The sequence below is a fragment of the Oryza brachyantha genome, chromosome 2 (assembly GCF_000231095.2).
Source record: "Oryza brachyantha chromosome 2, ObraRS2, whole genome shotgun sequence".
Classification (NCBI taxonomy): domain Eukaryota; kingdom Viridiplantae; phylum Streptophyta; class Magnoliopsida; order Poales; family Poaceae; genus Oryza; species Oryza brachyantha.
In genome coordinates this window covers 14,677,369-14,796,909 of record NC_023164.2, presented here as the reverse complement: position 1 = coordinate 14,796,909, position 119,541 = coordinate 14,677,369, and the positions used below count along the sequence as shown (strand labels likewise).

The window sequence follows — 119,541 nt, the reverse complement described above, 5'->3', positions numbered from 1 at the left end:
AATATTTTTTTATTACGTGTAGGTCCTTTTTCTAGAACTTTTTTGGTAAATAGGACCTTGACGCCAATGGCAATCACGTTACCCTTCTCCATGCCAATGACTTAGCCGTCCTGGGGATCGAGATCGTCGGCATCATCATCTTTGATGCCGAGACATTGGACCTCTGCGCCAAGTAAAAAATCTATTTTTTGTTGAAGTTTTTAAAAAGATCTATTTATAATTAAAGTTTTTTAAAAGAGCTTCAATGTAAAAACCGGTGGTCCTGGGGCAGCATCTCTGGCCCCGCCCCCGCAGCACGTACCTTCGCCGTCGCCTCGCCTAATTAGTCCAGTGCATTGTGCCAGCAGCTGTAGCTGGCTGGGCCACTTGGACGTAAACATGTTTGCCTCCCCACGTATATTGACATGTTGAAAACAACTCTAATTAACTTGTTCCCCGTATATTGACACGTTGAAAACAACTCTAGCTTGCTTTTTTGTTTGGCTCATTTTGGCACGCAGACGTGTAGCTAGCGGCACGTACGTACGTACCGCTTCGTTACGTAGCACCACGTGCATGCTGCTAATCCTACACAAGCAGTAGTAGCATCAGCGAGCCAACCCAGTCAATTCGATCCGTCCTCCGGTGCTTTTGGGGCTGTTTAGACCTAAAAAATTTTCACCCAAAAACATCACATCGAAACTTTAAACACCTAAATAGAGTATTACATATAGATAAAATGAAAAACTAATTGTACAGTTATGTGAGAAATCATACGACGAATCTTTTGAGCCTAATTAATACGTGATTAGTCATAAGTGCTATGGTAACCACATGTGCTAATAACGGACTAATTAGGCTCAAAAGATTCATCTCGCGGTTTCCACGCTAGCCGTGAAATTCGTTTTTTTATTCGTGTCCGAAAACACTTCTGACATCCGGTCAAACGTATGATGTAGCATGCAAAAATTTTTATTTCACCAGCTAAACACCCCCTTTACTTACTTGTCACGTTGCGTGTTAGACCCCATCGATCGGTCTACACCTCCGTGACATTTCCCGTGGAGTCAGATGGAATGCATCACGCACGTGGCCGTATTACCGCATCCTGATGCAGAAAAGGTGCGAACGACCGGTGACCGAGCTTGGACTCACTCCACGCTGTGGCCGGCCGATCGAGAAGAGAAAACCGGGCACGGCGAACCGCCCCGCCCCGGCTGCTAATCAAACGACAATTACCCAACCTGAGAGCGACGGGCAAAGACCAAAGAGAGATTAATTATCAGCGAAGGAGTAAAGTAACAAAACGCGTTCCCACGGACGCTGCAGAAGCTTAATTTCCTGATCACTGGCAGCTACAACGGACACTTTCGCAGACGCTTGCATGCACTGATCGATTTATATAAAATTTGCTTTAAAGAAATTATATTAAGCTATTTTTTATATTTATAAAATTAAAAGTTAGTTAGTTAATCATATCCTGATGGTTTTCTTCGTTGAGCCAACCTCCAGTGGCGTTCTCGAACGAGGCCGACGCGAGGCAGAGGCGAAACTCCGGTGAAAAACTGATCGATGGCAATGGCTTAGCAGCAGCGATGCGGCCCAGTCGTGAATGCATTATGAGAGAGTGTCGGTGTTGGACCGGCTGGTGCTGCTGCGATGCGAGCGGCCGGGTGGGTCATGGGTGAATGGTGATCTACCGAGGGCTAGTTTAGTTCTATTTTTTTTTTCGAAAAAGGTCGTATCGAATCTCTAAACACCTAAATAAAATAATAAATATAGATAAAAAATTAATTGCACAGTTAGAATAGAAATCGTGAGACCAATCTTTGGAGCTTAATTAGTTCATGATTAGACATAAGTGCTACAGTAACTCATGTGCTAATAACAGATTAATTAAGCTCAAAAGATTCGTCTTGCGGTTTTTAGGCGAGCTATGAACTTATAACATTTAGTCAAATATTTGATGTGACATCAAAAATTTTCTTTTCACAAACTAAACACATCCGTATATGGGTGGCAGGGCGAGCGGCTGACACCGATCCGACTCATCGTCATCGAATCGACCCCTCATCTGCCTAAGAGCAAGGCTAATAATATAACCAACATGCTGGCTATAAGACTTCTTGTAGTCTTCTTTTAGCCTACTTATATATTAGTTAGCTTTATCATTAATGCATGACTCACACGTCTCTCTCACATAATTTTTTGGTTCTTGTGTTCACACTGACTATAAGATTACAACCCACTACTCCTCTTTCCTCTTCTCTCTCCTCCACATAAGCATTTAACTAGCTTTAGCTTATAGCCTGCTTGCTCTAACCCACAGCTGCCTCTACTCCACATGACCCTCCACCTCCACGCCATGGGATTGCCCCCAGATCCCAAACCCCGCACGGGTTTGGCCTCTCGTTGAAATGGCGTGTGGGCCTGTGGCTTAGTCGCGTGCTTTCGCGGTTGTGATATCTAGCCCATACCAATACCCAAGCCACCTCTCATCGATGGACCTTTTGAGTGCGGACCATCAAGATCCAGAACAGTCTCTTTTCCATGGGCTCCATAGTGGTATAGACCCATAAGTGACCACCACAAGTTTGGAATAATTTGGACTCTGTGTGACAGCAATTGAAACTGTTGAGTTAAAATGGCCCATGAAATAAAGGACATGAGCAGATTATAACAAGAGTGTGTGAGTAATTAATCGCAATTATGCAACTGTTCCTTCGCAGAACTTCAGTTACAGGGAGCACTCCAACAGGATTGTCCATGATGATTAATTGAATACCCTTGCCACAAACCTCTCCGTACTAAAATATACTGGCAACTTATATTATTCAAAATTTGCCTTGAAATATATATTGTGTACCTATTTTTTTTCACCTCGGCCAATCCACACTTGTCCTCTGTTTAATTTCACCGGTCCTTTAATACCCGTGAAAACAAATATAGTGCTTGTTGACCACTTATAGATTTAATTTTATTCATAAATCATGATATTGAATATATATAAACTAACAAAGACATCTCATATGGATCTAGATATGCATATAAAATTACTGCACATGAGCAGATCAGTAGTATACATGATTGAATGTGTTGACGCTTCTGAACATGAGTGTTTGCATCAATGGGTACCGAGTATCGTGCAAACATTGTACAACAGTGAATATTAACGATGACGTGCCACAACCAAGGGCGGAAACCACGCCGTGGGAAATTTAACTTTTTATCACTCTCTCTTATGAGTAGTCAAAATAGATTTGTCACTCACTGTTTATGACACGTGGACTCTTATCATAAGTGGATCCAGTAGAAAATCTTGTACGAACATTCGTAAGAGTGAAAAAAAGTTAAATACCCTGTCATCTTAAGGGTGTTTAGAAAAAAACAAGACGACATATTTGCAAATAGAAAATAATTTGTAATAAAACTTTTATATATATGTTCATAATGATATAAAAACCAAAACTGGAAATAAACTTTGGCGCAAAAACCTCAAAATCAACTTCAAATTTAAAGTTAAAAATTTTAAATTTTGGGTTATAACCCAAACCCAAAGCCAAAACATGACGCTGAATATTATCATTAGGGATGCCCTAATATATAATGCGTCACTTACACTCCTATGTATAAATTTTGAGCAATTTAAAATCCTTGATAAGGTACCTAAAAATCACTATATTATTTTATGTAAAATTTATTATCTCTAGTGAACATAAATTTAGATACTAGAGATAGAGATACTATCTAAAGGATGGTAAAATTGCCACTAAACTTTACCATGCCATATACGGAACAGTATGCTAGAAAATTAACTACACACGTTTGCTAGCTAGCTTGTTTATTGTGGATGGATAGATATTGTGCCAAGCTAGCTAGTTTATCATGCAAAATGATTCTTCATAACCTGATGATGTTTCTCAATTTGTTTTCTGCAAGTGGTGTCCTAGCTAGCTACGCTCAATTCCAAGGACATTTGCACAGGTGGCCACACTGTAGATATTCTGCCGTAGCTTGCATAGCAAACTAGTTTACCATAGCTAGACCTAGAGACGTACGACGTGCAAAATAGGATGTTGACGAGGAACGGTGCAGTAGTATGGTGCTACTGCATGGGACTACAGTACAATGCATTTGGTACACCCTTGAACCGTTGGATTAAAACGGATGATCAAGATTTATCGTTACAGTTATTGCTATAGTAGTACTGTTCATGGCATTGATTTACTAATCTCCTCATATCAACAGTGCTCGTAGGATCCGGACCCTATTGATGATGATGCATTGTCCCATAATTAGACGAAACCGAGCAATATTGACCGAACGTGAGTAGGGGTGAAAACGGGACAGATATTACCCGCCCGCCCGAATTAATTCGGGACAAATTCGGGTCACCAAATTGGGTATCCGAAATATAATACGGATTTCGGGTCGGGTTCGGGTATTTTTTCTCGGATACAAATACGGGTTCGGGAACGTGGTATCCGACGAATACGGGTTACCCGGCAAAAAAACGGGTACTACCCGGTTAAATATCCGGATATGACCCGGATAGTTATAGCCCATCAAAAGCTCATGTTGCATTCACATACAATTAAAGCCCAGTAACAAGAAAACATTATTCTAAGTATTCCATATACATGTATATTAACTTTATTTATACTTCTTGTTCATATATACTAACATACTAATTAAATCAATTATATTTCCTTACAAGCTTTGCTAATGCTAGTTGTTACTTCCATGATATAGTTGTATTTAAGATTTATGGAATAGTTGAATATCTATTATATATGTGAAATATATAGTTGTTGTTTGATTTGATATCCGAATAAGTATTCGTAACCGAGATCATTCGTATCCATCTTAGCACGTATCCGTTCCGTATTTGTACCCGATATTATCCATCTTCGTATTCGTATTCGATAATATCCGTATTCGATCTGATCCCGAAAAGAAAATATGGGTTAGGATATGGGAAGATCCGACCGTACCCGACCCGGTTTCACCCCTAAACGTGAGGAGTCACGTAGATTACTTCTGAGTTCTGAAAAAGCTTACTCGTGTTAGATCTTAATTAGAAGTGCAAGGTTCCAGATCGATTACAGTGGTGCACATTGGCATGATAAAGATGCAGTAGTCTACATACAGCCAACGCGATAACACAAAATTGCAAAAGGGAAGTTTATTCGCGCTCTCCCGTTGGGCCCGATTTTGGTGGTCTTAACGAGTGAAACACACCCATGCTCCTAATGGAGCATAGCATGGCAAGCGGGTGCATGTCGTAATTAAACTATTTCTATTTTAGGGGCGATTGTTTGTCGCTTTCGGAGAAAAAAAGTCAAACGGTATATTTATAAATAAAAAAATTAGAAATAAATAAATAAATATATATATATATATTCTTAACAATCTAAAAACTCCATAGGAAACAAACAAACATGTGTATGGCCTAATCTGCTTCAAAATAAACCGCGATAAAAAAACTCCAAACATCTACTTATTCAAATGAACTTTCATCAATACAATAAATTTACTTTGAATTTCGGAATTTCCATATGTAGTCATATTCAAATGAACATAATAAATTAATGTGTTACTTTATTTAGGGCATGTTCAAAGATATAGTATTGACTTTTCCCACATCCACGTCAGTAATATTAACTTATTTTATAAGGGTGCGTGAGTCAGATATAGTTTCTTTATTAATACTACAAAATATATTTTTATTACTCTTCTTTCCTTTTAATCTAGTTTTTGATCTACTGCTACATCCGTTAATTATACGTTCTCATAATTACACAGGCTAATTAACTACTCCATTTGATTTATTCTAACACATACTCCATAGGTGTACATCATATATAAAGCGAAGGAGGTAGGAAAGAATCTGTTCCACGAATGGAAAGGCGACTAATGAAAGAAGGGAAGGAGGCCACGTCGGTCAGATGTTGATGCAGAATCATTTGCTCGTTGCTCATAGTAACCGATCGATCAAATCTAAATCTGCGATCCTATCCTATAGCACAATTGTACAGATACCTCTGTGCCAACTGTTACCAGATCTATGTGATGAGAATTCTGAATTAATTAAGCTACTGCATATTACATGCGATACTCGGATTTTGATCTTTAGTTAAGCACAAAATAGGTGTTGTTTAGAGCAAGGAATTCATTGAGAACTTCTGAAAAAAGAAATTGTCAGTGTAGTTTGGAAGTTCTAGACAGAGCTATATATCCGATGTGGAGATCACAAAGCTTGCTTGCTCATGAATATTTTCTGGTAATTAATTGATCGTCGACTGAGTGGCTAGCTTATTCCCCACAGAAGGAGAAAGAAACTGATGATGAAATAATCAACAGCTAGCTGTTATAGCGAACGGAGTGTGTTGATTCGAACAAGAATGAAACTTGCCTCAAATTGAGATCATTTAACTAAGTAATTACATCCACCAGTAGTCAAAAGTAGTAGTATACAGATTAATTAAGTAGAGAGTACTTGACGTCGATCGATCAAATCATCCATAACTAATACCCCGATCGATCGAATAGGTTTCGCATGCATAGGAAGAAGAAAGCAAATAATCACTGGATCGATCAAGAAGCAGGCCGGCCGGGGGATGGATCGATTCGATCGGAGAGGCAAAAACTTAGCGAAGTGCACTCGATCGATCGATCGACGAGGCCGGCGATCAGGAGCAGCCGTTCTGCACACGGAGCGGGCGGGCGGTGGAGCGGCGCGGGGGGGCGCACTCGGCGACGAGCGCGTCGCGGGCGGTGAGCAGCCCGCGCGTGGCGGCGAGCGGGCGGTCGAAGACGGCGCAGTCGACCCAGTCCTTGAGCAGCCTCTCCTGCCCCCACATCTCCGGGATCCGCACCCGCCCGGCCATCTCCGTCCGGTGCCGCTTCAGCCGCTCCCGCGCGCTCTCCTCCCCAGCCCCCGCCGCCGACGCCGGCCGCCGCGCCACCGGCGACGGCGCCTGGTGCTGATGCTGATCCCCAGCACCCTCCACCTCGTCCGGCGCCCCCCTGCTCTTCTTCTTCTCCGCCATCTCCGGCGCCGCAACAATATGCTGCTGGTGGTGATCCGACGACACCGTCGCCACCGCCGCCGCCGTACCGCAGCTGCAGACCGCGGGCCTCTCGTCCGCCGGCCGCGCCGCGCACGACTCCGACGGCGCCATGCAGCTCCTCTTGCACATGGACACGCACTAGTACGGCCGCTAGCTCCGTCTCCCTCTCCCTCCCTCTGTGTAGCGGTGAACCCGGCCGCCGCGTGGTATAGATACCGCAAGCCCAACAAGCAAGCGCGCGAGAGCTAGCTATCAAGTCTTGCCAAAAGATCCCGCGGCAGAGGGAGTGGAGAGGAGAGGAGAGGAGACGCGCGCGCGGGGGGAGGAGTGCAAGGAGAGGGTGGAGGAGGGCGCGCGTTAAGTGGCGGGAGGGTGGTGGAGGGGGCGCACGCCTATGGTGCGCGGGGGAAGAGCGTGGCCGGGGCGAGGGGTTGTGTGGCTGCGTTTCGCCGGGGCTACGTGGCGCGGCCCGTGTGGGTGTCTCGCGTGGCGTGGCGGGGGCCGCGCGCGTCGATCGTGAGGCGAGGCGAGGGTGGGAGTGCGCGGCGCGCCTGGGTGGCCGCGCGAGGGCCAGTGGGTTGATGCGGTCGCGTCGCGGCGGGGTCTGGGATTTTTTGGAGGGGCCACTTGGACTCTCCTCCCCCCGCGATTGCGCTCAGCCTTTCGCTCCCAGAATCTCGCCGCGGCGCGACGCGACGCGACCTTTTGAGAGGTGGGGGGACTTCGCGCTTGGTTTCTCCGGGTTGGGCGCAATTGGCTCTTGTCCCGTCAAGCACTCCCATAATGTTTATACTTATTCCCAGAAAAACATAAGTAAGACAGAAGAAAAAAACAGACTACAACTTTATTATATCTAGTTGCAAAACGTGTTTAAGAAACTATATAGGTATGAGATGTGGTCAATTATTGTATAATTCTTTTGAAACTAACAATTAACTCTTCTTCGCACCTGATGGTGCCACCACGTCTAATAAACGCATGTAAACGAAAGAAGTCATTAGCACGTAAATAATTGAGTATTAGCTTTTACAACCATAAAAAAATAGATTAATCTGATTTTTTAATACCATATATATATATATTTTTTAAAAACATACCATTCAATAGAAGCGTATGAAAAAAAAAAGGAAAAAGTTTTCCTCGGTGGTCCCTTGGGAACGCGCCCTCTATCGTCGTTGCTCTTAGTTGATCAATTAGCTGATTGATGAAGTAGAGAAAATTAGTGTTGGCTCTTTCTGCTCTTGTGATAGAAAATAAATAGAAAGAATTGTAAATTGATTATAGGTAAGTCGTTTATTAGTGTTTTAAAATTTAAGACAAAAAAAATCTACCATGAGAATAATTCAAAATGAACTTTTATGTTTTAAAATTCTAGTTTTGCTTGCGGATAATAAGCCAGGAAATAGACGAAGAGAGGTGCATCAAATCAAAGTACTGAGCCAAACATGGTCTTAGGCTTTTGCACACAAATACTTTTGTTTAACATTTCGAAGTTTCATGTCGATACGAAATTCTTAACTTTCAACAAATAGTCATACGACAATGACGATGCTGGAGCCACTGGGAGCAATTGCAAGAACTAAAGAAATCAAGCGTAATATTATGTTATGCTATACTCATTTCGTTTCAAAATGCAAACATTTCCAAGATTTAAATCTTCGTGCTGACATATGCTGCTTCCTCCACTAGGATTGCTACAACTATCTTGGTGTATTTTTCAACGACGAAGATGGGCTGGTAGAGTACAAATACAAGGCGTTGGCATGGTGGGATCAAGAAAAAAATAATAAATTTTACCGAACACAACAAAAACAATTTGCCAACGAATATGGTCATATATGTCTCTTTGTTTGGACATGTATATTTCTAAGTTCAATTATACATTGGAATTCATTTCTATGATATGTGTATGAATATGTTCATACATATTAGACAAAACATTAAAATAAAGTAAGTAATTATTTTTTGTCAAAGAAGATTATCACAAGCGATCAATGTCTTAGGGACACCTGCGAAGAGTTATTATCATAGGCAGGTGTCTTATGAGGGTTGCACGTGAAGAGTCAATATCAAAGGTAGCCGTCTGTGTGAAATTACTCTTCACAGGCAATTTATTATCCCAGACGAAAAACGTTAGGTAGTTCGACCGGCCAACCGTTTACATTGGCCCGTTTTAGCCATCTGTATAGGCTAATGTGTTGTAGTGTACCAAAATATAAGAATTTCTAGTACTATTTAGGCAACTATTTGTCTCATCAATTATTTTTATTCAAAATTATTCATATTTTATTCGCACATACCCTTCCACTCCTATTCATTTTTTATTTATTAAGAGGTACAATAATATTTCCTTATTAACATTAATCCTTGTTAAACCCCAAAAAATGCTTTCTTTTTGAGATGGAGGCAATACAATTCTACCATTTGATATGCTGTGCTACTGTTCCTGCCCAATATTTGCCAAATCCGATTCTTATGGATAAATTCCAATCATAATCTATCAAAGTTGGAGTAGCTTAGCTGGTAGCAAAGACTTCTAAATTACAGTGGTAGAACAATAAACACTATTTGTTGGAGGGGCACTAGTGCCATTTATTTTCAAAATTTGCTAAGTCTACAACAAATATCAATGAAAATTTTCTAATCATTGGGGAGGCCAAGCCCTATATGCTTTAATGTGTCTTCACCCGTGCTTTTGATTCGTCCATGATGTCTCGCTTCCCAAACAGAATACATGAAAAAAATCCAGAAAATAATCTACAATATTTTACATAGTATGAATATATCACCTTACAAAATTTATGGTCCAAACTCAACTCAGGGATCAAGAAAATAACAAATGTATATAGGTCGAGTCTAAACATGAATTTGGGTGAATTGAGGCATGTCACTGTACTCTACAATGTATTGTTTTTTGTTTTTTCTAAAAAATATTTATGTTGAATTTAAATGAAAAAAATAGGAAAAATCCATCGGAGAAATCTGATTAATCCTATTATGGTAACGGGCTTCCTCCAATCATGTACTGCACGTACAATTGGAACCGAGGCCATTATATGCCCTAAATCTATCTAGGCTGGGTTGGGTAGGAGGAGGTGGGTCAGTTATCCGACGTGAAAAACCTAGTAATAGATTAGTACATGATTAAATAATTATTAATTATTAAAAAATATAAAATATATTAATATATTTTTTAAAACAACTTTTCTATATAAAATTTTTTTTAAAAAATACACTGTTTAGCAGTTAGGGAAGCGTACGCGCGGACAACGAGGAGGATAAGATAACTTATGGGGACTTGCTGAACGCAGCCCTAGGAATATAACTTATAGTCTATGGATATATAAAACCCAAATGACAAAGATCTTCTCACCATTTTTAAATTGTGCTTTCCCATGATCCTCAGCAAATCCATCCTCACCTGATTAAATTGTCCATGGACCATGGGAGTGGACCGAGTGGTTGCTAACTCAGGTCATTTAGAGCAACTGCCTCGCGTCCAGTTGCAACGTAACTAGAGAGGCATTCCCCTAAGAATCAGAAGGAACTATTCCTGATGCGCATGTTTATCTTTTCTTCCGATAGTGACCCCACTAATTTGATGGGTGTCCGTCCATTTTTACGATGACTAACGGCCGCTCCCTCCGTTTCACGAGTATTTTTAACATTGTCTAGATTTATATAAGTGCTAATAAATCTAGACATATATATAAATTATATACATTCATCTATTAATAAATTTAGACAAGGCTAGAAACTTACGACATGAAACAGAGGTACTAAATTACCATCACCGTAAAAATTAAGTTTGGTGCTTCTCGGCGTGCTACTTTTTTCTCTCTCGATTTATGTGGTGATTGGGGTACCTCGTACATTGGGATATGACTTATCTTTTAGTTTTTCTTATATTTATAAACCAAAATTTAAATTTTTAACATAAATTTTATCCATGATTTTAGGGTTTTTCATCGTAGCTTATTTTTTAGTTTTTACTTTTACATAACTAAGAACACGTGTATAAAAGTTTTATTTATACATTACTTTTCGTTTGACTTTTTCCAAGAATACCAAACCATGAGGTGGATATATGTTTCTCACTTCTCAGAGTCAGAATGCCTGAACAGTCCAATACAAGTACATTTTGTACACGCGGACGATCAACTCATATACAGAATTAGAACATTTTCAACAGCTCATCTAAATTTAGTCATCCATATTTTTGTTTGGATGATCATCTAAAATACTTTCATCCTTCATATCCCTTTGTACTCCTGCAGATCATCTATATATGACATCCTATATATCTATTTGGAGTATTAGAGAGAACATCTAAATATAGAGTTTCTCTCTTCTAATATAGATAACATCTAAAAATAGATGATGAGATAGAGATGTTCTACTGGAGCTTAACTTTTACTCTTCATCCTCTATCTATTTATAGGATGAAGAATAGAATGGATGAGCTATTAGGGATACTCTTACAGACATGATATCTGCTTTAAGAGCTCACAAACAAAGAAAAGCATGTGAAATCGCAGATGCCTATCTTGCAAAAGCTTGCAAAGCTTTCCAGCATATAAAAGCAGGAATCTTTCATTTCCAGTGCAAGGATGAGGACCTGTAACAACCTGTGGCTCCATAAGACAACCAGTATTTCTTTTAATTCCAGTATGTATTTGGAGAAAACTTGTAATTATAAACCACATGATGCATGTCAACTGCACCTTTCGATGATTACTCCCTCCGTCCCATATTATATAGGATTTTTACTTTCTGTTGGTTCTGTTTGTAATGTTTGAGCACTCGTCTTACTCAAAAATTTAGAAATATTATTTTTTTGTTTATTATTAAAACTAGTTTAAGTATTACTTATAAATTTTTATACTTGCACTAAATTTTTGAATAAGACGAATGGTTAAAAATTACACGTGAATAGTGAGAATCTCATATAATATGGGACTGAGTACAATATAGCTTACCCTATACTCCTGTCATTTCCTTTTCCACTATAGCAGCATGCCATATGAAAAAATATATAGTAAATTCAAATAAATAGTACTGTTTTTTCAGGAGAAAGCTAGGAAGCTTCTCACATGTCACATATAGACTAGCTATCCAGCTCAAACTAATCAATTCTGTATTATGATCTTGGAAATGGACGAGGCATTTTTGTCGTGTTTGCTTGCATTCTCTCCACTAGAGAACAGCAGAAACTTGAAAGTTACATCCACGTTCAAACAAAGCAAAATCGTATATGTACCCGTGAAAGATTTTGAAGACAAGCCGGAGAACTTGCCACACTAAGCCAAAAATAAATAAAAAGCAGTTTTGTCGTCTGAATCCACTGCTGCGGCATTCAAGTAGGGCATTCCTAGAGGAAAAATCAAACGAGTGAAAAATAATTTATGAATAAGAATTTTATATATGTATCGTTAGCAATCTAAAAGTCAAGAGTAAAAAATAAAGTTCGGTAAAATACCCAAAAATCAGCTCTAAATTTAAGATTAAAAATTTAAAATTTGACTTATAAGCATAGACAAAGCGAAAGGACGAGGACGATAAAAATCGCTGTCACAATTTCACACTTTAATTACTATAAAAATGGTCATGTTCACCTTTTCTGTACAGAGTGAACGTTCACTAGACAGCCAGAGAAAATCAATAGCTAGACTATTTCAGCATATAGGGTTAGATGAGGAAACGGTGTAACAAATGCTTATCACATCTGAATATCTGAAACAATATAGCCACATTTTTTTCAGACATGAAGTCAAGATGAAGTATGTTACGGAGTAATATATAAAATGGAAACATCATATAACAACGCAAGAACTACGTCCCAACAAGAAATTAAATAAAGGACGATATGTACTGGATCATCACAGATTGTTGGGTTACTCGGGGCAAACTTGTAATTTGTGGGCCAAGAAATCTGCAGTTCGAGTTCAGTTTTCTGTTCATTAAAGATCTTGGAAATGGACGGCACGCTCTCAGCGATTTGTTCGCTTTGGGCCCTCCAACGAATCAACAGGAACATGAAAGTTACATCCACGTTCAAACAAAAGTATTAAATTTAAATAGAAATAAAGTATGGTGTCTCAAGAGATTTCGAAAGTAATGCAACTAGCAACATGCGTCGACCAGAAAAAAAAACCAATTATTTGCATCAGACAATCTGCCATTTATAAACTAGTCACTCTCAACCTTCTGTTCTTTGATAGGAATGGATAGACAGTGGCAGTATACTGATTACTGATGTAAGCTGCAATAGAACCATGTTAGAAAAAAAACTCAATAGTATGAAAGTCCAATGGACCCACCTGTCAGTGACAAAGGCATGCCGTCTTCAACTGCAGAATCCTGATCCCTCGTGGCACGTTATCATGGGCCATGAGGTCAAGAAATGTAGGCCCAAACCGTTGTCGGAGAAATCGATCATGTGACATAAAAGTTCGGTCGAATTCTTACGAAAATAAAGTCAAAGTGTAGAATAACTCTAGCTCTCACAATTCTTTATATTATTACTACCCATGCATTGTAACGAGAATTTTAGAATGGACTTTTATACTTGAGACAGTGATGTTTGGGATCTGGAGGTTCATTTTCTCCTATAAAAAGGTCTAGTTGCTCCATCGAATTATTCACGAAACACTTAACCTCCTAAAGTAATCTTTAGCTCATTAACACCCCCAAATTATTAAAAACAATCCACTTTAATCTTTACTAGTATTTCTCCTTTTCAATCTCCCTATATAAGTCATATATTTTGCACTAAAATTTGACAGGATACTGATATATATACAACTCACTTCTCAATATTTCTTAATATTTTCTTCATCACCGTTGACATTTTATGGAAACACCTAATTGGATTTAAGCCTAGAGATTTCAAAATTCAAGCTAACTAATGTCAAAATTTGAAAATAGTTTTGAACTTGTGTCATGCGTCTATGGCTCTACAAAATTGCAACCTAAAATACAACCTATATAAAGCAAAAAGGAGATTCTCTCTGGTTTCAAATAGTTATCACTAGTTAGTATTCATTTTATAACTTTGACCACTCATCAAAGAAATAATATGTACTTAGAAGTTAGCCATATTAGTAATGTGAACTGGACATTCATATAAATATATTAAATATATAGCTTCCATTAATGGTAAACTTACATTTAGAAGTTATTGATGGTCAACACTAAAACAACCGTGGTCAAAGTGACAAGTGGTTGAAGCCAGATGTAGTATATTATTACGGAGTAAGTTAAATAGTTTAGGCCGCGTTTGGCCACCTGGTTAGATATCTAGACTTTCTTGTTTTTCGTGCATATGCTTTCCAAACCGTTAAATAGTATACTTTTTTGAAAATTTTCTATAGAAAAGTTGTTTAAAAAAGTTCTATTTTATATTTTTTTTAATAATTAATAATTAATTAATCATGAACTAATTTATTACTACGTTTCGCACCGGATAACTAACCCATGTTCAACCTTTAGCCGAGCGCGGCCTTAGTGGGTGAAATGAGCCAAATAAATGGTTTAGGTGGTTAAATGATCAACTGAAATAGTTTGAGAGAGTTTTTTTCTTTTTATTTTGGCATCGTGATTATTTTTCTTGGTGGAACAGTTTTTTCATATATGCACACCAGTTTAAGGGGAAACGTTTTTAGTACATGTGAATAGGTACATCCGTATGTTTGCATTTTGACTAAATAATCATAAAAAAATATAAAAAAAATTGATAAGATAGATTAATACGAGTTATATCACTCCACAAACATACAAGTTTAAATTCAACTTCTACAAATTCTAGCAAAAAACAAATAAAACTGAAACTAATTATACACATATTCATAATTGTTTTTGTTATTTTCCTACAACTTCTAAAAGATGAATTTAAGCTTGCATGTTGGTGGAGTGATATAACTCATATTAAATTATCTTGTCAAATTTTTTCATATTTTTTGATGACTATTTAGATGACATGTAAGCAATGGGTGTATATACACCCGTGTGCTAAAAAACTGCTTTCCAGTTTAAGTTGAGCAAAGTTGTAGCGGGATTGGAAAAAACATGTTGACAGAATGAGACTTGTGGCACGACTTTCGGTGTTGACTCCACGGTTTTGGCACTTGCTCCTAAGGGGGTGTCACATCAGACGTTTGATCGAATGTTGAAAGGGGTTTTCGGACACGAATGAAAAAACGAATTTCACAGCTCACCTGAAAACTACGAGACAAATCTTTTGAGCCTAATTATGCCATCATTACCACATATTTGTTACTGTAGCACTTATTACTAATCATGGACTAATTAGTCTCAAAAAATTCGTCTCATAATTTCTTCCATAACTGTGCAATTAATTTTTTGGTTCATCTATGTTTAATGCTTCATTTAAATGTCCAAAGATTCGATATAATGTTTTTAGAAAAATTTTTTGGGAACTAAACAAGGCCTAAGGATAAAAACGGTCGAAAAAACTATATCTTCTATTTTATTTCCATATTTTTTTTCAGAAACGGAAACGTGACGGTAAAGGCATAAAAGGAAATGATATTGACATTGTCGGAATTATGAAAACGGAACCAATGGAAAGAAAATATATCGATATCAGTCGATAGGCAGAAATGCATATAGAAAAAAATCATATATCACATTACATATTCAGTGTAAGAATAAGTGCACGATAATATCACTTTATACTCATATTATATCAATAATAACATGTTAAGTATAGAGAATAGGGGAGAAAGGGTTATTTAGGGATAGTGAGTTAGATAGGATGATGGGTTGTGTGCCTATGCCTTAGCGACTTGGGCATGTTGGGTTTTTTTTTGGTTTTCGGTGATCCAACATAGAGCTATGACAAAATAGTCGGAAAAAATACATTATCATTTTTGAAAAATTTAACTGTTTTTATTTTTTTAATTACCGGCTAAATCGGTCAAAAGAGCGAAAACGGCAGAAGGTGCTATCAGTATTTTCAATCCTACTTGCCCCTACTCCTGGAGGAAAGAAAAAATGGCGATGATGCCAGCCAAATTAAGATGGGCTCGTTTTGGACCAATCGAGCCATCTGGGAGAAGGTCCACCTCCTTCAAGCTTGGTCCAACTTGAAGTTCCAGGCTAACGCCGCGACATGGGAGGTGATAAGTTAATTTACGCCGAGTAAAAAATATAGTAATAGATTAGTACATAATTAACTAATTATTAATTATAAAAAATATAATATAGACTAATATGATTTTTTTAAAATAATTTTTCTATAGAAAATTTTCGCAAAAAGATATTATGTTTAGAAGTTTGGAAAACATGCACGCGGAAAACGAGAAAAACTAGATATGTTAGCTTACTGCCAAACGGGGCCTAAGTACCCGTGTATAATTTGTATTTTTTAAAAAAAACCAACAAATCACGCAGGCACCCATTTCTGTACATACTGTTCGACCCATGGCAGACTTTTTTTTTTGAAAGGAATCAGCACGAGGTTGTGCTATTTCATTAATAAAGGTGGAGAAGAGTACAAGCCCTAGGGGCGAAAGTAAACAAAAGAGAAAGGGGAGGGGGGACAGATAAACAGGCACGTTGGGCTCTACATGTTAGGAGCAGTTAAGTCTCTAAGCCTCTTGGCGTCCGCCATGGACCAAATTCTGGCCTCATCTTTAATTTTTGCCATGAGGCTAGTTGCCGAGGTCTCCTCCCTGTCGAAGACACGCCGGTTCCTCTCTTTCCAGATTTCTCAGGCGATTAGAAGGATAAGGGTTTGCAATCCTTTCTTTGGTACTCCCCTGGCATTGGATAACATCTCCCACTATTCCTGAATACTCTCGGTGGGGTTCCACCGTCCTGGGTCCAGTTGTTGGTATGCCACCCACGTAGCTGTCATCGTCCAGATTCTTTTGGTGTATCTGCAGTGGGCAAGGAGGTGTTTCGCTGACTCGTCCGTCGTGCGACAAAGGGGGCAGGCGGCATACTCCGTTGTTTGGCCAACCTCTAGCCGCGAGCCGATCCGAGGTCTACACTCTATTTTGAGTCACCAACCAAGCATAGAATTTACACTTTGGAGGGGCCAGGCTTTCCAAATGAGGTTGTTGAGTTTGGAATATGTAGATCCCAAGCATTGAGCTTTATAGGCCGACGAGGCGGAGTATTCGCCATGGTCCGAAAGCTTCCAAGTGATCTGGTCCGGTACCCCTTGCTGAAGTGGGATCTCTTGGGTCGCACCCCACAGATCGACCGGCTGGTTAATCAGCTCTACCGTGAGGTTGGTACTGTTATTTAGCTTGAGGTCAGCGATCCAAGCGTTGTTTGTAATGCATTCTCGTAGAGTTTTCTTCCTTTTACTTGATGCCGCATAGACCAATGGCATCACGTCCTTTGGTCTACGTCTCATTAGCCAGGCGGAGTCCCAGAAGCAGATGGTATTGCCGTCCCCTATCGTTATTTTCGACGCCGCCGCGAACAACGCTATGTAGACTTTAGCCATGTTCGATTAGTTGATTAGGCGTACGTAAGACGAGGAACGTGATTTGAACGTATGAGTCACTACTTCAAAAGTAATTTTTCTGTACAAGGTCCCATCATTTTTCCATACGAATCATAACTAATGGCGTCTGCAAAAATCAAGGATCATTTTCTCATACGGCCGCTTAGGTGGTCCGTATGAAAAAATCGATTTTCCCATACGGGCCTCTTAAGAGGGCCGCATGGAAAAATGAGTTCATTTTTCCATGCGGCTCACTTAAGCGTCCATATGGAAAAATCGATTTTTCCATACGGGCCACTTAAAAAGCTGTATGCAAAAATAAAATTTGAAAAATTTGAAACTAGTTTATCTCACTCATATGAACTCTAAATTAGATGATTTTTTCCTAAATTTTTCTAAAATTATGCTTTATCATGCTATTGTGTTCTTGCTGGTATAATATTGACTATTTTTTCTTATGACTTTGTTTTATCATTTAAAAATTTGAATTTCAAAACTTCAAATAATATTTTGAAGTAGTAAATGATTTAATCTAAAAAAGTCATCAATAACAAATAGCAAAGTTGTATAACTCATCACGATCTATAACTTCTATTTGATCATTTCTTCATTCGATAAAGTAATTTACAAGATCGTCACAAAATGTACATCTCTTATATAGTTTTTATATAACTATATAAGAGAGATACATTTTGTAAACAATCTTGCAAATCACTTTATCTGATGAAGCAATGACTAAATTAAAGTTATAGATATTGTTGAGTTATACAACTTTGTTATTGATGAATTTTTTAGTTAAAATCATTTAGTATTTGAAAATGTCTTTTGAAGTTGTCATAATTTGAAATTGATATTCAAACTATTCAAACAATGTCATATAGAAAAATGACCCATATAAAAGTTGTAGATCTTGACAAGTTATATAACTTTGCTTTTGAAATTTTTTCATTTCAAATCATTTACTACTTGAAAATTTATTTGAATTTCTTATATTTTAAAATTCAAATTTTATATATTCCAATCAAACTCAGATGGTGAAATGACCAAAAGAAAAATGGTAGATCTCAATGAGTTCTACAACTTTGCTTTTGATAACTTTTCACGTGAGTTCATTTAGCATCTTAAAATTTGACACGAAGTTCATTTAATATCAAATTAATATTTTTAATAATTATTTTCGCATGCGGTCCTCTTAAATAGCCACATGCAAAAATCTATTTTCGCATAAGGACGGTTAGATGGTCCGCATGTAAAAATACCCGTAGTTTTTTTTAGTCCTCGTCTCTCTTTCCCTCCTCACCGTTTCAAAAAGTTTTAACCACCTATTTATTTCTTTCTTTTATCTCCTCTCTCCCTCCCTCTCTCCTCTCGTGTCCTCTCCTTCCCTCCCCTCTCTTGTCGCCGACAGCGAGCAAGGCCACGGCGACGGATGGCGGCGGTGGATCCGGCGACCGGTAGAACCGTCCACAGGTGCCCCACATTCCCCTCCTCTCGCCTTCTGCAGCTCCGGATCAAGCTCGTGCTTGTACCACACCATCCAAAAGCTACAGCTCGAAGTGGTTCTTAGGAGGCTTTTGTTGCAAGAACTCGATTTATTTGATTGAACCATGCAGGATTGATTCCGCAAGAATCCAATCAAAGGCACGGCCTTTTTGCTCGGAAATGGAGGCCAGCAAGGTCGCCGGTGCCGGGCTCGGTGAGTTCCTGGAACTATGCGCGGCCGAGGTGCTGCTGCACCTGGACACGCCAGACATATGATATGCGGCCGAGGTGGAGCTCGATGCGTGGCGGCAGATCTGGGGGCAGTGGTGGCAGCGGCGGTTTCGGGCGGTGGCAACGGTTTTCTCGGGCAGCCGGCGACAGTGACGGCGACGGCGACGGCTACGCAGGGAGCGGAAGCGGTGGCTGCTGCGACGAGCTCGGGCGGGCGGCGGCGCTATTTTTTTCGTTTTTTATTTTTGGAATTTTATTTTTTTCGCGATTTTTCTCTTTGCATGCGGTTGGCTTAAAGCGCCCGCATGTAAAAATCGAATTTTCACATGCGGGTGCTCTGGCTGCATGCAAAGATTTGTATTTTCGCAGATAATTTGGCCCATGCAGTTGGTGCAACCGCATATGAAAATCAATCAGGCCTGTTTGTAAAAACGGTTTGTGTCTTTTATGATGTGGTCCATAAGGAGTATAGCAAGTTAAAAGATCCGTTTTAATTAGTACTCTCCTTGTCCCAAAATAATAGTGTATAAATTTAAAGCAATAATATTTTATAATATTTTGGAATGGAGGACGTATATGATAAATTAAGAGTTAATTATTAAAACCTTATGATATGATTTATCTAAAAGCAACTTCTATGTAAGAAAGTTTTGTTTAAGGAAAATGTACCACAGCAGTTTGAAAAATATACTAACAAAAACAAGTAGTTTTAGATTGTTTGGAGGGAGAGGGGGCGGGCGGAACAAGAATTTCGTCGTGCCAGTCGGCGAACGCCAGACAGTTTGCTCGAACATCCCAGGGAGCAAATCGATCGAGCTACTCCGCTGTTTGTGCGCACTGATACTCCTCCCCGTCCCCGGCGCATGATCTTTCCCCGTGCTGGCCAAGGATGCAATGATGCAGGAGTGCGATTGGGTCGCGTCAGTGGCAAGGGATCGGATATCTCCTCTACCCGGCGGCGGCGCGCGCTCCGGCCGGTTGGAACAGCCTGCTACGCCACGAAAGCATCATTATGGAGTATCTGTATCTTCCCAGATGATTCATACTCATATTTTGCAGATTTCATATTTTTTCGTATATGCTGCTGTCCGGCAACCGCCGCAGTCCTCACTGCCAGTGGCACCTGTGTTTATCTGGAAGCCTTATCTACAATGAGCACGCTTGATGAAGACCTGAATGGCTCTTCCGATCAATAATGCAGTTGCCATGTGGTCCTCCTCTTCACTGGCCACTTGGGCAGCACCTGCTTAAAATTCCACAGAAGCTGCTGTTCTTCACTTCAGAGCCCTCTCCTCTGCTTTCTCTGTACATCCATTCAATTATACTCCTCTGAAAAGAAAAACAAAAAAGCTTCTCTAACCATCTCTGCACTTCCGGGAAAGCGGCCGACACTTTACAACTGCTCGTGCATTACAGAAAAACACTACAATAACCTACTGATGATTAGAGGAAATGATCAGCTCACCTACAAGACATGAGCTGGTGTCTGTTTTAGTGCTCGAACTACATATGTACGTGCACTGCAGAACAGCTGCTGTCCACCGACGAACGAGTCACATATAGTTTTGATCAGTCGTGACAAGGTGAGGAAGGCTCACCGGAGAACGAACGGCCGGGTTAGCAAGGAGAGGCGCCAAGAAACGATGGCGCATCGCCGTTGTCTTCTCCTGTTGTTGCTCGCCGCGCTGCTGCCGGCGCCGGCGGCCAGGGGCGATCCCGACGCGGTGCAGGACTTCTGCGTGCCGGACGCCGGGCGTGGCCGGCCGGTGGAGCTCGGCCTGCTCCCGTCCTACCCGTGCAGGAACCCCACCAACCTGACGGCCGGCGACTTCGCCTTCTCGGGCGTGCGCGCCGCGGGGAACTTCTCGCCGGAGACGGGCTTCGCCGGCGTGTCCGTCACCCCGGCGCAGTTCCCGGGCCTGCACACCCTGGGGATGTCCTTCGCCCGCGCCGACCTCTCCGCGGCCGGCGGCGTCAACCCGCCGCACTACCACCCGCGCGCCACCGAGACGGCGCTCGTCCTCGCCGGCCGCGTGTACGCCGGGTTCGTCGACTCCGGCGGCCGCCTGTTCGCCAAGGTGCTCGAGCAAGGGGAGGTGATGGTGTTCCCGCGCGCCATGGTTCACTTCCAGCTCAACGTCGGCGACGCGCCGGCCACGGTGTACGGCACCTTCAACAGCGAGAACCCCGGCATCGTGCGCATCCCGGCGACGGTGTTCGGGTCCGGCATCAGGGAGGCCGTCCTCGAGAGGGCGTTCGGGCTCACTCCGGCGGAGCTCCGGCGGCTGGAGAAGAGGTTCGGGCCGCCCAAGAAGGCGGAGCTGGAGGATTAGCTAGCTGCTGCATGATTAGATTACTCCTCGTTACTGATAATCAATGGGGTATTTCTTTTGATTTGGTTAATACAGTGTTGTATCATTTGTTGGTGGTGGTTGGGAACGGTGATTATGCCGGTAATGATTTGAGGTGTAAGGTTGGTATACATGTGTACGGAAGTACAGATAAATGGAGCAATCGAGGATCACTCAAACTTCAAAATATGAGCATCATTACCGTGATTAAGTAGGTAACACTGTTTTCAATACGAGTTTTTTTACTATCCTTAAAAAATTACCTTAAAATATCGTACCTTTTATTTTAATGTAAAACGTGTGATACCTTAAGATATATTATATCTTTGATGTATCAAAAATTTATACTAAAATTCTTGGTACTTATTTTTCAAGGATGATAAAAAAATATTTTCTATGTAGAGTTTTTTACCGTCCTTGAAAAAGTACCTCAAGATTCCACCCTTTTTAGTGATATATTGTATCTTGAGGCACCAAAAATTTAGAGTTTTGCTTGTCCGACAAAAAGTAACAAAAGGTATTTCAAGATACCGGTGTCTCGTGGTGCCAAATCGTTTCTAATCGTTGGATCTAACAGTGCATATCCTACTCAGCTAGACTCAGCTAGATTCAATGGTGGAAAATCATTTGGTACCTCGAGATGCCAGTAATTCAAGGTATTTTTTATTGGACCGGAGCAAATCTCAAAAATTTAAACTAAAATTCTTGGTACCTCGAGGTACTTTTTAAGGATGGTAAAAAGTCCTCTATGTAAAATTTGGTACCTTCTAGTATCTAAGATACCAAGAGATACCAAATTTTACATAAAAAACAGTGATATCTCGTGTACCGTGAGAAAAATGCTCTCAAAATATACTAAGTTTATCCGTTCACCCTGTTTGGAACAATCGAGGGTCACTCAAACTTCAAAAGTGATTGGCAAACAACATATATATTTTAAAAAAAATTTGTGAATATAGCTTTTACATACATGTTCTTAGCGATCTAAAAGTAAAGTCGGAAAAATAAATTATAATAAAAAAACTCCAAAATCAATTTTAAATTTAAGATTAAAATTTTAAATTTTATCTTATAAGCAAAAGCATAATCGAAAAGACCATGTTGATAGTGGGTTTTTTTGAAGGAACTTTTCTTAGATTTTCAATCCTTTGGATTTTTTTTCTGAGTTTGTTTGGAACTAAGGAACGAGGTTGTTTGGTTTCTTTGAAAGGTATGAATTCCTCCATTTTCAAACGAAATAAAACATCACTTTAGTTCAAAGGAAAATGTCCTTTGCTTATCATTGCATATGTGTCTATCTGTCTCAAAAAAAAATTCTGTGATCTAAACAACCCAAAATTTATCTTTCATGTATTCTGGATACTTAGTTTTTTTCTTTACATCATACCGTATATATGTATTTTTTTATTCCTTTTTTCCAAATAACACCTCAATGCTTTTTCCCCCTAAGATGGTGTTTTGTGCAAAATGTTTATACCAAATCACTTTAGAGTGTCAATCATAAAGGTTCTAACACGCACATGTTAAAATGGGCCTAGACACGATGGACTACAAAAGGATAAAGGGCCATGTGCAGCCCGCTGCAAGCATCGTATCAGCCTCGGGCATAGCTCAGCGCAGGGTGAATCTCCACTTCCTTCTCTTTTGTTCTCTTCTTGTCTTCTTCATTCATTGGCTTGTCATCATCCTATTTGATTGGGACTTTGGTGTTGGTTCCATCATCCTTTTACGAGTTTGTGCCCCCTTCTCTTCACCCCCACCACCTTCCATACCTTCATTGATCAACGCCACCAAAACCGGAAAAACATTTTGGTGGAGCCCGGGTGCAGGCTAGCCCCTCTGCACCCCCATCCGGATGGATGGCACGTGTCTGCCCCCTACGATCTGATTAATTGTAGCTAATTTCTGCTGATTGTACTTGATCAAACTCATTTTCATTCTTATGTTCCATTAAAATTTTCAACAGAATTTGATTCTTGTGTTCTAGTAAAATTGTGTCCCCTCTATATCAAACTCATTTGACCCTTCATAATTAGACAGATCAATGTACCCAATTGTTGCCTCTCTGATATTCTGTGCTGCTATTTGTGGCCTGCAAGGTTGCAATTCAGAAATTTTAGTAACATTCTAGTGCTGTACAATAAATATATAGATAAAATTAACATTTTGCTTGTCCCAGCAGTAGCAGCGGCTACTTGTCCCGGCGGCAACCTTACTCGCTGCTCGGCAACTCGGTGCCTCAGAGGTTCGACAGAAAAAATGGTGTCGGCGTTGTCCAATTGATCTCATGCACACACAGTGGTGCTTGGTAGTTGGACAGGCTCGGAGCGGTGAGGGGCTCTATAGGGAGGTGCGGAGGGACATTGCGGCACGCGCGCTGGAGCTTGGCAGTCAGGCGGGCTCGGGTGGCGAGGGGCTCTGGACGGAGGTGCGGAGGGATGTCGGGGACAGTGGACCAACGGCGGGGAGAGAGGCGACTACGGTGACCGCGATGAGGGAGTAGATCTGGAGCTGAGCCGACGCAGCGCCGAAGCCGAGCTGAAGTCGAGCCAACAATAATTAGCAACAATTAGCTACAATTAATCAGATCGTAGGGGGCAGATATGTGGCATCCATCCGGGTAGGGGTGCAGAGGGGCTGGCCTCCACCCGGGCTCCACCAAATTTTTTCCCCCATAACTACCCTAATCTAACTGGTCATGATGCCATCCCCTGCACTACTTCGTGCTGTGGATCCCGCCCATCATCCTCTACTGTTTTGTGGCTCCAGTTGCAGTTAAGCCATCTCATCACCTATCTATATCCACAGCTCACAATCGGTTTGCCCGCCTTTTCGGCCATTTCAGAATCCCTGGCCTGCCCCGCAACCCCTAACCCTAGGAGCTAACCCTAACCTTGATTCGAATCAGATTTGGACATCCACACAACATTTATGAATTAGGGTTTTCCAATCAAACATGTTTGATGATGTGCACTGTTCAGGAAGCTGTTAGTCAAATGATGAGCTCTGTTTGATCAATCGGTTATAGCCATCAATGACATGGATATCAATGCACTTGCATAGCTTGCTATACATGTTCAGCACTCTCTACTCGGCCCTAGTTTTATGATCAATGTTATGATGCCCTCGCACCGACTAAACTAGTCGAAGTTCAGGATGGTAATATACCAAATTTTTTGCTTATAAAATTTAACTGTTGGGTTTAAAAATAATTGAAGGTAACATTTTAATGAGTTTTTAGCTAAAAACTTTTAGCAAAAATAGGGTTGTGAAAGAACCCAAATGCCTTGGCCGTTGTCACTCGTAACTATAACTAGCCGGTCAGCCCACATCCTTACGGCCCAACATATGGGATGCACGCTCTCCATAATCACTGTTCTGGCACAAAGAAATCCGTAAACAGAACGAATAGGCAAAATCTTATTTATCATTTCTCTACATATAAGATAGGACTATAAATGCAACTGCGTGCAGCCGTACGTGACAGTACCCAAAACCCAAAAACAGATAGATGCATCTTGGTCGGTCTCACTCGTCGCCGAGCAGCATCGACCTGACGATGACGTCCGGCATCCCGTCGGCGATGGGGAAGAGGTGGCCGGCCGTGGGCAGCTCGTGGTACCGCACCCACGGCAGCCTCTGCGCGATGTACCGCGACAGCTGGACGGGCACGATGAGGTCCTCGGCCCCGTGCCACAGGTGCACCGCCGCCTCGCCGCCGGGGAACGGGTTCTCCATCTCCAGCGGGCTCCACCCCCACCTGCCGAACCCCACCATCATGTCCCTGTGCAGGCTCTCGTGCTGCCCCTGCTGCCTCACCTGCGGCTGCAAACCCATCCCACACGCACACGCAGCAGCAACGCAATTCAACACATCGCACATGGACAAAATCATAAAACCATCGTCGTATACACATGTGATTAGTCTTGGTTGCTTACGGCGTAGGTGCGGTAGCCGAACTTGGGGACGGCGGCCATGTCTTCCCGGGAGAGGACGGCCGGGTTGAAGGAGATGACGCTGGAGGCCGGGAACATCTTCTGGGTGTTCCACCAGTAGGCGAGCCAGGGGGCGTGGTGCGCGACGCGGACCGCCCACTGGTCCTGCGGGAGCTGCACGTACCACGCCGCCGTCGACACGTTCGACGGGAACCCCGACCACCAGAAGTTGCCCACCGGCCCGAGGATGGACACCCCGGCGAGCCTGCAGCCACACCAGCGAGACTCGCTCAGTTTTTTTCTGTACCTTACAATGTTCAGAGATGATCGATTAAACGTGTACAGTAAGTACCTGTGAGGGATGTTTTTCAGGCAGCTCCACATGATCTCCCCGCCCATGGAGTAGCCGATGAGGTAGAACTTGGGGCCGAGCTGCAGGCTGTCGGCGAGCTCCTCAATGTCGAACGCGATGGTGTCCTCCGTCCTGCTCGGGTGCGGGTCGCTCTCTCCGTACCCGGGCCGATCGAACGAGAGCATGTAGATGCCCAGCTCTTCTACCAGCTCCTGCATGTCGTCCAGCAGCTTCCGATCAGTCTCGGCGCGACATTTTCAGATCACATTCGTGTGTGCAGTGTAAATAATCGATCGAGACTTACGGGGGACACTTGGACAACGTCGTATCTGCAGGAGTCGAAGCCATGGACGAAGATGATCTTGTGCCTGGCCTGGTCCCTGGGGACGCCGTACTCGTGGTACGCCAGGTGCCTCCCGTCCTTCAGCTGGACCCTTGGCCCGGTGACCGGAGGGCCTCCCGGAGTTCCACACGTCGTCGGAGCCGGAGGCTGGAGCTGATAGTACAGCACCGCCAGCAGCAGCACGAACGGGATTGGGAACACCGTGGACATCAGACCTGTCAGCAAGGAACACACTCTCTGAGTCGAATTGATCATTAATTCCAAACTCTTTTCAAATGCTTAGTCATTCCAAATTTGTATTTTTAAAAAAGAAATTTATATTTGGGTTTAAACTATTTCGGTCGATTTATCGTGGCATCAGGTACCGGTGTCAGAACCATTACCAGTCGTAAGTCGTTAATTGGGCGGTTACCACTGGTTCTTATGAACCTTGCTGCGAAGTACTGTTATACTATATTTGTCCTAATATATAATTATTTTAATTTGTTTAGAAAGAATTAAGGTTAAAAAATAATATGGGAATGAGGGTAGACGTAAAATTGAAATTTCTTTTTTTAATAATGAGTGATTGATGGAACAAGTACTTACTGTTGGGAATAATGATATAAATACTTATAAGATTTAAATAAAAAATGATTATATTTTAAAACAAAGCGAGTATCATCCAATTGGGTGTACGTGTAATACTAAAAGCGCTATATAACATTAATGTGTTGACTTTGCGAGGTTCAACTGTCGCATGTCGGCATTAGATATATATGCTTATCAATGGTCAACTCTATGTCTCTTATCTATCTAGATATTACAACATGACACGAGATGCATTGAAAAATCATGAATCGAACTAGAAAGCACTCCAATTATCGTAGGAATTAATTAAGAATAGTTTCACTGCTTGATGAAATTCAGTCTAGCTTAGTTGGTTGGAGGTGTGAGTGCTGTGAAAAACCGACTAGCTGTCCTTGTCGGATGTGTCCAACAATTAAATTTTAATAATATTATGCTTTTTTTGGAGTTTAAATACATGCAACTATAAAATTAAATATATCCCTCCTATTTTTCATTTGAACCATTATAGCTTGCAGTTAACTCAAAACATAGAAAATGATAGGTTTCTGACACAATTAATTGTACACCAAGTAGTAACATGTCTAATTTATATTGCACAAATAAACATAAAGAGGGTGATGGTTTGCCTTTTTTCAAAAAGCCAAAGGACATATTTACACACAAAAAAAATAATTTATGAATAAAATATTTATACATGTATTCTTGGTGATCTAAAAGCTAAGATTGGAAAATAGATTTTGGTGAAAAAACCCTAAAAATCAACTTCAATTTAAGGTTAAAAGTTTAAATTTTAGCTTATAAGCATAAGCACAAACGAAAAAAATGGGGATGAAAAATTGTGTAACAATGGCACTAAACATGCTACTAAAGGATAAATTAGTTAATTTGAATTATCAAGTGCAACATTCCAACGATTATCTAACAATCGCTAGACTAGAACATAGTTTCAGTGTTCACGAGCGACAATTGCAGCATATATCACGTTAACGCGACAATTTTGTTGCCATTTCCCTATGTAGGTCCGACTGCTTTTACCACAAGAATTACACGACCTAAGTGTGGTTTCTGTTGGTCTCAAGTTGAGCATATCTTGTTTTAAAGCGATAGGTTTGAGGTGTCCTGCACCACCACGTTTGAGGTAGTTCAATAATGTCCACAAAACAATTCCTTCAAAAAAAAAAAACAAATTAACCACAACACTAGCACATATCTTAAATTTTCAATGCTTATGCCTTGTTTAGTTCTAAAAAATTTCCGCGTTCACCCGTTACATTGAATTTTCGGACACATGTATAGAGCATTAAATATAGTTTTAAAAAAGCAAATTACACAATTTGGAAGGAATTTGCAAGACAAATATTTTGAGCCTAATTAGTCCATTATTAGTTATAACTGCTACAGTAACTCACATGTATAAATGGCGAATTAATTAGGGTTAAAAAATCCGTCCCATGGTTTCCTGATACTTTATATAATTAGTTTTTTAATTAATTATTATAATAGACTTCTAATATTCAATCAAACATTCAATATAATATATATGACATATAACCACTCTTTCTTCTCCGGGAATCGAGGAACTGGAGAAGTGGATAGAGAGAGACGGAGAGAAGAAAGATAAAGCGGGAATTTATTGTTCGGTCTCACAGTTGGATACGCTGTGAATGCCATAGGGCCTGTTGATCATCACTGTTCGAAAACTGTTGTTGATATTTTTGTAAGCAAAGTGGCAATTTTTATGAGCCGCCCGGCCCACAGGGTCCGGTCTTTTTCTTTCTCTGCAGTACCTTTTTGTTGGAATGGCTTTTCTATTTTAACCTTGTTCACGAAACCACCCACAAAATCACATTAGCTACACGCAACTCCAACTATTGGATGGCACGGAAGAAACGTGAATGGATACATACGGGGTGAGTGGGTGGGTTTTTCACCGCATCTTTGTAAATAAAAAATAATTTAAAAATAAAATATTAAAGGTCATGTAGTGATTAAATATTTAAAAATTTTAGTTTCATCAATTAAATCAGATCAATGTTATTGGACGATAATCTTTTTGATCGTGTACGCAAGTCAAAAAAACACATACACGTGCTCCGCCAGCCCCAGCCTCTATCATTGTTTGACAGAAGAATAAATAAAATCAAATGTTTGATTAATAGCAAAAGTGAAATTTTAATGATCTAGTAATTAAGGCTAGAAAATAAACTTAGGTGAAAAAACCCTAAAGTTAATTTTAAATTTAAGGTTAAATATTTAAATATTGGTTTATAAATATAAATAGAAGATGAAGCGGTAGTAAACCATCCGGATGAACGAGAAGGACAGATGGTTAACGCCGAAAGCACTGGTGGCTCACAGCATTCAGTACCCCGCTCGGCATGCATGCCGACAAACGCGGACCTCGCGGGCGGCCCCGTTGCCCGTAGCAGCCTGTCGACGACCATGGACAAAATACGGCGCAGTCACATCTTGTGGCAGATGTGTGGCATCGCATCAATTTTGAGATCGAAATGGCATGGCAAAGGAGACAAAAAGAAGTGTAAAACAGAGCACGCGAAACGCACCGCGAGCAGTAGCAGAGCACGGACAGGTTGCGAATCACGAGAACGCTGTGTTCCTGGAAGGATGGAAGGAGGGAGGCGATGCGATCGAAGAGAGAGAGAGAGAGAGAGAGAGAGAGAGAGAGTAGAAACCGAACCAGATGTGGCGGAGGACCGCGGCTTCGTCGGCGACGCCTTCCTGTCGGCGCCGTTGGCCGAGCCTGGCCGCTTCTTGTCGGAGTCGGCGGCCATTGATGGATACCACTGCTACGGCGGTCGCGGGCGGGGCGGGGCTCTGTGTTTGGGAGGACGGGATGTGAGGTCGAGGTTGCGGACGACGAGGGGGTCGAGGCCCCGTGACCATCTATATAGGCCCTGTTTTTGGGGGTGGTAATGGTATACGGACGCACCCGGTTCCACCCCCCGAGCAGCCGGGCGCTCGCTCGCTCGCCACGCCACCTGCCGCGCATGCACCCTCCCGTCGCCTTCGCGAGTACGCACTCCTCCCTTTCACTGCAACGGATGGAGACGGGAACAAGCCAGGGTACGGAGACGGCGTCCACACAGCATGCAGGTCACACGACGGACGAAACCAAGCAAAGCGTCCAAGCCGGGGCGGGGGACGTTTGGCTCGTCGCCGTGTGGAAGCGCAGGAGGCACGGCGCGAGCTTCCGGGTGGGGAGGGGAGGGGAGGGGAGACCGCGTGCGTGCAGCGGACGGGAGGGATCGACCGCGAGACGATGGGTCAAAACTCAAAAAAGGACGTGAAAGGAACCGACGCACGCGTTCATCGAGCTCGTGGGCGCGCCCGCAGCTCGCACCAACCGCCCGCCAGGTCGGTTGGACCGGTCGCCGGTGCGTGGCCTTTATGTAGGCAGAGAGAGTACTGGTGTGCCAATGTTTTCCGGTTAAGACCCTTTTTGTTCTTAAAAAGTTTTTTCAAAAACATCATATTAAGCTTTTGATATAAATGGAGCATTAAATATACAAGAACATTAAAACTAATTATACAATTATAGAGAAATTATGAGACGAATCTTTTGAGTCTAATTAGTACGTGATTAGCCATATGTAGTACAGTAATCTATATGTGGTAATGACATATTAAGTAAGCTCAAAAGATTTCTCTCACAGTGTCTTGACGGAATTTATAATTTATTTTATAATTAGACTACGTTTAATACTCAAATATGTATCTGTATATCCGATGTGATGTTTTGAAGAAAAAATTTGTAAAGTGAACAGGGCCTAAATACACCAATTCGGCAATTCCGCACGGCACAACGGGATCCAAGAGGATATGTATTCGGTGGCATGGTTTGTTTGTTTTCTTTTTTTTTTTCTCTCCCTCGACACATGTGATTAGCGTTCTTTAGATGTGTCCAACTCCAGAGGGCATCACTCGAGTACGATGGTTGGGGTAAGATCGTCGGGGGTGATGGCACCGATGTGATGGAAAAGGTAGCAAGGCTCCGTGGAGTGATTGTTTTAGATGTTTCATGAAAAAAATCTAATATAAATTTATAAATAGAAAAAGAAATAAGCTCTGAGAAAAACCTCAAAATAAACTTTAAATTTAAAACTAAAAATTTAAATTTTTATTCATAAGCATAACTTAAAGGACGGATGTTACAACCTTCGGATGAAATAGATTGTAATTTCTTTTCTTAGCCACCACTTTCCCAGTCTCATATTGATTTCGGATTTGGTAAAAAGGTGTCGCCACACTTTCGATCAGATTTTAATGCCCTGCTATGGACATATTGTGCAACTCCCCCACCCCCCCCCCCCCCCGCCTCCTGTTTCCCTTTGCTTTCTTTTTATTTTATCTGTTAATTTGCATAGGTAGTATCAACTACATAGTTAAACATTTTAAGTGTCATATCTCATATATACAACAAAGTACTAATGTATAGTGTAATCACAATATAAATATAGTGTTATTTTATACAAGTATAATGTAATTACAATATCACCATGTGTAATATGTGAGCTCTTTTTCAGTACTCCTGACTAATTATAGGCCATTCATCTCTGAAGATCCAGTGGTTGAAAAGTATCTTACCTCCTAAGAGGTAATATGGAATTAATTACCACCGAAGGGTAATAATGACTTTTGGCAGCAATAAATACTAAAAGAATTAATATAAAAACTTTGTAATTAAGAGCATGTTTTTGAAGACCAATCAATTACCATTTATTAATATTCCCTTATCCCTTACATAAATAATAAGCAAGTATGTCTACCTAGTTTGTAGTAAGATATAAAAAAACAAATGTTTCAAAAGAAATAATTGTAGTAAGATATAAAATTAATTACATTCATACATATAAATAATTTTGGTGCATTACAAAATTGAAGTACCAAATAAAATTCTTATTTAATCTAGCAAATTAAAACTTGATAAAATAAATTTGAATTTCAACAACAAAACTCAGATCCTAGTAATCAAATTCAACGTCTGAAAGCAAATAATTGTTAGTTTTTACGTAAAATTTGAACTTAAATATCATGATTTTAGTATTGAATGTGTTTCGTTGTGTTGAATGCATGCATGCATCCTTGCAATCAATCAAACCATCAATCATGGTTCAATGCCAGGCTAATTATTCATTAGGCCATCTCAATATAAGTTTTATGGACACGATTACTTAGTGTGGCTAGAGTGGCATGTCATCTAAAAAGTTTAAAACTAGGATAAAACACCCCTCTCTCAATACATAGTTTTATCTATTGTTGTTTTCTAGGTTACATGTGAGACATAAGCTATCTAGGTAACAGTGCATAGAAAGTTTTATCTCCATGAAACTCATTTTATCTTTCTCTTCATTAATACTTTGTCACATCATCAAAAATATCTACATTGCACCCTATTTATTGCCTATAAAACTCTGAGATTGGCCTTATGTTGCTTGTTTTACTCAAATCATGCATGGTCACTAGTTTGTTTTATCGGATTGCCCCTAGGCAATAGAAGGCTAGGATCAATCCAAGATATTACCTCTTGAGAGGTAAGTGGAGTATCTTAGAAAAAATCGTAATATGTAACGTAAAAAATGACTTTTTTTGTGAAAAATATGGCGACATCAAAACATCTTGTCCTTATTGATTTTTTAGGATGAGGGGGATGAGCCTCTACTCCTCGCACTATAGATGCATAGTGTCTGCCATCAATTCTTCTCAAATACCAGTTCCTACTGTAGAAATTAAGCATGTAGTCAACTTGAGAGCCTGCCTCTGTCCGCTCTGGCCAACGCCTCTAGCGTGAAATTTTGACATTTTAGCCTTTTTGAAAAACTTATCTTATAAATAGATCCGTGAAAAAACTTATCGTACAAATAGACCTTTTTGATCGCGCCAATGACGTTGGTGCGGTCAAAAAGGTCTATTTGTACAATAATTTTTTTCACAGGTCTTTATAAAATAAGTTTTTCAAAAGAACCAGAATGTGAAAATTGCAGCCTCTAGCGAGCTCTTCTCGTGCAAGCGATATGCTGGTGTTGACAAACCGTGGACAGTGTGTCTATGTTCGTTGTCTTTGGAGAGTTCTGAGAATGGAGGCTGCTCAGTTCTCACTCATCTAATCCTACATGTACATGTATATGTCCAACCTCGCCGCTGTGATATAAAAATTTCACACGTCGATACAGTTGCAGTATTCCGAATCCATGTAACGCAAAAAAAAAATCAAGAAATGCTTGAAAAGGGGAAAAAAAAATCAAGCACGTAGCTTATCTGAATTCTGAAATTCTGAGAGGTGACAGCAGAGCAAAAGCGCCCCCATGGAATACGTCATTACGTTGAAGTTATGAATGAGACAGTGCTGTTTTCCTCAAGAGTACACAACTGCACATGAAAATCAATTAACTGCAGTATCGGAAGTAAGGAAGGGAACCGAAGTTTCTTCGTATGTGACCACTTTTTTAAGATCTTTTTTTCAGCCATTCGCTATTATTGGTGATCTTCTGTCATCGGTCCAAGCAACTGAGTAACGAGAAATACTTGTACTTATGATTAGCTAAAAATAAAATTTTTAACTTTAAATTTAAAGTTGATTTTGTGTTTTTATCGTCATTTATTTTTCAGCCTTAACATTTAGATCGCTAAAAACATATATAAAATATTTATTTATATATTAGTTTTTATTTAAAATATACTCGTAGAAAACCAAAACAATCATCCACGAGATATTTTTCTAACAATGACTCTCAATATATAAGGTCAGTTCCAACTTCGAGTACCAGTGTGTATGATGAAGATTTTGTTCTCTGAATGGAGAAAGGACAACAAAATCAAAGTCAGCTTATAGGAAATAAATCAAGTTCCAACTTGGATTGATCATTGATGCTCACCGATCTGATCGGCTATTTACTTGCACATAAATAAGTGAGTCAGCGAGGATGTGAGATCATACTAAGCTCTAAACAAATTAGAAGTGCCGACCTTGATACATGGTTGAGAACGGAAGGCCAAACAAGCGCAAGTTAACACAAGTAGGACAGAGACAGTGCGATATATATGACTTCGTGTTACTAGTCTCGCTGTACCATGCATGTCAGTTACATGAAAAAGATACCAATTTGCTGGGATTGGCTTCTCTGATGATTTATTTTTGTTGCTTCTAGATCCCACATAAGTTATCTCCTAATCTACCGGTGCTGTATGTGGTGTGTATGCCAAGTGAAAATTATAGCCTGCAATTTTGTTTACCTGATGGAAATGGCACAGTGTTTAGATGTACATGACACAATCAGAATGTGCGCATTTCTGTCGTGCCTTGAATGGACAAAACAAATGCACTAGAGTACTGGTCTGGGCCATGAATTTTCTATCTCAATATCTTAAAGCACACATCTCTTTAAGTCGTAGATTATTTGCTTGATGGAATCTCCATTATCCAGTAGAGAGCATCCCTTCAAGTCCAAGATTGCTGATGGTGTCTGTCTGTTTGATGTGGTTTCTCTTCTTAAAACAAATGACTTGATTTTTTCCCCCTATTGTACTATTTGTAAATAAAAATATTTGGACATTAATTCTGTCATTTTCACAAACCAGATTAATGAATTGTCATGTAATGTTCACAAACCAGATTAATGCATTGAACTGCTCCCTTCTTTTCTTCATACCAGGCTACTAGTCGACAACAACTCAGACCTGTTCATCAAGAGGTCTGAACTCTGGACCATGTTGCACGGTTCTTGGAGTTCAGGGAGAAACCAACAACTAAAAGTGTGGAAAAGTTTACTTTGCTCGGAATGTCATGAAACCGATGAAAAACTCAGACCTCATATCTGCATACTAGTCAAGAGTAGCAATCCCTGACCATATTTGTATCACTTTCTGCTAATGCTAGATCATTTGCATTCACATTAGTATAGATGAATACTGACTGTTGTTTTTAGCACTTTTGCTTTACCATTGTTCTTTCTGTCTCTATCTTCCTCATTAATTAATGACCTTTCTCTTACGAAATTGACATGCTTGACCCTTGCCAAGTTTTAACCTTGGAAGTGCGTTCATCACATCAACTTTGAAGAGACTGATGTTGGTGACTGTCTGAACCTGCACCTTGCTTCTAGATTCTGAAGAACGATCGGTGCCCGTCTACACGCTGCCTCCTGAAGTCATAGAGTAGTAGTTGTAGTAGCTAGCGGAGAAATTAGTATTACTTCGAATTCGGGCTATAGAATTCTAACTTCAAAATTGAACAACCATGAGGTGGATTGTCCAGTGTCCCGCAGACTGAAAAAGCCAACTTAAAACATTAAATGAGTCTCTAATCTCTTTGGCTAGTTATTACGGTATAGAAAGACTTTCTCTGTGTTGGGTCAACATCTCTTGGTTTTGGGCCAATAATTATAATTGATATCAAAACTACTCATGTGGTGTAGGCTCAAAGCCCAATAAACCGTGGCACGAGGCACTACACACAAAGCCTAGTGGTGCTTGTGTGTCAAACCAGCCAACTTAAAAACTAGTTTTTGGGTGTACAAAAGTTTTCTTCCAGTTAGGGGTTGTTTAGTTTGCGAAAAAATTTTGAAAATCACATCAAAACTTTAAACACACATTTAAAGTACTAAACTTAGTCTAATTACAAAACAAATTTCAGATTCCACCTAGAAACTGCGAGACGAATTTTTTGAGTCTAATTAATCCGTCATTAGCACATGTTGGTTACTGTAGCACTTATGGCTAATCACGTCCTAATTAGACTCAAAAGATTTGCCTCACTATTTCCTCCATATCTATACAAATTTATATATATATATATTTAATGCTTCATTTAAATGTCCAAATATTCGATGTGATGTTTTTGGAAAAAATTTTGGGAACTAAACAGCCCCTTAGAGCAACAAACAATACCTCTCTTTTTTTTCTATGAAATAACGGCAAAACTTTCACCATCATATCCTGCAGATTCATTGATTGAATGACCAAAGATTGGGTGGGTATTACAAAAGCCCAAGTAAAGTCCACTCTAAGGTGGTGTTTGGATTGAGAAATTTTTTAGCAGAAGTGTCACGTGAAATGTTTGACCAAATGTCGGAAGGGGTTTCCGAACACGAACGAAAAAACGAATTTCACGGCTAGCCTGGAAACCGCGAGACGAATCTTTTGAGCCTAATTAATCCGTCATTAGCACATGTTGTTTACTGTAGCACTTATGCCTAATCATGGGCTAATTAGGCTCAAAAGATTCGTCTCAAGATTTCTTTCATAAATGTGCAAATTAGTTTTTTAATTCATCTACGTTTAATGCTTTATTTAGGTGTCTACAAATTCGATGTGATGTTTTTAAAGAAAAAATTTAGGAACTAAACAAGGCCTAATATATGAGGCCCAACATGGGAGGTAGGACTTTTAAGAAAATTAAAGGGACATGCAGCAGCAGTAAAGGTGCTCTACATATTTATAATAAGAAAATATTGACCTGATCATGAGCAAATCACGGAATACAGGTAAGGGATATTGAGATTTTGAGCATAGGATTAACCGTTTGTTCGAAATATATATTACCAAACAAATAGACCAGAAAGAACATCTTTTAGCACTAAATGATGTGCTGGTTTCAAATATACTTAACTGGACAAACAAACAAGAAAAACTACAAACACAAAACTTGCGGAGAATCGCACAGTGCGGTTGGCAACGGGGAGGTGGCAAACGGCGACGATTGAGGAGGTAGGCGTGTGGCGGTGGTCGCAGGAGGCTAGGGGCCGGGACGGAGTTTTTGTGGCATAAAGTCGGAGGGTCGAACGATGTCGTTGACATGTGAGCCCTATCATTAATGTGCACATATATTAGCCACGAAGTCTCTCTAACTTTTAACTTTTACGTCAGAGCATCTCATTTCATGCTAGGGGTGAGGGTCTGGTTGACATGGTGTGCTGGTGACAATAAGAAGCGCGAGCGCAAGACCTAGTAACATGGACCAACAAGTTTATTGATCGCTTTATAATATAACATTCGATAGTAAATATTTTTAAATATATTAAAATACTCTTATGTACTTATATATATGGTTAATGGTTGGTTTAAATCGTTAGAAGATAAAAAAAAGTAATAAAACTTTGTGTATGCCCTCTTTACCTATCATGGGAGTTTGCGTATTACTTTCAAGATTTTTTTAACATATAATTTATCTGTTATATGCAATATAGTATATACTTATTTAAATATATATATATACATAAACCTCCATGTCGTACAATGAGGCTATGCAAAAAGTTTTCATAATTGTTTGAAACTGATAAGGATATAAATAAATAGTTTTGAGTATATATAAGGGCATTTTGAGTATTTCTTTAAAAATCATTCCTAATATGGCATTTTGTACAACCATTGACAAACGTATTAGTACATTAAAGAAATTGATAATGTTAATGATAGATCATTGAACTATGACAAACTCAATAATATGGACTAAGTTTCTCTCTTTAATAAAATAGTTTCCAAAGGTATACAGAGATCGGGGTGTTATACCTAGCCATTTGACAAATGGTGTCTGACACAATTAAAAATACACAAGCGTGCTCGCTTGCATAGTCTGGCATGGGCACGTGTATGGGACTTGCGGATGAATTGTCCGACAAATAGACTTCTCATGCTTACACAGATGTAAATTTATTTTATAGTTTTGTTTTGCTACAAATCTCATCGGACTTATGCAGAGTTTGTTTTTTGAACCTTTTTCCTACAGATCTCACTATATTTATCGAGAGTTTTCTTTTAGAATTCACCAGCTTATTTAGTCTGCATGGTTTTAGAATTACGTGTTACTTATCTGGTATGGTTATGGGTCATACATATCGTGCATAGTGACATCTCTATAAATATGAGTGTTTACCTCCACCCAAAAACAACTTAGGTTTTTATCACATCATCTGTACTGTGTTGTTGGATGTTGTTTACTTCATCCGCTCACCGGCGTGCACCGGTAGATTGGGAAAGTAAAGTAAGCCTCCAAACCATCGCTTTCTGCGTCCTACACCAAAAAATGGTAAATGCGTCCTACACCAAAAAATGGTAAATAAGACTTTTGGAAAGCATTATATATGACTGATTTTTGTTTGCACACCGACACATCTTACTTCCTTAGGCTACGGTGCAGTGGCGTTGGTGTTTACTTCGCAACATCCGTTGTTACCAACTCTTTGGTTCAGAGCCGATTTAGAATTCAGTACATTTTGATCATATTTCGTACTTTCAGTCTATTAATCTTCAGTGCTAACGTATATATATTTAGATCACGTGCATATACTTGCTGAATATCCATGCTTTGCTATGGATAAAAGAAAATATATTAATATTACCTAACGTAAGATCAAGGAGTGATCTACATGTTTTTGTGATGAACAAATTGGTGGTTTGCGAGATAAATGTTTTGTGATATTTGACCGGACGGTTAGACCGCAGGTGTATTGGCGGTCAGACCTTTCAGGTTACTGCGGTCAGACCGCAGGTATCTGGGCGGTCAGACCGGCAGGTCAGCCCCGAAAGTTTCAGCTTTCGGTTTTCTTTTCGGTTTTGGATTTGTTCTTCGTGAATTCGACTTCTAGTTGGTTTTTATACGTATGGGTACTGTTGTTTTGCTAATCATGAGTCAAGTTGGAGATAGCTTGGTTGAATATGGTTTCTTTGTTTGATTCATGTGCAGGTGACTTGATGTCTCGGGAGAGTGTTGCCAGTGATGGATCGGAAGTCAACCGGGAGATAAGTTGACGTCCGGTGGTCGAGATATCATGCGGGATACTTAGGCTAGAATTCAATGCACGTGGTGGTGAAGATTCCATGTGGTATACGATGGAGATATTATGTGCGTATGGGATATGGAAGTTGAGTTCGGATAGAGTCCGGATTTGAGAAGGTTTGTTGTATTAAAGATAGAGATATGGTTAGTTACAGATAAGGATTGTTTTCCCACGAGATTAGAAGTCCTGATTCGTGCTAGATACGTGGGCCTTGCATACCCACGTCGAAGTTATAAATAGGTACTACGGGGAATGCCCCCGGTGAGCTTTTTTGTGCCGTTTGAGAGGAAAAGTTAAGGTTTTGACTCTATTTCGATTTTAGATCGAAAGTTTTGGTTAGGAGTGCTTTCTATGTACTTTGTAAACATTAGTTGATCAATAAAAGTCGAGAGATTCAATCTACATCTTGAAGCTTTGTTAATCGGCGTTTTTCCAGGATCCCGACGGTCTAACCGCAGGTAGACTGGCGGTCTGACCGGCCACTCAACGTCGGTCTGACCGAGGTTATGCGAGCGGTCTGACCGGCCACATAACGGCGGTCTGACCGGTAGTACATTCGCCGTGCAACCGGAGGCTTCGTAAGACTTTTGTGAAGGTAATCTTTTGTTTCCATGAAAAGATTTGGTTTTTTGATCTAGCTACCATTCACCCCCTCTGTTAGTTCTTTTACTCTATATTTTCCATTAAATGCGTTATACATCTTTTTTAAAGGTGATATTCACATTATATCTAGTTATCTATTTAGATTTGATTGTTTCTTAATATTAATAAGTTTAATGGAAAATTTGTAAACTTTATAATGGGGTAGGTGGGGTGACAGATTTCACCACTATTTTTTTTAAAGAAGTATAGATATAAGATGAATTTGTAGATTACAAATTCAACATTATGGTTTATTTATGAAATAAAATAAATCTACGTATGCTTTCATTTTCAACACAAATAACAATTATTTCCAGCGATGCTTTTCCCTTAGGCTGTTAAGCTCGTTAGCCGAGATGGAAAATAGACAATACGGCCTCTGCTTTGGGGAAAGCATTAAGCATAATTTCTTCCTCGTTGGAAAATCAGCTTACGCTTTTCCATTTGACTTTTTTTTTTTTTCTGAAACCGAACTTTTCCATTTGCTTTTGCATTTGAGAACAAGAGAACATTCGACAAAGATGTCATGTGCCCAAAAATGATAAAGCATTTGGCATTTATTTTGTACCTTCACCTTAATTGGTGTATCTTTCAGAGTTGTATGACTGTCTATAGAGCTGTGTTTAGTAATAATTGGTAGTAATTCATTAAGCAAAGGCCAAAATGTTATTCCATTATCTTAAAAAATAAAGCTGCGTTTAGTGCGGATCCAGTCCTCCTTACAAGAAACAAGCATTTTCCACTTTTTTTTTTCACCAAGTGATGGTACTGAACTACAGATTGAACTGAAGTAGCTTTAATTACACCTAGGGAACGATTCGTCTTTTTCTTGCGGGTGTCAACTCTTCTGTAAAATTCTTTTGCATTAGCAAACTCTAAAGTCCAAATTGACATGAACGCAAGCATTCAGTGACCTATGGCCAATTGGCTATGAACAATCATAGCTTAGCTTTAAATTGCACATATTACACTAGCCCATGTATTATTTAGGACACAATTCACCGTATGCCACTATAATTTTACCCGATGACTTCGATCTACGTCCCTACGGTTTGTTTCGTCACTTGTATACCTCTGATTTTTATTTGGATCGCTTAAACACACGTTCTGCTAATTAACCATTAGTTTGACTATTGGTTATGGTAGAAATGACTTTATTGTTCTTGGTAGGTTGCTCAAAGCTAGAAATGCTTGGTATACAAATTATTTGGGTTGTGTAAAAATAATATGGGATAAATTACTAAATATTTTTTATGGTTTTCTAAAAAATGGAACATAATTTCATTAAAAATTCAAAAATATTCATTGTAATAAAATCAAGCTTCGGATCAAATTCGAAAGTTACGTTTCAATGAATATGTAGTGAAAAAATATTTATTGTAAAATGGGGATGAAATTGTTTTACAAAAGTTATAAATTAATTTTTAAAATTTTCAATAACTTTCAAATTAAATTTGATGAATTTTGTACATCCTACCAAAAATTTAAACCCAAGTAACATATAGATTTAATTAGTTCTTAATTTTCTGGTGAAAGTAATGTATGGATTTTATCATAATTTTTTTTAAAAAACAGAGTTTTAGATTTGTTTTTCAAGTTTGGCATTAAATGATTATATCCTATTTATTTTTGTATAAGTTAATTTTTTTAACATGAAAATTATAGAGTAGGTAGCTCATAAGTACGAGAGATGGATAATATAGTTATTTTAGAAATATTTAATAGTCAGCTAATGATCAACTAACAAAAATGGTATGGATGGATTAAGATGAAAACTTAGAGGCATGCAAGATAAAATTGAGTACATAAGAGATTAAAAAAAACTTTCAAGGGTGCGCATGAAATTTTCTCATTATTTAGTGTCGGAAGATAAGAACTCCATATATGTTATTGGAAAAATAACAAATATACAGTTTATCGCTAGCTACGTGTGGAAGTTGTCATCTTTATCTTTTAGGTTGGTATTACAAATAATTTTCTGGTTTGTAATCGAACCGTGGTTTTGTAATTTGTAGTTGTTTGACATATAACACTTGCAATAACTGTACGTAGCTTCTCCGAAGCAAAGGTTGAAAAAAAATTCATTATCTAATGTGATTGTAGATTGACTAACTATAACTATATAAAGAGATTCCTCTAGGAACTTCTATGTGATAAAAAAATGGAAAATTCTCACATTAATCTATATATCAATATATGCTGCTATATATTCAAATTCTTGCGCCACGGATGCAATAACTTAATCAGCTCTGTCACGACTAGGGACACATAACAGAAAGACATGTAAAAGGTGCATTTTCCTTTTGTTCTCTTGAGAAAAAATCGCCTGCATATAAAATAGATGGTAGGTAAGTATACGTTTTGTTTTGAGATGTCATGTAAGTGCACTTTAACTACATTTCTAGAATACTGTATCCAAAACTTGTAGTCTCGACAGTTTAACTTATTTTTTATGTTGGAATTAAGTACTAAAATTTTCAACTGGGGGTGTGTTGTACCAACAATTTTTATGGTGAATGAATCTTTCATTTGTTTACTCATCAGGCAGATCATATGGATTTATACTTCCATCTCAACTATTAATAGTAGATTTATTTTTCTATGGGTAGATGAACTTATAATTTAATGCTTTAGATCATTTATACCAGTGATAATACAAGATAACAGTCATAGAAACCATAGTAAAAGTACCGCAAGCGTCCCTTGAAGTTATGTTTGTATAGACAAATAGTACCTAACCCATATACGATATCCCTAGCAATTTAAAATAGCACGTCTAAGTCACATCATTCCAGACATGCCCTCTACCAAGTGGATTTGTGGCTGCAGTGCCCCATTAATTCTTCAGTCCATCGTAAAGAAAAAGAAAAGGAAAAGTTATGTCCTGCTAACCCGGCCAAGAGGAATGACCACCTCCTATTTGTTATTTAGTCTTGTCTAAATTTATTAATTAATAAATATATATAATTTATATATATATATATGTCTAGATTCATTAGCATCTATATAAATCTAGATAAGGTTAAAATATCTTATTGTGAAATAGAGGGAGTAGATCATAGTAAAAAAGATAGTTAAGATACTCTAAGTAATACATTCATGTATAAAGAATATTTAAGTAACATAATAATCTATGCTGCTTTAAAAGAAACAATAAAAGAAGCAAGTGATATGGTTAGTGAATCTACCACCACCGTCGTCAACTCATTATTTCTAAGATAAGAAAAAAAAACAAGAACAGTATGGAACCAAAGGACCGCACGTCAGTTGAAAATATAGTTCTCCGATAGACACTTGAAAAGATTGCGGAAGATCCTCCTGACTATGTACTTGCTTTCGCAAGATTGTAGGGTGTTAAGCTATAATATGATCAAATTTATAGGTATCTCTTGTAAAACATGAGCAACACCAAAACCTTTAAAAGCCGTAAATTTAGAGATGGGGTACGTAGAAAACGAAGACAAAAATGAATTGATTGTAATATATTTTTTGAAAAAAAAACGTTGTAATGATGCATGGACTCATCTTTAATTTAATTTGGCAGTTCCCAGTGCCAAGACAATTTGTGTTTTGCTTCTGAATGTTAGGCAGCCGCATGTATCGTAAACTGTGTGCTTCAGTTAGCTCTAGCACACAACATGCAAGCACGAGTGGCCAGCAGCAGCAAGATGACTCCGAGCATCTCTAATTGATCATCTAAATTTGATTATTCATATTTTTATTTAAATGATAATCTAAAATATTTTCATTCTTTTATACTTCAGCAGATCATCTATATATGACATCCTTCAGAGTCTCTCTCCAAATATAAATGACATCTAAAAATAGAGAATGAGATGGATGTTCTACTGGAGCACAATCTTTACCTTTTATCCTCCATTTTTAGAATAGAGAATGTTATAGATAAATTGTTGGGATGCTTTTATATTAAATTCTGATGTGCAATTACATGGATGTACTTGGAGAGATGGCTCCACCATTTACGGAAACAAGGGGCACTAACCTTTGCCTAATGAAGAGCTCATAATTGAGGATCTCCTTTTCTCTGGAAAGAAGTGTTTGTTGCAAGCAGGGGAGAGATCAGAACACTTTGGCACAGGGCCACTTTAATTTTGTGGAGTAGTGGAGGAAGGCCCTCCTCAGCCACTTGAGCTTAGTTTATGGCCGCCTCCTGCCCTCCTGCACCAGCTGCATGCTGCAGACAGACAGGAATAATCACCCTGGAGTGGAAAACTCCATGCTAGTGCAATGCCTCCCCAGGGCATGGCCTTTTGCAATTCATAGCTCAAGAGCAGCATGGTGACCGATTCAGAATGGCGCTGCCTTTTTTTACCTCAAGAGAAAAAATAGATGCTTGTGGGTGGAGCTGTGCTGTGAAGTGCTGTGCAGCTTTGAGAATGTCCAAGCTTGATCCCTCCAGCAGCTGCAAAGAATGAGATACAGATATGTGTATTTATATAATTTTTAGTACAAAGCAATGTACAAGTAAGTATAAAAAGGGTGGTGGGCATGGAGAATTTACATGCTCCTTTTTGAAAGGAGGGGCCAAAAAGAACCAACACATAATCAGCATAATCAAGCTGACGTCTCTGACATTTGCATGGGTTTGTACAATCAACTCAACAGATTAACCCTTGAAGGCTTTTCCAAAACAAAACTTAGTGCACTTTCTCGATAGGAAGATTCCATAGTAGAGTGCTGAAAATTGAGCTCTTTTCAATAATCGAACCAATTTAATACCACCTCCGTTCCAAAAGGTACTTGTTTGTAGGTAGTTTAGCAGATATTAAGGTTAAAAAGAAAATAATACAGTGTCTCTTAATAAATGAGAAATGAATAGAGGTGGACGAGTAGGCATGGATAAAATATAAAGAATTCTAGCCCTCAAACATGGGATAATTAGTTGTACACCAGCCAACATTTAAACTCAAGACCTCTGAAAATGGTACAATCAACTAATGAAAATGGTATGGATGGATTAAGATGAAAACTTAGAGGCATGCAAGATAAAATTTAGTACATAAGAGATTAAAAAAAACTTAAATGGTATGGATGGATTAAGATGAAAACTTAGAGGCATGCAAGATAAAATTGAGTACATAAGAGATTAAAAAAAACTTTCAAGGGTGCGCATGAAATTTTCTCATTATTTAGTGTCGGAAGATAAGAATTCCATATATGTTATTGGAAAAATAACAAATATACAGTTTATCGCTAGCTATGTGTGGAAGTTGTCATCTTTATCTTTTAGGTTGGTATTACAAATAATTTTCTTGTTTGTAATCGAACCGTGGTTTTGTAATTTGTAGTTGTTTGACATATAACACTTGCAATAACGGTACGTAGCTTCTCCGAAGCAAAGGTTGAAAATTGAGGATTTGTGGATTTGTGGATTTGTGGATTTGCAATAACATTTAAATGAGAAATGAATAGAGGTGGACGAGTAGGCATGGATAAAATATAAAGAATTCTAGCCCTCAAACATGGGATAATTAGTTGTACACCAGCCAACATTTAAACTCAAGACCTCTGACTCTAACATCATATTAGTTTCATGCGCTAATTAATTCAACCCAAAAATTTAAGTTGATATAGAAAAAGGGTGGATAATTCACTTGCACTCCAATACTCTAAGAGATCATGCTTGAACAAACGCTACCCTTTTCTTACATGGATGGATGTACCTGAAGCAAAATAATGAGCGAACCAATCCAATTGAAAACGAAAAGAAGGTAAGCCGATCAGAAGAAATGCAATTCGATTATACTAGCTCCCAACGCTCTAAAGGATAATGCTTGGAGAATGCTACGCTTTTCTTTCATGGATGGATTATGACATGTACATGAAGCAAAAACAAAACTACAGAAATTTTACAGAGGGTGCTCGTTGTCAACTTGGAAACTGTTGGCGTATGGATGGCAAGGGCCTTTTCTTCTTTTGACAAATGTGAGAATCTATGCACAAATTATTGTAACTCCCATGCCCCTATATCTTCTTCAGAGAATAAATATCTTTAAGATACATCCAGTTATTAGGAACTTTTACGCCGCAAATGCACCAATACTATAATCAAAAGCTCAAAACTCCTGAAAGAAAATGACAACAGGATTAACAATTTGACATGCTAGTGTGTCTCTGCAGTGATAGACATGCCCCTGCAGCTAGCCTGAGCTTTTCTCTGATGCTGATGAGCTGATCCTGTATGAAAATATGTGTAATCTATGATCCATCGCACTCAGCTTGATCAGAATATAGCCAGCCAGCCCCAGCCAGCCCGCCCAGAACAGATAGGCTTCGCCTCTTGGCATCTATAAATATCGCCCTGCGCCTTGCTCTTCCTCACCATCCTGAATTGCCTGCACTTAGACACACATACACTTAGCTCAGACATCACTGACACCATCGAATTCATCAGGTAAGAGAGGTAACAGTAGCTAGAGCTAAGCTAGCTAGCTAACCATGTCGAGGGTGCTGGAGCCTCTCATTGTGGGGAAGGTGATCGGCGAGGTGCTGGACAACTTCAACCCCACGGTGAAGATGATGGCCACCTACGGCGCCAACAAGCAGGTGTTCAACGGCCACGAGTTCTTCCCCTCCGCCGTCGCCGGCAAGCCGCGCGTCGAGGTCCAGGGCGGCGACCTCCGGTCCTTCTTCACGTTGGTGCGTACTGCCTGTCTCATCTGCTAGTTAGTCGATCTAAGCTAGCTGCCACAGCATATGCTCAAGATTCTCGACCCCAAATCATCAAGGTTTAATTCTTCATCGCGTGCTAATTGATTCGTATGCTTGTGATTAATTCAGGTGATGACTGACCCTGATGTGCCAGGTCCTAGTGATCCATACCTGAGGGAGCATCTTCACTGGTAATTTATACAAGTTAATTATGTGCTCAGTCTTATTAAAGTTGGGTTAGACATTAGCTAGGTACAAGTGTTGCCTACATAGCCAGACAAATTTCAGTAGCTGGTCACTGGTCAGGCCATGATTGCTTACAAAGATTCGGTCATGGCATGCTCTTAATCAATTTCCAGATTAATTTTTTTCAATGCATTCTATAGCCTATATGTGTAGCTAATTAATGAGATGACCTTTCGGCTGGACCACCTTGGTGCAGGATTGTTACTGATATTCCTGGGACTACTGATGCCTCTTTTGGTAAGTCTTTCCCCTGTACATCCTGCTTTAGTCTTTGCCAGTTTTGAACTTTGATGAGAGGGGGAGAGGAGTACAGTGTGATGATCAGAGAGATGCAGAGTGAAAACAATTAGCCAGACAGAAGGTTAATTAAGTTGTGGTAATTAAACTGGTGATGAACTGATTAATTTACTGAGACCATCATGGACTAATTAATCTGAAGAAAATAACTATGCTGTCTTCTAGCAGCTGGTAGCTAGGCCAGCTTTCCTTTCTCTGATCTCTCTTTATTAATTTTGCATGCAGGGAGGGAGGTGGTGAGCTACGAGAGCCCACGGCCAAACATCGGCATCCACAGGTTCATCTTCGTGCTGTTCCGGCAGAAGCGCCGGCAAGCGGTGAGCCCGCCACCGTCGAGGGACCGCTTCAGCACCCGCCAGTTCGCCGAGGACAACGACCTCGGCCTCCCCGTCGCCGCCGTCTACTTCAACGCGCAGCGCGAGACCGCCGCTCGCCGCCGCTAGTATCTACCGACCGACGACGACGACAACGACGACGACGTACCCTGACCAATCCTCGCATGGACAGACGAGCTTAATTATTAATTACTTGCTACCTATGATCAACGAGCTGGCTAGAGCTAGCATTTCTTGTTCTGTTCCCCTACACCTACATTAATTTCACTGTAAAATAAGAACACTGGTTGACTAGGTGCAGCTTGCTCGTAGCTAGCTACAGCCAACTAGTAATTGACGTGCTCGTCCATTGCATGCACATTATCCTAGTTAATTTATGGATTAATCAAGGTGATCATCGTCAGTCAGTAGCATTTGGAGTGATCGAGCAGTCGCAAGAGCTAGCTAGAGCTAGCAATCAAGAAATGGCCATCCATGGCAGGAGAGTCTAGCTCGCTAGCAAGCATTCCACCTGCATATATGACTACTATTTATTATTGAACTGATGTTCTTCAATTCGCTGGTGCTTGCAGTGTACTTTGTTTGATCCTGTGATCACTACTTCTTGCCGGTTTTATTGTAATCCGATCGGTTTTACTTTTTCTGCGTCGCTTTATCTCACTTTTCGGCGACATGACATGCATATATAGCTGTTTATGTACATGCAATGAGTGTATTTTGGGCGGTTGGGCCTGCGCTGTTCTCGCCGGTCGTATCGCTTATAGGTTTGAAACATGGTCAGGTGGTGCGTGAAACGTATGGAGCTGAAAACATTCGAAGGCAGCATAGATTCTTGCATTGACCTACTTTCGCCTATCATTTCGACCGTTTTAATATCGATGGATATTGGAATGTCACGTACCACCTCTCTATCCGATAATAAGCTTACTAATATTTCTGAAATTCAATTTTATCTTACAAATGGTATATTTGTAAAATATCGATTGTCTCATCAATTGTCTCACATTCAATTTTTTCTCTATTCTACGCTCACCTACCTCTCACTCTATACCTCTTCTTATTTAATGAGAGGCATACGATTTTTTTTTCTTCTTCTAACTAATTTGCCAATATAGCGTTGGAAATGCACTTATAGTAGGACGGAGGGAGTATCAGTGTATATATAAGAGTGGAATAATAGTCACCTATTGAACTAATGTGAGATATAATAAGGGTAATTTGATCATCCTTAAAAAGTACCGCTTTATACTAAAATTTTAATACCGTACTTGAACAATAGAAAATACAATATTTGCCCGTTACTGTCTAAAGATCTTAAAAGTGCCTTTATAATGACGGTGGAATGGAAGAGTCTTGAAGAAAAATCCTATGTGCAGCAGTGCTCCGGAGAACTAGCTAGGGATCCAAAATTAACAAAAATCAGCTGGCTATCGGCAGGAAAGCAAAATTAGAGCATATATATATTTCAGAGGGCTCTATTTAGCTATTATATTTACCTTTTTTTTAAGAATATAGCCTAAACAATCTGTCCAAATATGTAGGAGAAAATGAAGTAGGGTGGGTTAGAGTGATTTGGAAAAATCAATTAGAGGGATAAAGACAGCTTCGTGTAGCTCTACAGCTTCATCATGACGTCAGAATTAATTTAAGAGTTATAAACCTTTCAAAATAGACCCTAAAAGACACCATACCTCCGGTACATTTTTCTTTCCAGTCGCCAGTTCAGAAACTAATGCGCTATGCTCAGCGGAACATATATGTAGGGGGCAGGATGGTTGGCTGGGACATCCACGGTGGCCGGCGATCGTCGATCGAGGCGGTCTGCCGTTAGCCCCCACATGTTGTCAAATACAGAGGGGGTGATTGTTTGTATTTTCATGAAAAAAAAGTCAAACGGTATATTTATAAACGAAAAAAATAATTATGAATAAATATATATATATACGTATTCTTAGTGATTTAAAAGTCTAAGGCTGAAAAATAAACTTCAGTGAAAAACCTAAAAGTTAATTCTAATTTTAAGGTTAAAAATTTAAATTTTAATTTATAAGCATAAGCAGTAGCGAAAAGATGAGTCGGAAGAATTTGCATGCAACAGCCAGGAACTTTTGTTTTTAGATAAATTTACCAACATTTGAAGGCGACATACACACAAATAGGTAATTCTCAGAGTGCATGAAACCATTGAGGTGCACATGTTAGGACTCGGTTTCCAGTTTTGAAACTGAAATTCAGTCAAAAAGAACAACTTTTGAACATAATACTCACGCACATATATAATTTACATAATTGTGCTTTCGAGTCATCATATACTCAAATTAGGCTCAGAGTTAATAGAACCTATCAGTGGGCAAAACAAAGCGAATAAACCGTGTAAGAAATTGGGCACAACAACAACTCCCTGCCCACCAAGCCCAACCGAAGCATGAAGAACTGGAACGAGGGTGGGAGAAAAATAGGTATAAAATTGTTTCTCATCATGGACGTGAAGAGAAGGTACACCTGGTAGTGTATATATATATATATATATATATATATTCCCATCAAGGTTTCACTTACCGCATAAACCGTCAAAACCGCTATACCGCGCTCTCGCGGATCCCGCACGGAAACCGTAAAAACCGTGATAAATTTGAATCCAAAAAATTTGGATTTAAACTCGTGCGGTTTTCATACCTTACCGCGCGGTTTTGCACGATTACCACGCGGTTTCGCACGGTAACCGTGGTAAGTAATTACTGAAACAGCGCATGAAAGTCGCGGTAACCGTGGTTTTTCGCGCGGTTTTTACGGCCAAAACCGCGGTTACCATGAGGAGACCGTGGGTGTAATACCAAATGCAAAAAAACTTTAAAAAATCTAAAGAAAATACATGAAAAATAGGAAAAATATTTTGTGACTATATTTATGACATAGGAAAAATATGATATGTTATAGGGAAAACAAGAAAATTTTCGCGGGACCTTTTCTAAATTCTTAATATTGCAACATATAAACATACACCGTCATATTACCCTTCACCAAATAATTCACAACAATAACAAGTAACAGCAACTTTATTTTGATTGCTGCGTCACAACTATACCTACTACCCATTATTACGAATAAAACTATTATGTATGTACTAACATGCACGTATAATTTTTCTCCATACATATTTTTCATATATCCATCGATATATATTTGTATTTTAATATTATGTACCCTAGTGTCTAGTGTAAATTAATAGTGAGTCAACATAAAATATTCTTAACTATCTTCCTATGAAATATTATTTGCAATAGGCTATTTTTTAATTTTGTTTTTCGAAATTCTCGTTTATGATTTTTAATTACACCAAAAATATATTTTTTTTCATAAATTTCTTTGACAAAACTAGACTATATATCAACCTATACAATATATATTTTTTCATTAAATTTCCTCAAAATTTTTAAATTCTTCTCAAATTTAAACTCGGTTACCGCCGCGGTAACCGCGAGATCGTGAACCCTGATTCCCACTCTACTCGTATCAGAGCAGATTGAATGGTGTGGTAACTTCTAAGGCTCTCTTTATGTGCGGGGATCAAAGGGAACCCTGCAAAAGTATCATTTCTTGGGAGACTAATGGGATTGATGGCAGTTTAATGAATTGTTCACTCAAAATCCACCCTGTCCTATCCGTTCAAAGCAGTTCTTGTGTATGACTGAAACGTGGAAGGCTCTAGTTCTTGTTTGTGATTGACCATCAGCTGGGGTTCTGTTTTTTTTCCACTATGGACCCAACAACGCCCTAAATCCTCTCCACCATCCCCCTGCATGGTCATATGCCCACCCCACCCTAACTCCCTTTATGCTCCACACCTCCATCTCAATCCTATCTTCCCTACATGGTTGCACCGTCACCGGCTCCTGCTACCCTGTCGTCCTTAGTTGCCGAGTACAACCACCCCAACCTTCTCTTCTCCGCACGCCTCACCCTCCTATAGTCTCAATGAACCTACAACACTGAGGCCGCGTTCGGTATGGGAGTGTAAGTTAACTTACCCGACACGGAAAACGTAGTAATAGATTAGTACATGATTAATTAATTATTAAAAAAATATAATATATATTAATATGATTTTTAAAACAATTTTTCTATAGATTTTTTTAAAAAAATATACTGTTTAGTAGTTTGAAAAGCGTACGCGTGGAAAACGAGCGGTTAAGTTAACTTACCGGGGGCGAACGCTAAGGGTCCTTCTTAGTGCAATATATGGTGGCACGTGCCACGGCTAGGGCCGTGTTCGTAAAAAGGGTGGCAAGTTAACTTATCTCTGCACGGAAAACATAGTAATAGATTAGTACATGATTAATTAGTTATTAATTATTTTTAAAAATATAAAATAGATGAATATGATTTTTTTAAAACAACTTTTCTATAGAAATTTTTTATAAAATATACACCATTTAGTAATTTGAAAAACGTGCGCGCGAAAACGAGAATGGTAAGTTGCAGCGATGGCAATGGAGAGTCGAGCAATGCGAAGGATAACCCTACTGGCTAGCAGTATGTCCTCTCAGATTTGGGCATGAAGAGGGTGCTAGAGACGGAGGAGGAGTGTGCTAGCGGGAAACGGCATCAATGTTGCATCCCATGGCAATGGTCGGTGCCGTGGATGTAAGGGATCAGTTGTAGCCTAATTAAGGAGTATTTCATGATTTTTTTTCCTCCTTTTTTACTTTGGTTTGGGTGATTTTGTGATTTTCTATATGTGGTCTCTAATAGCTTTGTTAGTTTGGTTGTATCCGAGACTGAAATTCTCGATCTTGATATTTTCTAGGAATAGGTCGGTTCCTGTTCTCAGATACAATCAGTTTGGTCCGATCAAAATGCTAATCCCGAATAGATCATATTCTATTATAAACATCATGGTTTTAATACTGTTACTTACCTTGCGTTATGGATGGATGTCTTACGACATGTTGTATTGGCTAGGACTCATAATTCGACACCTATTATAGCAATTTCACCATGTTACTAATGATCTCGACATAGTTGACCTATATAGTAGCTGCTCGTGTATACCTGTACAACTGATTATTACATATTGACGCCGTTGACTTTTTTTTACACATTTCACTATTCGTTTTATTCAAAAAATTTACATAATTATTAATTATTTTTATATCATTTTATTTATTATTAAATATACTTTTATGCACATATATAGTTTTACATATTTTAAAAAAATTAAATAAAACAAATGGTTAAACATTTGTCAAAAAATCAACGGCGTCAAACATTTAGGGACGGAGGGAGTACTTCCCTCGTCTAAAAACATAAGGATATTTAGATTTTAAAATTTAGCTATAAGAATACTATCTTTCATCTCAATCAATCATAGCAGTTCCTCATATAATTTTTTTCACCTATCTTCTCGCCTCAACCAATCCTAACTATTACTTACCTTAGCCATAATTGTTTCAAACAACAATAAGCACAGTAGTTTTGCACGCAGCACCTGGCTCAAAGACCAGCCAGAAACAAGCGCAATACTGCCTGAAACGTGTTTGGTTGACATACTCAATTTGTCTAAGATTGTCACAATATTTTAGCTAAGCTGACTAAGGTTTGGCTAACAAAAATAAAGCCACACTTTAGCTAACATGTGACAAGTTTGCCACACTTTATTGTGTCATGTGGATCCTATATATTAAAAAGGAAATCTTGTCACAAGTGTGGCTTAAACCAAACACACATCTAACATGGTCAAATTTAGCTAACTTGAGATGTGACAAGCTTAGACAAGTTATGGTAACCAACAAACAGCCCCTAAATCCAACCAGATTAACTACCCAGAAACAAGGGGCTCCGAAGAGCCAACCAATAGCAGTCGACGACAGTATAGTAGCTCTTGCAGGGTTGAGCCAAGGTGGTCTTGGCTACTGTAGTGCCATGCCAAGCTAGCGTAGACAGCTCGACCAGTGATCGCCTTGTTCCAGTACGTACTCCAGCTGGCTGCAGCACATGTACCGCACATGGCGATAGGCGCGTGGGCGTACCGAACCCGGCCGGCCGGCGCGGCCCCCAGGTTAGAAAAGACGTTGCAGCGCCGGCCGGTCGGCGACCGGCCGTAGCAAAACATATCGCCGAGACAGACGGACGGACACAAAAGCCGGGGTGATCAAGGCGGTCCTCTTTTTGGCAGAGAGCGTCTCCATGTCGGAGGCTAGCGCACGCGCCGCGGCCTGCCCGCCCCGCGGACGTGTCGATCCCCCGCGGCCATCACCTCCTCGCCCTCGCCCCTCCTCCATGTGTGCGTGGGTGCGCCGGCGCCGTGCGCCTGGATCAGGCTTGTCATCTGTGCGTGCTAGTACATGCGTTCGCGTCGTCCGCCTGGCCTCGGTCTCGCTGCCCCTGTTCACGAACAGAATTCCATGGCGCGGAAAAACGGGTTCAGAGAAGCTGACCAGCCCTCACTCACTCGGTATTATTAGAAATATGCATCTTTTCGCTTCACTGGGCGCTTATACTTATGAACTAAAATTTAAATTTTTAATCTAAAATTTAAAGTTTATTTTAGGGTTTATTTATTATAGTTTATTTCAAACAGATCGGCAAGAACATGTATATAAAACTTTTATTTCTAGATTATTTTTGTTTATAAATATGATGCTTGGCTTTCTCTATTAAAAATGAAAAGATGACCCCAAAGTATCCAACTCCTCGTAACATTATCAGATTCCATAAAATAAATTGGCAGTCATATTATCTAGCTTTTTAAAAAGTGATTTTCACACTCTAAAAGGTTACATTTTTTTTGGTAAGTCTAAAAAGGTTATATTGTAGTCACCCGACAGTGGATTCTAAACTTTTGAGAGGTATCCCTTATCTATTGGATATTATTTAAATAGTTATAAAAATTTTTAAAATAAATTATAAAATATATTAATATGATATATGTCACTCCATAAATATACACGTTTAAATATGACATCGATAATTTATAAGAAAAATAACAAAATTAAACCATGAGCAATATATTTATATTCATAGATGGACGTTTAAATATGACCTCGATGATTTATAGATGCCCTATTTTAACTTGCATATTTATGGAATAATATATAATATATTTAGAACTAATCTATTTCTATAATTTTTTTTAAAAAAAATTAATAACCAATTAAATAATATCACTGAACAGTTTTTCGGAGTCACCGGCCGTTGTGAACAGGACTTAGAATAGCTTGGTCTCTGCGTGGATCGGCGCGTCGGTAGGAAGGCACGCAGGCAGCCAGGCACAGCTGGATGTGACGAGGATGGATGGCCGCAACATACGTACTGTACGCACGCCCCTGCCGGGTACAAGCTGGAGGTGACGGGGATGATCGATCAGATCAGATCATGTGTGTGTGTGTGCAAGCAAGCCCATGTGTGTGTCGATACCCGATCATATCGTTGTTGTGTACCAGGTGTCCAGGTGCACCTGCAGCGGGACTGCGGGAGTACCAGATGGGCAGGCAGCGGCGCCCGAGCCCCTTTTTTTCCCTCACCCAACAGGGCACAGAAACAGGAGTGCGTCCATGTCGCGGCGGCGGCACCGGCCCACGCCCACGTACGGGGCCACGGACCCGTCAGTCCGTCGCCTGTCCAGTCCATGCACCCAGCCAATCGGGCAGTGCTACGTACAGTACAGAGTCACGCATGCAAACAGCTCATCTGCTGCACAGGGGGCCCGTGCCCAGCAAAGGTGTACCACCAATCAGCCCCGGCGGAAAAGGGTGTACCAATCAAAACGCTGTGCAAGAAGGCCGCCAAGAGCCCCCATGGTGAGGCTGGAGCGAGAACTCGTGTATCGTTGTACGGGGGGCGGTACATGGTGGTATACGGACACGCGGTCTCGATTGTTGTGTCTCGTGTGGTTGTGGACGGCCTGTTCAGTAAGAAAAATATGAATTACCCTCGAACTATTGCGATAGCAAATTACGTTTGAACTTGAAAAACATGTATTTTACCGAAAACTGGATGAATAACTCTCCCAGCATTGTTTTGGGTGGTATTAGTCCTGCATAGTGTACACATGACGATTGTTTTAACACGCGCTAGTCCAACATTGTTTTGGGTGGTATTGGTCCACATGTCATCCTCTCGGCCACCTCCCACTCGCTCTTGCCCTACGCAACCACCAGCTACTTGCATTGCCGGCAAGCCATCGCCTCGCTCTGCTTCCTCTACAGGCAACCTCGTAGAGAGGCAAAGGTTGTCGCTGATGGTGGTGCGAGTGTAGATCGACGATGAGATCGGGTTGCTATTCGAGAAGGTGGGTGGAGCTCACTGGGAGAAGAGGCTTAAGAATCAAGGTCAATCCTGTCTAGATCAATAGATGCCACGATCCTCCCACCAATTGGAGCTGGCAAAGGCGGTGTGTCTTCCCACAGTTAAGATCATGACCAATGGTTGCCTATCTATTTCTAAATTCTCCTTTAGATCTTTAGAAAGACTTTTATATATCGACTTGACTAGTTAGTTGGCAATAGATGAAAGGATGGGAGGATAACGATGGAAAAAAATACTTGATTGTGTTACAAACATGTCAGCCATGTCGATTGTAGCAGGTGAAGTGGTTGCTAGGTGAGTAGAGGAAATGAGAATTAGATTGATAGAGACTCATCCTAATGGAGAGAAAATATTACGAGAGGAGAAGAGTGGTGTGTCATTGTGCACATTAGTATTTTAGTGAGGACGCAGTTACTCTTATGTAAAGTCAGATGGGTATGGTCCCTGACATGTGTACCCCACCATTTATGGGCCCATATGTCAGCCACAGAGTCCCTCTGACTTCTACGTCAGAGGATCTCGTTCCTGGTGATGTTTGTCTAGAATCCTTCAAATATAGCTCAATTCCTTGCATCAATATTTGTTCCTCGTGATTAGTAGTTCTGTGCTAAAAAAAACATTGTCAAGTAAATTTCAACATAACCTACAGAAGTATATCAAGATGTTACATAACACATATGAAAACATGTGTGAAGGGATGATCTTGAGCTTTTACTTCGCTTATGTTTTATCTCTGTCTTCAGACTGAAACGGAATGTGCATGTACACGGAGTACACTGCAGCAAGCTTTCCTGCAGTGAGGCGCCCATGCGGCGGACCACGGCGCGTGCTTGGAACCTTGCTTGCCTATCCGGCGAGGGCAGTGGACTGGTGGTAGATCAGGACGAGTAAAGCCGGGCGTGGTGTGGCGGCAGCGACAGTCCGCGCTTGAGCTCGGTTGCTCACTGTGTCAACTCACGGGAGAAACGATTTATGATGACCACCTGATGGGCTCTTGAGAATTAATAGAATCGTTGAAATATACGCTATTGATGGACTAAGAAGAAGTTGGGCCATGGGGGTCTTCCCGTACGAAGTGTCCTTGTGTGCCACGATACCAAAGCGAAGCAGAAAGACGAAGGCTCCGTTCGGCAATTGCGTTGTTAACCGACGCAAAAAATACGATACGTAATTAATTAATTATTAACTATAAAAAATTGAAAAAATAAATTAATCTATATTTTTAAAACAACTTTTTTATAGAAAATTTTAAAAAAATAAACCGTTTAGCAGTTCGAAAAAACGAGAGAATCTATTGTTGGTAAGAAGGGGATAACGAGCAGGGCCGAAGATGGGCGATGAACAAAAATTAGGTGAACAGAACCAGTCCGCATTTTTTTTAAATAATAGGGAAAGATATGATAAGAAACTATACCCTAAAATGTAGAAAAGGATAATGGGCTGAAAAGCTTGATGAGAAAATACGTTATGTTCATGTTTGCAACAAAAAATATCGATTGATGAGAGCCGTTCAGCCAATTACATTTTAACGCTCTAAAAAGCATTGATTAAAGAAGAGTAGAATTTACATAATAAAAACACTGAAGAATAAAAAATGGAATATGTTTGATCCATAACAAAAAGTGCTTCATTGAAGCAATTCAGAAAACTTTCCTGCACAAAATAATACTGTTTCCTAACAAACCATCAAATATGTTGTAAACTCAGGGGCGTGGTTGCCATCTTTTGTGCTATGAAGGTTACTCCTTTTGGTTTACCCATCAATGTTGAATTTATTTTGCATTAGAAAATTGTTGATCTCTTTGGCGCCACCAATTTACTATGATAGAGTCGATAATAATCTGCAAAAAGGATTTATCCATTAAAAAGCATTTCCTCGATAGAAAGCGGGAGACAGCAAAACTACGTCAGAAACAAGTGTACCTGGTTAATGTGCGCAGCAACACATGGGATGACCAGTAGCGCAGATTCTCCGAGAGCACCTCCAAGCTGGTCAACAACGGCAACCAACACTGGCAATGTTTTCTATAGGAGCATCAAGAAAGAAGTCAATAACTCAAGACCTAAACGATACATAATTCAATGTCATGAAGACAAACTTGTGAGGAGACTGCATGTAGATGGTTGAACATGAAAATTGATAGTTGCATCAGTATTCTTGATTTGGTGATGCACATCATGTCAAAATCTTACCATTACACTGATTATGCATCCACCATCGCAAATAAGCAGACAATGTGCATGCATTGAGAAAAAAATAAAAAGATAGCATGTAGCCTTCCCTTATCTTCAGGGTTGACAGGATAGAGAGAGAACATAGGGAGAGGGAGAATGAGTGCAAAGTGAAGGCAGAGTTTATTTTGAAGAATAAAGTTCATAACGGGCTAACATTCCATCCCCAATCAGCACCATTTGTGCGTTCCTTTAAGATGGTACGATTTGACCATGAATGTGCTGAAACAAAATGAGTGACTAAAATAACCAGTTATCATATCTATCACCAAGATGCACCTACCTTGTAAATTGTCTTTCCCCCTCATACTGCTTCTCAGATTCAAACAGAGTATGGAATTGTATATTCACTCAATGCAAAATATGAAACTTAGGACAATCACTCGTCGTGCACTCATAGGTCAGGCAAGCCAACCATTAAAAAGAATGAAATCACATCTCTGGGATGCCCACTATTGTAGCCAGCATTGGTAGTTTTCTAAATCCTAAATTCCTAATCCCCAGCAAGAGGCAAATCATACCAAAAGGATGATTTTCTGCCAATCAGAATAAAGACTAACCTGACTGGCCACTAAAATGACAGCTCGAGCATACTCATTCCTTGCAAAGACTGACTCTCCTCTTTGTTCAAGAGATGACAAGATTTGCAATGCTGCAGCATTAAAAGCAAACAGAGCAATGTGCAAAAGCCTGTTACAGCAAATATGCTTCTGTTAAATAATAATATACAGCAGAAGTATATTCTACAAAGAAAAAGGATACCACCAATATAAAAAATTAGTCTACTTAAGTGTGTCTGGATCATAACTCGTAACCAAGCCTAATTCTTACAAATGATTCGCATTAGTAGCCATTTGGCACAACAAAAATAATCTCATGCTAAATCCAAAATGGTACTGTTAGAAACAAAACAGATGTAGTAGTGTCACTATTTTTATCTGGCACTCACAACACCAGCATATGACTAAAATCATCATATATGTTAAAATGCTACAAAACAACTTTCCTATGCTTGGATCTAAGGGTGGATACATGGAAAATAGATGCAATTATAACTAAAATCTAAGTATCTGTGTATCAAACTGAATGCCAAAATTAGAAGGTAGTAAGAATTGCTGATACCCGAGAAAAAGTAGTACTCCCTCCCTTCGGTTCCATAATACTTGTTATTTGAACAAGATTAAGGTCGAACTTTTAGAACTTAGACTTGCAATGTACTTCAATAAAATTATATATTTGTTGGTATTTCTAATACATTATAATAGAAATAGTGGTAAAAGTTATATTTTTGAGACCGTGTCATTGTCCAAAACGATAAGTAGTATCGAACTGGAGGGAGTAGCAATCTATCGTTACCTACATTAATTGAGCACTTTGAGCAAGCCCTCACATCAACCAGAAAGATTTGACCATTGATTAGATGGATCAGATAATCATGAGTGTTATTCCTATTTATAATTTGTGTTAAATAAATCACGCAATTGTAAATATCATGGACTCTTCATTTTTTGCTTACAGGTATAAATAAATCAAGAATTGATATCAATTATAAACTACCAATTATTAATTCCGAATTTTAGAAATATTGAAACAAAAAACATCTAATGGTATATCCTCCAAAGTTCAAATTACGTAGAAATCTATGTTGTTTAATTTTAAATTTCAGAATTATTAAATTATATATCAGGATGGATTAAGATGTTTGTATTTCATTTAATTCTAAAATTCAAAATCAACAATTAACCAGTAGTAATTAGCATTCACTAAATATAATGTATCATCATAATTGACATAACATTAAAATTTTAATATTTATATATTACTAATTCCAATAGCCCGTGCAAGTAATGGGTTGGTAACTAGTAATACTAATATGTTATTAAGAAAAAATAATGTCAAGCATAAAATTCACTTAGTAAATGACATAATATAAGAAAAACACGAGGTTTTCTATAGAGGTGAAACAAGATCACTTTAAGCTAAAAATTCTTGTTTTTAAATTATTTATATAGAGGCTTACTTTCCATATAAAGACTTAATATGACAAGATCAGATAACAAACTTACACTCCAACAGTGATGACAACAGCAAAGGCTTTTGGTTGAACAGATAAGAGCAGTGATCTTGATCTGCTTACTTGTATCCATGGAACCTGTGAAACGAAGACTTTTCAAAATGTGTCCTCCAAACATTGTGTATAAATAAAATTGTATTACCTCCGTTTGACATTATAAGATGTTCTGGTTCATCCTAGATTTATATAGATGTTAATGAACTGAACACATACATAACACATATTCATTGATCCATTGATGAATCTAGGTAGAACCAAAACATCTTATAATATGAAACAGAGAGAGTAATAGATTCAACACTAACCAAAAAGGTAATGTAAGCTTAGGAGGACCACTGAAAAAATGCCTAGAATCCGTCATTTATGTTTAGTTGAAATGTTGTCTATTAAAGTCATTTTGCTATTTGAAAACTATTACATATCAAGTTTGAAATAAGATACAGTCTTTTCCAAATCAAACTAACGAACATATACCCCTTTTTTAAGCTGTAGAACATATTTGAGATTTAGTTCATCAATTGGCATGTCCCGATTTAGTGGATTGTTTTTCTTTTAGCTTGTATTTTCATCATTATTTCTCACTACCTTGAAGGCTTGAACTAACTATATGTCCCCTCTATTCGCATTGCTACGAATACAAAGAAATTTCCTTTGTCCATGCACCTCATTTCATATTTGAAATCATTTATACATAATCTGGCTGAGCATAATTTGTTCCTAGATAACCCATTAAATAAAGAATTCTACTGTTTATGGCATGCATAGTCGGATCCATGGGGTAGGCTTCATCAGGATTCAGGCTCTAGCCTACCTTCAATTTTTTGCAAAAAAAAAAAAAAAATCAAGTATATATGATATTTCCCATAGCAGCAGCTGGGTAAGAGAGGAAGAAGAACAGAACTGAAGAAAGGAGTCTGTGTCGCAGGAAGGAGAACAGGAGGCGAGCTAGTTGCTGGCATCTGAATCAGTATGCATTAAACGGCCCATTTGACCAATTTGGCCACAACCCACTTTTCCCATTATCTTTATTTTGTCAAATGCCTTAGGGTTTTGACTGTGTGGCCTGTGCAGAGTGTTTGGCGTTCTTGTTGGCTGGGTGTGGCGCAGCGGCAGTGTGTGATTGCAGCAGGGCATTGACTGGAGCGAGCAGCCGCACCCTGCGCAGGCACAACTGGGCAGGGCGGCATCGTGGCAGCGCTGCAGCCTGCAAGCACCGGCGGCCAGTGTGCAGCGTTGACTGTGTTGTGAGGCGCTAGAGGTCTGCATAGCTCCACTGCATCTTCTACTGTTCTTCATCCTGCTGCTGCTATTTACAGCTAAATGAGCTACTAATCTACTACTACCTCCATTTCACAATGTAAGACTTTCTAGCATCACTCAGATTCATATGAATGCCAATGAATCTAGACATATATATAAACAATATACATTGATTAATAGATGAATTTAAACATAGTTAAAACATCTTACACTACGAAACGAAGGAGTATTATTTATAGCCTCTAAAGACTATAACCTATTTACCCATTATGAGGATTCATCATTTATGTTTGGTAGTACTCGATTTACTGATAGATTTGTAATGGAGAAGAAAGGAACATTGCTTAATTACTATACAAGCCATTCAAATGACATGCCCCCAACTGATGAGAGCTCAAATAGACCAAAGAGGCATCGAACAGAGTTTGACCCCAATGAAATCTTTGCCGATCCAGCAAAACGAATACCTATAGATAATGATGATTCTCAAATTAGAGATGAAGTGATGAGGGCATATTAGTTGAATGGTCCAAATAGAGCACCTGGACATGTTTTTCCAAGGACATTAGATCATAAAATTTGGAGATCCTTTCAACAGAATTGGTTCAATAAATTTGATTGGTTGGAATATAGTGTGGAAAAGGATGCTGTATTTTGTTTCTATTGTTTTCTTTTCAAGAAATCAACACAAGCAAACCCATTTGGAAATGATGTATGTTCCAAACAAGGATTCACTCGTTGGAAAACAGCTATGGATAGTTTTAATAAACATGTTGGTGGTCCAAATAGTTTCCACAGCATTGCAAGGGGTGAATATGATTACTTCAAGAACCAACGAGTGAGTGTTAGGAAATTTCAGGTTTACTCTAAAGAGTCTGAAGTTTTATACAAAATGTGCTTGACTGCATCTTTAGATTGTGCAAGATATCTCATATCGCAAGGAGAAGCCTTTCATGGACATGATGAATCATCTAAGATCTACTTCCATAAATAAGGGCAATTTTAGAGAAATGTCGGAATGGTACAAAGCTAAGAAGGATTGAGTTAGAATTGATTCTCCCTGTTCCAACATCATCTGTTGAGCGTATATTTTCAGCAATGAACATTATCAAGACAGATTTGTGCTATAAGATATCATATGATTCACTTAATGATTTGACGGTATGCTACACTGAGTGAGACATATTCAACTATCAGCGATGGAGCGATTCCAAGACATGAAAAACCGCGAAGTATCCTTGCCTCGTGAACGAATTACAGCAACTTAATGGTATGTTGTTTCTCTTGGTTGGTATTTGTTTACTCATACCATTTATTCGACACTAATTATGATATTATATATGTGCAGATGACTGCTCAATTCATTCTTTGCTAAGACCTAAGAAAATTCACATTTTTCTGGCAACCCAAAGTACTTTTTGTTGTTTGCGTTTTTCTCATGCATTACATTTGACTTGCATAATGGTATGCAACTTATTCTAACTTTAACGACTTCGACTTAGACTTTTAATCCAGCCTACCCTCTAATTTTATCCTGGATGGGCCACTGGTGACATGCATCCCATTACATTTCTTTCAAGGGATGACATCAAAGGTTTCACTTGAAATTATTAGTTGGGGCATGGGTGCCAAAGCAGCCTCAATACCAGTTCCTTAACCTTGTCCCCAATCTTTCAATTATTAGTGGTGTGTTCACAATACATACTTGAAACAAGAAACCTTATTGAACCTTTTTGGTTTGATTTGAAGTAAGAAACACATGAAGCACCTTTTGTTACAACTCAACTTTTTTAAGAAAGGTCTATATACCATTCATAGCACCCTGAACTTTGAATATGTGTTTTACTAGCACCCTGATCTTAAAGATGGACATCTAGCCACCTGAACTTTGCAATACTATTCATATCACCCTGTAAAGTGGTTTTGAATGTTGGTTTTGAGTATATAGATTTTTAAATGAGCGGTTTTGGCAAAACTAAGACAACATATTGTATATTGCTTTTAAACAATCCTTGATCCTCAATTTATGCTCCATAGTGATGTCATATTAGTATCATATTGGCCCCTCAGTTGCCAGAGAGAGAAAAAGAGGATAGATAGAGAGAACAATGTGGACATCTTGGCAATGTCCAATATGTATACATGTACCAAAATCATCCAACATATAGTGAAATTAAATGAAACCACTGTGCAAAGCCACTTAGGGGGTTACATGGACAATATTATAAAGTTCAGGGAGTTGAATGTTTAGTTTCAGTGTTCTGGACTTTAGGGTGCTAGATGGACTTCTGTTCAAAGTTTAGGGGGTATATGGACATTTTCCAGATTTTTAAATACAATAAGTTCATGGAAAAACAATGTATTAAACATGTGTTTTTAGAGACATACTAGGCTGAGAAGAATAGCACTTGTAACTGAAAAGCCCTTCTTATTCCTATCAACAAATCCAGCAATACCTACATGGGGAAAGACATTAATAAAAATTATAAATTAACAAACCAGTAACTGAGTGTCAAATTTCTTCGAAAGGAAGTAGACTGCATACCTTTTGATGTTTCTCGAGCAACCTGACAATAAAAAAAACCATCATAAGTGTCTTCATTAAGCTTCCATCATTTCAGGCTTGCGCAGTGCAAAAAATGGATAGCTCTGAAGGATAATAATGAGAATGAAGTAGTTAACAAAGTTTGAACTGCAACTCTCTATAGATAAACATCTATAGGGAGTTACACTCGAAATTCAAAGTTGAATGGGAAATAATGATTACGCATTCAAATGGAGAGCAGTCTAGAACTATAGTTAAAATACTGGGAACTTACCTGTTATTCTCTTTCATGAAATATATGATAAAAGTAAATCTATTGTGTTTTTTTAGGAACCTCTACTGTAAATTCTACTATAATGGGTCATGGCAAATAGACCTTACTGAAACTAAACACGTAGATGTTCACTGAATAACCTTCTGTTTATAATGCATGGTAGTTGCATAAATACGGCACAGAATAAGACCTGCTTGTTTTATCAGGGAATTATAGTTAATAGAATCAAGGAAGCAAACAGGTCATAACTACGAAACCATATCAACTATGGTATGCAAGATATGAAAAGCAAGATACCTTCCCTAAAATAATGGGTATAAGAAGCGTTGTAACCAGACTTTTGAATAGCTGCTCTGTGGGCAAAGACACTCCAGCTCCAGCACCAATGTACTTTGCAAGAGAAAGAGGGACCTGGTTCCATGGTCATAAATAAATATGAACATACTTTACTAAGAAATGTTTTGAGCTTTTAAACAATGAAAAGAAGTCACCCTTGATTGTTGTCTAAAAAACAATTTGGATGCTTGTTATCTAGAAATAATTATGAATTGATTGCTACCAAATTGGAAGGTTCATTGCAACTTAGAAGCCTCAAAAATGATATATTTCATAGTCAATGCAGAATTTCGGGCTACAGTCCAGTTTGTGTTATAGATAATTGCAAAGTTATAGATAATCAAACAGAAAGATGATTTCTATTTTCATCTAAAATGAATGCTTGTATGTTTTTCCCTCCTGTAATCAGTTTGGTGCATGAGAAAAGTAATATATCTATACTTTTGATTTCAACTAAACAGCAATATATTACTTTCAAGTTTCACTGACTTGTCGAACAAAGTTTTGTTGTATTACAAAGAACTCAATAAAATTAAGCCCATAACTTAATCTTGTGTTTGTAAGTTTAGCTATACTAAATACTAGTATGTGGTTGAGACTTGAGAAACAAACTTGCAACAAAGTTTGCTTACAATCATGATGCCCAATAAGTTAGATATAGCCGTCATTGCAAGAGCAAGTGCAGTGTTACCACCAACAAGCTGCACAGTGGAGATAGAACATGATTAAACTCCAATACTAGCATAGCTATATGAGAAATATGCACATCATAAGATATTAATGAATAGAAATATAGGAGTAATTAGTACCTGAGTTAAGGTTACTCCACTTGATAATGTTGTTGGCATGCAACAAAACATAGCCAACCCTGTGAGATGCGTTGTAAATATCAAAGCAAACAAGCTATAAATATCATAAAGGCATAAATTACTACATTGCTATTAAAAAAAAAGAACATGAACAGGGCAATGGGCAACACAATGAGTCAACATACCAGTGATAAATTCATGAGGGAAGAACTTGATTTGCGTAATAAACTGAGCCAAAAAGGGTGTAAAGAGCAAAATTGAGGCCTGCAATGAGAATTGTACCATTAAATATCTAAGCAAATACATCAATGGTTAACAAAAACCTGAGAACTGGTGCTCTAACGAAAATCAGAGAAGGCAGCATGCAACCTCAGTTAAACAATTAAATGCTAGAAGTTAGATTGAATACTTTGTAGCATGAATATTGATATGCAATAATATCCTCGATGGATAGATCAAAATGAAGCAAAGTTCAACATAGTTATATTTACTTATCAGAATTGTACTAGATTATAAGCAATTAAACATTGGATCATACAAGTCCAAAAAGCCCTGCAGGCCAAGCTTCTACTGCTGCACCAAGCTCCTTGGTTCGCAGAGTCAGTCCTATAAAAGAGGACGTCATCATTAGTGTAGGAGGTCATAGCACCACAGACATATGAATCAGTTAAAAACCTAACCTGAGATAAGGAATATCCCAAAGGTGCTGTACTTTGACAGCGAATATTTGTGAGCAAGGCATCCGAGAGTAGGATCCACGAGGCCCAGAGCAACCCCAGTTATTAGAGCTTAACATAAGAAAGGCCAATCGTTAAGGGGGGTAGAAAAACTTTACTGCAAGTTCTGAATCAGAGGCATGCACACACTGTTACACTATCATCTCCACTGCAAATTGCAATGTAGAGCTTGAGACGTGTAGAGAAAACTTGCATCTAACTGGGTTCACACCAATCTGGAAGAAACAAAGATAGGCTTCACATCTAAACTTGTTGATTTTGGTAGTATTACTGTTGTTTAATGAAATGACAGGATCAAAAGTTTAAAGCACACACTGGATTTAATACTCCTAATACATTTCAATTTATGATGAGTATTTCAAGTTCAATTGTTTCAATGTTGGATTGTGGGATTTCGCAAATCACCTCAGCATGTAGGACAGCACTGAGCCCGCCGCACGCACAAATCCACACTACAAGCTCACCCAACAGCAGAAACAGTGCACGAGCTGACATCGCGTAGAAGCAGGAGCTCACCTAGCGGGAGGAAGTTGCTACGCGCGAAGCCGACCACCGCGGCTCCCAGCGACGAAGACGTCGCCGCCTCGGGGCGTTTGCCCCCATCAAATCCACCCTGCACAGCGAGGAAGCCACTCGCCCACTCTGTCAACAGCGAGGAAGGAAGCACGGGGCGGGGGGCAGTTCAGATTCGGGGGTTACCGCCTTACCGGCGAGGATCCTCCGGCGGCGGCGCGCAGTGGCCGCAGGCGGAGGTGCGTTGGCCCATGAAAGGAGGCGACGACGGTGGGCGGGCGCGGGTGGGGAACCCGTGTGCGGAGGCCGAAGGGAGCGGAGAGGACGGTCGGCCGGAGGAGGCAGAGGTGGTGCGTTACCATCGCCGGAGACAGCATTATATTTAGGTAGGCTTCTTCGGAGTCAATTTTCTTGCACATTAATGCTTGGGGGCAGACTGAGAGCTTGATATTTCTTTTGTTGGTGTCAGCTTCCTCTTAGTTGTCTCTGAAGCCAACGGTTGAGAGCATGATTCCCCTTGCTCCACCAACATAACGAGCCTCTTGAAAAATAAATAGAACAACATATTAGTTAAACTTTGTTATTAACTTCCTAGGCTCGTAAGTATTTATTGTCTCACCTCTGAATCATAGGACCAGAGCTTTGTTCAATGATCTTTTTAATACTACTTGGCCTACTTGAGGTAGATGGCTCTAGTTAGAGAGTAGGAGCCGACCTATGTTTGGTAGTATTCCACCATGTCTTCCTTTTTCTATAAGTCTTAAAACATGTATGTTATAATGGAAATATGTGCTAAATAATAAAAATATAATGCTGGACAGATTAGTAAAAGAAGTCATGCCTTCTCTTTTTGGTTCCGTTCAGCTTGCACTTGTAACTAGTTTCATTGTGTCCTAACTCACCACATCCTTTGCACTTCCCTCTCCTTCTAGTCGCTAGCCTCTCAGTCTCATCATTTGTGGTAGCGAGAGTCTTCTTTTTGCCACCACCATTTAAACAACCCTTAATCCTTAATTTTCTCTATCTTCCTGGGTCTCCCTTTGGAAGTGGTGCTGTAACTACTATGGGTACATCGACCTTAGGCCAATGTGAATTATCAGGGAATGGCTCAATAATTGAGTTATACGCATTCCAGAACACGCGTAAAGAGTAGTACTCATGTATATAGTCCTCCAAATGCACATCTTTAGCCTGCTGAGATGTAATAAGGGCTGGAGCGTGTTTGCAGGACTTGCTAGTGTGCTGCTACTCCTCACAGATGCAGTACAACTCTCCACTTTTCACCACATGCCTACAATTGCTGCTATTGTTGTCCCAACTCTTAGCAATGTCACTTGTAGCATCAACAACTGACAAGTGGTCTAACTCCCTAGTCCTTGCCTTTAACTGATGCAACACGACCGGTAGAATCCGCCCCGAGAACTTCTGTGCAATCCTCCGCCTTCTGTTCCACAATATCATAACTAGCTCTCTATATTTATCAGCAAGATCACAAATAGGCAAATCTTTGAAGTCTCTAATCCAGTTGTTGAAACATTCTGCCAAATTATTAGTGACATAGTCACATTTGATATCAGGGTTGAATGAACTTCTATACCACTTTGATCCATGATAAGTGTTGAGCCAAATACCCACTTCATGACATTTGAATCTAATAGTTTCCATGTGATGATCATGCACATCTTTCTTATATGATCTAGCATTGGGATACATTTGTAAAAAAACACTACCCCCATACTTCTTTATCAAATTCTACATTAAATGGTTGAAGCATTTCCTATGTTTAGTCCAAGGAAAAATGTATGCACAACATTTTCCAATCACTTACATGCATCAATACAAATTGCAAGGGGAGATACATTTCCTATGGCCTTATGCAGCTGACTCATAAACCATGTCCATTTATCTGTTGTCTCAGTATCTATGAAACCAAAAGCAAGAGGGTACATCTAGTTATGACCATCTATATTTGTCACAGACGCTAACTGAACATTCCATCTACCATTAAGTGCAGTTGAATAAATATTGATATAGTTTCTACAACCAGTAAAAAACCTAGCAATGCAAGGACTAAGGGTATAGAAAAATCTATTGAAGTGAACGTTGCCATCTACCCTCTTAGTATCAATCTCAATCACACTACTAGGAGACCTATTCAAAACTATAGGCCTCCACCTAAACAACCAAAAACTATCCTCCCATTTGTCGTGTAACTCAATCTGAGCTAGTTTTCCACCTCTTTGGACAGTGTCATAATTAATAGTGCATTTTTGTTTCTCATATAACTTAAGTTATAGTTCTTTAGGTCCCATACATGAATCCGTCCTAATCATATTCTTCCTTCATCCACTCGAAGTGCAAGTATGATCATCATTAAACTCTGACACCTGCACATAATTAGTGAAAAAACATACATCAACTACGAACATATCATACAAAATACAAGCAATTTAAAATTCAGTACCACAACTGTCGTTTGATCACTCTAGGTAGGCGCATATACATGACAGGGACAATCCTTTGCCCCTTTGCATCCTCCTATATATCATTTCTTACATGTAGCCTTCAGATCTAGTTCAGATTCTGCAATGATAGCAAATGCCTCATTGCCAACCTTTTTTTTTTTGAGGAACCTCACCGCCAACCTAAAATCTATCATGTTTGGATACACCGTGCCAAACCTCAAAGATGGTTTATTAGCATCATTAACCATGGTCATTTCTCTCAAAACATCATCAGTTACATCAATGGCTGCCTGATCCATATCACCATCCACATTTATGTCATGCCCAACATCTTCTTCGTTTGAAGCATCTTCAGTTCTAGCCTGCGCCGTCATGCTGGCTTGCTCGACAGCTTCATCCTCAACCCACAAACCCAATGCCTTATACAACTAATCCTCATCAATTATCTCTAACCTCTCTTCATCATCATGCCTTTCATTGATCTAAAGACTATCCCAGTCTATACTCAATGTCGCTTCTCTCTCGGGAAGAGAATAGCCCATACCAATTTTATTGACATATTCAATGCATGGTAAACTAAAATCAGGCTCCTCCCCGAGCCTGTAAAATTTCAAAACGTTCAAAGCACAAAGTCAAAACTTGTTGTTCCGAACTCGATGCACATTTTTAAACATCTATCGATTGCGCAAGGAAAAATCCATACTGTGAACAAATGGGCAGAAATTTTAAGGTGACACGGAGAGAAGATATATTACTACAGACAAGATATGATAGAGTTTGGGAGAGAACTGCAATTCTGTCCATGTATTTGGTTCCATTTCCTTTACTCTTAAATATTCCCTTTATTTTATATTATAAGATATTTTGACTCTACTTGGATTTATCTCTAGATCTATGAATATGTTATTTATATATGTCTTGGTTTGTACGGAGTTATTTATAAGAGACGATAGGAGAGAGAATGAGTTGTTTTGTATGGAGTCAGCAATACATCGACTCTTGACGCATAAAACAAGGAGACAACTAGGAACTCTGCTTCGTACATATGTTGTTGTAATCAGAGGCGCTGGCTAGATGGAATGCGATGAGGAATTAATTAGTCTATAATTATGAAGAGTCAGCTTGAGAAACTATCATTTATATGCGAAGTTTTTTCTACTGATGTGGCTTAAGATAGAGCCCATAATAGGCTCTACCATTGAACATGCTCTAAGAGACGAAGTTACTCTAACTTAACTTTCTCTTACTTAATGATTGACATATGTGTCCGATGGTTATAAAGTCCATGTGTCGACCTCTACGTAGCGGAGAAAGTAAGAGCAACTCCAACAGAGTTGTTGCATGGTTCTCCAAACCAAATTTTAGCAATTTTAATAAAAATTCAACCTCCGACGAACTTGCCAATTGGATGGCTTGGCCATTCGGTGGGCCAAACTGCTCCTCCAAATTTGCCTTACCAATCGTAGGCCCCAAGTATAGGCTCCACACATATTGTCTTTGTAAATGGAGATATTGTTGAGTGTATAGTTAATATGGAGATAAATCTTTTTGGCTACTGGACCAAATAGATAGATAGATATGAGATGATGTTGGAGAACCGGGTCGCCGACACCCTCTAGGACAGTTGGTGTATTAATAGTAGTTTCTATCCTCATTAAATAACTTATCACATAAGCAAAACGATAAAATGATAACATAATTAAAGAAGAAAGAGAGGAAAAAAAGTTAGAAATAGTTTTCTCACGAAGAAATCAAGTCTTCTCTTCACTCAATGCACCAACAAACCATGAATTTGTCAGCAGAGAGAAATCATCAATTTTTATAGGGCATGTGTCATGCTCAGTATGATAGAAGAATATAGAGTTAGGAGAAATAGAGAAAATAATTATTTCTTAAAAGACATCTACACTATCAAAATGATTTCTATAAATGATTTTCTTAGGCCATCTCCAATGGGTATCTATAAGCTATCTAAAGGATATACTATACAATTTTTTAATAGAAAAGAAATAAAAGTTATCTCATGATCAACAGATAGTCTCTTGCATATATTTTAATGTCAAGTGAGAATGAATTGTAAGGTTATTTATACTATGAGCTACTCCCTCCATATTTTTATGTATGATACTGTTGATTTTTAGGATTATGGTTGACCATTCCTCTTATTCAAAATTTATATCCAAATATACAAAATTATAATACATACTTAAAGTTCCTATAATAATAAATCATATTATAACAAAATAATTAATAATTTTTTTAATAAAACGGATGGTCAAACGTGGCCTTAAAAGTCAACGATATTATATAAAAAATATGAAGTGAGTATTTGCTAAGAGTTAGACCATTGATTTTCCATAAAAAAATTGTGCTTAAAGATGATATGTTATAGAAGGTGTGTAACAGTATCGGTTTCTTTTCTTGGACCGTGCATCCGACCGCTCCACCGCCCCCAACGTCTCTGATTTCCCACCGCCTCCCCCCACTTCTTCTCGCGTCCAACACCCCTAGATTCGCGGAGCCCGAGAGCGGCGCGCGTGCCAGCGTCTGCGGGTGCATGGGGGCGGGTGGCAGGCGACGTGTCGCCGCCAAGCGGAGGCAGCCAGCCCGGGATGGAACACCTGGAGCCCGACCCCGGCGACACCCAGGCAGGGCAACGGTAGCACCGAGCGACCCGGCCCGCCTATATATTTACCCCGGGGCCGGAGGACGCATCGAGATCCTCCTGACGCTCGTCGGCTCGTCGTCATGGTCTGCTCTTGTGCCCTCCTCTTCTGCTCCTTTTGCCTTGTTTCTCCGTCAAGTGTATTGTTCCTAGCAGCTTTGATCCAACGCTTGCTGTTGTTTGTGTGTTTGGATTGTTTCCTGGCCGTTCCCTTTGCGAGAAATTAGTTGGTAGTTTAGGCGTTTAGCTCTGTGACATTATTGAGCTAGTCGTTAGCTAGCTTTGCTAGTAGGATGGTTCGCTTTGCAGCTTGCTCATTGCTCATCAGGTTTGCCCATTGATGGTAAAAGGATTTTCTTGAGATTTAGTAGTATTTTTGTTGGGCAACTACTTGGCTGTTTCTAGTTCTACGATCCTGAAATGAATTTAATATGTCTTGCAATCAACTTCAGTTTGAACTATTAGGGATTATGGTATCTGTTTCCCCAACCATGATATAAGGGAAGAAATTATGACTATCTATGTGCTTCTTTCTCTATACTGTAAACAAGAGGTACTTGCTTCCTCGGTTCGTCCTCATCTTTTCAAGTTTTGCTATTCATTTTGAGATAGGAGTAGGATGTACTGTAGTAGAATTTAGAACCACGTGTTTGATGTAGATTAAAGATTTAAAAAGACAATTAGTTTATTATGTAATGTATGTATGCAGTACAGATTTGCAAGTCTGATTATCTGAATACTGCTGCATGTATGATCATCTCCAATATGTGACACTAATGGCTCTCTGGTTATTTTCGTAAGAACAATTTTTGCATTTGTTCGTGGCGTGGCATTTGGATGAATCTCACTTTGAACTGTTATCTTTTGAGGTACACGAGACAAGATCACGCACGCTTGCAGCTTCCCAAGAAGATGGGAAGGCTGACCCGAAAAAGCAGAAGACAGAAAGCAAAGAGCAGGAAGAAGGCGAGGATGTGCCCTCCAAGAACAAGAAGTCAGCCGATAACGAAGTGCACGATGGGGAGGAGGAGGCGCCATCAAAGAGCAAGAAGCACAAAGCGGAAGAATCTGACCTGAATGGGAAGGCAACCGCCGTGAAGGAGTTCGCTGAATTCTGTAAAGCCACGAGGGAACACCTCACGGTCGAGGACATGCGCAAGATCCTTCAAGCCAATGAACAGGATGCATCTGGATCAGAAGATGCAGTTGTTCCAAGATGGTATTGTCTATTCGACATATGAAATTCTTCCTGTATCGAATTATCAACTACATTAGTCATATGGTGGATTTAGTATTACAATTTGCTCCATGACTGCAGTGAGGATGTGATGTTTTATGGGCCCCTTGACAAGTGCCCGGTATGCGGTGGTCAGCTCGAGTGCAAGGGATCGAAATACAAATGCACCGGGACTTACAGTGAGTGGGCAAGTTGCAGCTACAGTACCATTGATCCTTTGAGGAGAAGAGGCCCTATAAAGGTCCCTGATGATGTCAAAAATGACTTCGTGCGCAAGGTAATGAAGCTGCTTCTTTAGTGTGTATTTGCTATTTTCTGCATGTCTTGAGTTAATTGTATGTAACGGCATATTGTTTATTTTTCTGCAGTGGCTGAAGCAGCATGAAGGGAAGAAGTATCCTAAACGTGATATGGATATAGATGCCCATATCTTCTCGGGCATGATGATTGCATTATCTGGACGGATGTCACACTCACATGTAATACCTTTGAACATTGCTCCCTTTTCAGGCTATGTTAATGCGCTGCACAATCTAATTCTGTTGGTACAAAAAATGTATAGGCTTATTTCAAGGAGCAGATTTTGAAGCATGGGGGAAAGGTTAACAATTCTGTCGTTGGTGTGTATCATGTCCATTTCATCTTATTTGGTCTGGTTGTATTTCATAATGCAAGATAAGACATTTGTAACCCATTACTTTGTGCTTGCAGGTGTCACCTGTGTAGTGGCTTCCCCAGCCGAGAGAGATCAAGGTGGCTCAGGAGGATTTGCCGAAGCACTGTAAGCCCTTCACTTTTGTCCTTTGATATGTTACTTCCTGTGAACTGCGATATAATGGATAAATATAGTTGAATAGAAATAGTTGGAACACCGGATGGGGCAACATATTACGGAACACTGATTTTCTATTTTACAACTGGGACCATGCATGCGCAGGGAGCGTGGAACTCCTGTTGTGAGTGAGAATTGGATAATTGATAGCATCCAGAAGAAGGAAAGGCAACCTTTGGCTGCTTATGATATTGCATCTGATGTTGTTCCAGAAGGCCGGGGGCTGCCTCTGGGCAAGCTTGATCCAACTGAGGAGGCTGTTGAGACCTTAGCTGCAGAGGTTTTGCCTGGTCAAATGCATTTCATAAATTGCACCCTTAGTTTTAGTATCTCAAAGTTTTTTTTTCAGGTTAAACTTACAGGCAAAAGAGCAGTGTACAAAGATTCTAAATTGGAAAAAGATGGCGGCCATATCTATGAGAAGGATGGCATCATCTACAACTGTGCCTTTTCCATGTGCGATCTAGGATGTGATATTAACCAGTATGTATATGTTTGTCATTACATAACAACGGCATGGTGGAAGTAGTGTATTTTGCAACTTAAAACGATTTCTGTTTCTATGCAGGTTTTGCATTATGCAGTTGATCATCATACCCGAGAACCGTTTACACCTATACTACAAGAAGGGCCCTATTGGACATGACCAGATGGCAGAGGAACGGGTTGAAGATTTTGGTAGTCGTGTCAATGATGCTATCAAGGAATTTGTCCGCCTTTTTGAGGAGATCACTGGAAATGAATTCGAACCATGGGAGAGAGAGAAGAAATTTGAGAAGAAGAGTACGAAAATGTTTCCCTTGGACATGGTACTTCACTGTTCAGTTTATTTTCTTCTTGATTCATACTACTAAGTATCAACCTTGAATGTTTAATAGTATGTTGTTCCTTGGTAGGATGATGGTGTTGATGTGCGCCATGGTGGTGTGGCTCTTCGTCAGTTGGGGCTTACTGCAGCACACTGCAAGCTTGACCCTTCTGTTACTTTTATCATGAAACAGCTATGCAGCCAAGAAATCTATAGGTGTCGTATAAATCACTACTTCTGCATCACTAGTCGAGACAATGTGAATATGCTGTTTTTATCTTTGTATAGTATCCTGTCCTGGATTTCTTGTGGAGTTTCTTCTTTTTTTTTTGTGGAAATCATTGCAGGAAAGCTTAATATCTCACTAAGTGTTATAGGAACTTACGTTGATTCCTGGGATGTAACCACGCTTGCGCTTAATTGTTTTTTCCCCCAGGTATGCTTTGACGGAGATGGGCCATGATTTGCCTGACCTTCCTATCGGAATGCTTACAGATCTCCATTTGAAACGAGGTTAGGTTTTCACATTTGCTGTATTTAGCAGTCCGTTCATCATCATCACGTGTGCAGAGTTCATCATCAATTGTTCGGTTTGGCAGGGGAGGAGATTCTACTTCAGTCGAAACAAGATGCTGAGTCGGTTCCAGAGTCTGGGCCTGTTGCTGATGCATTTTGGATAGAGATGAGCAACAAGTGGTTCACCCTATTCCCCACAACTCGTCCGTATACGATCAGGGGATATGAACAGATTGCTGACAACGTACGCTGCACGATGTATATTTTTATATGCTTTGGTTAATCTGCTTTGTTGATCTTTTTCCTAATTCGTATGTCTTGCAGGTGGCTTCTGGTTTGGAGACTGTTCGTGATATAAATGTTGCTTCACGTCTCATAGGGGATACGTTTAGCTCAACCTTGGATGATCCACTGTCTCAATGCTACAAGAAACTCGGCTGTTCCATCAGTCGTGTTGCTGACGATTCAGACGACTACAAGATGATCCTGAAATATCTGGAGAAGACCTATGAACCTGTCAAGGTTGACGATGTGGTAAGATGTCGGATTGTGCTATATTGGACTTCCATTCATTTTGGTTTAGAAAAGATGATACATCATTCAAATTCATATTTTCCTCCCTGCCTATTATCAGGTTTATGGTGCTACCGTTGAGCGTATATATGCGGTTGAATCCAGTGCGCTTCCTTCTTATGGTGAAATAAAGAAACATCCTAACAAAGTTCTCCTCTGGTGTGGTATGTGTTTCAACCCCCCTCAGATTTTGGGTACTGTCTCTATGGTTTACCAATTACCACACACGAACTTCTTTTCTCTTCCACAGGAACGAGAAGCTCAAACTTGCTCAGGCATCTGCACCAAGGTTTCTTGCCTGCCGTGTGCCATCTTCCTGTGCCGGGATACATGGTAACTCGTCAACCATGTAGATCTTCTCTCATGTGAGCATTATTTGTGCTGAAAGTTTCCAACTACTCCATTGACGCAGTTTGGCAAAGCCATAGTCTGCTCAGACGCAGCGGCCGAGGCCGCGCGCTACGGCTTCACGGCGGTGGATCGTCCGGAGGGTTACTTGGTCCTGGCGGTGGCCTCTCTGGGGAAAGAGATCCAGGAGATAACAGGCACACCGGGCACAGAGGTAGTCAAGCTATGATCCTTTGATCCGTTGCAACTTCGCCGTCATGGCTGGATTCCGAATCCTTTGATCCTGATGCTGCCGTGGCGATGTTGCTAGGACGTGAAACGCATGGAGGAGAAGAAGATGGGCGTGAAGGGGGTCGGGAGGAAGACGACCGACGCGTCGGAGCACTTCACCTGGAGGGACGGCGTGACGGTGCCGTGCGGCAAGCTGGTGCCGTCGGGGAATAAGGGCGGACCGCTCGAGTACAACGAGTACGCCGTGTACGACCCCAAGCAGGTACGACCGACCCGACCTTCCATCGGATGGGCGATCAATCTCAGCGACAAGTGTGCCCTTTTGGCTGACAGACAAATCTCGCTCGCACGGCGCTGTGTCAATTGTGTGCAGGTGAGCATCGCGTTCCTCGTCGGGGTGAAGTACGAGGAGCAGAACATGGAGGTGGTGGCGGACGAGTGAGCGCCGCCGGCGCCCGTTCGTCGGCCGGTGGGTGAAACCGACCGGGTGAGCGCAAGGTTCTCTGCGTTCAAGCTAGACTAGTAGTACTTAGCAGTGTCAGTGATGCATTTTGCGTAGTGGTGGATGCGTGAGTAGTTGGGACGCATTTTGCGGCGCGGGAGCATGTGCTGGAGCCGGCAGCGACGACGTGCCCGGCGCCGGTCGATGGTGGCGGCCCTAGTTTTCTTCTCTTCGTTACGTCGTTGCCGGTGTGTGTAGGCGCGCTCCGTAGGCTGGAAAGAACACCATGTACCCGTGTCACAGTGTCGACTTGTACATATTTGTCGTGTGATCGTAATGGGACGTCAGGTTTAGCACTTGATTTCGGTTCCGTCCGTCGTCCTCGCAAATCCATGTGCAGTGTGCTTTTCAGTGGAGTACACACGTTTGATGGCACACCGGGTGCATCACATGGCATGCACGACACTGAACGGTCACGTATGGTCTCTGGCATGATAGTTCTCCCTGCCTTCTTTTCTATGCCCTTGTGCTGTTGTGCAGTTCACTGGAGAGGATGTCAGAGTAGCCTCTTCTCTGCTCTGCCCGTTCGGCGTGCGTCTGTGCTCGTGTGGTGTCGCCAAATGATCATCATGTTTCAGCGTAGTAGCACTCAGTGTGATTTGGCACTTGGCATAATGACTCATGATCAGGTGCTTATAACTGCTGGATGCATGTGTATGCAAGTACTCGGTACCATTTGGCGCTTGGCATTATGACTCATTATCAGGTGCTTCACATGATGCATGTATACAAAATTCTTGCTTGTCTGGTTATTCCGCGCTGGTCCCGAAGCCTTGCCCGAAAACTCATTCATCCAGTCATTCTCATTACAACATGGTGGCTCGGCGTTTTGCTTGGGGGTGTAATGACTAGTATGTCAGATACTAACAGCGAGATGTTGGATACTTCTTCCTAGTTCCTATCGCTAGATTAACTGGTGTGGCGGGGTGACTGGCGCATGTGAGATCATATCGGCGAGATGATGGATAGATAGATATCCCTTGTTATGGTTTGATTAACCGGATAAAAGCCTTTCCTGATAAACAACTGATGAGCTTTCATGTATTCCAACAGGACAGTGATGATATTATTATACAAGGGTTGGGCAGAAAAAAAAAGACTGATATGTGAAATGGCGTCTAATGGTTACAGTGACCTGAGACCTGAGTAGTACTTCATAGAATCTCCTATGAAGCGGAGTGTCACTAGGTCGAATAAAAGCAAGGGCCCTTTGAACCACACGAACGAGAAAAACTACACGAACGAGAAAATGGAAAAATAGAAAAAACAGTAAAACCGATGATTGCAAAACACAGGAAAATGTAACGTAGAAATGGCCGTTTGATGGGTTCACAGAAAAACACAGGAATTTGAGGAGAGATAAAGACTCATTGGATGTTTTCCATAATGTTTTACCTCGTGTTAAATTTTCTCCAAAACTTGTATGAGAAGAGGCATTCCATAGGAATTACATATGATTTCATATGGTTCATTCGTCTGATTCAAAGGGATTCGTCTGATTCAAAGGGCTTTGTAGGAAAAATTCATATAGGAATCAAATACTCTAAAATTCCTATAAATTTTCTATGAATCAAACAGGGCCTAAACCTTAATTTTCAAGTTGCATTAGTGATCTTTTGTGACTTTTGTGCTATGAAATTGTATAAAACTTCTATGATTTTCTTATTTATGAAGCTATTATTGATCTTCGGTCATGACCAAGATTGGAAAAACCAAGGCCGAATTGCTTGATTTTTTTTTCTTAGGACCAACCGGTCTTGAGAGTTTCTAATGCCAAAATTTAGTTGAAGACTAAAGAGCGAGGCTGAATTCTTTGGATTGAGAGAATGGCCACTAGTTATTACACACAAGTGCATAGTTGGTGTTAGTATAAAAAAATATTAAAAATTACTTTCTCTGTTTCATATTATAAGACTTTTTGGCTATACCTAGATCCATCTATATATCAATGCATATTATATATATATATATATATAATATATATATATATATATGTTGATGTTGAAAATAAGAAAATAATTGAATTCGAACTCCTCCTGATAAAATTTCGCACCTTTCCTTATCCGAACCCAATAAGGAAAATTACCAAATTTTAGAGTTAACAATATGTGTAGATTCATTAGCATCCATATGAATCTGACAATACTAGAAAACAATACTAGAAAGTCTTACATTATGAAACGAAGGTAGTACATATTAAAAACTTGAATTATTTCCTTTTCATGCCTATCCATATATAATGAAGATTTAATCCTGACATTAAATTAATAATTATAAAGTTTGACATAAGTTAATTAACACTATTTGATAGGCCCAACATTCATGATTATTTAGTACAGATATGTACTTGGCTCCTAAACTACATATAGAATGCATCATGATGTCTTCTACCACCTCCGTTTCATAACAATAAGATGTTTGACTTTTTAGTTGCAACGTTTGACCATTCGTCTTATTCAAAAATTTAGTATAAATATAAAAAATGACAAGTTGCGCTTAAAATTATTTTGATAATAAAGTAATTCACAAGCAAAATAAATGATATTTCCATAATTTTTTAAAATAAGACTAATGATTAAACATTACAAGCAAAAAAGTCAAACATCTTACATTATGAAACGGAGAGAGTAGTTTATTTCTATTTTCTTGACATATATATTTCCATACAAAGTTATACTCATTTCTAGTTATTGGGGTTCAAATTGTATGTAGGGAACAAAAAAAAGACTAAATTGTCCTCATTAATTGAAAAGTAGTAACAGTGGGTGAATAGGTATTGAAGCAATAAATTCTTTTTATTTGTGAACCGAGTGTAGGTAAGGAAAGAAATAAACTCATTTTTTGAAAAAATGGTAAAAGGCAAAGTGATTTATCCTTGGAGTAACCTAGGATATTGTAAATGCAAAGCTATACTCGAGCAGAAGTCCCAATTTTAGCTTTTCTACAATTGAACAGCGCTGAAATTTAGAATTAGATTATGAATTTGTGCTCATTTTGGACTCTCAATTTTATTTCTTTATTGGTTCAATAATTTTAAATTGAATATCAATACTCATCAAACTATAACTAGCATGAACAAATTTTTAATCAAAATTGATTCAATTCCCCTAGGTTGGTAACTAGATTTATGCACAATGATACATTCCATCAAGACTATTTACCCAGAATGGCCCAAATCATTATCACCACAAGCATGGACCCTAGATGCTAGAACAATGTCCTGGACCCTGTCCTTATTTGGCATAGCTTTAACTCGAAGTTTTTTTCTATGATGGGTGTTTTTTTTCGAGCTTTAGAAATTCTTTAAGTAGGAGAAACAGCTAGATTACTCTCTATCCCAAATAAATCAAAACTTCCCATCCCAAGAAAAAAATATAGATGAGCGAACGTGGCCTCAACCAATGAGGTGAGGGACCTCTTCATTTATAAACTAGTTTACTTGTTCTTGCGCAACCAATATCGGGGCTATTTAATATTGTAAAGACCAAAGTGCTCCTCATTAATTAAAAAATAGTATGAGTAGGTTAGAAGGTAAAGATTATTGAAGGAATAAAACTTCTTGATTTGTGGACTAATGGTAGGTAAGAGCATAGAAATCACTTTATTTTTAAGGACAAATAGAATATATTTTAGGATAAAAAAAAAGAGGTACCATGTTGACTCTAAAGGTCTAGAAACTACTGCATTAATAAAATAAAAGTTAAAAAAAATCTATATTGTTAGATTATGGTAGGACCATATTATAACGGTGTAGATTGTAAACAACGGTTGGATACCAAGTACAATTGTATATGATAACAAAAGAAAATCGTTTTAATCCTCCATCAGGTGTCTATTATACAAATTATAATTGCATATATAAAAATGAGATCTGAGAGTTGTATATCAAACCGAATAAATCTAGAACACATAAAATTGCACGATGAAAGTCCCTAATTTGAAACCAAAGAGCTGCTTTAGTTTAAGATTAAATTATGCTGATTGTACATAAACTTAGGAGGTGTGTGCAATCTAGTGCACAAACATGCAAAATCTTCATCTTAGGCCTTGTTAGGCGAGTTAACTAAACAAGATTGCCTCAATTTTCACGCTCATGCTTACCAAATGGCTAAACGGTGTGTTTTTGCAAAAATATTATATAGAAAAGTTGATTTCAAAAATTGCAAGTTTTTTATAGCTAATAATTAATTAATTATAAATTAATTGTTAGTTAACCATCAAAAGAACATGCCTTAGTGTCTGAACTGTAGTACACATGAGCCAAGGTCAAGATGGCAACCCGAGCTAATTTTTCTGAATTAGATAGTGATTAGGACACTTATGTAGGCACTGATGGTGAGTATTGTAGTCCATATAGAATTGAAAATTTATGATTTTTATGAAGAATTTCTCCATTTTTAAACATTTATTTTTTAAAAAGAGAGTAACATGTTCTTAATTTGAGCTCTTTTAGGGTGCTCCACTTACCTCGTAGGAGGTAAGATGTGTATTAAATCTAGACCGTCCATTGTTAAGGGGTAAAACTGACAAATCTTATTTGCTTTCCTCCTAATAGATAATATCCATGCTATTATTTTTCTAAAGACAGTGCATTCCTTCATAATGGGCCAAATATACATTTTCCAAATATACTCAATGATAACCGAACGTGCCATGGTGCACAAATGCTTAATTTCATGTTTAAAAAGTACTATTTTTTTGTAATGTTTTCCTGTACAAACTATTTATGTCATGTTACACAAGTGCTTACAGATACATTTAAAATGTGATTTCTATACAAACTATGTGGAAGTGTATAGATGAACATTTTTAAACCGATATGTATTCTTCTCATTTTCTATAAAAACAAAATGTTTACTTCGTTTTTTATCAGATTATACTTGAATTGCAGACAACCATCCAATACTCTATTTTTTTTTTCCTTTTTGTCCTAGTGCGCCATAGCGAGTGTGATTTAACATTGCAATTAACGTCCAATTCATATTACATAGTAAAGAAAAATAACATGGATATACCAAAATGGTGAGCCACATTAAATTAGTTTACTATTTAAATTACACACCAACTAATTTAACATGTGTTTAAAATTCACTTTTACCCTTAAGATGATGAATAATGACCAATTACCTCCTAGATGGTAAGAGTAATATCCACCATTAGATCTCATGGAATGGATGATCCAAAATAATTCGAGTGCATCTTTAAAATCTCCTCTTAATTTTGGTTTACACTTGAAACTAGTTCATTTTAAAAAAATGTGATGATTTTGGTCAGATTTCTAGACTAATACTAATTTAGGATTTGCATTGATTTGAGGAAACACAATTCACATTGAAAATATCATGTGAATTTGTTAATGTTAGATTTGTACTGCCAAGCTTATGTTATACTGCCGCTAACAGAAGATATTCTCACGTGTATGTTTATATAATGTCCTAATAATTAACCTTTCCGTAGGTTCATGTACTGAAATGAACATTTCAGGAGTTCGTGTACTGAAATGCACTTGAGGCTGCGTTTGCCTACGGTGATAAGTTAACTTAGCCCCTTTGTTTTCTGCGTGCCTGTTTCCTAAACTGCTAAACGGAGTATTTTTTTTAAAAAAAAATTCTATAGAAAAGTTATTTAAAAAAATCATATTAATATATTTTATATTTTTTAATAATTAATTAATCATGTACTAATCTATTAGTACATTTTCCGCACCGGGTAAGTTAACTTATCTGGTAACTTACCGAACACGGCCTCACCTTGCATGTTCACATACTGTTAGTCTAATTAACTTTTAATATAATCAACACACACTCTATTTTCTGCAAGAATCCAGAAGTTGGACCATGCCAAAGTGACTACTCATCAGGCTTGATGTATATATGGGCCCAAATGATGCCGGAATGAAGGTTTGTTTTCCTACAAATAAAACACGTTTAGCTTGACGCGGATGAGAAAACGTTCTCACACTTTAAGCTGTTAGCCCCAACATCGGATAAACAATATCTAAGAGCTCCTGAATTCATGTTCTCCTTTAGCCCTGCTCCTGGATTCTTGGCCGGTCAGGTAGGACAAATGAAAATGCAAGATACTCTGCAGAATGCTTGGATGATCAATGCGGGCGTGTGCAGCACAGGGAGGATGCGATGCAGCGAAGACAATCTTCGATTCTCTATTCTTGACTTTTACTGAATATGTTAACAACTAACACAGAGAGCTGCACTGTAGTATCATGTCTTGGGAGCAACAACATTTCCTCGCTTAAAAAAAGAGTAATTTTGTCGTGCTTAAAAAATAGAGGTTCTTTGCTCCTAACGCTAATTGAACTCGCTCTTTGCTTTGAGTGCCCTACTCCAATCTTCTAAATCTTTCTTCAACCAAGTCGCACCAAAATTTGCTACGGAGCATCAAAAAACACGTAATTAGTCAGTGAACATCGTAAAATCACGAATTTGCTACAGGACATCATAAAAATATGATAATTAGCTGGTAGACACTCTAGCCATTATTTTATTAATTTCAGAGTCAAAAATTTAAAAAATGACGAGATTACCCTCGGTGGCCAACCGTTATGCTGACTATGTCTAGTCGAACAAGATCAGTCGGTCTCGGCGCCGCACCACACCCGAACCCTAACCTGCGGGGCGGTTGAGCAGACGGTGGCAACGGCGACCTAGCTGTGGCGAGGGCGGCAGCGAACCGACCACCGAGGGAAATCTCGTCATTTTTAAAATTTTTGACTCCGAAATTAATAAAATAATGGCCGAAGTGTCTACCAGCTAATTACCATATTTTTAGGGTGCCCTACAACAAATTCTTGATCTTACCGTGTCCACCGGCTAATTACACGTTTTTTGATGCCCTGTAGCAAATTTTGCCTAAATAATATATGGATGTATCATATTTTTCGGTATAAAATATTAGCAGTGTGAGATACTTCTTGAGAAGGGTAAAAAAGTCCTAAAAATGATCAGGGTTTGTATATGTACCTCCAATTAATTTGCTTATCCATTACAAGGATATGATGCTACCACATACCAGTGAGCAGAACTTAAAAATTCAGCAACTGAGTAATCAAAATGGCTTCCTAGTTGACATCCAGAGCTTAAGTCAAACGCACCCCATGCATCACGCGCGCAAAGCTAAGCTGCGCATATATGCATCAGCTAGCTTCTGAAACCAAGCCGTGGGTTCATGGCCGGATGGATGGATAGCCTACATGGGCTCGGTGGCGGCCTTGTCCTGCACCGGCGGGCCGGGGCGGCGGTCGGAGGCGGTGGGCCCGCCGGCGTTCTTGCCGCTGCTGTCGCCGGCGGTGTCGGCTGCCGCGGGCGACGACGGCGGCCTGGCGAGGCGGTGCTTGAGCTCGGAGAGCAGGGCCTGGTTCTCCTGGTTGAGCAGCACGGCTGCCTTGCGCAGCCGCTCGTTCTCCTTCAGCATGTAGCAGTTCTGCAGGTACAGCTTCGCGTTCAGGCTGTCCATCCCGCTGCGTACATTCGACACTGTCAGTTCATCCATCAGAGAAGCAGCAGTAGCAGCAGCTATTAAAAGAAGAATATGCATCATTATATCGAGATTAGGCGAAAGATGCGTCACTCATCTGGAGCACATAAATAAAAACAGCGGAGGAATTTCTCTCTAATAAAAGCAGCAGCGGAGGCTCGCAAGCAAAACCGAGCAAAGTAGCAGCAGAAAGAAACAAAAAGAGGCAGACAGTCCGGAGGCATACCGCACCGCACCCCCGTGGTCACTGACCGGAGCTCTCTGGTTCGCGACGGCGGCGTCGGCCGGCTGCGGAAGGGGCCTGACGAGACGAGACTGCGAGTTGACTTGTAGTATTGTGTGTGGGACCGTAGGGGCAAAAGGGAGGTGGTGGTAGGAGGGGAGCAGCAGCAGCTGCGATTTGTGTGCTCTGTTGCGGCGCGGGGGTGTGGGGGGGCGCTATTTATAGACGGTACCGCTGTGCCGGTGGCGGCCTCTGGCATTCCAGGGCGCATCATCTTCAGATACCGGTACACATGGGTTACACAAAGTTTGAGGCCCTGTTTACTTTCTAATTTTTTTTCAAAAACATCTCATCTAATATTTAGACACATAAATAAAACATTAAATATATATTAATCAAAAAACTAATTGCACAGTTACGGAAGAAATATTGAGACGAATTTTTTAAGCCTAATTAGTCCATGATTAGCCATAAGTGCTACCGTAACCAACATGTGCTAATGACGGATTAATTAAGCTTAAAAGATTCGTCTCGCGGTTTCCAGGCTAGCCGTGAAATTCATTTTTTCATTCGTGTCCGAAAACATCTTTCGACATTCGGTCAAACATTTGACGTGACACTTTCGTGAGATTTTCGTGAGATGAGATAAAATGGCTGTCACGTCAGAGGAAGCTCAATAGCTAACCGTCGGGTACAAAAATTAGCTAGTAACTCATCCTAATAAATATACTTCATTTATATTAGAATATAGCTAACTCTAGCAACAAATTTTACTGTTTTTAAGAAAATATTTAGATGTAAAAAAACTATTAATATATAGAAGTATCAAGTACTACCCAGTAGAAAATTTAGCTATTAATATATGGAAGTACCAAGTACAATAATAGAAAATATATGGTACATCTTATGATCTTTTAAGGATTATAAAAAACTCACCTCTAGCTACGTATATCGATAGGAGGGGAAATGAGATTCTCTAACTATATTTTTTTCTTATCATGGACCTAGCCACCAAGACAGAGAAAAATTAAGTCGGAGAAATTTTATCCATAGGAGGGAGTGTAAACCATTAATGTCGTGACCATGGAGAGCTCGTGCTTAACCAATTATATATTCTGTTTTTCATTTTCTAGCCTAATATAAATATAATATGATAATCTTATAGTCCACTTGTATTATTTATCATACTTGTTCCGGGTCTCAAACCTAAAGAACGTTGCCAATTTGTCAAAAACACTATAGCCATGTGCAGCTGTGCACTACATTCTCAAGCCTTTGCGGGCGTAGAGCAACGCACAATTTTTCCACAAGAATTTCGCAACATTTCACGGGAAGACTGATGCCGACCCAGCTGGGAAGAAGATCAAGCTACAGCAGGTGGCCACGCGGCCATGCGTGCTGGAATAAGTTAAGTTGAAGCTACGTACAGATCTGGTTGAATGCTGCAGTGCAACCCTGCTGCGACTAAACGAGCTTAAACTGAACTTGATCACATCATTTCCTGAAAAACTCTCACAAATGCGGGCTGCAGGAGTCCAGCCTGTCGGGCATCATTGCTGATGATTCTTCTCTTTTAATTCAAACAGTGTCCTGCACCATTGGCGCTGGCAATGGCGCCACTCAAGAACAGAACAGTTGCTTCATCCTCATGCATCTTGGTCTTTGCCAACACAACATTTAACATCCATATCCAGCAATAAGCTTGCAAAGCAGAATGGACCGAAAGTGCAAAAGGGCGGGAATCAAAAGCATATGCAGCACAGTGAAAAAAAAAAGAGAGAGAAAAAAAAAACTAAAAACAGAGCAGGCCAAGAAGGCGTGGTGAAAATGAACAAAGCTACTGCTGCTGCAGCAATGGTGAGGCACTCAAAGGGAGGAGGAGATCATGATGGGATGAGATGGTGTGTGGGAGAGCATGTATAATAGCAGACTATAAGTCAGCTATAAATATATTTTAAAGAGATAAGAGAGGAGATCGAAGGAGGGTGGACTACTAATTTACAGCCAGCTGCACACGAGTTTCAAAACAAAATATGTGTATGATATGTGGGACCATGTATTGATATTTTGTAGGTAACTATTATATGAATTGGCTATTAGATTGACTATAGATGAATTGGAGCTAGTAGTTGGCTATACTATTGAACTTGCTCTAAAGGGAAGGAGATTGCAGTAAGTGACAATAATTCTACTGGGATCAAGATCTGGTGCAGTTGCTAGTGTAAATATAACTTAAGCAATTGCGCTGGCACTGCACGATGAGAAATGAAGGGTCCAGATTAACATATATACTGTAGCAAAAGTTTACTGTATAAAAATATATTATTTCATACATCTTATAGTAGTATATTTGGACCATTGAATCGAAATATGGATGGTCTAGATTTATGTTGTACTTATTATGCAGGTATAGTACTAAATGCATGCGAAAAAAAACGATAGAGTTAAATTAACTTACACCCTCCCGAGGGAATGCGGCCCTAGTGGTAGGAGGGACGAGGAAAGAAGGGACCAAAGAGAGGAGCGGAGGAAAAGAAGAAGCGCAGTGTAGTGCAGGAGAGAAAACGGAGCAGGGGCGATGATGAGCAAGGAGAGGAACCCGGAGATGAGCCATCATTACGAATCTTGGGCCGGCCAATCGAGGCCCATCATCATCATCATTGGAATCAAGCCCTCTCTGGATCTCTCTGCTTGGAAGTTTTCTTCTTCTCGTTTCAACTTTTTCTCCTTCCTCTGCCCTGAATCCTGATCCTCCTGTCTGGAGTCTACTGCTCTACTACACCTCTAGTTACCCCTTCATTGAATTTTATAGGGCCTATTTTGTTTTTTGAAAATTAAACCTTGTAAACATGCTTGGAAGGCATTTATATGGGTGCGGGGTACTTATAAGTTGACTTTTAAACGAAAAGATATAAGCCTAAATAAACAAGTAGCTTTTTTAATGAAAATTTTAAAGTCACATGGCACTCTTACGTTATTAAGTCAAAAGCTAGGTTACATTTCGAATAGAGGCAACACTCCACCGTTAATATTAAAGCTTTTAAATCCACTCCTTATAAATCATATAAGCCAAAATTTTCAAAACCAGCTGCAGCGCAAACAGGCAGGCGTATATATTTCACAGTGTTCGATTTTCATATGAACTTGAAAGGTGATACTCCTTGTCGTTACAACACGGCAATGGTTTCCGGCAATGCATAATTTACAGGAATTAGTGGAAATCCCATAAATGTTTTTGAAAATGTCCATCCCAAGCAATGAATAGATAGAAAATGTGCCCTCGTAAGTCGTAACATCACCCTGTTACATATTTTTAGATTCATAACACAATTAATGCATGGTACTAATCCGGTCAAGTGAACAGGGGAACATACATTGCGGCAGTTGTACATATAGTAGGGATTATTATTTTATTTTTATTAAAAATTAAAACTAATACCTCATAAAACTTATTTTTAAATCTAAATATTTTTTTTTTGCCACACCGCCGTCTGACGTAACCGAATAACATGGTGATGCTATGAGCAATTAGCGTAACAAATTTGCCGGGTGTGGCCAACAATTTTAGATTTTTTTAAAAAACAAAATATGAGGATCTATTTTTAAAAATAAAAACATAATATGCAGGGTAATTGTTTGGTTTTTTAGGTAAAAACCAAACGAAAAATAATTTATGAATAAAACTTTTATATACGTGTTCTTAAACTATTATTAGGAAACCTCAAAATTAATTATAAATTTAAGGGAAAAAATAAATTATGATTTACAAGAGAAAAGCAAAAGTAAAAAGATGATGCTTATGGTGGCAGCTGTGACTTAGGGCTGAAAACGGAGCGGATAGTTTCCGTCCGCTCCGGAAAAAAACGGATACGGAGGCAGCTCGGAGCGGATATTTCTCTGATAATTCGGATACGGATATGAATACGGATAATTTTCTTTAGATACAAATACGAATACGGTATGACAGTTTCCGACGGATACGGATATTCCGACGGATATCCGAAGATTGTAATGAGCGGATATCCGCAAATACCTAAAACCAGTTCAGCCCACTTAATTCTAGGTCTGACCCATCAACTAATTTACTAAAAATTGCTTTTGTGCTATTAGACTATCAGTATTTGTTGAACTCATTATGTGCTATATGGTGGACTTATGTTACTTATATGTTACCCGTGAAACTAAATGTAACGTGTTAAATCTATGATGATGTCTAAAATAACAGCTATCTCGATTAAGTTAGCTATTTGTGTATACGAACGGTTTGAGTGATTTGTATGCTTCGAGAAATATTTGTTTTCGTATTCGTGTACGACTACATCCGATCCTTATTCGTATTCGAGATAATTCGTATTTGTTTCTGTATCCGAGATATTCGTATCATTTTCCATATCCGCCTAAAAATATAAAAACACATATTCGCTCCGTTTCCATCTCTCCCTGTGAACGGTGCTGATCGCACGTGCACACAAACAGTTCAGAGCATCATTCCAGCCAGTGAGCGGAGCCAGCCAACCGTAACGTCCCTTGTGGTTGTCTACTTCTATGGTTAGTTCGCCACGTACTCGACTCGTTGATTTGAATCTTGATTACGAAGGGTCTTATTTAGTTCCCGTCACATCGCATATTTGATACTAATTAGAATTAAATATAGATTATTAATAAAATTTACCTCATACTCTGGACTATTTCGCGAGACGAATCTATTGAGCCTAATAAGCCCATGATTAGCGAATGTGATGCTACAGTAAATATTTACTAATTGTAGATTAATTAGATTTAAAAAATTTATCTAATGAAATAGCCTTTATTTATGGAATTAGTTTTATTATCAGTTTATATTTAATACTTTTAATTAACGTCCAAACATCCGATGCGACAAAGACCTAAAAAAGTCCCTAGATCCAAATAGCCACGAAATCTTGTCCTGAAGGTTTGATCTGGAATGCTGACCATGTTAAATATTACCTAGAGGAAACCACTAGCAGGTTTAACCATCGGTTACCGTCGTGATAATGGTGGTAATTGAAGTTACCGTTGGACACGGTATCATCGACTTATAGTTTTATTTAGATAAACTTTATTTAAATTTAAAACCTTCTTAGTTCAACAAGCAATAGTTTTACCATAAACCGGTCATAATAAAACTGCCCCTACAACATATTTCCTCAGTTGAACCAATGACAGTTTTTCTTCAAACGGCACAGCAGCCATGACAAATTGTGTGATTTTTGTGACAAAACCATGATAAAATTGTTCCTACTGTCAATTTTAAATTCAAAATTTAGAAGAAATATTTAGCAGAGTTTTAACAGTTTCAGTGGTTACCACGCGATAATCATGCTAGCACAGAGAACGACTTCGGTAGTTCAGACGGTTTCATGAACCCTGATCACTAGCCACCTCGTTTTATTCGATTTCATCCGTACCTTCACTTTTCGTTCTTCACAGGGCACGGAGGCATCGTCTGGTAATCGGAGAAAGAATGAAAAAATCATTTGTTTTTTTAACATGCTTCTTGAACCGATTCTTTTTTTTAAAAAAACTCCATAAAAGTATTGAGGTATGTGGCCTATTTCCCCGGCTGGGGGCGTTTGTTTGTAGAGTAAAGTTTAGTCCATAATCACATCGAGTGTTTGGACACTTATTATAAATAGTAAATATAGACTATTAATAAAACTGATCTATAATCTTGGACTAATTCACGAGACGAATCTATTGACCCTAATTAGTCTATGATTAGCTTATGTGATGCTACAGTAAATATGTTTTAATTATGAATTAATTAGGCTTAAAAATCATCTTGTGGATTAGCACTCATTTATAAAATTATTTTTTATTAGTCTATGTTTAATATTTCAAATTAGTATTCAAATATATGTCATAGAGCTAGAAGGTTTAGTCCCACAGATGGCGTTGATCGATCAACCTGGTTGAACGCGTGAAACTGCATTCTTCACCGCAGAACACTGTAATACATGCTCTGACTATTCCAAAATAAAAGCATCTTTGCACCTGTTGTTTGGCCAAGATAAGTTTTTATCTTTATACATATTTAGTGTACTAAAGTTTGTGAAAATAGAAAATAAATATATCGAAACTAGATAAAGTGAAACATAATTGTATTGGCATTTAGTATAGTGATAAATGATATATCTGTAAACGAAAAATATTTTATGAATACACCTTTTATATACGTATCCTTGGCGATAAAAAAAACTTTGGTGAAAAGAATCAAAAATCAATTGATTAAAATATTAAAATTTGACTTATAAGTACGAGAAGAAACGAAAAGATTAGGGCAGAGTCGTTTTGCTTATCCATGGTCAAATACATACATAATACCGGTATTAAAGTGAGGTTGTTTTAATTAGGACGGTGGGGGGCATCATCGATGGTCACATATATACATGCATACGCCATGATGTTGCTGCTACTACTATTGCAGACTACTGTGTGTAGCAGCTGGTTGAATGCAGTCGAGACGGCCGGCTGACTGGTACCGGCCAGCACAACATGGGCATGATTACAAATTAAAAGCAAAGCCATCATTTGGGTCTTCCCTTTAATTATTTCTTCCTCACCCCCATCCTCATGCTCATGCATGCATGCTGCCCGCAACGATCGATGGTGCAGAACTACCGATCGCAAGCGGCGCGCGCTCTTCTATACGTAAACCACTTTCTCGAGCTTGGAATAATTAATTATTTATCACTTTTATGTATAGCATTTAATCAATAGATCCATAAGATGATAAATATGTATACATGCTACAATAGCAGCGTATAAAAAACTAAATGTCCTCTTGGTGCTACCGAGTGAGGAGAATATACTAGAGCGATACTAGAAGCTTGGCATGTTAACATGTTTAATAGTTTAGCAAAGAAACTAATTAATAAAGAGAGATTTCATTTAGATGAAATCATATGTACAATATTTCTAATAAGGATGGACTTAGCGTGAGGGCTAGGAGGACTTCAGCAATATACGCTAGGCCATACCGAATAGATGAGACAGAAAGGCATGGTTTAGATCCCAAATTTTTTTTGGCATAACCATCACATCGAATCTTTAGATATTTAAATAGAGCATTAAATATAGATGAAACGAAAAACTAGTTGCATAGTTATGGAATAAATCGCGAGACGAATTTTTAAGCCTAATTAAGCCATCATTTGCACATGTAGGTTACTGTAGCACTATGGGTAATGATGACTTAATTAGGCTCAAAAGATTCGTCTCGTGATTTATTTCATAACTGTGCAATTAGTTTCGTTTTATCTATGTTTAATGCTCTATTTAGGTATCTAAAGATTCGATGTGATGTTTATGCCAAAAAATTTTGGGATCTAAACAAGGTCAAAGAAATGACATTACGTAAACTTTAAGAAAAGTAAAACAAGTATACCAATGACATTAGGACAAACAAATAAAATAAAATCACTAGGCTCCCTTTTATCTGTGGATCGAGTAGTATATTTTGTGGAAAGAATGCATAGAAGTGATTATAATTTCAAAATGGCGAGTCTACCCTAATGTGCATCAACCGATTTTACTCATCATTCATTCATTCATTATTCTTGAATTCCAACGGCTAAATTATCTCTGTAAGATTGAACAGCTATGACAAACTCTGCCCCTCTTTACATACACTTTCTATATATATATTAGAGACTATCGAAATTAGAAAGTATTTTATCAATTATAGATTACCCATATGTTATAAATTATCTTTCTAGTTAAAAACAACGCAAACACTTTCTAGGTATTAGACAATATATAAATTTCCAATTATAAAGTTTCTATTAATATGCACTATATAGCTTTAGAATTAAATTCCAATCACCACATCAATATGACGAGGGTAGTAGCACAAGTTGGTACGAAATGTCATTAGAATGCTGACAATGCTGCCAAGACAATGAAGTTCATATTTATCACCACGTGGCAACTGCACTCATCATCATATCGATATAGAGTCTAGACCACTATTGTAGAATGCCCAAAAGATTAAATCACTAATAATAGCACCAGAGATAAATCTCTGGTACGTAAGAATGCGTATATGGGATTCTATAAATATTGTGTTGGCATCAAATTTTCATGTGACATAAATTACTTGATATGCCAAATGATGCATCACTAAAACAATATATTTTTTAATTATTGAAGGATGTGGGAACCTTTGGATAATAACAAATGGAAAACACAACCAGGGGAGACATCACTAGTAATTTTAGTTTGTTAAAAACTATATGATATAATTTTTCAACATAAAGAACTAGTGTGATAAATATTTTCTAGGAATTGTATCAATTAATATTTTATTTAAATACATTTTTATTTAATACAAGGAGACACAATAATTTTTTAACTCATAAAAAATTATACTTTAAATTGCATGTTATTTGAGAGTTGTGCAATTGTTTTATTCATTTGATGTATACAATTGTCAATGATTTTTCATTTATTATAAGGAGATAAAAGTTGTATGACAATATCGCATATAACTTATGTTTGTATAAAGTAGCTTTCATTCTATTTAGCTATATAGAGCTTAAACTTTGGGCTAATATTACATAATATAAATAAGTTAGTTAATTAAAATTGTCCTTGTAATGTGTGAACTTGATATCATAATGTTTCTAAAATTAGTGTATCAATTTGATGTTGTAATGTTTGTAAAACTAGTGTATAAACTGTTTTGAAATTACTATTCAAACTTGAAAAATTACAATTACAATGTATGCCAACCTATAGTTAATTATGTAAAGCTACAATATTTCACTATTATTTGGTGGTTTGCTGCTATTTTGTTACAGTTTATTTACATAACCAGAGTATAGAAGCTTGATACGGACAACTTCAATTGTTTAGTTTATATGGTTGCATTTGAAAGAGCTTATGATATTTTATTTGTATTTCCTAAATTGAGCCATAGTGCTAGCATGATTACAATGCTAGTAGTATTAGAATGCCCGACCCATAACCCATAGGACACCAAGGTTACATTGGCCCTACTATCCTATAGGACCAATCAGAGTCCCTACTTTAGATACTGGGCATGGCTAATCTAGAAGACTAGTCCAATGGGTGAGGATCACTCCCACCTTTTTAGTTAGGCTCCTCCATCAAATAGTGATATGAAACTAAACCCATCGTATCTGAAAACACCAAAGCAATAAAAACAACTTTTATAACACATAACACCTAATCAAGTCATGTACCAAAATGTGTCCGCATATTTCTTAACTAAGAATCTTGTATTGTCATGACAGTACTAAATATTAGTGATGTAAGGTAAGGTTGAGTGGTCTTTAGTTTGAGGTCTTTTCAGATTTTGGTACAAGTATTAAGAGTAGAAAGTCCTAAATTTGTGAAGTGGGTTTAGTACATCTGGTTAGGTTTCTTATGATGGAACATCCCACTCAGGTTTAAATACTAGATTTGGCACGGGTGTTCGTCGATAGAAAGAGGCCAATGGTGACTTTGTCAATACAAAGATATAACAACCCAGTCTTTGAAAGTGATCAATAGGGGTAGGGTAGAGTTATGTTGGTAGTGTTACGTTCTATCGACGTCAATGGTGACTTTGTCAATATAAAGATATAACAACCCAGTCTTCGGAGGTGATTAATAGGGGTAGGGTAGTGTTATGTTTAGTTTATTGTCTTGGCATGCCAAAATTTGGCAATATCAAAATTTGAAAGGATTAAAATGACAACAAAATAAACAAGCTCCTATATCTTGTGGTCAAATGAATGAAATGAAGATGGACATTTTATGAAAAAATATTATTATTGATTTTTAGAAATTATTATAATATTTTTATGTGCAGTAAAGCATTCGTATTTCGCTAGTAGAAAAAAATCTCAGTTTCTATATCAGTAGACACACATGATGCAACCGACTATATGTATACGTTGGCAATGATGCGTTGCATTCATGGGGATGTATGTATGTCGCCGTTTGAATCAAAAGCTACAGACGACTTCCCTATCATAGAAGATGAGCCATGGATCGATCAGAGTTCGAATCGAGTGCATGCATCGTAAGTAAGGGTGTAAGTGGGCCAGCCCACGAGCCCACTTATAGGTCAAGTGGGAGCGGGCTGGCCCACTTATAGGTCAAGTCGTAAATAACTCGATCGATACTCACTGATCACCATCATGTGCCACGCACGACGTAGGTGGGCAAATACGAGCTGTTTGGATCTACAGTTGTTGTAGTTGACGTGTAAATAAACATTTTTTTGGGTCATTATGATTTTTATGAGTTTTAAAATATATTGTTACTATTTACATAATTAGAACCATACTATTAAAAAAACCCAAAGCACGATACATGTTGCTCTATAACACTATTAAAAAATAAATAATAAAGGTCTATAACACTATTAAAAAGTAGATATTACAGGCGACCAAAAGTAGTTTCCATAGGTGGATGGCAGCCCTGGCTGGAATAAAGGCCTATGAAAGTGTCACCAGCTTATAAATTAATTTTCAGAGCATCCTACCACAAATGCCTATGAAAAAAGTTCTCCAAGGCAAAAAGATTAAGCCGACCAACAATCTCCACGATGGAAACAAAATGAAATAAAGAAGGAAAAAGTACGAATTACCCCCTGAATTATCGTGGTCGACCGAATTACCCCCCTAAACTCAAAAACCAGACACCGTTTACCCTGAACTTTCAATACTGGGCAAATTACCCCCCTCGACCCAATTTAAAGTGGTTTTGTCATATGTGGCGTACAGTATTTGCCTAGTATTGAAAGTTTAGGGTAAACGATGTCTGGTTTTCGGGTTTAGGGGGGTAATTCGGTCGACCGTTATAATTCAGGGGGTAATTCGTACTTTTTCCAATAAAAAAATGATTATCATTTGCAAACATCCCCCAAATGAAAAATGTTCCCCATCGCAAGCATATTAAAGATCATAGCCCCAAAATCGATTTCAAATAAATCTTAATCACAAATTAGAGCTCTAAAATAGCATCAAGCACATTCACACATATCAAATTCCATTACATGCATATCAAGTACTGACAGATCAATGTGTGTTTACATAGCTTAATGTCAAAAGGGGATGAACAACTAGAGGAATAAATAGATTAAATTAAGCCCCCCCCCCCCCACCCAAAGGAGGAACAATCAATTAACACAACCTTGCCTACACTAGTAGTCCATATTGTTGTCGCCAAGCCACCCTCGACACTAGGATGAGGGAGGAAGAAGGGGATCCATGATACCCATGGAGAAGCTCACCGCCACCATATCCAAAGAGCTCATGGCCCACTGTCACTAGACCCTCATCCTTCGATGCTGCTAGAGCTGCCTCCACAAGATCTGCATCACCCGCTGAAGCACCTCCTCTTGCTGCCTCTCCTCTTGTTGGATCCGACAAATCCGAGGCTGCAACGTACTATCAGGGAGGAGTGGTGACAAACGCTGAAGCGACTGGAGGAGGGAAAGGATGACAAGAAATGAGTTATGAGGATAGTTGAAACTTTGAATATCTGAAGCAGTGGAAGTATGGAGAAGAACAAGAGGAATCATGCCAGGTGCAGCTAATGAGAATGGATGGCTGAAATAAACCAATATTGTTTTACTTGGGCGATCTAATGGTTCTCTTAGATTGGAATAATCACCATCTTTGTGATTTACTTTCTTAAACATGTTGGCATAATCTCTTTTGTTGTATAGTGGCTTCGAACTCCATATAAGCAGGCCACCAATTTGGAGGAAGTATCGAAGAGTAAACCCTAGTTTTATTCTCCATTTTATGTCTTGCAGCTCCCACTTTAGGTTTATCAATTCGATCCATCTAAATTTCAGCATTTATCTTCCTGTTCTTGTTGAACTGCTTTGTTAAGATTCCCAATAGGTAGATAGTAGCCAAATTTGTTCTGGAATCTTGTTAATTAGGACTCTAGCTTGGTCGGGTCTTGATAGAGGAGTGGTGGAATGCGGCGGCAAAGGAAGGAGGGTGAGGAGTGACTTACCGGATAGGGAGAACTAAGAGGAGCAGGGGAGTTAGGGAGAGGGAGAGGGGACTTAGTGGTGGTGGCGGATGGCCGGTGTGGAGTGGTGATGCTAGATATGCCTTAATCCCTCGACCACTTGTGGTTGCTAGAGCTCAAGTCGGAGGTAGGAGCTTTGTGTGGATAAGAGAGATGTGAAGGAGTGAATAAGAAAGAGAAGAGGGAGAGATAGATTATGGATTCTAGGGTGATCCTTGACTCTCTTAGGGATATGCATACAAAAGTTTATAATGTTTCCACAAACAGTCATCTTAAGATTCACTTGTATACATCTATTTTTACAATTAGCCCGTATACCTCTCATGGGCCCAAAACTTATTACATACTGTCTAAATTTAACCCATCTGTATAGTAAAAGGGGTGACACCTGGAGAAATATTTTTCTAGTATTGATGTCTGGTACACATTTTAAAACTTTATTGCCAACATGTTTTCGTGTAGGATCAAAATGCCCTTGATTGTTCAAGATAGAATCAATCGTTTCCTATCTACCTCAATATCACATTAGTGGGCGGTGATAGTAGCAACGTGAGAGGAAGGGCGGTGGCCAAGAAAAGGTTGATGTGAGGCGAGCAGATCCAGTGGCAGGTTAGGGACAACAAGTTCGACAATGACACACAACCCGACAATATTAAGGTTAGAAAAGATGACTCCTCCTCAGCAACACATAGCCCAACGATGGTGACCCTCCATCAGCGGTGAGCTTCTCTAACACCCACATTTTTCCCTTTTTTTTATGTGTAAATTATTTTGAAATAGATTTGACCATTTTGAGATATAAAGTGTTGACTGAATCAGAAATACAAGCATGCCCGTATAGATTCAAAGAATATTAAATTGTTTAGTTACAGGAGACGGGCATTTTGGCCTGCACTAAAAATATGGTCGAAAAAAGTTATAAAACTTATCTTAGCCATATAGTGGCATGGATCTAACTTCCACCACTTGCAATAATATAGACCCAATTAGATAATTAAAGATATATTTCTAATTAACCTTTGTTTTACTCCAATAGCTCAAAAGCACAACCTTTTCTAAAACTCAGTTCAGGTATCTACCAACGGGAGATCGATGCGATGCACACAAAAGTCACAAACACGGACATAGACCTGTGTCGCGCGTTGGTGAGACTGAGAGTTATGGACGATTGGATCGGTCGATCGGGATCGATGGAGCGGCCGGAAAATGATGCGACGAATTGAAGATCGTAAGTAGCAGTCGATTTTAGGCCGTGTTCGGCTACGGTGATAAATTAACTAAGTCCCGGTCTTTTTCCGCGCGCACGCTTGCCGAGATGTTAAACGGCATATTTTTATAAAAAAATTTCTATAGAAAATTTGTTTTAAAAAACCATATTAATCTATTTTATATGTTTTTAATAATTAATAATTAATTAATCATATACTAATCTATTATTACGTTTTTCGTGCCAGATAAGTTAACTTACCTCCTCTCTCCATCGAAAGCGGCCTTAGGAGTTGTTTAGATGGGGCTAAACTTTTTAGCCCCATGTCATATCGGATGTTTGGACACTAATTTGAATTTAAAGTATTAAACATAGACTAATAAAAAACTAATTTCATAAATAAGTGGTAATCCACGAGACAAATTTTTTAAGTCTAATTAATCCATAATTAGAGTATGTTTACTATAGCATAATATAGACTAATTATGGATTAATGAGGCTTAATAGATTCGTCTCGTAAATTAGTCCAAGATTATAGATATGTTTTATTTATAGATATGTTTTATTAATAATCTATGTTTACTATTTATAATAAGCATCTAAACATTCAACGGAGAAATAACTAAGTCACTCGTCCAATTACCACCTCAGTCATACGGAGGGAGTTGCAATGCAATGCAATCGCGCGTGACACTGTTTCAACCGCTACGAGAACTACTCGCGCAATTATTCTGTCGCGCTACGCACGTACGTACCTAGGCAGAGAGATCCATCGATTCGACTCGATCGGCGTTGGGTGAATTGAAGCGTACGGCTTATTAAATCGGGCCACTCATGGCTCCCGGCAAGCCAGGCGTGCCGAGGGCCAATGGCGATCAGAGACCGGTCGATCCGTGACATCCGTCGATCCGGTAGCTGTGTCGAACCGTCCAAGAGAGCCAGCGTGTGAGCGTGCAAAGTACTCCGTATACAGTAGAGGACTAGAGGGGAAACGAATTTTTTGGATTTTTAATTTTATTTATTAAATAATTCACAAATTTGATTTTTCATTTCAAAAAATCACAGATCTAACCTCCTACCGCCCTCTAAGAGAGCGGAAGCCTCAACTCGAGGGTATAAATATGTATGCCCGGGATCATTGTTTTTCATATATCAATCAATTAGATCAATTTTTTTCGGCGCATCGCCACCCCCTAGTCGAGGTTTCAACTCCAGCGGAACTTGGCACCTGACGTGGGGCTGCATCGTTTCGATCTCCGACGGAGGGGTAAGTCCTACGTTTCGTCGGACCACGGTAATCGTTCGGCTAGATTGGAACTGTCTCGGTTCGGTCTGATCTTCTAATCTAGTTGCGCGATTGCTAGTTATCGTATTAGTTTCAACTTAGATCACTTTCGTATTTTGAGTTGATCTGGTCGACCACTTTAGACGATCTATGTTGGTTTGATATTCGCTATTTGACATATTCAATCTAGTACTGTCTCGGTTAGGTCCGATCTAGTAGATTGCGTTTGTCAGATGGTTTATATTAGATTGATGCATTTTGTTCACTATTTTATCGGAGTACCAGCCGATAAGTTATCAGTCATCGGCTTATTGGCTTGATAGCAATCTAGATCTGTTTAGTATATATTCTAACATTGCTAGGTTTAATCTTGAACTGTCTCGGTTGGGTCCGATCTTATATGATTATTCTCAGCAATCTGGGCTAGGTATTTTATAAATCTTGTTTGTTGTCCGCCGTCTATAGCCGATGATTTTTGCCGGTCTGCATGTTTATCATATTTTCATCAATAGAGTGGCCGATTACCTTACTGTATTATTTTTATATCAATCGGCTTGATTTAGTTAGATCGGCAGTTATTTATGTTGCATTGACTTATGTGAATTACATGCAAATTGGTTTTAGCCGATCGCAACACATGATTCATTGTTTATTCCAAGTAATTCGTCAGTTTATTTGTTAGCCTTATCGATCTTCAAGTTTCCTATAATCATATCGTGCTCTACTGTATACTGTCTTGGTTAAGTCCAATCTTAGTACGTCTAGTTCGATCTGGTTATAGGGGCTTGTCCGATCGACTAAGATTAATAAGTAACTTGGCGGATTACGTTGGTCTAGTATTTATTTCAAGTCTATTTCTATTGGTGTTTCTAGCTGATCCATGTTTTTTACAGCCGATCGTTGGTCCTATCGGCTAACCGTTGCAGCATCAACATTCGATCGGCTGGGCTTATTGGCTTGATAGCCGATTGGTTTGTTTTACTGTTCATCTTGTCAGTTGCAGGGTTAAACTGACTGGCACGCCCACGCATCATTCTAAGAATTTAGGTCATGCACTAGAGCTGTCTAAAATTGACTCTCAGGCCTTCGTGTGTGACACGTCGGATCATATTTTTGACGTCAATATGTGTCCAAGAGAATTTGGCAAAAATCACAGTAATCTACCAAAATTTGGGATGATGAGCTTGATCCTGGAAGCTGCTTAGTTGCCATTCACTTTGAATTTGATAAATGTATTGGTTGTGAAATATGTGTTCGCGTATGCCCTAAAGATCTACCCCTTGTGGATTGGAGATTTGAAAAGGATATTAAAAGGAAACAATTGCTTAATTATAGTATTGATTTCGGAGTTTGTATATTTGTGGTAATTGTGTTGAGCACTGTCTGACAAACTGTTTATCAATGATGGAAGAATATGAACTTTCTACTTATAATCGTCATGAATTGATCAAAATGTTTTGAGTTGGGGTTTCCAATCGGTAATACATAAAGTCTGATAAGCATGTCTTGAGTTGGTATACAAATAGGATCTCCAATAGCGGGAGATAGGAGATTCCTATGAGAAAACATAAGTAAACGGGCTTCTGCCTGAGCTTCCAAGGATAAAGGTAGATGAGCGGCCATTTGATCCCCATAAAAAATGATGTGTAATTTTGGTAGGATAAAATATGAGAAACAAATGATACACAACCAAATAATCTTGCCCTTTGAAATTTGGCAAAGGATCAACTTACCGATATTTGGAATGCCAAGTTTTGGTAAGGTTCATTTGAGCAATAATCTAAACAACGTCGACATCTTCCAAACGAGCATAGAAGTCCGGCCCCTATGGGGGTGATTGATTGAATATTGTAGAAAAAAAATCCAAATGACATATTTCAAATGAGAAATAATTTTAGAATAGAACTTTTTTATATATGCTCTTAGCGATCCAAAATCCAAGTCTAAAAAATAAATACAATGAAAATCTTCAAAATTAACTCCATATTTGAGTTTAAAAATAAAATTTTGCTTTATAAGCATAAGCAGAACCAAAAGGATGAGACTATATAAGTTTGTAAAAAGTGAGAAACAAATAAAGAAAGCATGCTACCTCGAGTGAAATTTCTGAAAAAGAACGAAAGAAAGGAGATACAAAAACTAGAGGAAGTTTGGTCACCATCTTGACGAGCTAAACCGTCTCCCTAAACCACCGTGTGTAAACACATCAAAACCTGTCCAGGCCAAGCACACGGCAGAGTAAAATTGTCCTTTTCTTTTACAAACTCCACTTGATTAGGCGCCCGATTTTGATTTTGATTTAACAAATCCATGCTCTCAATTTCTCCCCCAATGTACCAGCCATGACGCACACGGTACGCGCGTAAAGTGTGCACACAATCGCATACGCATATCATTTTTAAATTTTAATCCAGATCTTTGTAGCTTGCGCGACCTGCCACCCTCGTTTGCATCGACATGTTGCCATCGGCCAACTAATCCTGCGACTTCCTCGCGCTCAAAGAAAGCTACTCCCTTCATAAAAAAAGAACTACTCGCGCGTCAAATTTCTAACGTTCGGTACGAGTTTGGTCAGAGAGGTGATCTACTCGACATGGGATTATCAACAAACGGATCGGTTCTGAGTTCGTCGCGTTTGCACGCAGTCGGCACTGAGGAGAAGGGAGGATCAGAGGTGATTGGACTACGCGAAACCGATTTTCGTTTTTGGTTTCAGTCGAATGCATATGCTGCACGGCTGGCGATTTCGCCGCCGGCCGGCGAGCTTACAGAGACATGGTAGTAGTAATTTGGAATCCACCTAGCGTTGCTCCGGCGTGGGGGATCAGATCTTGTCCTTGAGCTTGTCGCCCTTGATGACCGGGTTGGCGCGCGCGATGGCGTCGCGGCCGGCGGCTTTGAAGTCGAAGCCGCAGGCGTGCCGCTCGGGGTACCGGTGGGCGCCGCAGAACGTGGACCCGCACCGGCACGCGAACCCCGTCAGCCCCACCCGCTTCCTGCAGCTCGCGCACCTGCCCGCCTTCGCGCCCGGTGACGGCGAGGGCGCGGCCGCGGCAGCGGCAACGGCAACGACGAGGCCGGCGGCCTCCGTGGCAGAGGAGGAAGGCAAGAACGCCGGAGGAGACGACGACAGCGCCGAGGGGGCGGCAGACGGGCGCGCCGCGCCTCGGTCTTGCCGGTCGCGGTAGCACTTGGAGCAGAGGTCGAGCGTGGCGGGGCTGCCGAAGAAGCCGCAGTTGTTGGCGCACAGGCGGTGCCCCTCCTGCCACCTCTGCTCCTCCGCCATGCCCGGGCTGTAGCTCGCCCCTCGCAGCAACAACCCAAGAAAGCAAGCGACCGACCGATCGACCGTCGGGCAGGCGGATCGTATGGATGGACGGATCGACGACGACGATGGCGTACGTGGGTGGGGTGGGGTGGGCAGGGACGACGAGACCGAAGGGAGGCTTAAAAGGGGAAGGCGTGAGGCGGCCGAAAGGCGAAGAGCGGGGATCGATTCTGGCTTTGGTTTCAAGGGACGGGAAGGGATCGCGACGACGGTACGACAAGTCGAGCGGCGCGGCGCCCTACCCTGCGTGCGTGCGTTTCGCTGGCGTGGCCAAGGGACCCCGAACGGCGAGCGCGACGGCAGCGACAGCGACGCGATTGGGCAGCCGCAGCGGCAGCGGGGTGACGAAGGGGAAACTGGCGTTTGGCACGTTCGCCACTTGCGTCTGCCGACCGAGACCGCCGCACACCGCGCCTTGCTCTGCACGGTCACAGCCGGCAGCATGGGCCACACCGCCCCGCCCGGCGGATTTGCGTCCATGCCCACGCGACCAACGAGCGTCGCAGGTACGCGTATTCCATCGGCGACAGCTCTGCCTTTGAGCGTTTCTTTCCTTTTTTATTAATAGCACGAATACGTAAAAGAAAGGCGCAACCCAACACCTACGGCGGGCATAGCCCATTAGCCCAATCTTCTGCATGCCGTTCTGATTTCTTGATAAGATTACGTTGCTTCCTAGTGCTAATCGTTGTGTGCATCAGTGGTTGCTCCTCCGAGTCATCGTCCCGATGGTCGATTTCCTAACAAATACGTAGATGCAGATCTCTGAACCTGAACGCATGGTTGGTTCGTGAAACCGTGAAAGCTATTACACTGCCACTGGTACTTATGAGCTCGAATGTCTCACCACATCATTTACCGTAAATAATTCCGACAACCTTATAGTCTTAACTTTTCACTTATATTTCTGCTTAAGATAAAATTTTAAAATTTTATTATAGGATCTGACCGCCATATACCTACAGTCTAACCGTCCGATCAATTTATAAAAAAACATTTTGTCATCTCAAACCACCAATTTGTTCATCACAAAAATTTGTAAATCACTTCTTGATCTATCTAAATTTAGAGTTGATTTTGAAGATTTTTTATTGTGGTTTATTTTTCAACATTTGCTTTTAGATAACTAAGAACATATATATAAAATTTTATTCAGAAATTAATTTTCCTTTGAAAAAACGAAATGATAAAGACCTTAGGGGAGAAAAAGGCATTTACTTATACAGGTGGTGTGATTTGACAAATTTTCTTTTTGTTTTTTAGGCTATCTACAATCCCCTGTCATGAAAGAAAGAGCATCGGTTCATTAAGTGAAAACCAAATCGGTAATGGAGACCCACGCTTAGGAAAGGTGAGGTGACTAGCAATTCGTTTTGTTGTGTATCCTCGATTGATGTGGCCTCATATGCTTCAATTGTTGATTTTCGTTGGAGATTACGTATTGGTGCGGTGTCCTTGTACGGTTCGGTTCGATGACAACAGTGATGGCATGATACATGTGAAGGATGATTGATATAGCTACTTTATTTTCCGATTTTATCTTTCGCTTTGTTTTGACATCAATCATTGAGGATGATAAGATCATAATTCAATAGATACAAAGATCGGCCGCTGATTTCGAAGATTCTAGTTTTTAGTTTGAGAAAATCAAGAACTACATACAACTTTTCATACGTACCATGGCCAACCATATATGAAAATATGTGCCTCAAAGGTGAGTAATTGCACAATTTAAGAAAATCCACACTGCCGTTAGGATTTACCACACCCAATTCGCGTGATTTTCACACCAAACCCAAACCTACCTTCGTCCGAGACCGCAAAGGCTCCAGTGAGGGGACGAAGGATGCGCAAGTCCCCAAGAACGAAGAAACCCATAGTGCGGACGACCATAGCAATTCTCATCCCCATTGATGGCGACAAAGAAGGTAGTAGCACGCACCACCACCATGGTCGTCCCCTCCCTCCCTTCCCCTGCCCATGCTCCTATGGACAGACATTGATGGCGACAGGGATGAGCGTCATCGTGGAGAAGCAGATCGCACCCCTCGTCTCTGGAGAGCTTTATCATGGCCATAGACGTCCACCTTGAGGATGGCAATGACGAGTAGTGCAGGCGTAGTGGCTGCAGAGAAACAAACGGCGATGGAGGTAGGCGGAAGGGGTGGATGAATGGACGGAGTGGCACATAAGACTCCCTTCGTCCCATAGTTACTATGGCATTTTGACTTTCTGTTTGTGATTTTGACCACTCGTCTTATTCAAAAAATTTTAAAAATATTATTTATTTTGTTTATTATTTTTTTTATTAAAAATAGTTTAATTATTACTTATAAATCTTTATATTTGCACTAAATTTTTAAATAAGACGAATAATTAAAAGTTATAAGTGAATAGTGAGAATATACTGGGACGGAGGTAGTATATAGAACATAGATATTCACATCCCTCGTGATAAATTTTGTAAGTCACGTCCATTGGGTAGTAAAACCTAAAAGCTGTGAGAATTTCATGGTAAATGGTGAAACTTCTCCCTTTAAAGTGGTATTCTAAATAGTTTTCTTGTTTTTAATTATTAGTCGTAATTTTGTAAGTCATAGTAATTTATCCTGTGGCCTCTGTAAGAAATGGTTGTAACCCATATTTGAAGTAAAGGTCGCAACGCTATTATCTAAAAAATTGTTTTTTGGGGGGGGGGGGGTTGAAGGCGTGTGTTTTACGTTATTACTGCCTCCGTCTCGTAATACCCTCATTTTTCGTTTTTCTGTGTCAAATGTTTAACCATTCGTCTTATTTGAAAAATTTATATACAAACTTAAAAAAAATAGTCACGTATAAAGTACTATTCGTATTTTATCATCTAGTTACAATAAAAATATTAATTGCAAAAAAAATTCAAATAAGACGAATGGTCAAATGTTGGACACGAAAAAACGAAAAATAAGGTTATTATGGGATGAAGATAGTAGTTGTTTGGCTTATCAAGGAAGATGCTTAATATATATTAGTATGTGCTTGTTTGGTTTGATACTATGCTAAAATATAGATTAAAAAAATTATAGGTAAGTTTTTGCCAATACCAATATTTTGGTAAGATATGTGTTTCATAGGTAAATAATGGTCATAAACCAAACAATACCAAATTAAAATTTAATTTAAAATGCCAATATTTTGGTAGGGAAAGTTGGGTCAAACCAAACATGCGCTATATGATAAACTAAGGAGCATTAATCTTCGCAGATTTAAAATTAATATAGATATATTTTACAGTAATTGTACCAGTAGTGCATCAACTTAAGAGTAAATTGTATGAGAACTTGAGAATTGATCGTGCAAGTACAAAAACCTGTCAAGTGGATAACTTCTAGTTCAACAAACTTGATAATTTACAGCATCGTTCTTTTGCTTCTACTTATGTTTATAAGCTAAAATTTAAATTATTAATCTTAAAATTACGGTTGATTCTAATATTTTTTATCGTAGGTTATTTTTAGCCTTAACTTTTATATCGCGAAGAACACATATATAAAAGTTTTATTTACATATAGAAAAACCAAACAATCACCCTCTTAGTATTTAGGTGCAACAGTTTAGCTATATTTTGTTAATGAGTGCTAGATGAGTATTTTTACCATATCAATATGCCATCACGTAGCAATCCTACCGACATTACCTTCCAATCTTATATTTGATCAGTTTTGCTGATTCAATTAATGACTTTGCACTACTGGTTTAGATATTTTTCCTACAGCTTCTCAGATCTCAAGTGAAAAACATATGTACATATTAAATTTTACTTAACTTTTAATTACTGGAATGAAAAAAAAAGTTTCTTATACAAAACTACTTGACAAAACAAGTACTTAGAAACCTAATGTGTACAAGAAAAAATTCTTAAATGCTCAAGTATTTTTATTAGCGGGCTCACTCGTTACCAATCGCACCCAATTTCTGAAGTTGTTGCACCAGTACACTCAAATTTTGATGCTAGATTGCACCCACCTGCTAATTTGTTGCATTGGCACACTCACTGGTCACTTCTCAAGTTCTTTTACTAAGTTACACTCACCCACCATGGCCGGGTTCGTCCGAACCACTAAGTCAACTTATCCTCTCGTTTTCTACGCGCACGCTTTCCGAACTACTAAACAAACAGTATATTTTTTATAAAAATTTTCTATAGAAAAGTTATTTTAAAAAATCATACTAATCTATTTTATATATTTTAATAATTAATAACTAATTAATCATATACTAATCTATTACTACGTTTTTCATGCCAGGTAAGTTACCTCCTCTCACGAACGCGGCCTATGTTGATGTACCATGAATTCACTGTAGTTTTTATTTAATTATTTAAAATAAAATTAATTTTTTTAAAAAATAATCACACCACTTAGCAGTTTAAGAAATTTATCTGTAATGATATATAGCAGCTGCAATCTCAAAAGAATTTGTTTATTGTTTGCATATCATGATCAAGATTAGAGGATGTTCGATCATCAGTTTATGCAAAAGTAGCATATCAAGAATTCTGCATTTGGTTGGTCCAATTTATATGATTTTTTAAATGCCATAAATATACCATATAAATATTAAATTGATTGAAACATTGCCATCACATATTATTAAGAGAGTTTTCTTAAGAGCTATTTTTTTTACCTATACATAATATGTACCTAAGATTTTTCTGGTGGAGTGGTGGTCCCCAATATACGCCCATGAAAAGGAGTATAATATGCGTGTAGCATACATACATCGAGAATTTCGGTACCCCGGCGTCATTATGTTAATGGGCTCAGTATCTAAGGCTTTGCTGTGAGTGGGTCCTTGGACAAAATGGGTTATCTGGGCCAAATGAAAAGCCCGGACAAGATACATATTCGTTCGACTATAACAGCCGAAGATGCAAAATGTCCGTACGCGGTAGTAGCAGGCCGGTATCTATCCTTAAAAAAAGGTAAAACAAATTTTATATTCTCTCCATCCCTAAATATTTGACGTCGTTGATTTTTCTATATACGTTTGACTATTCGTCTTATTCAAAAAAATTGCATAATTATTAATTATTTTATATCATTTCATTTATTGTTAACTATACTTTTATGCATATATATTTTATGCATATATAGCTTTACATATTTAACAATTTTTTTTAATAAGATGAATAGTCAAACGTGTATAAAAAAATCAACAACGTCAATTATTTAAAGACAAAGGAGTATTTATCATTGACAAATGATCGATATTACTATTATTGTCAACGAATGTGAGTTCTATAATATATCATCACTCAAGCGTCTTGCGTCTAGGCCTATTTTGCCACCAACATTAGGTTTCATCCATAAACCTCCATAAAATTGTGTAAAAGGACTATTTTACCTCTAAAAAGACCGCAGTTATGATCATTCTGCAGAACTTGTACACAAAAATATGCAACAATTTTTCATTAAATTATTTATGAAAATTTATGGGTAGTTTGAGCATTTAGAATGACGGTATTTACATAATTCGAGGGTCAAAATGGTCTTTTTAGAAGGTTTAATGGAGGTGAATAGATGGAAACCTTGTAGTGGTGGCAAAAGGGAGCTTGTATAATGTCATTTCGGAGAACTCAAGTTTGTCGATGGAAATTTATATAACCAGTGATTTGTCGATTGCAAAATCTGACCTCTATTAAGACCGTATTCGACATAATTTGCATATAAAAAAATGCAACAGTTTACCATTCAATTATTTATGATATTCTTAAGTGTAGTTTGGGCATCATTTAGTATGAGAGGCATTTACATAATTCAAGGGGCAAACTGCTCTTTTAGATGATTTAGCATAAATATATGATAGAAACCTAACAGCGGCAGTAAAAAGGGACTTGTACAATGATATTTTGCAGTACTTAAGTTTGTTGATGATAATTTAAACTCCCTCCGAATTTTTAATTGACGCAGTTGACTTTTGGATTTAAACTTGTGGACAAAAGTTTGGATCCAAGATTTTATATTCAAAAATCAGTTATCGGTGAATTAAAAAATGGATTCAATTTTTTGTCCAGGAAAAAAGAAGCAGAAACCGGCTAGTTACCTGTTCTTTTGGAGGAGCTAGGTCTTCTCCTCTCCCCAAATTCTATCCTCAAATTTCACTCATTTACTCTTTAAACAAGTTATTCTAATTCACATGCCCCTTATTTTCTCAACTCAATGTGAATATTCTGTCTGTTTATCGTAACAGCTCGTTGCCCAATTTCTGGGGATGTTACTTCTATGTAATTGTAGAATATATTTATGGTTACTTAAGTTCATCCACAGCTTAACAGCTATGTCAGCAGAGATTGATGACATGATTATGACAGTTGCAAAAAGTAATGTTATCCTTGTGCCACATAACATCTTTATTTTTCGCTTCAGCTTATGCTTATAAGCTAAAATTTAAATTCTCAACTTTAAATTTAAAGTTGATTTTGGAGTTTTTTTTACCAAATTTTATTTCCCAGCTGCTTTGGCTTATAGATCATTAAGAATACACATATAAAAGTTTTATTCATAAATTCATTTTTGTTTGTAAATATAACAATCACCCTCTAAATCTTTCTGATATTCTTTAAGACAATGGAGTAATTTTAGGCCACGGTCTCATTCAGGCCTACAATTTACAATATTAACTTAAAAAAAAAAAGACATGCCCTATAGTGTGGTACTGTTTGCATGGTGCGCTAATCTTTTCTTCACTTGCAGATTAAATCAATGAGTGAAAATTTTATATGCTGGTATATGCTATCATGGTTGCGCAACTTAATTACTTTCTAATATTTAATTATTCGAGGGCATTTTAATGCTACGTAAGACCGGTGCTAGTAGACAGTAGTGCTAGGCGTTAGCTAGCACCGGCGAAATGCCGTCGCATGAATGCATGATTGCTTCTCCATCGGCCGAGCTACTCGTCTAACCACAGAACCAGCTGGGTCCCAATTCATCTCAGCCCAAGCACCACAAAATCCATCTCTGCTTTTCAGCTTTGTGGACAAACGGAATTTGAGATGTCTAGTGCAATTAACAGAATTTAAGATGAACTAACTGGTGATGCAACTGATAAAAGGAGAACATGGGATGCCAAACTCTATCTTGAAGCCTTTCAAGAACCCAAGATATTTTTTCTGTGATCATCATAAAACTGATCAACCATAAAAACCATGCTTTTGTCATGCTCTGACAACACTACAAACGGAATAAAAATAGATAAAGGTGACCCAGATCAAATGAACTCAAGAAATTACCAATTAAGACTCTAATTAAGAAGGAATCATGAAAGAGAGAAACCTGGTGACATGGATGAAATCACTGTTAAGGGTGATGTCTGATCAGAATATCAGATACCCCCCAGCCCCAAAAAAGTCAGCCAGCAGCAGCACCAAATGGGCAAAGCGATAAGCACTGGATTATTCATAAGCACAATCTCAAAACACTCTCTTGCCCTTGAGAAGAGAATCTCACAACTTTTTTTTGCAAGGGAGAGGATTACATCTTATTTGTTGCAGCAACCGATGACAAGCAGCAATTGTACATCTGTACTACACAATGGGGGAGAAAGATGTACTTCTTCTGGTACTAGTGTACTACCCAGCCTCAACTAAAGCAGGAAGGCTTTAGCCAGATCAGGGCATCTACAGAAGAACAAAAAACGGCAGATCCATTTCAGAGCAGGGTGAGGGCTTTTCTTTCTTTCTTTCTTTCTTTTTTGCTCTTATGCGTGTTTGGTGCACGTCCACCCACCGGTCACCGGCCATCCGCTTCCTCGCTACGCATCGTCTCGTCTATTTAAGCGGCCTCCGATCCATGAAGCTTCTTGCACTGCAGGCAGGCGCCAGGTTCTCTTCTGAATCAGCAGCTGAACACCACCGTGCTCCGGTTGCTGCTGCTGCTTCTTCGTCTTCTTCTTCCTACCGCCAACGACCATGGCCGCTGAGGTAACAGTCTCCTTCCCTGGATGCAGTTCAACAGCATGGCGTTAGCAGGAGAAATCGATGCAGTTTCTCGTTTTGCATCATTTCTTTTCAAATAAATTTTGTTACTTTTGCTAAGCTTCAGATTATATGAAGTGGTAGGTGGTTGCTGAATTTTTGGTTTTGCGTCTGTTGATCTGCTAAACGGCAATGCCGGGGTATAACCATGTTCATCTTATCATGCGCAGACTGTTGTCCTCAAGGTTGGTATGTCATGCCAAGGTTGTGCCGGAGCAGTAAAGAGAGTGCTCACGAAAATGGAAGGTAACTAATTTAATTTCTATTACATGAAACCATGCTTTTGTTCCAACGCTATCGATGCTTTTATTTCTTCTACATGTAAATTAAAAACTCTCTGATCACATCAAAATCATTGTACCAGCAACGGATCAGTGACACCGTTTACGTGAAATTGATCGATCGTTAACTCGTCGCTATGAAATCTGAAACTTGACTCACCATTTTAATAAAATGGTTACAAGAGGTAGCTAGAATCGATACTAGTAGAGAAATTTTATAGTTTTTGAAAAGGTACCAAAAGTACTAAAATTTTAGTGTAAAATTTTATTATCTCTCAGTATCTACTCAAGAACTATAAAATTGTATTATTACCCATCGATCAGAGTTGCTTATGTTTGACACATCTCATGAACCAGGCGTGGAGACCTTCGACATAGACTTGGAGCAGCAGAAGGTGACAGTCAAGGGCAATGTCAAACCAGAAGACGTTTTCCAGACGGTCTCAAAGACAGGGAAGAAGACCTCCTTCTGGGAGGCTGAAGCCTCTTCTGCTCCTGCTCCTGCTCCGGCTCCGGCAACAACAGAAGCAGCAGCTCCTCCTACCACCACCGCGGCAGAAGCACCTGCTGCTGCTGCTGCTGCTGCTTCTGCTGCACCAGAAGCACCTCCAGCCAAGGCTGACGCTTGATGATCACACGCGATCGATGCATTGACATCTGAAAATTACACTCCAAGCGATTAATTACTGTCTTGCATTAGTCGATCTCTAGTAAACGGGGGAGTACAATCTTGTGGAATCTGCAGCATAGCAGTATGGGCGTATGGCGTGATGGTCTGTTGCTGCCGGTGTAGCATTTGACTCCGAAATATGAAATAAATCCAGTCTCTGTGGTTTTACAAATAAGAGTCCGTTTCTCACATGATTGATGTTCAGTGTTCACTACATGCAATACTCATTCATAGATTCACTATTGCATTTTTTTTAGAATTTTACTATTGCGATTTCTTTTGGCACAGAAAAGGACGCTCGTGTTTTGTCCATGTTAATTTCGAATTTTCGATCGACCTGAAGTTGCTCATGCGACAATGCTAAATTACTTGGCAGATTGCACGTACAACGAAAAACTATAAGGAAGCTATCAAATAATCTACCAGGCAAGGTATGAAATAAGTTAGGAAAAATGTAAAACTAGCCAGCAAATTTAAGTAGTCGCAAATGGTGAGCACACCTCCCATGTGCCCATCCACTTGCGATTTTTTTATTTTTAAAACCTTTTATAAAAATAATTTTATTATTGAACCTCGTTGTTAAATTTTTTTAATCTTCTATTCATGTCACCCCATTTGTCATGGCAAAACAACGCTGTCATATAAAGTAGTTGACATGATAGTATTATCTTGTCACGCCGGTAATGGTGGCGTGGCAGACCCGACACGCTGGTCTGTTTGGTGTCATAGCTCTTTTTGTCACGTCAGGAGAGGCCACGCGGTTAAAAATGTTAAGATTGTGGAAATATTTACCTTCAAGGTCTACTAATAAAATTATTTATTAAAATATTTTTAAAAAAATTATCCACGTGCCGCCTTCTGTGCTCGTTTCCTAGATGAACTTTTCGCATGGATGCCCATAAATGCTAGGGTCGCGTTCTTCACCCCCTCTAAGTTAACTTATCACCCTCGTTTTTTACGTGCACGCTTTCCGAACTACTAAACGGTGTATTTTTTGCAAAAAAATTTCTATAGGAAAATTTTAAAAAATCATATTAATCTATTTTATACTTTTTAATAACTAATAATTAATTAATCATATATAAATATTAGTACGTTTTCCGTACCGGAATAAGTTAATTTACCTCTCACTCACACGAACGCGGCCTAGGTGATCTGGGTTGTCCTAGGCTAGCTTGATCCAACCATACAGCATGGTTTGGCTCTTGTCACCCACAGCTACGTATAGCTCCATACACAACTATAAAATGTCTTAACATATATAGTCATTAGACCACGTAGTACGATGATATAGTTGCCATGAAACCTTCAGTTACCATAATACCAAAAACATGGCAGATATTAGACCTATGTTTAATGTTTGGTACCCGCATTACTAGGTATGGCACTAGACCGATATTATGAATAGTATCCAAGTTTTCATGTTAACATTGGTGAGATACTCGTGTTAATGCTATAGTAGTGTGTTGGCGCTTTTTATACTTGTTATAGGGGAGGATTATCTGATTGATGAATTGTACACCTATGTTTTGGATGGTTGGATGTATCGCACGATTATAATGATGAGTGAATAGAGTTGTGCACTATAGAGTAGATACAAAATATTCATTGTCTTTAATGATATACCATCCTCTAGCAGTACTCGAGCGATTAATGTATAATCGAAAGGGTATGATCTAATCTAGATTAGCCCACAAGGCAACATGAAATAGAGAGCCAAACTTATACGGAATAATGAAGTTGAATATAAACTCTAGTGATAATAATAGAATCTTGAAGATGCTCTTAGAGAAATAAAATAGAACATTAAAGATTAAATAGATTTAAATTTTCTCTAACTTGCCTTTTACTCCAAATATCTATTTTCTATATACCCTTCCGAAAAAACACCCATTAGGAGCAGGTACTGTTCTTTTCTTTTAAAAAAAATCCACATAGAGCGTATTGCTTTTTCTTTTTCTAAAACACCCTTTGGGACAGCGTATTGTAAAAACATAATACGAAAATATAATTTTTAAAATATTAAAAAAGAAAAAAAACGTGACATTGCAGGCCTTTGGACTGGATTTTTTTCCAGCCTAGCATCCAATGGGCTCACGCTTAAGGCCCAAACGGCCCACCTCCACCTTATCCCCGCCTCCGTTTCCTGGCCACTCCGTTCGAATCCTTCGTCGCTCGTCGCAGAGGCAGAGCAGCCTCCAATGGCGCTTTCTCCTCCTCCTCCTCCTCCCTCCTCGTTCCCGCACTCTTCTCGCCTATGCGCAGGCGTGTCCCACTCCCACGCCGTTCTACACAGATCCTCGGAACCCGTCCCAGATGCCGCGGCGCAGCTCTCGCTCATGCGCGCCCACGCGCGCGCCGGGCGCATGCAGCCCGCGCGACGGGCGTTCGACGCAATGCCGCCGCGGGACAGGTCCCTTGTCGCCTGGACCGTGCTCATGTCGGGGTACGCTACGCACGGGCCGGCCTCCGAGGCGCTGGAGCTGCTTCTCCGCATGGTGGAGTGGCCGCTGAGGCCCGACGCGTTCGTCTTCTCGGTCGCGCTGCGCGCATGCGCCGCCGTTGGGAGCCTCGGCGTGGGTAGGCAGGTCCATGCTGCGGCGTCCAAGATGGGGTGCGTCGGGGCAGACCTCTTTGTGGCCAATGGCCTCGTAACGATGTACGCGAGCTGCCGGTCGCTGGGTTGCGCCGAGAAGGTGTTCAATGGTATTGCCTCCCCGGATTTGGTTTCCTGGACTTCTATGCTCAGTGCCTACACTGAAAACGGCCGCGACAATCAGGCACTAATGCTGTTCATGGAAATGGTCCACGGTGGTGTTTCATGTGATGCATACACTCTGTCTGTCGCACTCCGAGCTGCTTCCAGCTTGGCCTGTGTCAGTTTGGGATATCAGCTGCATTGCTACATGATCAAGTCAAGTTTCGTTAACAGTGAGTTCTTGGAGAACTGCTTGATCGAGTTCTATGGTAGGAGCAGTGAGTTGCAGCTGATGCAAAAAGTGTTTGGTGAGTTGAAAGTAAAAGACTTGGTTTCTTGGAATACTGTCATCCAATGCTATGCGGACAATCTGTGTGACATGGAGGCTTTGGTTCATTTCCGAGATCTGATGTATAAACACACAGAATGCGACGAGTATACATTGGGCAGTATTTTGCATGTTATCACTAGAAGTGGCTCTTTTGATCATGGCAGGGAAATTCATGGCTACCTCATTAGGGCAGGTTTGGACTCGGATGAGTATGTCATGAGTGCTCTCATGGATATGTATGTCAACTGGGCCACCCTACGTAAGAGCCGCTGTATGTTACCTTTGAGAATGCTGAGATATTATCTATCGGTCCAGGGAAGGCTGGACCAGTTCATTGTGGCCAGCAGTTTGAAGTCCTGTGCTTCTGATCTTGATTTGGCTGCAGGAAGAATGCTACATGCCTTTGTACTAAAGTTTGATATGATTTCAGATTCTTTTGTGACCAATTCATTGGTTAATATGTATGCTAAATGTGGTTCTTTGGAGGAAGCACATCTTCTGCTTTCGAGAACTAAAGATCCTTGCACAGCTGCATGGTCGACTATAATATCAGGCAGCTGTTTGAACGGTCAGTTTGAAAGAGCGATGAATTTGTTTAGGACAATGCAGTTGGAGCATGTACAACCTAATGAATTCACATACACTTCTGTACTTACAGCGTGTATGGCTCTTGGGGATGTTGTAAGTGGAATGGAAATCCATAGCAACTCGATCAGAAATGGTTATGGAACCAGTGATCCTGTTTTGAGAAGCCTGATTAGCTTTTACTTTAGAGGAGGACATTTTCACAAGGCCCTTCACTTGTGTTTGTCGCTCTCAAATAGTCAGATTTCTTGGGGTACATTGTTTCAAGAATTTGCTGAACTTGGTGATCATCTTGGAATACTTAATCTTTTTCATGCAATCCAACGTTCTAGTGGAGTTCTTGACTACCAAACTGCATGTCTTATCTTGAGTTCCTGTGGGAAGAATGCACATCTTACTGAAGGGTTGCAAGCACATGCTTACCTTCTGAAGCGTGGCCTTGTTTCTAGAGCCTGTATGTGCAATTACCTTATAGACATGTACTCTGGTTGTGGTAGCCTTAAACATGCATTTGAGGCCTTCAGAAATACTTCAGTCAGGAATTCATCTTCTTGGACCTCAATGATCATCGCTAGTGTAGAAAATGGTTGTCCAGAGACAGCCATTCGCCTGTTCGTGCAGATGTTAAGGAAGGAGAAACCACCAACTTCCCTGGCATTCTTATCGGTGCTGAAGGCCTGTGCAGAAACCGGCCTGGTAAATGAAGCATTCCAGTTCTTTGTATCTATGACCGAGGTTTACAAAATACAACCTTCAGTGGAGCATTACTCCCACATGATTGAGGTTTTGGGCCGTGCTGGCATGTTCAAGGAAGCAGAGCATTTCATTGATAGCGTAGTCCCTTCAGAATCTGGTGCTTCAGCCTGGAGTTTACTTTGTTCTGCTGCCAAACAGAATGGAAATGCCAAAACCATGAGGCTTGCAGCAGACAGACTAGCAAAACTTATGCCAAGTGGTTATTGAGCAAATGATCTACCTGGAAAATCCTCATGCATTATTTTCCAAGTCAAATATAGCATGAACATTATGAGGATACTAACAACCAAAGTTTGTCCAAAGCAAGTTTGACTTATCAGCTTGTAGGTGGCACAGAGACCGCAGATTTCTCCAGCGGACTAAGAGAGTCACCACTTTCCACTTGTCTTGCTCCTTTGCCACTTTTGCTAGCCATGGATTTGGTCTGAATAGGTCAGTGATATCATTATCAGTTCATCGCAACAGATTCAGCAGGGTCGGACATGCTGTATAGTATAGTGACAGAAGTGAATATTATAGCTGCAACTTGCTATATTTTGTGTATGTACTATACTCTAGACGGTGTACATAATTTCTACTGTCCTGTTTTACTTGGAGCATAATTCTTCCTATAAAAAATCTCGGTGAATTATTCTGATTAAAAGGAGATATCCTCTTATTTTTAAATAGTAATACATCAATCCTGAATCAAGTACTTTAGATGACCTATACTTACACTAATTGGGTACTCTGAGGATTTCGTACTTTAACTAGGAAGGTGTGTTTATTTGATTATATGGATTGTATTACCATACTGTAGATTGTATTTGTTTGTTATACACGTGATTGGAAAAACCATGACTCTTAGCACACGTGATTGGGAATACCATGGACTTGGCTTTACTTTTTCTTCTATTTAATAATTCTAAAATGTAGAATTAATAAATATGAAGTTGTACTCAACTCGACTCTTAATTTAGCAAGTTATTAATTTAATTTAGAAGTTAGAAATTAATAATTATCAAGTTACAACAAATATGGTATCTTGTTTTAATCTAAGCCTTTTTGCTTAGCAATTGAACCAAACTTTCTAACGCTTGAAGTTAGAGTAGTCGGAACTAGCAAGACTAATTCTAAACGATAGTTTACACGAAGAAAATGACGGGGTCGTCAATTATTTGCTGCATGACGTGCGGAGCTGTCCTCCATCGATGGTGAAATGTCAAGTTGAGCTTCGTTGTACTCCCGTTACTCGGGCACACGTTTGATTTTTTTTTTTAATTCAAAGAACTTATGTATAACCTCCGTCCCAAAATAAACGAATTTCTGAGTTTTTAGATGAAATTTTTGACTTTTCGTCTTATTTGAATTTTTTTTATTCTTACCACATGATAAAACATGAGTAGTACTTTACGTGCGACTAATTTTTTTTCAATTTTTTAATAAATTTTTCAAATAAGACGGATGGTCAAACGCTCCAACTACAAAACCCAGAAATCCTCTTTTTCTGGGATGGAGTAGTAATTATTATTTATTTTCTTCTGAATGTTTCCATCACTAAATATTTTTAATTATAATTTATATTTTTCATATTTGCAAAACTTTTTTAATAAGACGAATCTTGAACCATGCGTCAAAAAGTTAATAGCGTCATCTAAATAAGGAGGAAAAATATATTTTTAGCTCTATTGATATCTTATCTTGTATTTCATTATCTTGTATTTCATGCCTTCCTTTTCCAACAATATGGAGGACACACTAATACGCAAAGAGACAACGCCAGTAACAAATCCCAAATCTTACTAAACATTCTTAATTTAAGGTATACCCGTGGTTACGTAGTATTACTGGGCATCAGAATTTGAGTATCGGTGATTCGAGTCATCCTCCACATCTCCACACCGCACACAATATCACAGGTGTTCCCCCAATATATTTCTTTTCATTTCAAATGAAATACAAAACGTCTAATAATAGATTTAGGAGATATAAACCATTTTTTGTCATAAAAAATGATCTCTTCTACCTGGGTGTGTAGTCTATGAAGCTCAAGGTCATGATACAATAAGGACATTCAGTGTGCTGTTACATGGCGAGCGGCCTTAGCTCGCTACGTAGCAGCTGGTTCTCCAAACATTTCGTTGAACACTTTGTGACACTAAGGGATAGCTCAGCCATGTGAGAATCAAGCCAGCCTCCTCCTGATTGCGTGGGAAGTTTGGTGCGAACGTAATAGGGGAGTCTTCAAAAAGAACACATGGATAGCACACGCTTGCTGAACAAATCAAAGATGAACTGAAGACGTGGGTTTTTTTGTGGTGCGACCAATCTAGCGAGAATAGTGCCATAATTCCTAAAGGTTCTAAAGGACCATGTAGTAACAAGCAGTTGTGCTGTTTGTTTTAATCTTGTTCGTTGTTTTCCCTCGGCAACCATGTGGCCCGACTTGTAAATAACCTCTACCTTTCTTAATATAGCACCAGGAAACCTGGCTTAGTTTCAAAAAAAAAAAAAATCAACATAGCCAATAGTCACCTACCTTCGTATCAGAACCATCATTATCTTATTCATTGAAAACTCGATCTACCAGGATTGATTCAAAAATTGTCAATATCAGAGCCTCAAAGTGAGAACCCGGACTGATACATTTTGAACTAGTATCACAACTAGGCTATGTACCGAAAAAACGTTGATCTTCAACAACATATGGTGTTTGTCATGCTAATCTATTAATTATATATTTAACCAATTCATATATTTTTTATATATGGTGTGTCCGTTTCTCTTTTTTTTTTTTGTTTTTTTTTGTTTCGCACGAGCTACGGGAAAGTTGAAGTACCATGACTTCCTACAACTCTTATATATCCATCTAGAAGAACAATATACTAGTCGAGACGATTAACATTAGGAGTCGACCCAAGATGACCAATCAAGTTTCAGGAGTCGACCATCAATTCTTTGGATGCATCCAATTTAGATACATACATGTGCATTATGATGGAACTTAGAGACACGATGACTACCATCGCTATCAAGAACGTAATTAAGGTACGTAATACATAGTTTTTAATCTACTAATATTCTAATGAGCAATTTTACGGTACTTGAGAAGGTACCAGGAGGTACTAAAATTTTAATATAAAATTTGATACCTCCTAGTACCAAAGTTACCAAGAGGTATCAAAATTTATATATAAAAAAGTGGTATCTCTTGATACCTTCTCAAGAACTATAAAATTGATCCCTTTAATACATCCAGCATGAATATATCATACACATAATATGTTCTTCAATTTATCATAACTTAGTTTATGTTTACCTAAAATATTTTTATACACTATTTATTTGCGCAGACAATATTAGATCGACTACGGTCAGGGCTGGCTGGGGGAGGGTCTCGAGAGGTACGGCCGCTCTGGCCCCCAAATCTTAGGACCGTACTATTAATTTTTTAATACAACATGTACATTATTTTCTATATAAATATTATTTCTGAATGTAAATATTTACAACAATAATTTATAGTGTATATATATTTTAATTATTATTATTGTATAGTATGATAAGTTTCTCCATGTTTTGTTTCGCATCAGGGTCCTGACGTGTGAAAATTCAGAATTGGCCCTGACTACAGTCTGATGGCTGCTGCAATATCAAACCAATATATGTATATTTTTTCTCAATCATGGCAAATATTATCATGAATATGTGATTTGAATATGTTTTATGTATCTTCATACGATCAAAAGACCTATACAATACTCACTATTTTCTATTATATGTTTTCTAGACATTGGTCGCAAGCTAGTCTTCACTCTTCGACAGTGAGGGCAGCAGAAGATAGCAGTTACGCTTACTTCATGGCCAACCCCTGCGGCTGGTCTTTTTTGACATATTCAAGATCAGGAAGATGAGTCCTAAAACATTCGTTCATACATACATACATACACACATATATATATATATATATATTCCCCCGTTCTATATTATAAAACTTTCTGGCATTGTCTAGATTGATATATATGCTAATAAATCTATACACATATACAAAACATATACATTAATACATAGATAAATCTAGACAAATCTATAAAGTCTTATAATATAAAACAGAGCGAGTACATACAACATGCATGTATGAGACAAACTGTTCCCAAGATGTACACACGATTTTGAGCCATGTTGGTTTAATACTTCTGACGTTTAAATCTTATCCTACGAAACAAAGGATTCATATGAATTAACAAGCCTTACGTGTATTACCATTGCTTAGATCTATATTTGATGATTTTCTTATTCAAAAAATGTATATAATTATTAATTATTTTATCACTAGAGTTACTATAAGTATGACTTATAATTTTACATATTTATGTAATTGTTTTTTTAATATGATGAATGGTTAAATACAGATCTAAAAGTCAACTATATCAATTTTGCTTTTTAAAAAGAGGAATTAATTAACTTAACCCATGAGATCCGCCCATTTTATTTCATGTATAACCTGCTGATAATTAAGCTATCTAGAAGTGATCTCACCGGTTTAATGAGCACCTTCTTAATGAGGGGCACGCTGTATTTAATTGATCATAAAATTATGAGAAATCCATATACTTTTGGGACAA

At 39.1% G+C, this 119,541-nt stretch overlaps 9 protein-coding genes across 10 annotated transcripts; 5 read left to right on the top strand and 4 right to left on the bottom strand.

The window, feature by feature from the left end:
- Window positions 1-6,189: 6,189 nt before the first annotated feature.
- Window positions 6,190-7,413, bottom strand: LOC121053574. Its single transcript, XM_040521113.1, has one exon. It carries the CDS (start codon window positions 7,179-7,181, stop codon window positions 6,672-6,674), a length of 510 nt encoding a protein of 169 aa, XP_040377047.1. The 5' UTR covers window positions 7,182-7,413; the 3' UTR covers window positions 6,190-6,671.
- A 13,105-nt stretch (window positions 7,414-20,518) lies between these two features.
- Window positions 20,519-21,785, top strand: LOC102706912 (germin-like protein 2-4). The gene has a single exon (XM_006647277.3). It carries the CDS (start codon window positions 20,889-20,891, stop codon window positions 21,576-21,578), a length of 690 nt encoding a protein of 229 aa, XP_006647340.1. The 5' UTR covers window positions 20,519-20,888; the 3' UTR covers window positions 21,579-21,785.
- Window positions 21,786-24,988: 3,203 nt separating this feature from the next.
- On the bottom strand, window positions 24,989-29,689 carry LOC102707561 (probable lysophospholipase BODYGUARD 1). Its single transcript, XM_006648627.3, has 5 exons — window positions 29,495-29,689; window positions 26,188-26,441; window positions 25,884-26,095; window positions 25,535-25,796; window positions 24,989-25,421 (listed from the first exon to the last, which is right to left on the bottom strand). The coding sequence occupies exons 1-5, from the start codon at window positions 29,586-29,588 to the stop codon at window positions 25,125-25,127; spliced, it is 1,119 nt and encodes a 372-aa protein (XP_006648690.2). The 5' UTR covers window positions 29,589-29,689; the 3' UTR covers window positions 24,989-25,124.
- A 15,908-nt stretch (window positions 29,690-45,597) lies between these two features.
- LOC102706630 (protein SELF-PRUNING) lies at window positions 45,598-47,318 on the top strand. Its single transcript, XM_006647276.2, has 4 exons — window positions 45,598-45,890; window positions 46,032-46,093; window positions 46,345-46,385; window positions 46,671-47,318. The coding sequence occupies exons 1-4, from the start codon at window positions 45,690-45,692 to the stop codon at window positions 46,886-46,888; spliced, it is 522 nt and encodes a 173-aa protein (XP_006647339.1). The 5' UTR covers window positions 45,598-45,689; the 3' UTR covers window positions 46,889-47,318.
- Window positions 47,319-56,571: 9,253 nt separating this feature from the next.
- On the bottom strand, window positions 56,572-66,273 carry LOC102706355 (probable sodium/metabolite cotransporter BASS4, chloroplastic). Of its 2 annotated transcripts, XM_006647275.2 has the most exons (14): window positions 66,062-66,273; window positions 65,871-65,967; window positions 65,298-65,405; window positions 65,156-65,223; window positions 64,803-64,881; window positions 64,618-64,676; window positions 64,441-64,509; window positions 63,770-63,883; window positions 63,199-63,220; window positions 63,042-63,109; window positions 59,386-59,471; window positions 57,880-58,009; window positions 57,011-57,112; window positions 56,572-56,928 (listed from the first exon to the last, which is right to left on the bottom strand). In XM_006647275.2, the coding sequence occupies exons 1-14, from the start codon at window positions 66,242-66,244 to the stop codon at window positions 56,860-56,862; spliced, it is 1,254 nt and encodes a 417-aa protein (XP_006647338.2). In that variant the 5' UTR covers window positions 66,245-66,273; the 3' UTR covers window positions 56,572-56,859. The 2 variants fall into 2 exon arrangements, with proteins under 2 accessions (XP_006647338.2, XP_040377086.1); XM_040521152.1 differs by lacking the exon at window positions 57,880-58,009.
- A 5,427-nt stretch (window positions 66,274-71,700) lies between these two features.
- LOC102707286 (protein ADP-ribosyltransferase PARP3) lies at window positions 71,701-76,334 on the top strand. Its single transcript, XM_015833133.2, has 18 exons — window positions 71,701-71,719; window positions 71,799-72,216; window positions 72,316-72,511; window positions 72,603-72,713; window positions 72,797-72,854; window positions 72,946-73,015; window positions 73,172-73,346; window positions 73,416-73,549; window positions 73,635-73,875; window positions 73,963-74,090; window positions 74,311-74,387; window positions 74,474-74,634; window positions 74,715-74,924; window positions 75,025-75,127; window positions 75,214-75,296; window positions 75,376-75,525; window positions 75,622-75,804; window positions 75,916-76,334. The coding sequence occupies exons 1-18, from the start codon at window positions 71,701-71,703 to the stop codon at window positions 75,982-75,984; spliced, it is 2,586 nt and encodes an 861-aa protein (XP_015688619.1). The 3' UTR covers window positions 75,985-76,334.
- A 24,624-nt stretch (window positions 76,335-100,958) lies between these two features.
- Window positions 100,959-101,775, bottom strand: LOC121053598 (zinc finger A20 and AN1 domain-containing stress-associated protein 5-like). The gene has a single exon (XM_040521180.1). The coding sequence runs from the start codon at window positions 101,558-101,560 to the stop codon at window positions 101,099-101,101; it is 462 nt and encodes a 153-aa protein (XP_040377114.1). The 5' UTR covers window positions 101,561-101,775; the 3' UTR covers window positions 100,959-101,098.
- Window positions 101,776-109,182: 7,407 nt separating this feature from the next.
- On the top strand, window positions 109,183-110,775 carry LOC102706073 (copper transport protein ATX1). Its single transcript, XM_006647274.3, has 4 exons — window positions 109,183-109,300; window positions 109,453-109,562; window positions 109,787-109,862; window positions 110,255-110,775. Exons 2-4 carry the CDS (start codon window positions 109,551-109,553, stop codon window positions 110,524-110,526), a joined length of 360 nt encoding a protein of 119 aa, XP_006647337.1. The 5' UTR covers window positions 109,183-109,300; window positions 109,453-109,550; the 3' UTR covers window positions 110,527-110,775.
- A 1,978-nt stretch (window positions 110,776-112,753) lies between these two features.
- Window positions 112,754-115,558, top strand: LOC102705785 (pentatricopeptide repeat-containing protein At4g39530-like). The gene has a single exon (XM_006647273.2). It carries the CDS (start codon window positions 112,769-112,771, stop codon window positions 115,142-115,144), a length of 2,376 nt encoding a protein of 791 aa, XP_006647336.1. The 5' UTR covers window positions 112,754-112,768; the 3' UTR covers window positions 115,145-115,558.
- The last annotated feature ends 3,983 nt before the right edge of the window (window positions 115,559-119,541 follow it).

What these genes read in the sequence shown, in the direction of transcription:
- LOC121053574 (XM_040521113.1), bottom strand. Translation starts at nt 7,181, where the DNA reads ATGTGCAAGAGGAGCTGCATGGCGCCGTCGGAGTCGTGCGCGGCGCGG.
- LOC102706912 (XM_006647277.3), top strand. Translation starts at nt 20,889, where the DNA reads ATGGCGCATCGCCGTTGTCTTCTCCTGTTGTTGCTCGCCGCGCTGCTG.
- LOC102707561 (XM_006648627.3), bottom strand. Translation starts at nt 29,588, where the DNA reads ATGGCCGCCGACTCCGACAAGAAGCGGCCAGGCTCGGCCAACGGCGCC. An exon ending in GCGGTCCTCCGCCACATCTG is followed by an intron (nt 26,442 to 29,494) that starts GTTCGGTTTCTA and finishes CCTTGCTGACAG; the next exon opens with GTCTGATGTCCACGGTGTTC. An exon ending in TCGGCTACCGCACCTACGCC is followed by an intron (nt 25,422 to 25,534) that starts GTAAGCAACCAA and finishes ATGGGTTTGCAG; the next exon opens with CCGCAGGTGAGGCAGCAGGG.
- LOC102706630 (XM_006647276.2), top strand. Translation starts at nt 45,690, where the DNA reads ATGTCGAGGGTGCTGGAGCCTCTCATTGTGGGGAAGGTGATCGGCGAG. An exon ending in TCCGGTCCTTCTTCACGTTG is followed by an intron (nt 45,891 to 46,031) that starts GTGCGTACTGCC and finishes TGATTAATTCAG; the next exon opens with GTGATGACTGACCCTGATGT. An exon ending in GACTACTGATGCCTCTTTTG is followed by an intron (nt 46,386 to 46,670) that starts GTAAGTCTTTCC and finishes TTTTGCATGCAG; the next exon opens with GGAGGGAGGTGGTGAGCTAC.
- LOC102706355 (XM_006647275.2), bottom strand. Translation starts at nt 66,244, where the DNA reads ATGCTGTCTCCGGCGATGGTAACGCACCACCTCTGCCTCCTCCGGCCG. An exon ending in ACTTATTGGGCATCATGATT is followed by an intron (nt 63,884 to 64,440) that starts GTAAGCAAACTT and finishes CCATGGAACCAG; the next exon opens with GTCCCTCTTTCTCTTGCAAA. An exon ending in TCATTTTAGTGGCCAGTCAG is followed by an intron (nt 57,113 to 57,879) that starts GTTAGTCTTTAT and finishes ATGCTCCTATAG; the next exon opens with AAAACATTGCCAGTGTTGGT.
- LOC102707286 (XM_015833133.2), top strand. An exon ending in TTGAGACCTTAGCTGCAGAG is followed by an intron (nt 73,347 to 73,415) that starts GTTTTGCCTGGT and finishes TTTTTTTTTCAG; the next exon opens with GTTAAACTTACAGGCAAAAG. An exon ending in AAATGTTTCCCTTGGACATG is followed by an intron (nt 73,876 to 73,962) that starts GTACTTCACTGT and finishes GTTCCTTGGTAG; the next exon opens with GATGATGGTGTTGATGTGCG.
- LOC121053598 (XM_040521180.1), bottom strand. Translation starts at nt 101,560, where the DNA reads ATGGCGGAGGAGCAGAGGTGGCAGGAGGGGCACCGCCTGTGCGCCAAC.
- LOC102706073 (XM_006647274.3), top strand. An exon ending in AGTGCTCACGAAAATGGAAG is followed by an intron (nt 109,863 to 110,254) that starts GTAACTAATTTA and finishes CTCATGAACCAG; the next exon opens with GCGTGGAGACCTTCGACATA.
- LOC102705785 (XM_006647273.2), top strand. Translation starts at nt 112,769, where the DNA reads ATGGCGCTTTCTCCTCCTCCTCCTCCTCCCTCCTCGTTCCCGCACTCT.